Below are 143,551 nucleotides of genomic sequence, written 5' to 3' on the forward strand. Positions count from 1 at the left end.
CATTGTGGATTGGCCAACAGAATACTCATACCCACCTGCTTCTCCCAGGCTAACCTCTAATAGAGAGGTTGAGGGAAGGGACACATTCATCTAGGGAAGGCTTGTCTCATGGACCTAAAATGAACCTTGTTGAAGAGCTTCTGGGAAAGATTTTGCTTTCCTGATTAAAAGGGACAGGTACAGCTGCTGCCACTCTTTCTTTCCCTTCTTTCTCCTTTAACTGCTGACATCATGACTGCCACCACCTTGCAATGACTGAGGGAAAGGCAAAGAGAATCTTAGAGCCTTCAGCCCTGACAAGTGCCAACAGCCACCTACCCCCAGATTTCTCAGTGTGGAAAAAAAATAAACCTTTATTTAAGCCAGAGGGGATTCTGTTACTTGCAGACAAAAGCATCCTTGACTGATAGTCTCCTACCTGGTTTCCTTGTTTGAATCTTACTGCAGTTTTCCATTCTTCACAACCTTGGCCAGAGTCACCTTTATAAAATGCAAATTTGATCACACTACTTCCCTAATTAAATCCTCCACTGGCTCTCCACTGAACAGGATACAGTTCAGACTCCTTTGCATGGCATGCAGACCCTCCACAATCTCCCGCAGTCTGTCTTTCCAGCCTCATCCTTTGGCACTGTCCATCACAGACAGTTCTCCAAGTAAACCATGTTCTTTCATGTTTTCTGGGCACATGCTGTTTCTTCTGCCTGAAATACCTTCTTTTCTTCAAGCTTTTCACCTCCCTCTCTTAGAGCTCTATCTTCTATGGTTCCATATCCTTACTATCTTTATCACGATCACATTTTATTGTCTTTTCTTCTCACTGGACTATGAGTACCTCTATGAATTTGTCTTATTCATCTTTGTCTTCCCAATATTGGGTAGGGGACTGGGACTTAGGCAATTGTTTGTAAAATGAATAAATAGACAAATGAATGAATGAGTGCCCTGAACCAGGGGTCTTGATTCCCTCCTTAGTTCTATTTCTCATAACCCCTTGAGTTCTCTGAAAATCATTTTCTTCATATGTAAAACAAGGGTATTAATTTTACCTTTGTCTATGTCTATTTGGAGTTCAAATGAAATTACGTTTGTGGCAGCTTTGTAATGTCAGAAACAGCACTGGCCTTGGTGACAAGCAGACACAAGTTAAAAACTACCTTTCTACTAATCACTAATTTACGAACTTGAGCAAGTTATGCAAACTCTCTGAGCCTCAATTTCTTAATTGTTAGGAGGTTGTGTATAAACCTGTGTGGTTGTTATGAGGATTAAATGAGATACAGGATGTGAGAATGTCTGGCTCATAACAGGGGCTCAGTAAATATTAGTTGAAGTGGAGGGGAGGAGAAGAGGTCTTCAACCTCAGTGGGATTCTGCCTGGGATGCCCATTTCCTGAAACCCAGCAGGACCCTGTGGGGCTCCTGGGCCAAACAGCCTTTCTGTGTCCCCTTCCTTGAGTTCCAAAGAACAGTTTAAACATTTGCTAATCAGAGAAGGGAGGGGATGCAGAGACAAGGGAGGAGCAGTCAAGAAACAATACTGCAGCCTTGGGGCAGGGTCCTGGTTCCACCTCAAGTGATATACATAATGTCTTTGAGCTCTTCTGCAGATGTAACACCCCCCCACCCCCCACCATCCCTCCCCCACCCCCCTATCCCTCCCCCATCCCCCACTCCCACCCCCCCACCCCCACCACAAATAGAAGATGTTAACTACTTGAGGAAGCACTCTTCATTCCAGAGATGGTCACAGTTCGCCCATCACCACCTGAGCCAGATGATCTCTGGATTGAAGGAATGCAGGCCCTGCACACACCCTTATCCTTATCAGCAACCCCGCCCCCCTGGACTATAAGACTCCTTACAACACCGCCCCCAGGTGGGGACACACAACTTTGAGGGCTAATGCCTGTCGTGGCCCCCTTTGCCCAGCAAAGCAATAAAGCTATTCTTTTCTACTTCACCCAAAACCCTGTCTCCGAGATTTAACTCAGTGTCGGGGTACAGAGTCCTGATTCAGCTTTATTCCTAGAAGAGAGGTGTGGTCCACGTGCTGCTGGGCAGCCAGAGCCACAGAACGCTGTCTGCCTCCTTTAACTGCGCAAACCGCAGCTGCCAGGCCAGCTACTCCATGCAGAGCTGCTCTGGGTCTCTGCCCCCAGGCTGGAGGAGTAAGAAGAGCTATTAACATCCTCACAGCACTGAAGAGGTCTCCTGGTGCTTTCATAAATATGTATCTCATGTGAGTTTCAAAACAACTCTGTGAATCACCTCTTCAAGGGTGCGCAGCAGGCGACTTGGGGCAAATCTTTTACCCTTTTAATGCCTCAGTTTCCTCTTCTACAAAATGGCAATAATACTAGGATTGTTGGGAGGATTAAAAAGAATAATGTGGGTAAAATGCCTACCTCTGTGTCTCCTATCTTGTACAGATTAACTGCAGCAAATATTACCTATCATTACAATTCTCAAGACGAGCCCCAGGATCCGATTTCCTGAGTTTTCCCTCTTAACTTGTTCTCTGCTACCTCTCAAGGCACATGAGCATGGTCCTGGGGAGCTGGGATGAGGTTCCCCTTCTCTGTTTAGAAAGTTCTACAGTACAATCCAAGCCCCAGGTAGAGACAACGTCCACACATTTGCTTATGAAGCCTGACTATCAAGAGGACCACTAGGCCCACCAGGTTATCTAATACCTGGCAGGTCTCAATATGAATGCGGCCTATTTAGAAAAATTAAAAAGGTGTACCTGAGACTTGGTTACTCAAAACTGACTCACTTTTTGTATGAACTATAGAAATGATGGGCCTTTGTGGCACCCTGCACCCTATTCCATCATTCATTCCTTCCTTCATTCAACAAATACTCATTGCGTGTTTACTGCATGCTGGGAATTATGCAATGGCGGTGCATACAATGATGAGCAAAAAGAGACATGTTCTTTGATTTTGTGGGCCTTAGGCTAATGGAGGAGCAGACATTAATTAAATAGCTATAAGCAAATGCCCTTTGGAGAAGAGAGTGACTAATTCCATGAACTGAAGGAGTGACTTGCAGCTCAGAGAGAGTGCAGTGGAGGCTGGAGGGATGGACTGGGGCTGCCTATGATGGAACCTGGAGATCTTACAGTCCATGTTTAAGATTTTGATCTACATCCTAAGAGCAGTGGGGAAGCCAGGTCATGTATGCTTCAGTGTTCTATTTTGAAAAAAAAAAATTCTTTCTTGAAACTTTTTGTTTTAAAAGAATTTTGGATTTTAAAAAATTTGCCCTAAGAGTTCCCACATATTATTCCCCCATCTTCCCCAGATGTTACCATCTTACATAGTACTTATTAAAACCAAATTGAGATGTTTTGCAAGATCCAAGCTAGGCTCCCACATTGCTTTTATTTGCCATATCTCTCTTATCTCCTCCAATGTGTGACAGTTCTTCGGTCTTTATCACTCAAGACCACCATGCTTTTGAAGAGTACTGGCCAATTATTTTGTAAAATGTCTCTCAATTTGTGTTTGTGTGATGTTTCCTCATTTAAGTTCAGGTTGTGCTTTTCTGGGAAGAACACCACAGCTGTGGTATTGTGTCTTTCTCAATACAGTGTAATAGTAGGTACCTTATGTCAATATGTGTCATAATTGGCGACGTTAACTTTGATCACTCAGTTACTTTTTTCCCTTTTCAGTGAATAAGTATTTTGCAGGAGGATACTTTGAGACTATGCAAATATCCTATTTCTCTTCATACTTTCTTCCACTAATTTTAGCATCCATTAATGATTCTTGCCTGCAGTAATTATTACTGTGGTGTTTGCCAAACTGTCATTTTTTTATTCCATCATTCTTTCTACATTTTTTGTTGGAGTTCCACTGTAAAAAAGAACTTTTTTTAAAACTCCACTTAATTATTTATTCAATTATTTATTTATATCAGTATGGAATCATGTATACTTATTTTACTCTCTGGATTATAGTCCATGGCTATCATTTATTTTGTTGCTCAACTTACTCCATACTTGGCTATTGAGAGACGATTTACATTGGTTCTTTTGTCCTGTTGACATTTATTAAAAATAAATAAGAAAGTGAGGAAGCCTAGAACAAACCTTGTGATTTTGGATTGGAATTGGAGGTACTGATCTCAGGTAGCCTTGGCCTGCAGCGGCTTGAAGCAGGATTTTGGTTCCACGGCCAGAGATTGAAGTCAGGCTGCAGCAGTGAGAGTGCTGAATCCTAGCCACTAGACCACCAGGGACCAGCGGCCAGTGACAAGGCCGTGGCCCATCAGCTTTGTAGAAATAAATTTCCACAAAGAGATATAAAGTAGTGAAAAAAATAAAGTGTTTATTAGGAGGAAAAAGAGTACATGTGGATAGACACACAGGCAGACTCAGAGAAAGAGTCACACCCTCGTGGTAGTTTGAATCACTTATATGGGGCATTTCTTCTGGGTTTCCTTTGGCCAATCATCTTGCTTTGTCTGGTTCTGAGTTCGTATTTGGTTTATCTCAGGGTCCTCCCATGTATGCGCGTGCATCTCTTAGCCAAGATGGATTCTAGCAAAGAGGTCTATGGGTAGGTTGACATCACCTACTACGGGGTGGCATCCCCTACATTTTTAACCCCCGATAAGCCTTTCTGTGCATGTGTAGTCAGGAAGGTCTCCTTGACCTTGAGAATGAGAAATATGTGGTCTTTTATCTCTTATCTGGGCAGGGGCTCAGCTTCTCCTCCCCTTGCTATTATCTTCATCTTGGAGTATCTGTCCACAAGGGACAAAGTCCAGCTGCTCAGCCTGGGGCCCATCTATCTCCTGCCCCAGTATCAGTATGAACTCATGATTTTTAACATATTATAGATAGATAAATGTAGACAAGATATAGATATGTATATATTCATACATATATTTTCTAGCTCTTTCTGCTGAGAGGGTCTAGAAGCAATGGACACATCTAGCACCCAGATCTTAGTTTCCAAATATCATTTCCCAAGAAGAGGATCCATTAGTCCTTGGCGAGGAATTCCTGGGTAAAGACAGGGAAAGAACAGATGGGCCTAAAACATTTTGTGGTGGCAAAAAGTAAGGAAGTACTCAAAAAAGTATAGGGGCATGTCAAAAGGACAAGAGTCAAAGTAGGGCTTCCCTGGTGGCGCAGTGGTTGAGGGTCCCCCTGCCGATGCAGGGGATGCAGGTTCGTGCCCCGGTCCGGGAGGGTCCCGCGTGCCACGGAGCGGCTGGGCCCGTGAGCCATGGCCGCTGAGCCTGCGCGTCCGGAGCCTGTGCTCCACAACGGGAGAGGCCACAACAGTGAGAGGCCTGCGTATCGCAAAAAAAAAAAAAAAGAGTCAAAGTAAAGGATAAAATTCCAAACAGTAAATGTAGAAGGAATGGTAGAAATAGACAAATGACAATTTGCAAACAGCACAGTAGTAATTGTAATAATTGTTGCAGGCAAGTATCATTAATGGATGCTAAAATTAGTGGAAGAAAGTATGATGAGAAGATGCTTGCATAGTCTCAGAGTATTTTGTTTCCCTTCTTATTTCCCTTTTCAGACAATGAGAAATCTGGTTCTTTTATACATAATATAGGTACTTATTGTTCAATCCAGTAATACACATAAATTCAGAATGCTAACCCGTAAACATGAAAAACACATTCATCAGATAGAATCTGTCGTTAGCCTTTGACAGCGTATGGTAAAAATACATTTTTTTCAACCTTACTTAGATTAGTTCTTCCCTTCCCCACTCCCCTCAGTGTGGTTATGTTACTCATTTTTAATACAATTAGGTTTACTTTTTACTGTTTGCATTCCATTTTGGATCCTTCCACCCTCCTCCTTCAAACACACAAACATTCTGGTTGTTATTTATTTATTTATATAGTCATTATCTGGTTATGTGACACATTACCATGGTTTGAAAATCTGAGCTATACAGAAAGGCATACCCAGCCAAGTTCTCTCCACCACCCCCTGTTCCTGACCGTGTTCCCATTCCTCTGTTCTTTCCACAGCTTTCCCACCCACCTTCTGTCGGTATCAATCGCACTAGTTTTTGGTTTACCCTTCCTGTATTTCTTTTTGCACAAATGTGCAGATACATGTGCATTTTCTTAGGGTTTCTTTTCTCTTCCATGAAAGAAAATGTAATATAGATGGAAAGACCATTCTGGTTGCTGGGTGGGACTGGAGGGAGGCTTGAGCGGATGTGAAGAGAACACTTGGGAAGCTGCTGCTGTGGACCAGGAGAGAGATGGGGGAACTGGTGCAGCTCCCGTGGCAGCAGAAAGGAGGACAGGTTTGAATGATGTTTGGAGTGATATTGTCATAATTTGGTATCTGATTTCCGAGGGTGACGTCATGGATGATGCTTTGGTTTCTGGCTTGACTGATTGGAAGGATGCTAGGGTTGCTCCCTGAGATAGAGAACACTGTAAAAGAGTCAGATTTGGTGAGGGGTCCCTCACATGGGTCTGTGTTTGGACATGTCGACTTTGAAGTGGCAATGGAGTGGGCACCTGAGGCATAAAGCACAGATTGGAGGGCTAAAGAGTTATTCCTCAAGCTGTGAATTCTGCCCTGATCTTCTGGTCAAGAAGTGAGTGCAACAGCATGGGGAAGAGGATCTGGTACCCAATTCCAGTGTGACACCAGCAGGGTGTCTTATAGTTCAACCCAATCCTGACACTATCCACCCTGAGACAGCATCAGATTCCACAGGTTGAGGGCTCAGTCCCACAAGATTCCTCTTTACTTCTGATGCCAATTGCAAGTTCAGGTTGTCACCTGTGCTTCTGACTGCCTGGTTATAAATCGGAGGTTTCCATGACCTCTTCCTTAGGTTCAATTCATTTGCTAGAGTGGCTCACTGAACTCAGGAAACCGGTTTACTCACTAGAGTACAGGTTTATTACAAAGGATATTAAGGGATATGAATCAACAGCCAGATGAAGAGATGTATAGGGCAAGGTTCTGAACAAAGGAGCTTCTGTCCTTGTGGAGTTTGCATCCTGGCACAGTGGCACATGGAAGCATTCTGGTTCACCAACCCAGAAGTTCTCTGAGCCCCATCCTTTTGAGTTTCTATGAAGGCTTCATTGTATAGGCACGATTGATTAAATCATTGGCCATTGGCAATTTAACTCAGTCTCCCGCCCCTCTCCCCTCCCTAGAGGTATGGGTATAGGGTGGAGGGGGAGGGAAGTGGGTGGGACTGAACTCTCTAATCACCCGGTTGGTTACCCTGGTGATCAAGTCCCCATTCATAGGTTCTGTAGGGCCTTTCCCAAAGTCACCTCATTAACACAAGGAAAGATACCTTTATTGCTTTCATCACAGGCTATTTCAAAGGTTTTAGGAGCTCTGTGCCAGAAATGGGGATTAAGACCAAATATACATTTTCAATTATAAATCACAGGGAGATATTCCAGTCCAATGCAGAAGAACAAAAACATAAACAAAACCTTGGTAGTCACTCCATCTTCTTGCAGAAGGCTGGCTGCTCAGGGCATGGTGTCCACCAGAGGATGTGCCTTACCAGTGGGTGATGTCAGAGGCACAGGGCAATCCCTGCCTCTCAAGGTGGATGTGGGATGGCAGAAGATTGGGTCTAGAATTGTGCCTGATTTCAAGTCTCAGTGAAAAATTTGCCTGCCATATCAGTAAACAAAGGATGCTGTAGCCATCAAGCCATCACATTACAGCCATCCCTGAAGGTGGGCCCTGAGGAGACTCAAGATGGAAAGAGGATGCCCACCACCAAGCAGTCATCACTGCAACCACCCCCCAGTGATGCACCCTGAGGAGACTCAGGTTGAGAAAACACAGGATACTGGCCCCAGATAGCTGAGGTGCACATCAAAGGAATGATATCAGTGAGTCCAGACTCTTACATCTTCCCATACATAGAAAAGTGCTAAATTCCTTAACTTGAGATGTCTGGTTTTCTTTAATTAACAGTAATCTTTTGGTGTTGCAACTACCTGGTCTTTGTTGCAAAAACTCCTGTATATCCTGGTTCCTCCCTTACCTCTTCAGAGCAATCTCTCAGAGCTATCTGAGAGGTTACATCCTGAGCTTAAGTCCTCAGTTTTGTCCACCAAATAAAACATAATTCTCAATTTTTTTAAGTCAACAAAATCACCCTAAAATGCTAATGATACCATATTTGAACTAACCAGCTAAATGACATTCCCATAGCCCACAACACCTACCTGGGGCCTTGGCTAACAACAGAAGAGCCCCTGCCTGAAAAAGTAGTGTGGGGTGTCACTGGAAGAGAGGGCCAAACTTCTTTGCTTATCCACAGAGCAGGGAGCTATCCAAAGGAGGCCCTGCTGAAGCCCTTGGGAAGAATGTAGTGGGGTCGGTGTGAGCTGGAAGCGTAGATGTCACGAGCCATCTTGTGTTGTAGACTCTCCGTGCCCCAGCCCACCCCCCAGCTTTCAAGGGTAGAGGTAAGGAGGTAGAGAACACTGCAGTCTCCAGAGCTCATTTCAACGAGACACTCCTATTCATGGATAAGAAATGTTTTGAAAAGTCTCTTGTGGCAAATGCTCAGAGCATGAGGGGCCCTGAGTGTGGATGGAGGTGAGAGTTTCCTGGGAGTGCTGTAACACACCAGAAGGGACAGAGAGGGAAAAAAGGGTGACACAGAGGTGGTGGTAGGCTCTGTGCCTCATGTTCGGTCCCTTGGCATCTCAACTCAATCTTCAGTTAGGAACTCAGAAAACAACAAAATGCTTAAACTTGATTTCCCTTGGGAATCAGTTAAAGGCCTGGGCTCTAGGGACAGTGAAGATGCTGTGGGGTGGGCAGTGTGTGGGGTGGAAGGGTGGGCAGGTCGGGGGAGGCCCAGAAGCAGCACCACAGATGTAGAGGGAACACAGGAGGATTGATGGTGAGGGCTTTTGACTGTTTCAGGTTGAGGAATTTAGGTGCAGGCTAGGATTAATCCAGTCCTCAAGGGGGACCCATTTGGTATCTGAATTAAATATGTATATGATGATAACATTAATAGAGTCCATTTATTGAGCAATGTGCTAAGTGCTTTTTATATGTATTATCTCATTTGATTCTATGCTCATAACTGTAACAGGTAAGTATTGCTATTGCTTCCATGGGGTTCATTCCTGTTATAAGTTCTTTTCTTTTTAACTCTATTTTTGAACTAAGTGACTGTAGGACAGCATACTGTTCCCTTACAAAGGAAGTTAAAGGAATCAAAAAGAAATAAACTGAAAAGGAAGCTGAGGTGCAGAGAGCCTGACTCCTAAGCCTGTGCTCTTGGCCACTATATGTTCTCAATCCTCTCTTCCCTCTCCTCTCTTCCATCCACCCATCCATCCATCCCTCCACCCATCTATCTTTCTGACTATTTATATCCACTTATAGACATAATTCCTCTTTAGCTGGGAGGTTGGATTAGATAGCCTAAAAGTTTCCTTCCAGCTCTTAGGTTCTATGAGGTGTATTTTAGCTTAGACTACCTTGTGATTATTTTTGGCAGGGTGTTGGTCTTCCTAATTAAGTTGCTTGGATGTGTTGAAACATACACTTCAAGGCTGGCATGGATCAGTCCAGTCCAACCCCCCATTTTATGAATGAGATGAAGCGACTTACTAAAGCTCACCTGGTCCAGAGCTTTTTAAAAAGAATCCGTTTCAGATTATTTTGAACTCTGGATACATGGCAAGTGGTGAATAAAGACAGTGCTCCAGATAGGCAATGAGCAAGAGGGAATGATGGGTGGGATTTACAACATCATCTGTTTTTACCTCACTTGTATGCTAAGTCAGTGATGGTGATGATGGTGGTGGTGGGGATGGTGATGTGGGTGATGACTCCTCCAGTTCATAGGGCCCTCATATCAGAAGGATTTGGAGAGTTCGCCCAATATACCTTCTTTCCTCCTGCTAACGAATGCCTGATTCATTCCTGAAAGATGCCTACCTTATTTTAGAAAATGCCCCAGGAATCTTGAAACCTCTGTCTCTTCCTGATTTTTAGCCAGAGTTCCCTCCTGTTATGTTTATTCTTTCCCTCCATTTGAAAAATAAATAACTATAGAGCAGCATATAGTTCCCTGAACCACAGTAAAAGTAAGTTAAAGGAAGCAAGCAGAAGTAAACTCTATGGTCACGGACAACAAGAGATTGATGATAAATGGCAATCTGGGTTTGGGGATAGAGAAGCTGGAAATAGCTGGTTCAGCCTTCACGGAGACAGAAACACATTCACTCTGATCCCTTTGTTTTCAAGTTCCGGGACTCACGGCTTGGGTGAAGTTGAGTCACTTGGAGAGCATGCCAAAGCCTACTTGTTAATTTGGACTTTTATCTGCAGCAAGCTCTCTCCGATTTCTTCAGAGCTGAACTGGGTGAGCTCTTGGCTGCCAACCCTGTCTACATTTGCTCCCTTTGAGAAGGAAGGAATAAGACCCAGAAGGAATAATTCTGTCATTTATTGACTATCTATGCTATGTCAAGTACTAAGCTTTAGATTTTTTTATATCACTTGTTCATCTTAATAATCTTGAAAGCCTGGTATTATTATACCCATTTTACAGATGAGAACTCTGAGGTTCAAAAATTAAAGTGTCATCCCCACGGTTCCCTCATTGGTAAGTGATGGAGGTAACCTGAGCCCAGATCTATAGGCTCCGTAGTCACTCACGTGAAGAAAAGAGCATGGGAGCACTGTATCTGCCTTCCTTCTTAGATTCTGATTGCGGTAGACGTGCTTTCTCCTGCCCATGCCCCTGGTTCTCCCCCTCCTCTAGTTTATGAACCTACAGCTTCATATTCTGACAGTATGATCCTTTTCTTCCTACAAAATGATCATGGATCGAGGATGAACTGGTTCATCTCACATATTTACACATATTCAAATTCTTCACCTCCGGCTCTAACTCATAACATCAAGTAGGGCCTGCTCTCCAGTCTTTCACTTGCTCTTCTTGCATGCAATAAACACCAAATTTTGCACACCTACGTACCCCCAGGGTGGCATCTGTCATACCACACTTCCCACTATGGAGGGGGCCACCTAAGAGGTGACTGGGTCCATCCCTTTATCTCTGTGTAGGATAGTGCGTGGGCCTGGAGAACTCTCCGGGTGGCATATGAGTGGTGATTCAGAGGAGTGGCTACCAACGCATCTGAGGGCACAGACACCACCGGGCTAGGCTGAGGAGGGGCCAGCTCCTGTATTTGGCAGATGGTTTGTTTCCAGCAGCAGCAAGACTACAGCAGGCAGGGGATAGTGGAGAAATAAGGCCATGTGAAAGTAGAGTTGTCACTGTGGGTTTTTTTTTTTTTTTTTTCTTTTTTTTGCGATATGCGGGCCTCTCACTGTTGTGGCCTTTCCCGTTGCAGAGCACAGGCTCCAGACGCGCAGGCTCAGCGGCCATGGCTCACGGGCCCAGCCGCTCCGCGGCATGTGGGATCTTCCCGGACCGGGGCTCGAACCCGTGTCCCCTGCATCGGCAGGCGGACTCCCAACCACTGCGCCACCAGGGAAGCCTGTCACTGTGGTTTTTAAACTCATATTTCTGCCTAAAATCCTTCAAAGGGGATAAGAACAACCCTGACCCCACTCTCACCTCTCCCCCAATCAGTTCTAGCTGAATGAAGAGCAGTCCTACCTGGGACAGGAAGATGGATGCAACTCAGGACAGTGGATGTCCTCACTACCTCCCCTTGGTGTTCTTCAAAATGAGGACAACCAGGTTTGGATTTATTATCCTATTCTTGAATCCCAAAGACCATCCTTAGAGCAAAACATGCTCTTTGAAGGCCAAGGACATGGGGAAGCATGGTATCTTTAAATAACAAGGGGACGGAGTATCTCAAATTGGGTGACTTGGGGAACCAGGCAGGATGAAAATACAGAGCAGCAGGGCAGACTGTGTGTAACTCTGCTTCGTCTGGGAGAGAAACTGCCTTCACCAGGGAGTGGGATTTAACAGGATGTGGCCCTGACCAACCTGTTAGTGAGGCTTGTGTTAATGCCAAGGCCCCAGATTCCTACCAAGTCTTACTTTATAGCTGGCCCCAAGTTTCCCTATTTATCAGGGAAATTAATAAATAATAAAGTGAGCATTCTTCAGGTTGTGTCTTGGGAAGCAGTTCAACCAAATACAGCATGCCTGACCAGTATTGTGGGAGGGGGTCTTCTCTCTCTGGGGGGTGTCTGTGGTAAGATGTGGCTCAGACAGTCATGGGTGACCCTATTGGCTGTGACAGGCCAGGTCCTCACCCAGGGCCAGGAGTAAGGCATCAGCTTTTGGGTGTGTGTGTGAGAGTGTACACAGAAACTGTCACAACCACATCCCACATGCCATAGCAGGGCGCAGCCATTTGTTGTCCTTACCTTAACCTCCTCACCACTTGCAGAGATACTGAGCCTTGATGTGCTGGGTCCCTAAGGACACAGCCCAGAAACGCTCAGCAGACCTAAAGGGCACTTTTTCAACCCGGTTCCCTTTATCTGCCCCTCACATCTGGGGACCTTGGACTCCAACCAGGTCACGTCTCTGAATAACATTAATTTCTTAAGGGGAAGCAGGGGTCACGCCCAGCCATGTCTGATCTCCAAGCTTGTATTCACAAGCCCACACCACCTACCCACAGTACGCCCTTCCAGCATGTGCTCAAGGTGCATAACTTGGTCAGGGAATTTGGGATTAAAAACGAGTTATTATATTGCTACTTTCCCAAACTAAGTAAAAACCCACAACACTAAATACGATCCTGAACAACGTTTAATCTCTGATGTTTCGGAAGACATTTTAGATCTTGAAGAGCTTTAGGGCTGGACCTTTGCTGGTGACTCCTTAGGAAGCTGAGTGGAGGGACAAAGGGACCGCTGGAGGGGAGGGTCATGCGGCAGGGGAGCGGCATCAGGCGCTCCAGCTCTGATCTCAGTTCTGTTACTAAACAGCAGAGTGACCACGATGAGTCACTTCCCTTCCCCATCAGGGTGGGACTAGAGTGTCTCTAAGGCCCCTCCCAGCTCTGATATTCTATGAATAATTAGCAGAGCATGCACTGTGCCGATTTCCCATAGGAATTGAGGAAATCAAAAAACAACTTGTAATCGTGTAGACAAAGGCCTGTAAGAGTCCCTCGGTATTTACAAAGCCTCTGGGCTTGGGCTCCCATTTCACTGTTGGCCCAACCCTGGGGTCACTGTGCAGACTGAGATCCGGAGCAGGAAGGATAGGCACACCAGAGTCAGGGACCACCGTAGTTTATTACTGAATTTAACAAGCCCACAGACAAGGCCCTCTCCAGTGGAGGTGTGCAGTGTGGGCACTCATCCTGACTTCTCAGGCCAGCAAGAGCTCTCCTGGTATCAGTCAACCAAGAGTTTTTAGTGACAGGGATGTGTCTGGTCCTTGGGACTAGGGACAGAGAGACGGCAGCAGACGATGAGATAACAAACCAACTCCTCTTGGCCGCAGGCCCCTATCCGGGAGGCCAGAAGCGAGAGGGGAATCCAGCAAGGTCTGTGCCAGTCTCCACCCACTGCAGGGGTTCTGGGAGACCCACATTTCATGTGATCCTGCATTTGCCTAGTGTCACGGGTACATCCATTGTCCCATTTGACTTTTTTTTCTCAGGCTTAGCCACCCCTCTGCACTCAGTTCTGGCTTGCCTGAGCTCTACCCGATGTAAGAAAGTTTCCAACAAGTGAGGAATTCTGAGCAATGACTCTGTCATATAAATAGCTTCGGTGATAGACACAGCCTATACCACACACACACACCCTCCTGTGGAAATCACCTGCAGGGTGGTTCACGCAGGCGCTCATTGGTACAGCCACTCTGAATAGAAATGTGTGCTCCAATCTCTCCCTCGGAGAGAAGAGGACCTGCAGAGAAGCCGACCCCTGCCCAGCCCCTGACTTGTGAGGTGGGATAGACTAAGTGGAGCCCTGGGTCTCTTCTCGAATAACGGGGTGCGGGAGGGGTTGTGTGGGGGTGCTGGTGGCCAGTGCCTACTTCTTCAACAGGCCCAGCTTCTTGAGAGCCTCCCTTCTTTTTTCATCAGACACGCCTTTTGGGGAGATCTTGACACTGACACAGTGGGATCGAGGCAGCATGTCACGGCTTTGTCCTTGGTAAGACAGGCGCTTGGAACCCAGCTCATGCTCCGGGTCGGCCAACTTGCCCACCTGGATACCCTCGAAGTCCTTCCTGGTGCCCAAGGAGGCCGGGCGCGGCCGGGAGTTACGCAAGACGTTGGGTGAGATCTTGTCCAAGAAGGCTTTTCCCAGAGAGGTGCTGGTTTTGGGGCTGCAATCTTTCTCTGCTGAGAGGTAGCTGCTCAGCCCCACGCCTGAACGCTCCAGCGTGTTGGACTTGAAGTTCATCTGTCTCAGGCCAGGGACGCTGCTCTCCTGGAGAGTCAGCCCAGAGTCTGGCTTCGGCTGAGTGAGGGGACTATTTGCCCGTGGGGCCCTAGGGATAGGAATTGGCATGGATTTGTCAGCTAGAACTTTCCCTGGAGTGGGTTCCTGGGCAGGAACCAAAACATTGCCTGGAGAAGATGGCTGAGCTGGAGCCGGACCCGGAGCTTTCACTGGAGAAGGTCCCCGCATTGGTGCAGGTGCTGGAGCCTTTCCTGTCGCTGCTGAGACCTGAGCTGGAACCACAGGCGGAGCCGGGGAGGGGGCCTGAGTGCGCGTCTCCCTGAGCCTGGTGGAGGGCCTACTTAAGTGGGTGCTGGCCTCATCTTGGTCCTGGGGCAGCCCCAGCTTCTCCAGCGCTTCCCTGCGTGCTCTCCTCTGCTCCTGCAGTGATGACGAGGTGGGGCCCGAGTCTCCAGGGCCGGCCTCCGAGTGGCAAGACAGCCGGTTCTGGGGATCACTGTGGAAACCACCCCGGCTACTCTTCAGCACAATATTTGGTGGCAGCTTCCGTGGCTTAGGGGCTGTGAGGGGAGCCAGCCGGGCATGTGGAGCCCCCTCTGATGGGACAGGAACATCTTCAGCTTTTGCATTCTGAGAGGACACAGCTGGAGGAGGCCGAGGCTGTCCAGGTTCCCTGGTTGAGCCTTCCTCATTGGCTTTCTGGGACATGGCCTCTGAAGTGGTCTTCCTTTTCTGCTGGAGGCTGAGTGATGTGTGGACCTGGGGCCTGGGACTCAGCTCCCCTGGCTGTCTGGGCAGGCCGTGTTGCCCACGCTGCTCTGGCTGGGTGTCCCGGAAGGCCTCTGGTGGGGGGATGAAAGCCCTGTCCAGATCAAGGGCAGCGTCCCGGGGGCCCGTCGGTGCCTGGGGGGGCTCACTGCTCTGGCCCACCTGCTCTTTCTCAGGCCCTGGGACAAGCCCGTCAGATACCGCTGGGGTGTGGCTGTTAGTCTGTGTGGTGCTTTTTCTGAGGATCTGGTCTCTGCCGATGTGGATATTTCTGGGGAGGCTGCAGGAGCCAGACCTGAGGCCCAGGCTTTGAGGCTCGGGCAGATGAGACAAGCTGAATGGAGTCACTCTTTTCGGCTCTGTTCCTTGCTGAACGGTCTCTTTCGGATGTCCTGTGAGGGTCGGGAAAACAGGCAAAGAAGAGTGCGTGGTGAGAACCCTGCTGCCAGGGGGAAAGAAAACACCTCCCAGACTCTGATCTCTAATTAGCAATGGATGGGTTTTGTTTTTTGCGGTTCCTTTGCTCTTAAAGGGTAGAACTCTTGTTTGGATGTCATTTAGACTAACAGATCAGTACTAGCAGTTTCCCTTCAACCAAGGATTAATGTTTCCTGATGGCTGGGGAAAGGGCAGCCCCAGACAGCTCCATGTTCCTGACTCAGGCTCTTTCTAACCCTCTACAGAGGCAGGGTTGGTTGGGGTTCAGGACAGTCCCTCTAGCTATCCTGGGGCCCTCAGGTAACTGAGCCCAGTGGGAGCATTCAGCATTGAACATGGTCAACAGGTGATTTGCTCTTGCCGGACCAGGCTTCTGCCTTCTTCTGCCTTCACTTTCTATAGGCACCTGGATGATTCTGTAATGGCCACAGCTGTCCCCACACCACAGAGTGACAGGGGCTCTTTTCTTCCAGCGAGTAAGCACGCGTATCAGGCCCACTGGACCAGGAAATCAGCACCAGGCAGCAGAGGAAGCCCCACCTCCCCACTTCCTCCTCTATCTCAGGGAGGGTCTAACACATTGTCAATAAATATTTGCTAAATGAATGAATAAGTGATCACAGTCCTGATACCAATGGGTCTGTCTTCAGGAGTAAAATGCCCCCCTCACCCTGGGGCATATGGCCCTGCACTCATGGCCACACTTACGTGTCATCTTGTTTCCCGTCTACTGAGCCTCAACGCCACTCCATACTCTCTCACAAGGCCCTTGAGACGTCACCCACTGAAGTTAAGGGAGCCCTTCCCTCTTCTTATCTCCTGCAGCCTCATCCTCTGGGTCACCCAGATTAGCTCCACAGACTGACTTAGTTTTTCCAGAGCCAACCACCCACCCCTCCCTGAATCTCTCCCTCACCTCTGTGGTCATATTGCTTTAGAATTTCTCCATAAGAGGATGGGTGCTGGTCAAACCCCTTTCCCTCCCAGGCCTCTGATACTTCATAGAAAGACATAGAAGGCTGGCTTGTCGGCAATCCCTCCTTCCCTGCAGGGACAACAAGGCTTTATTCCAGCCATGAGAATGCAGAGGAGAGCATTTGTTCCTTCTTCTGCCTGTGACCCTTAGAGCAGAGGGCAGACAAGATGGAGAGTGGCCAGAGGATGTACTGCTTTTTGGGGGGTTTTATTTTTTTTTTTTGGCCTCACAGCATGTGGGCGGGATCTTAGTTCCCCGACCTGGGATCGAACCCGTGCCCTCTGCAGTGGAAGCACAGAGTCCTAACCGCTGGACCTCCAAGGAAGTCCCCTTTTTTGATTTTTTTAGACACTCTCTCTTACCCTGGGCGGCAGGCTGGGTCGTGGGCAGTGTTCGGGGACCTCGGGGAGTTGTGGCTTGACCAGACTTGTCAGTGGACAGTCCACTGTCAGCCTCGGCGTCCAATGAGCCAATGGTTTTCTCTAAGAAGAGCAGACACTCCTTCTCTTCAGCGGACAGGAAGTCGTAGCTGCTGTCACTCTAGAGAGAGGAGAGGGTGCTGTGAGAGGTAGCTCCCCAGAAACTGGCGGGGCCCGAGAACCACCCTGCGCTGGGAAGGATTGCTGAAGAGCTGGAAACCCCTCCATCATGCCACTCTGCAGACCTGCTTGAGCTGCTTCCGAAACTGCAGGCACCAAGGAGGGCAGAGACTGTCGGGCTGCTGTCCCAGTAACACCCAGCCGGGCAGGCAGATGGCAAATGACCTTTCTTTTGTTCACTCCTGGGTGGAATGCTTAGGGGCCAAGATCAGAAGCAGTCCCAGGTTCTAATTCCACTTCTTCTGTGTAACCTATGTCAAGTATCTCATTTCACGTGTCTCCAGTGTTGTTCTAAACTATATGGGCAGCATGATGATTTGACCTTAAACTTGAATGGTATTGCTTTTAACTTTTCAAAGTACTTCTGCATTCTTGATCTGGCATGTCAAGGACAGTATGAGGACAAACAGGAAAGACAGCCGATTTATCATGACTAGTCACAGATCAATTTACTAAGTAATTTACACTTGACTTTGAAATGCATTCCATACAGGATTTTTTTTTCCCTTTTGTGTATTTACTTTCTTGATAGCATTTGGCTCTGGCTAACATTAAAAAACGTGTGCATTTATTTCTTAAGCAAATATTAATTTAAGGGAGGAAGGTGGAGAAACTGGTATGGGGTGAGGGGAAAGCAACTTAGTATTAAATATTAAGTAGAAATTAAAATAAATAATTTTCATTATGAGAAAGCACATAGGAGTGTTTGGGAGAACAGGTGAGGCCCTTTCAGATGGTTACTGCCTATGTTCTACAAGGCTAGGAAGATCCATGGGATAATCGCTCTCCAAAGTTGAAGGTTGAAGGGAGGACCAAAAGGGCAGATGGGAATATAGGAAATTTGGCCTGAGTCCCTTCCTGCCGTCTCTACATCTCTTCCTAATATTGGAGATAATTCAGGGTTATATATTTTCCAGACCCACTCAGATGTCCAGGAAAGATTTTGAGAAAGCCCTAAAAATATCTTAGGGGGAGGGGAGATGGTTGTTGGAATAACTTCTCCAGTTCCCCAGGCTCCTTAAAGAATCATCTGTCAGTTGATTGAGGGAGGCTTACATGGTCAAGGGAAGTCCCGAATACAGCCCTTGGAAGCCTTGATGCAGACCCCAGAGGTTCCCTAAACAAAATCTTCTCTACTGCCCTCTTCCTACTAAAATAGTCTTCCAAAACTCCAATTCTGAATTTCTCCTTTATGGATGACTCACTTTGAAAACCTTTAATCCCTGTCACATTCTGTGTCCAGTGGTATGTAACTACTCATGTTGGCCTCTGCTTAACAGAAACTGAACGTGGTCTGTGAGGTCCCATCATCTAGGGTTAAAAAGAAATTATCTACAGATTGTCTGCACTTTAGGTTTTTTGTGTGTTGTGTGCTGCTTTTCCTACTTCATTTTTACATATCAAAACTCACCGACTATATCAAACATCTTTGACATTCAGTAGAGATCATTACGATCCTTAAATTATCAAATACCTCTACGTATAGGATATAGAACAATAAAGTATAAATTCTCAAGGGTTATTATGTATGTGATGAGTACCCATAACAAAGGAATGCTTACATTTGGACATAGGACAGATTTACTCTGTCACACCAACCTTATAAGAATTGAGATTTAAATTCATACCCAGAAAAATTACAATTTATTACATGTCACTCACAAATAGTTAAACACAGGGACTTTGGAAAATTCTCAGTCTCTACTTACAGATAGGCTATTTCTTTTCTACATAGAAGCACGTGCTAAGTGCTTTACATGCATTTCATTCACTCACCTCAAGAACCCTATGAATTTGGTATTAATATTATGCCCATCTTAAAACTGAAACTGAAGCTTAGAGAAATTAAGTAATTTGTCCAAGGTCATAGAGCTTATAAGTAGAGAACCCAGATCTGTTTGGCTCCAGAACCCAGGCTCTTAACTGCTCCGTGCTCTTTGATCTTTGTAAAAGATGGAAGTAACACTGTTCTTTGCAGAGGACTTCAGGAATCCACGTGCTACAAGGATCTACGTTCTAGTTTCCACCGTGACCTCAGATCACTGACCCACTCTCTCATCTCAATTAAACCACGCAACCTAATGAAAACTGGGAAAAACTCTCATTTGTCCTATTACTCTCTGGGGTTGTCCCACTCTATTCTCTGTAGAACCAGGGGTGACTCAGAGGCAGAATACCAACTGGTGTGATTCACTCCCTGACAAGGAAGATGAAAGACAAGGAACAGTGAGCAAGGATGGTGGTGGGTAGGGCAGGGCAGGGCAGGGGTGCGGAGAGCAGGCCAGGCTGCAGACAGAGAGTACGTACAGATCCAGAGAGGGTGGAGGTGGTGCTCATCATGCTATCGCAGCTGCCAATGTGGGTCACGGGTTCCAAGCCAGGCCCTGCTGGCCACAGCTCTCTCTCGGGCATCGCCTGAAGCAAGGTGCAGGGGTGGTGAAAGGGGCTCTCAGAGGGGAAGCGAAGGGAAGCGAAGAATGTCCCAGGCCGGGCCTGAAAAGAGAAGAATCAAAGCCACGTGTGAGCTGAGCCAGGCTCCAGCGAGGCTCTGCTCAGGCCCTGGAGCAGCATGGCAGCAGGGACACCAAGCAAACAGAGAGCTGGAAGGGGCCATGCTCAGCCATGACCCAAACCCAAACCCCCAGCCTGCAGGGGGACACATAAGCTGGACATGTAAGGACGCATAAGCTGGCTTACATACATGCAGAAGGTCAGACTTAGGTGGTGGAGAAGCAGTCTAGTCAGAAAAGAGATTCCATCATTTCTCTTGGTCATGTTTTTTCTCTGAACCAGGGAGCTTAACCTACATTTTCATTACTATAAACACTACATATTACAGGAGTTAAAGCTTGGGTTCTGGAGGTAGCTGGATCTGGGTTCAAATTCCAGTTCCACCATTTAAAGTGTTGTGACGAGGCAAATTACTCTTTGAATCTGTTTTTCTTCATTAAATAGGGTTAATAGTAAGACTAAATGAGAACCGATAGCACAGTTCAGTTTGTAGTAAGTAAGCAAACACTTAAGGAATAAATGAGTAACTACTACTGTTTTTGTAATAAGAAAAAGACAAGATCCATCTCGGATCAAAGTAGACTGAAGCAAGGGAAATAAAAGCTTTCTTTAAAAAAAAAAGGAACAGGGCCCGTAATAGTACCTACCTTAAAGGGTTTTCGTGACTATAGAATGAAATACTCCATGGAAAACACTTTGTGCAGTGCACGGCCCTGTAACAGTCAGCTGCTACCATAGCCACATCATCAGCACCATCACAACGACCCCCACCCCAGCCACCGTCATCCCCTAGTCTGGGAGGGATGTGCATGGCACCCCAGTGGTGGACGGAAACCCAGTTTCCCTCTTGTGTATCACCCTCCTGATGTTGCATTTATTCCCAATGAGATTCCCTAATCTGTGTCAAATGGACAAGAGCAATGTTCTAGGTAGCTTTCTCCCAACTCCAACTCATAGGGAAAGAACAGTTTCAAGTTCATCGTGCCAACAGAAATAGCAAAGGAAGGTAGTGTCATCTTCCTTCAGGGAATCCCAGGGATTTTCATATTCCTGTTTGTGGGAAAAACTCCACCAGAGCTGGAAAGGCCAAAGGTGACTCTCCTATGCTCAAACGAAATTCTAGAAGAATTAAGATTAAAAGACAGTTCTAAGATCAAGTAGGGACCTGGGGGAAGAGCTAGAATTAGAGTATACTTTGTCTGATTCTGAATCCATATTTTCCCCACAATGCCAGGTTTTATTTTCTACCATCTTTCCCACCTTCTGAATACTAGGTAAAATGTCCTGGAAGACTGGGTTTTATTTGAGATCTTGAGACTTGGGCTTTAGATTCCAAGGCGGGTTGTCTTTTTTGCCTCTGCCAATAATTGCTTCCAGTGCCAAAGTCAGGTTTGGGCTGTGCTGGGTGAGTCAGTCTGCCAACCACCTAGAGCTGACAGACACAAGGCCTCACAGAGCTCCCCTCCTGCTTGGGAGGAGACCTTCAACTGGGGCAGGTAGGGAGGGGGCAGGACAATGGGGAAGGAAGAGGTAAGATCCGTTATGGGCAAGACACATGTAGTTCACGCGGGTCCAAAGTCTCTCAGGAGAGAGAGGGAGAACCAGAGGGGACAGAGATACCAAAGAAACCCAGTGATAAATCAACATGGGGTAAGATAACTCCTGGGATTCCTTCATGAGGTTAGTTCCCCATTATCCAGAATCCCAAAGAAACAGAAATGTGAGAAGTCATGTGGATGAAGTTCAGTCACCTCAGCTAGCCTCTCCGTTAATGACTGTCTAGGTTCCAAAAGTACTGACTCATTCCTAACATTCTGAAGGGTTGAGACCACTACAACGAAGAGGATCCATTTCTCGTTAGCCTAGGCACACAGAAGGCACTCAAAAAACGCTGATGAATAAACGTCATTTGTTCTAGTGTCTACTGAGTTGACACTAGAACTCAGTAGACATTAGAACTAGTTGAACTGTTGGAAGGTCTCTTTTTTGGCTTCTACCCTATTACTGTAAGCTCTTTTAAAAAATTTTTTAAAAATACATTTACTTATTTATTTATTTTTTGGCGCATTGGGTCTTCGTTGCTACACGCGGGCTTTCTCTAGTTGTGGTGAGCGGGGGCTACTCTTCGTTGCGGTGCGCGGGCTTCTCATTGCAGTGGCTTCCCTTGTTGTGGAGCATGGGCTCTAGGCATGTGGGCTTCACTAGCTGCAGCACACGGGCTTAGCTGCTCTGCGGCATGTGGGATCTTCCTGGACCAGGGCTCGAACTCATGTCCGGCAGGCAGATTCTTAACCACTGTGCCACCAGGGAAGCCCCATGTAAGCTCTTTTTTAATATTTTGTTTCCCAGAAAATATATGGCTTAATGGAATTTGGGCAATGCTTTCAGTTACACTAACATTTATGAGTACCTAACAGGCATGGGGCATGCAAAACTTTGTTAAGACAAAGGTATTGTTTCCAAGAAGTCAGTGTAGATCCCAGGGTCTGTTTTTTTGGCTCTAGTTTTCCTATCTGTTTGTTACACTGGGGCAGTAACTATTAAAAGTGACGCACTGTAGAATGTTCTCTGTGAATGGATGAGCAGATGCTGCCTTTCCCTTTCAGAGAAAAATGACTACCCTTGTTCCTCCAAGCACAGTTCGGACTTTACAGTGGTGTGCTAGCCTCTCCTCCCTCCCAGGGCAGCCTAACACATTCTCACTTTGGAACAAAGGATGGCCTGAAGCAGCTGGAAGAGATAGAAACAATATGCTTTAAAAAACATACCAGGGTATAGCTTACAAAGTGCTTTCAGATAACCCGATACCTTAGGCAGGATGTGGCATTTTCTCCATTTGACAGATGCAAAAGCTGGGGCTCTTTCTACCTCCCCTTCCTATGGGAAGTAGGAAATGATTTACAACTGCATCTATTGGGCAGCCTGTGGCTCCCAGCCCTCCTAGAGGGCATTACAGCAGCTGTCCAGAGGCAAGAGGGCCGGGTACCTAAAGAAGGACCACTGGCCACGTCTGACTAAACACTGAAAGCCCTAAGACCACTCTTCTCTGATTCAGATTTATGCATCCAGGCCAGCTTTTTGTCCCCACAATAGCTATTTCCAGAATAAGGAAAAGACACCAAATGCCACTGAAGCTCAAGTCATAGGCACAACAAAATCACTGCAGAGATTAACCTGAATCTGACACCGAAGCTGAATGAGCTCTAAGGCGCTCACACCTCATCTCCACACCTAGTGTCCTGACCCGAAAAGTCTGAACCATAAAGACGTCTTCTCTTCTTCTCACCACCCTCTCCTTCCCTCACCAGTCTGACCTGACCTGGAGGCTGCATTTCCTTCCACCAACTTTACAACCTTGAAACTTGGGGGCTATTTCAGGGCAGCCATTGAAACCTGAGGTATTTCTACTTGATAAGAAGCCTGAACAGCATGCAAAACACTCAAGGTGAGAGTTCTGTATTTTTTAACCCTTGACCTCTTTGGGCAGCTTGAGGGGAGGAGGGAACAGGTTAAGAAATGTGCACAGCCTATATCGGGGCCACCCATGCAAAGGTACATTAAATATTAACTACTCCCTGAAACCAGTCAAGCCTTGGAGGAGAGTAAATAAATGGCGTGTGGAACTCTGGTATCTGGAGGGGGTGGGGTGGGAAGAGGCCTCCAGCTCTACTCCTGTTTGGCTCCTCTGTACCATCTGAACAGACCCAAGGCCCCCTTATCACCCTCTTCCTGTGACCCCATTCCTATATCCTCCAAGAGCTGAGCTCTCTCCCCAGTGGTCAGAGGTTTCCTGTTTCTCTTAGACTGGGTGCCTCTGCTTTTTGCTGACCACCCAAAATGTGCCTTGGGCTGGAGAACATCCTAAGGAAAAGGCCAAGAAGACCAGAAGTTGCACTGTGTGTGTATCCCTCTCCACAAGCACATGGGCAATTTTCTGTTTGTGTTTAAGCAATGATATAATCGCCTCTTTCACCAGTGGGTTTGAGGGAGAGGGTGGGTGGAAATATCACCTGCACAGAAGAACTTTGCTCGACACTGCAGGTTACCTTTATTGCTGACGAGGTCGCCATGTATGGCAGCCCTCAGTCAGTGAGCTTGGCGGGCTGGTTCTGTGGTGTGGGCTGAGCTAAATAAAGCCTAAAGCTTCAGTTGCTAGGACGAAACCCAATATATTCACTCAGGGCTTGTGTGCCAGGCCCTGGGATCCTGGCACTGGGTCTTCCCACTTCCCTCTTTCTGGAAGCAGGAGGAAAAGGGGAGAAGTTAGGGACCAGAGTGTTAATCCCCACAAGCTGGATGGCGGAGAGCTGACTTGCTACTCTGACTTGACCTCTACACCCAGCGTCCTTGTGCAGGGAATCCGGCCACACAGACTGCCAACTGGGACGCCCGAAGGAAGTCAAAGCAAAACCACAACACTGGTCTGGTTCTCCTCTCTGGACTCTGCCACACTGCTTTGGCCTGAGCCCCACTCGGAATTCCTACTAGACTCAACATGTTACCGTGAAATATTAATGTAGGTGAGGCCCCGGCACAGTTGAGTAGCTTCCTGTTTGCCAATCCCTGTGTCTATTCACAGGCAAAGTCAGAAATTTAATGAAGCTCAACTCAAATAGGCTTGACTTTGCAACTAGACTATCCGTGGGTTTTCCGAAGATGAGCTGGTAGCCTGAGCTGGCATTTTCCCAATGTAACCAAATCTCACACACCCTTACAAAAACATAGCACAGCTCACACCTTACACACCCATCCACAAAGAGCTCCATTATCACACTACCATTACTGAACACACACACACACACACACACACACACTGCACCCTTCATTTAAATAACAATAGACATTGAGTTCATAAAGCCATGAGAAATTTGCCTGTTAGAATGGAAAACCAAAGCACTTTTCTTCCCCAGGCGATTTTCCATTTTGGCCTCCTCTAACAATTCTCTTCCAAAATCACAGTGCAACTTCAATGATTCAGAGATGGAAATTTCTAAAACAAATCTGTTTTCTTGTTGTCAGCACAATATGCTCATCCAACCTAAACTGGCAGATGGAAAAAAAAAAATGTGTCTCAGCCTGGGTCTCCACTAAAACACTCCAATCTCAAGAAGCTACCAACTCACTCTGATCCCGTACTGGACACAGGGAGTTGAGGAACAGAGAGGAAAGACCCCCACCTGGTGTATAAAGGGTTCCCCCCTTGCTGCAGAATAAGCAATAGTTAGTTGGTTAGGAATTAACTCACCTTCACTGGGCGGGGGGCTGAAGAGAGGAAAGGAATACCCTTATATTTCAAAGGGCAGAGACGGAGACAGAGACTGCTTCCCCTGCTTCCCACTGTTTTCTTCTTTTGACCTCTCCCTGACTTACCTAGACAGGTAAAATCTTCATCCGCGCTGCCTCACCCCACCCTGGCAACTGACACTCAGCCAATCCCAGCCCTCCCTCCCTACTTCTCATTCCAGCTGTTTATCCAGGGAGGGCGTGGGAGGGGATGGCGCAGGGCGGTGCTGCTCTCACTTAGCCAATCGTCTCTTGCTCTCCCTTCCTCGTTGAGAGCCAATAATGAGCCTTTAATAATAGAGGAGGGCTGGAAGGAGGGGGACCGGTTTGGGCTGAGACTGGACGGAAGGAGAGTCGGCATGTTATTTAAAAAAATATATTGTTATAAAGAAACACAGTCCACTAGGCAGTATGCTTTTCCGTGTGTCTGTTTGAAACTTGATTTTCTATCTATAACTGCCTTCTTCCTCTCGAAGTATTCCCCTGAGTTCTGCAAGTTAAAATCCTTTGTGGCCAGTTTTGCTACTCGCTTTTTTAGCTTTTCAGAGTCACTGTCATCCTCAAGCTTTTTCCTAGCGGCTCATAATCCTAGCAACTCCACTCAGGACCACAGAAAAAAGGCGTCTAAGGCAAGAGATGCTGGCACTGAGACAACCATTGCCCTATAGTTTGCCAACGACCTTCTTGGCCTCATTTACTTCTGGGGGAAATAAAACCATTTTCTCCCCCAAGAGGTCCCTGTTCTGATGAAAAAGCGACTGGACAGCCTTGAGGGAGGGAACATGCGTGCTGTCATTTGGGTCTCTGGTCCCTTTTAGCTGTGCATGGAAGGTAGCAATGAATATTAAGAAATAAAAACAAAAGAAGCTACCAACCAGTTTAGCAACTCCTATCTCCTTCCAGTAGCCGATTTCTGGCACCTGTAGTTAAAACAACCAGAAGAAAGTAAGGAGAAGAGAGTAGTTGGAAGAACCCAAGGCTTTCAGGAAGGAATCTTCCTCCAGGAATGGAAGCCACTTTTACCAGATGTGCCTTTTGCTTGGAAGCTGGTTTTTCCTGGATATATGTTATCCTCAATTCCAGAGGGCAGAAAGAAAAATTAAAATCAATGCACATAGTAATTGCCAACATTTATTAAGCTCTTGCTATGCACTGGGAATTGTGCTGTGCTAAGCATTTTCATGCATCATTTCATTTACTCTTTATCTGAACTTCAGATAAAGATGATCTTTCTGTTACTCTTCCCTTTTTTTTTTTTTTGTGGTACGCGGGCCTCTCACTGTTGTGGCCTCTCCCGTTGCGGAGCACAGGCTCCGGATGCGCAGGCTCAGCAGCCATGGCTCACGGGCCCAGCCGCTCCGCGGCATGTGGGATCTTCCAGACCGGGGCACGAACCCGCGTCCCCTGCATCGGCAGGCGGACTCTCAACCACTGCACCACCAGGGAAGCTCCTCTTTCCTTTTCTTAACATCTCTTTTTGAAAATTATGAACTATTTCAGATATTCTGGCATAAAACACCACTGTACCTAATACCCAGTTCAAGAAATAGAACATTAACATTACAGTTCAAGCTGCTAACAAACTTTGCCCGCCACTCCTTCCCGCCTCCTCAAAACAGACATACACCCCCAGCTGAAATAAATCACTATTCTGAATTTGGTGTTTTTCATCCTCCATATCTTTAAATGGTTTGCTTGGAATCTTTCTTCGTTTTGATTTGCTTTCTTTATTTTTGGCTTGGAGAAATACCAAGTCTCGGGACTTCCCTGGTGGCGCAGTGGTTAAGAATCCGCCTGCCAATGCAGGGGACACGGGTTCGAGCCCTGGTCCGGGAAGATCCCACATGCCCCGGAGCATCTAAGCCTGCACGCCACAACTGCTGAGCCTGCGCTCTAGAGCCCGCGAGCCACAACTACTGAAGCCCGTGTGCCTAGAGCCCGTGATCTGCTTCAAGAGAAGCCACCGCAATGAGAAGCTGCGCACCACAGCAAAGAGTAGCCCCCGCTCGCTGCAACTAGAGAAAGCCCGCATACAGCAGTGAAGACCCAACGCAGCCAAAAATAAATAAATAAATTTACTAAAAAAAAAAAAAAAGAAAGAAATACCAAGTCTCTAAGGTCCCAAGAGAATTGAGAAGGAGGTCTGGACCAGGGGAAAGAGAGGATTTCCCAAGTCAGAAACCTGAGAGACTAAGGCTCCCTGGTTGATGTAGATCATCATTTGAGGAGCAGTGTGTGTTGTTGCTCTTTGTATATGAATTCCTATTTGATGACCTGACCGTGGAATCTAATTACAGTCCAGCCCACCTGACTCATCTGTGTCCTCATTCCTTCTCCATCCTTGCATGCTGTTGTGGTGCAGTCATCTTCTCGACTGTCCGAAACTAGTTTATTTCCTTTCTCAGTACCACCTCCCCATTGAGGCAACTCCCTTCCCCTACACACAAACACACACACACCACCTTAAAACCCAAATATACCACAAACAGTCATTGGTCAATCTTTCCTCTTTGGGCCCCTTATAAAGTTGGACTCTCTGCAAAATACAGTGGACCTCCACTCTAACCATTCATGATACTTATTCATTCATATTACAGTCACATCCTAGCCGTGCTTTTCTTCTCCTTTTCCTCTCCAAAGGAAAAATGAAGTTACTTTGAACATGTATTATCACCAGCCCTAGGAAACGCTGGGTACCCACTATGTTCATGGTGTAGGGCATGGTACTCCGTGCTGGGTCTCTGAATGTACTTCTGTTGGGGAGAGGGAAGGTTTTATTCTTCGAGTAGTAGCGAGAACTTGCTTTAAAGAGAGAACAGTTGGGAAAGGATTCAGACGAGGATGGTTATAACTTGGCTATAAACTGTGGAATTGATAGGCCAGATTAAGAGATCAAATAGATCAGCAAGTTCTCACCAAACTAATATTAGTGTTAAGCCTAAACTAATTAGATGGGAACTAAAGGGTGTAATTAAGTGGATTTGGATGAAGTTCTGAAATGACTTAATCATTAAGTAGTTGCTGGGAGTAGCTTTTTTTCTCCCTTTTTTTCTTTTTTGAGAGCAGTGTTGGCCCACCTACCATAAAAATTTAGAGGATTCAGTAGTCCTTTTCTTCCCAGTGTTAATGAAAGTCTGAGGGGAGGGCTGAGATCATCTAGTAGCATCAGTGGGTTTTGTAAGGAATGCCAAATCGTAACATGTTCAAAATGGAACCCGTCTTACCTCTGGCCTCTCTCCTCTATCCTCATGCCACCTAACTGCAGCACCCAGACTCAATACTTCACAGCAGTCCTCCCATAGCTCCTGTGAGATCACTCTCATAACTGTCTCCGGCTCTTCATCCTCTCTACTCTGATCAGGACTTCACTATTTGTAGGATCACAGACCACTGAGGATGGAAGAAACTACAGAAGTTCCTTGTTTCACATTTTTCGTTTTATAGAGGCACATCTGAATTGTCATTCCTCTCCTTAAAATACTTTGAGGTATTTTCATAGCATTCAGGATGAAATTCAAAGTCCCTATAAGACATTAAAAAACCTTCATAAACTGGGCCTACGTGCATTTCCCCACCACGTATTCATCCATACTCTTTACTACAGTCACATCTAATTTTTCTGAAACTGTCATGCTTTCATGCTACTGGGCTGCACCCTTTGCTTGGACCCATTCCCACCCTGTTCTCCTGGCTTAGTCTTAGCCTTCCTTCAAGGTTCAGCCCAAGCACCACCTTTTGGAATAGGATGTTAGGTGCTGCTTCACTGTAATCTCTTAACACAATGAACATATCTCTAGATTTAACCCACTAGGATGTAATCGTCCTCTTTCTCTCCCTGAAAAATTTGAATTCATGAAGGGCACCAAATTTTTCTATGTATAATTCTTCTATTATATTATAGTAGTTATATATTAATGTCAAAACTGATGATAAACTTTTGGGAAACTGAAGTCTTTTATTTAACAAACTTGTCCTAAAAAATTCATTTTTTGGAGATAGCGTCGGTAGATAACCCATCTACTGCTACAGTTTTGCTTATTGTTTTTTCCCCAAATCTTGTCCCTTGACATACTATTAAACTGTGAGTAACTCTTAAAAGTAGTAGGCATTGGCTCATCAGGACTGTTTCAGAGGTTTTTGACTTTTTGATGTTATGAATATACCTATGAGTCTGAGATATTATGAAAGCCCCCAATTGACGATAATTTACATTGCAATAACTTAAAACGCATCTGGCAATGGGCTGACTGATTTCAATTATCTTTCTTAACATGCTTCTAACATTCTTTATGTTCTTTATTTATTATTATCGATGTCTGTATTGAAACATTGTTTAATAAATGAGAAATATCAAGTTTAATAGTATTTACAAAGAACTGTAGCTTATAGCAAATATTCAATACTGGAAAATATTAGGGAACATAAATGGACAATATTTGGATCTCCCAGCAAGCTCCTCATAGCTCTACACAAAGTCATTTGTTGAAATTGCCAATTCAAGAATATATTTTGCTTCTCAAACTTGTTATTTCTTGGAACACTTGTCATAGAATTTGCATTAAGTATACTATGAGTATAATATATTAATATTTATTTTATTCATTGTTAGCAGTATACAGGACCATGGAATACATACTTATATTATAGTAACAGTTATAAGCCAGACAGATGGATTAGACTGTAACCACTTCCCTCCTATCTGCTAGTATCTAGGTACCCAGAAATGTAAACTTTAACCTTCTACTCCACATGTCAGAATTTCCTGCTCTTGCTTTTTTTTTTTTTATCATTGGATTCCTTCAAATCACTAACATCTCTTGTTGATCACACAACAAGAAGACTGACACCACGAATCAATCAAGATGGCAGAGTATGAGGATGTGGGACTCCCCTCCCCTCATGAACACATCAAAAATACATGTACATGTGGAGCAATTCTCTCTGAAAACTAACTGTAAACTGGCAGAAAGACTTCTGTACAAACAAGGCTGTAAGAAAGATCCACACAAAATCAGATAGGAAGGAAAGAAAAGTGATCAGGTTGGGACCTGTGCCCCTGGAAGGGGACTCAGAGGAAAAGGCAGATTACACGGGCAGAGACCCACACTGGGGAGTAAGTGGTTTGAGCCACAGATTGGGCACCCCACTCCTGGGGTCCTACACAAGGGAGATGAGCCCCTTCGTTGGTCAGAGGACCACTGGGACTAACAGGAGGGCTGAGGGAAGCCTGAACTTTGCCCTTGAGGAGTGCATGCATGCTGGCTTGTCCCCAAGGCAGAGTAGAGAGGTTGGATTGAAGACTCCTCTAGTGGCTGCTGGGTTTCCCCTGACCACCTCTGCATGTGCCCCAGTCTGAGTCAAGTAAATGGTCCAGTCTCACTTACTCCATGTTGTAGCTCGGCACTGGATCTAGGGCTGCTGTGACCAGAGAAGAATTTCGGCCGTGGGACACAGAGGCAATGGAGTCCCAGAGTGTCATCTGGGTGTGGTGGTGGTGGCCATTGTTGGCATGTGCTCAAGCAGTGCCTCAGAAGAGACCCAGAACTCTGATGGTGGCCAGTCCACCACAGCTTACACCCTGATACACACGAAGAATCCATATGGGTCCCACCTGCCCTGAAGTGTGGCTCCACAACAGGGTGGGGGCAGTGATCAGCTGTGGGGAAAAAGTGTACTTCACAGTAATACAGTAATAGTAGGGGACTTTAACACTCCACTTAAGTCAATGGACAGATCATCCAGACAGAAAATCAATAAGGCAACAGTGGTGTTAAATGACACAGTAGACCAGCTGGTCTTAGTATATATCTACAGGACATTCCATCCACAAACAGCAGAATACACATTCTTTCCAAGTGCACATGGAAAGTTCTCCAGGATGCATCACATTCTAGGCCACAAAACAAGTCTCAATAAATTTAAGAGAATAGAAATTATATCAAGCATTTTTTTTCTGATCACAATATATAAAACTAGAAATCAATTACAGAAAGAAAAATAGGAAAAGCACGAACACGTGGAGACTAAACAACATGCTACTTAAAAAACCAGTGGGTCAATGAATATATCAAAGAGGAATCAGAACATCCTCCAAGACAAATGAAAATGGAAACACAACTTTCCAAAATCTATGGGATGCAGCAAAATCAGTTCTAAAAGGGAGGTTTAGAGTGATACAAGCCTTCCTCAAGAAACAAGAAAAATCTCAAATAAACAAATAACCTACCATCTAAAGGAATTAGAAAAAGAAGAAAAAATAAAGCCCAAAGTAAACATAAGGAAGGAAATCATAAAGATCAGAGAAGAAATAACTAAAATAGAGACCCCCCAAAACAATAGAAAAAATCAGTGAAACTAAGACCTGTTTTTTTTGAAAAGATAAAATTGATAAACCTCTAGCCAGGCTCACCAAGAAGAAAAGAGAGAAGACCCAAATAAAATAAGAAGTGAAAGAGGAGAAATAACTGATACCACAGAGATACAAAAAAATCATAAGAGAATACTATGAATTGTTATATATCAACAAATTGAACAACCTAAAAGAAATGGACAAATTTCTAGAACCATATAACGTGACAAGACTGAATCAAGAAGAAACAGACAATTTGAACAGAATGACTACTAGTAGTAAAATTGAATTTATAACCAATAAAACTCCCAGCAAACAAAAGTCCAGGACTGGATGACTTCAGAGGGGGGATTCTACCAAACATATAAAGAAGAGCTCATACCTATCCTTCTCAAACTATTCCAAAATATTGAAGACAATGGAACACTCCCAAATTCATTCTACGAGGCCACCATTACCCTGATACCAAAACCAGGCAAAGACACTACAAAAAAGAAAGTTACAGGCCAATATCTCTGATGAATATAGATATTGAAATCCTCAACAAAATATTTGCAAACCAAATCCAACAATATATAAGAGGATCATACACTACGATCAAGTGGGATTTATTCCAGGGTCACAAGCATGGACAAGATTCACAAATCAATCAATGTGATTCACCATATTAACAAAAGTAAGAATGAAAATCACATGATCATCTCAATAGATGCAGAAAAAGCATTTGACAAAATTCAACATCCATTAATGATAAAAACTTTCATCAATGTTGGTATAGAGGGAACATATCTCAAGGCCATTTATGACAAACCCACAGCTAACATCATACTCCACAGTGAAAAGCTGACAGCTTTTCTTCTAAATTCAGGAACAAGACAAAGATGCCCACTCTCACCAATTTTATTGGAAGTCCTAGCCACAGCAATCAGACAAGAAAAAGAAATAAAAGGAATCCAAATTGGAGGGAAGAAGTAAAACTGTCACCATTTGCCAGTGGCATGACACTATACATAGAAAACCTTAAAGACTCCACAAAAAAAAAACTGTTAGAATTAACAAATGAATTCAGTAAAATCTTAGGATACAAAATTATTATACAGAAATCTGTTGCATTTTTATACTCTAATAGCAGACTCTCAGAAAGAGAAATTAAGAAAACAGTCCTATTTATAACTGCATCAAAAAGAATAAAATACCTAGGAATAAATTTAACCAAGGAGGTGAAAACCTATACTCTGAAAAGTACAAGACATTGATGAAAGAAGTTGAAGATGAAAGAAATTGAAGATGCCACAAAGAAATGGAAACATATAATATGGTCATGGATTGGAAGAATTAATATTGTTAAAATGTCCATACTATGAAAAGTAATCTACAGATTCAAGGCAACCTCTATCAAAATACCCATAGCATTTTTCACAGAACTAGAACAAATAATCCTAAAATTGTGTGGAACCAAAAAGACCTCAAATAGCCAAAGCAATCTAGAGAAAAAACAAAGCAAGAGTTATCACACTCCTGGATTTCAAACTATAATACAAAGCTATAGTAATCAAAACAGTACAGCACTGGCACAAAAATAGACACATAGATCAATGGAATGGAATAGACAGCCCAAAACCAAACCCTTATATGCTCAATGATTCTAGAATAAAGGAGGCAAGAGTATACAATGGGGAAAAGAGAGACTCTGCAATAAATGGTGCTGGGAAAACTGGACAGCTACATGTAAAAGAATGAGATTAGAACATTTCATTACATTATAAACAAAAATAAAAATGGATTAAAGACCTAAATGTAAGACCTGAAACCATAGGATTCCTAGAAGAGAAAATAGAAAGAACACTCTTTGGCGTAAATCTCAGTAATTAAAAAAAAATTTGTCTCCTAAGGCAAAAGAAATAAAAGCAAAAATAAACAAATGGGACCTAATTAAACTTAAAAGCTTTTTAAAAAATTGAAGTATAGTGATGTACAGTATTATATGTTACAGGTTGCAACATAGTGATTCACAATTTTTAAAGGGTATACTTCACTTATAGTTATTATAAAATATTGACTATATTCCCTGTATAATATATCCTTGTAGCTTATTTATTTTATACATAAAAGTTTGTACCTCTTAATCTCCTCCCCCTCTTGCCCCTCCCCCCTTCTCCCTCCCTGCTGGTAACCACTAGTTTATTTTCCATATCTGTGAATCTTTCTTTTAAACTTAAAAGCTTTTGCACAGCAAAGAAAACCATCACCAAAATGAAAAGATAACCTATGAAATGAGAGAAAGCATTTGCAAATGATATGAGTGACAAGGAGTTAATATCCAAAATATATAAACAGTTCATACAACTCAATATCAAAAATAAAAACAACTCAATCAAAAAATATGCAGAAGACCTGAATTGACATTTTTCCAAGGAAGACACAGTGACTAGTGGGCACATGAAAAGATGCTCAACATCACAATTTATTAGAGGAATGCAAATCAAAACAACAATGAGATACCACCTCACATCTGTCAGAATGGCTATCATCGAAATGATCACAAATAACAAATGTTGGCAAGGATGTGGAGAAAAGGGAAACCTTGTACATTGTTGGTGGGAATGTAAATTGGTGTAGCCACTATGGGAAACAGTATAGAGGTTCCTCAAAAAACTAAAAATAGCACTCCTATATGATCCAGCAATTCCTTTCCTGGGTATATATCTGGAAAAAATAAAAACACTAATTTGAAAAGATACATGTACCCCAATGTTCATATGTTCATAGTCATTTACAATAGCCAAGATATGGAAGCAACCCTAGTGTCCATCAACAGACAAATGGATAAAGAAAAAGTGGTATGTGTGTATATATACACACACACACACACATATATATATATATGGGGAAAGGGGAGGGGAGGGGCAAGACAGAGGTATGGGATTAAGAGATACAAACTACTATGTATAAAACATATAAGCAACAAGGATATATTGTACAACACAGGGAATTATAGCCATTATTTTATAATAACTTATAATGGAGTATAATCTATAAAAATACTGAATTTTATGCTGTACACCTGAAACTAATATAATATTGTAAATTACACTTCAATAAAAAAAATTCAAAGTAAAGAAGATTGGCACTATTATAAACTCAAGAATAACAACCTCAAACGGGTACTATATACTCCCAGGCAATTACCACATTTCTCTAGGAAGTTGGATTTCCCATTTTCCAAGACCTCCCTTTCCTCAAATTTTCCACTCCTCTTTTGCTTCCTTTATTTTCAGAAAATGAGTTTGCCACAAAATTAGAAAAAATTGGTAAGAAAACAGCAGCCAATAGGCAGGAACTCCATATTTCCATCATCAAATTTACAAACCTACCTTCCTTTGCACCCATGTTATTCTTCTTTTGGTACAACAAAGGAAATATTCTTCCTATAAAACCAGATGATGTACATGTACTCTGGATCTCATCTTATGAACTCCATCCCTGTGATCCTCTCTTATACATCATCATTTCGACCTTTCTTCTATAATAATTCCTGTCAGCATTCAAATGTGCAATACTACAGTATAGTCTATCTGGAGCCAAACTGCCTGATTTGCTTCCCTGCTTTTGCATTAAATAAATGCTATTGAGAGTTAATGCTTTGAGATATACTATGTTTACTCTTCCTTTTCTATATATCTTTTTTGTCTGTCCACCCCCACCCATTATGTAAATCTTCTCTCAATACATTCAGATTTAATAGTATTCTATTAATTTCATCCTGAAGAAATATTTTCCAGGGCATTCTGATCTACTTCCATTTGGATAGGTTTTTCTCCAGCCTGTTGCATGTCTGTCATTTTGATATCTGCCTTTATCATCCTACTGGGAAAAATCTTTTCACCTCTTTCTTTTGTTGTATTACCTAGATCTCATATCTTCTTCCTCTTTCTTGAGTTAGCTCTCTTATTTTAGCAAAACACATTCTCCAGTAGCTTCCTGAGAAAGAGCACATAGGATCTTATATGTCTGAAAATATCTTTTATTTCATCCACATGTTTGATTGCTAATTTGGCTGGGTATAGAATTTTAGGTTAATGTCTGCTAGCTTTCGGTGTTGCTGTTGAAAAGCCAAAAGGATTTATGATTCTAAATTTAGGGCTTTCTCTTTGTTTCCAGTATTCTCAAATTTTCATGATGCTGTGTTTTGGAGTGGATCTATGTACTATGTTGGGTACTTGGTAAATCCTTTCAATCTAGAATCTCATGACATGCAGTTCTGGGACATTTTCTTGAACTATTAGTTGTTGGATTCCTTCCCTCCATTTTCTCTGTTCTTTCTTTTTGGAACTTCCACTATTTGGATGTTGGATCTCCTGGACTGGACCTCTATCTCTCTGTTACTGGGAGCTTTCTTAAAATTTACCTACAGCTTTCTGTTGCACTTTCTTTCTGCTATTGTATTTTTAATTTCAAAGAATTACTGTTTGTTTTTGAATTTTTATCATATTTTTCTGTAGTTTCATTGATGCAAAATCTTCTCTTACTACTTTAAGAATATATGTGTAAATACAATGTTAGTATTTTTCTGTCACCATAGTCTCTGTTTATTCCATGTTATTTTTTTTCCTAAGTTTGTTTTCACTTTTGTGTTTCTTATTAAAGAGTATCTTCAGATGTCTGATGATTCTTGACTATCCACTCAAATTTAAGAATTTGGCAAAAACTAAGTTTTGTGGTGTGGATGGGGCTGGTTTACTGTGGAATTTACTGTAGAGTGATCATGTAGGGCCAGCTGATTGGAAAATATTTCATGTCAATATCATTAGTTTTTTTTGTTGGTGTTGTTCCTCAGAGAAGAGTTTTCCAAAATCCTGCCTGAAGGGCATAATTCTGGCAACTAGCATTCTTGGAGCCTAGTGGCAGAAGAAGGTTTTTTGTCTCAACATTCAGCATATAAAAACACCGTGTCATCCTCTTTATTTTAGTACAGAGACCCTCTGTTTTGCCCTCAACTAGAGGCGATGTAGCAAGCACTTAGTTGCTCGGAGTGAGAGAGGAGATCTGAAAGGTATATTTCTTAACCAGATTCTCCATTTTCATGATTTTTTTCCACCCCTGTTTCCAGAGGTATTAACACCACCAATTCCTGAATTTGAGGGGAGCTCCATGGAAAAATAGGGTTGCTGCTTTAGGATTCAGCTTTTTCAAACCTGCTAGGTCAGTTATCACGCATCCAACTCCTGGCTATCTTCCAAAATTTTGTTGGTATTATTTATCATCTCTTTGTCCTTGAGAGTTTCTGCCTTTTAAAATCCCATAATTATTATTTAATGCAGTTTGGGGAGAGTAGACGACCAATGAATATGTTCAACCTGCTATCTTTAACCAGACATCCTATTTACTCCAACCCACATCCATCTAGCTTCTTTCTCTACTATTTCCCTGAAATAGCTCTTGGTAAGTTCATCAGTGAGCTCTAGGTTGCCTAATTCTACAGACTCCCCTAAGCTTCCTCTTTGACCTTTGTATAACATCCAACAAACAGTTCTGTTTCTTAAATAACCATATTCTCTTGGACATCATGACAAGAAATTCTTACACACCTCTGATCTCTTCTGAACTCTCAGTTATCCTTGGTGGCTCTCCTTCTTTAACAGACTTCTAAATGTTGGTAGTTTCTCTGTGGTTTGGTGATGAGCCTTCCTCTCTTTACATACTCTCTCTAGTTGATCTCTTCCATTCTTATATCTTGTAACTATTTATAGGTCAAGAAATTGAAAATTTAGATCTTAATCTTTGGACATATTTTTTTAACTTCAGGCCTGTAGTTGCCTTTATGACATCTCCTTTCAGATGACTCACAAACATCGTAAACCTAACATATCCAAAGTCTTATTTTCTCTCTTCCCTCCAAATATTCCTCCCCTCTATCTTCCATGGGTCAATAAATGTCACTTTCATCCACCAGATGCTTGAGTAAAAATCCTGAGAGACATTCTAGATGATGCATCCCTATTACTCCTCATGTCACCAAGTCCTGGAGATCCTATTTCCAAAATAAATCTTAAAATGATCCTCTTCTATTGACATTACCTAGTCCAGGCTATTATCCATTTATTGGCTTTTGATCCTTGAAGAAGTTATCAAACTTCTCTAATCCTCAGTAACCATACCTACAAAATACAGAATAATAATACCTATCTCATAGTTATTGTGAAGATTACATGAGATAATACATGACAATGCTCTGTACATTGTAAGCACTCAACAAATGCTATTATAATTATTATCACCATCATCATCACATATACATATTACTGCAGTAGCTTCCTCCTAACTGGTCCTCCACTTCCACTCTTGCCCCCTTAATCCATTCCCTACAGAGCAGCTAAAATAACTTGGAGAAATATAAATTTGATGACTTCTTTAAAGCGTTGTCCTCCCAGTGCTCTTAGGATATTCCTAAATTACATGTTAACATCATTTGTTTATATTTTCATTTATTTAAATAAATACTGAATGTCTACTATATATCTAGTACCTTATTAGGTGTTCAGAATAGAATGGTAATAAGAAATAACTGGTCCCTGCCCTCATGGACAAACTATTTGGGGACACACATAACATAAGCAAATAACATGTGGTAAATATGAATAAGGATAAGTGCTTAATATAGCTTATAGATGCTGCGAATCTGAATACTTGCTTCTAAAACTTCATCTCATGTTCCTCTTTCCCTGCTTACCACCCTATGGCCAGACTGGCCTGGAAAATATTTCATTTCCTCCTGCAACATAGTGTTTGCAAGTGTTATAGCCCCTACTTAGAATGCTCTTCTTACTCATCAGCTAACTCCTATTCATGCTTCAGGTTTTAGCTCAAATGTCACTTTCTCAAAAAGGCTTTCCCAGATTAATCACTTTAGGTTCTCCCACCCCATTATTCTCGTCATAGCACCTGTATTTCTATTCCTTTATAGCATTGTGTTTCCCCTCCCCTACCCTATGTATACCCAGCACCTAGTGCAGTTCCTAGAACAACATGAACATTCAAAAATGCTTATTGAGTGAATGACTATCCCTGTAATCCTGAGGTAGTTGATACCATATGGTACAAGAAGTAAAATTAAAGAAAACTGCTTAACAATTTATCTGAGATCTATTGACTTTAGCTGTTTCTAGCCAAATTCAAGATCATTTTCTCAGTCTTCACTGTTATAGAGTAAGAGTAAAAAAAATACGGCTGGATGTTAAAGGAAGGGTCTAATGGGAAGAGTCACTTTGGCAGAAGGTGAACATAATTCAAAGTCTGTTCCTTAGTTTTGTAGGTTTAAAAAACTTGATTTGATTAGTTTATTCCATAATATTCAAGCTCTGGGAGAAGTAATTCAGTCTAATAAAATTCATAAGAGAAAGATTTATCAATCCTAATACAAAGTATTTAAGTCATAGTAGAAGGAAGTTTGGAATTCTATAGTTGTAAAGTTATGTCCACAATTAGGATGGATAATTTTGTGAAATACCCCATGTAATAAACTCTAAAAAGGATTCTTACTCTATGATAAAGGACACATTTTCTTTTTCTATTTAATTCAACATAAATATCCAACAGGATTGAAGTGAACTGTGTTAGACATATTCATTGTTACTTGATAAAGTACTTCTTCCTTTAAAATAAATACTGACAAATTCTCACTATCACCCCCCCCATTGTTGATGGTAAAATTACTATTTAAAATAAATTCATTTTATTTTTATTTATTTTTGGTTGCGTTAGGTCTTTGTTGCTGCACGCAGGCTTTCTCTAGTTGCGGCGAGTGGGGGGCACTCCTCGTTGTAGTGTGCGGGCTTCTCTTATTGCAGAACACGGGCTCTAGGCGTGTGGGCTTCAGTAGTTGTGGTGCGCAGGCTCAGTAATTGTGGCTCGCGGGATCTAGAGCGCAGGCTCAGTAGCTGTGGTGCATGGGCTCAGCTGCTCTGCGGCATGTGGGATCTTCCCAGACCAGGACTTGAACCCGTGTCCCCTGCATTGGCAGGCGGATTCCTAACCACCGCACCACCGGGGAAGCCCTAAAATTATTAAATCATTTGCTTCATACGTGATATTTCCATTTCCAACATTATATCTTTTTTTAAAACACATTTTATGGCAGTTTTTTTTGAATATCATAAAAAAGGTGTTGCTGTGGACCTCCATTTCCAGTAATGTTGGGCTAGGCATTCAGACAAACCCTTCTTGCTGAAGCAGTGGAAAGCCAAAAATACAGTGAAGAATTTGAAGGATTGCCAAGGCCTGTATCAGGATAAGGATAGAAGTCAGGTGTGATGCAACCAACATTTGGGACCACTTTTATTCTGGAGACATTCCTCTATTCCAGAATGGGTGGCTGAGATGCTGAGGGATGCTTCTGATAGCTCCACAGAAGCAAGGGATCTGAGATTGGAGTCCAGATCCACTAATGGTTGGGACCTAGTGAACCACACTCACTGCAGGTTGGGACCTCAAAGAGCTGTACCCGAGAGTGAGCATAAACTCTCCCAGCACTGGGATGGGGACTAGCTCTGTTGGACTTACTAAGTTACGGTTATGTCTATATAACTCTACTTTGTGAGCCAGTTAAGAGGTTATCAGGAATAATTTTGTCTATATTTTGTATTTAACCTCAGCATTGATTTTGAACTTGACCTGAGTAAGCTTCAATTCCAAATTAACAGCTTTCAGCCTACTGCACTTATTCAAGAGAGCCATCATTAGGGTTTTAGACCTGGTCAAGTCACTGTGACACCTACTCTAATTATTAACAATTAATGAAGCCCTTCAATTGATTACAGAGAAACGCCATCATAGTAAGATCAGAAAACACTTCTTGTTATACAGAAGGAATTTTAGAAAGACAGAATGGCAGAGAAGCAGTTATGAGGAAGGCAGTTACCAAAGTAAAGACAAAAGACTATTCTCAAAGCTGGTTTCTCATGAATTCTTGATTTTTTACTAAACTCACACATATGGAAGTCATAAAAGTTTTAGTGAGTGTAGGAAAATATGTTCATGATACCCTGGCACTTGATGTCATCTGATAAATACCCTCAAAATCTATAAACACAATAGAGATAAAGACAATCCAAGTCAGAACAAAAATTTAAAACATAAATGTATTTGAGATGCTTTTCTATTCTTGAACCTCTCATTTTAGATTTAGAGATATAATAAACATAGTATATACTACTCCCAATTATTACTAAATAAGAGTGTAAGCCATTCCTTTCCAAACACTAACTGGATGGTAAGAGCAGAAAAAGAGAGAAAAAAAAAAAAAAGAAAGAAAACCACATGCTTTTTTTTTTCCTAGCGAAGAAGTTCTTTTTTTAATTATTCATTTCATAACTAGCATTTGAAACAAAATTTTCAAGATGTCAGGGGCCTAATGACTTGTAGCTCTATTTTTCACTATGCAGGAGGTTACATCACAATATTTGACCTTAATATCAAAGCATCCCTTTCTATTTGTGTTAGGTTTTTGAGGTAAATTTTACTTTGTAATATTCACCCCTTACTGGTCTGAGTTCTTTCCTTCAGAGCCTCGGAGAATAAATGTACTTCATCGTTCACACAACACTTTCCCAGATTTGAAGTTAGCCGTCACATCAATCTGAGACCCCTTTTCTCTTTTACAGGTAATTGTCTACAGTTCCTTCAGATATCCCATTACAGCTGTCAAACCTTAGATTTTCATCATGTTTTACAAGTAAAACCCTCATCCAAACCAATGCAATGTGATTAAAGTAGGATACATTAATACTATTGCTTCCTTTTTTCTAGATCTTTTAACTATTAAAATGCAACTATTTCTGCAACCAAAGTCATATCACCCTGTTGGGATCAGAATAATAGTTAAGTTCTATTGCTATTTCTTCCTCAATTCAACTATAAAGCCAGGTTTTACTCATCCTGGACTCACATAATGTGTTGTGTTAGCACTTAAGGGCAGGACTTCGCATTTATGAGTATTCAATCTTAGGATTTTTCAGCCTGTTGAGATTTTTGAATTGTCATCTATTGTTATCTATAACTTTAATAACTGTCTTTAAATAGTGGATGAAGACGGACTGCATGAGGCCAAGGATATAGGACTGACATAAGCCATCAGAGGTTTCTGGAAGTTGACACCGATTCGTTTATATAACCGTGGTCATAGTTGTGGTTCTCAAATTTTTATTATCATCAAAATTATTTGGAGGGCTTGATAAACAGACTGTTGGTCTCATTTATTTCTGACTTCTGAGAATTTACATTTCTAAAAAGTTCCCAGGCAATGCGATGCACACATTTTGAGAAGCATTGCCTTATGGGTAGTTAATTGTTCAACAAACTACCACCACATATCCCAGGAGACTCCTTACAAACCTTTTAATATGATGTTTGGCTTGACTTATTCTAAGGTTGGATTTATGTTGACCCCCAAAGATACATTTTGACCTGATGCACAAATTGATCAGATTGCATGGTTCCACTCCCATAATTTTTATGTTTTCATTGAGAAGGAAAGGGTAAGTAGTTCAGTTTAGTTAGAGAGCCGAAACTCTGGCCAATTCTAACTCCAGTGCTGTTTCAAATGTTTAAATGTTGATATTATCAAAGATGAAATAAATTCTCCCAGAGAGATGTTGCAGTTTCCAAACAGATAGATCTAAGTTCACACAGACCTCAGTCTATTATAAATGAAAGGGAACATTCAGCCTTTCCACTTTGACACTTTGTCAGCAACAGACATTGAATTACAACTTTCAGGAGCTGATGGCATACCAGAAAGTTTGGAGTCAAAGACGGAAAATTTCAAATGCCCTCTGGTGTTAAAAAGAAAAAAACATTTTACTTTCTCTTATCCAAGTGGTTAAGACTCCACCTATAGAGTGAGATTTGGCAGGTACTCGTACATAAGTCAAAGCAGTGATGATAAATATGTAACTTGACTGTAGCAGCTGTTCACTGGCCCTCTGCCCTCCCCAAAATATGCTCAGACAACAATACTTTCACTTCATTTATTCCTTCAAAACAAGTCAATTCATACAATATTTATGTATTTAAAATTATACACCTCATAAAATCAATGCATCTTAATGACAATGGCAAAATCACATAAGAGTTGTACAAAATGAAAGTAGACGTCTCCCAAGTAGCAGCAGTGCGTTAACTTTGAAAAGATGCTGGCAAATAGACAAAATATTTTTAAAACAAGAAAGCACTGTCCATCTTCATTAAGAAAAAATATTTTCTTATGCCAAGTGAAACAGAACTTTGTTGTTTGTCCTTCCCTATACTTTTCAAGTCATATTTTAAAGCTCTAAATTTGACAGTTTTATGGGTTTCTTCTTGCTTCAGGAATTTCAACCTCTACTGCATTAATACAGGAAATACAGGACTATTGTCATTCTCTATTCCTTTTGACAGACTATATGTACTTATTCTGTATTTTAAACTTAATACTTTTTTAAAGGAAAAAAAGTTACTCTTTGCTAAGGAAATTATATTTCCTGTAAACAGCTTATGTGATGAATGGCACCAAGGTGAACTGGAAAACTGACAAGAATTAGGTGCCCTGGTCCTTTTAAGTAACTTACAGGCTACAACTAACTACATATCCTATACCAGTATAGAGTCACGCTCATGTAATCTTAGTAGGAATTGTAAACCTTTCTTAGGTTAACCTGTTTGCCTACAACATAACTAAATCATATCTTCACTATCCCTAAACTCTTAGACATAGATTTGTATTTTTAAAAGCAAGTATAAAAAAGCATTATAGGGCTTCCCTGCTGACGCAGTGGATGAGAGTCCGCCTGCTGATGCAGGGGACACGGGTTTGTGCCCCGGTCTGGGAAGATCCCACATGCCATGGAGCAGCTGGGCCCATGAGCCATGGCCGCTGAGCCTGCACGTCTGGAGCCTGTGCTCCGCAATGGGAGAGGCCACAACAGTGAGAGGCCCGCGTACCGCAAAGAAAAAAAAAAAAAAAAAAGCATTATAGCAAAATCCTTGTAGTCATGGTTTTATACTGTACTGACAAGCCTTTCCATTACGGCCTTGCTACATTCTATGCCAAGAAATGGGGGAGAAGGGTTAAGGTGATGCAAAGGCATTGCTTGAAAAATTTTCTGAAAAGCATAATTCAAGACTAGGAATGCATTCATTTGAGGATCTCTTCTGTTTATGTGGCACTTTATCTTCTTGCCCCTTTCTCCCTTTACTCTGAAACAGCACGGCAGGGTTACCAATCTCCTCTAAATTCTATCAACCAAGACCTAAAGCAATAATAATAATTTCTTCTAAGTCAAATACTCAAAGCACTGTAAACAAAATGCCAACTAATTTCTGGAGAAGGAAAAAAAAACAAACAAACCCTTTTCCACAATTAGGGAAGTTTTATAATCTTTTAAGTTGGATGAAATGTGCTGAAATACCATAACTCTTAGTAAGAAAACATCTTTAGTTAATAAACTAGCTTATTCAAATCAAGTGTTTCACTTTAGACTTAATGATGTTGCTTACACATGATGCTTTTAAGGCCTTTGACTCAAAAATCAGCTCAAAATCGTTTTGCTTAGAAACAAATGAAGGGTTTTAAGAATCTAATCTTTTCAAAGTTGTAGTAGTCATCTTTGTGCTACAAGGACAAATATGAATACTGCATTGTACAATGAATAAAGAACAATCACATTATAGAAAAAAGTAACACTTTGAATGCTAGGGCACAGAGCATGCTGCTAATAGTTACTGAAATGGAGTTCTGCTGTTACCAAAACACCAGAATGTTGTACCATTGGATACACTATTCACTGATGGTAACTGCTGATTAAGAAGAACTGATAGTTGGCAGTTCCAGAATTATATTTTAATGTCTTTGACAAGGTCCCCGGAGAGGGCTAACATGTAAACTTTTATTTCATATTTTTAAAGTGCTGCAAATAATAACAAATGTGTGTTCTCAATACATGAAAGAACATAAAAATCTTAATATATGGAAGTTTAGGAAGGCCACCTGACACATAAAGAAAAAAAAATCCCTCTGCTGCTAATCTTCTAAACTCCCTATTCAATTTTTTCAAAAAAGACATAGAAAACTATGTTCAGTTAGGGCAACTTGCAACATTCATGTTTTAATGCCTACACAAGATAGAAAGAATAAGCTAGACAAGCAAGTTAGGCGCATTTATGGGCATGTACAGCTAAATAATATGTTAATTCATTCCTGATTATGATTTTGCTGGGACTTGAACTTCATGGAATAATCAAGTGGTATGACTATATTAGTTTTTGCCAACAGCCTCAAGCTGACCAGCCCCCAAACCTTTCAAGGGTATCACTTGACTGTGCCCATTATCCATTCACGGGAAACAATTAAGAAATCAACCATGAACCACTAACAGAAGATGTACCATACTGATGTCTTCACATGGCTATCACATCACAAAATTCCCAGAGATATTAACTTCTGAAATCACTCTCTATCTAGAAGTACATTCATTGCCCTACATCTAATCTTTAAATCCAAAGAAGAGTAAGAAAAAGAAGAATAAGGGAAAGGAGGAGTGGGGGATGGGAAAGCACAATCTTCATTCATTCTGCTACCAATGTAAACTATACTCGTTTTAATTAAAAAAAAAAAAATCTTGTATGGCAGTCAAAAACTGAATGAATAGGAAGAGGGGTTTCACTCTACTCAACAGCAAATTTAAGAAAAAGTTTCTTTTAATCCTGTTGCAAGATTTCAAAATTCTCAAGATTAGAATTTACAGACATTAATAAACTAATTTCAAGAGTATAAGAAGTACAATTAAAAACATCTAAGTTCTGTGAGGCTTACAAGCTTGAGTTCAGAATTAGCACAAGTTTAGGTTTTTAAATCCTCAATAATTAAATGATCTGCAAATAGTGCTTCATCTTGAATTCCCCATGAACAGAACATTACTTAAAAGTCCTAGTGCTGAATTTCAGCAGCTGATTAATTTAAAAAGTCATTATTGAGAGCGATCTATCAGTGTCCAACTGAAGAATGCACAACCTAATTAACAGGTAAAACAGAATAAACTAAGAGCCCCTGAATAAATATTTGACTTGTTATAAAAGCATAAGCTTAAATATGCAAACAAAGCCACTTAAAATAACAGGTTTCATTTTATAAAATATCAGGTTCTATTTCTTTCCATTTGTTAAATTGGAAATTTGTTAAATTAAAATCAAATGTATTGACTGAAAAATTATATATATATATATATATATATCTCACTTTGCTGTACCCCTGAAACTAACACAACATTGTAAATTAACTATACTTCAATACAAAATTAAAAAAAAATCAAATGTATTGATAGATAAAGGATACTCAATTTTAAAGCAACAGAAATTTATGCTGGGAAGCATCAATATATACCTGACATTATAAATTACTCAATAAATATCTGTTGCATGAATAGACTTCTCTAAAATTCCAGTAAGCAAGTATCAAGTTTGGCCCCTGAAACACTTAAGAAAGGACGGCAAGGTTTATGAATAATGATGCATAAAGCTCAATTTGATGGGTGATACCCAGTGGTATACTCTTAACCTACAGCTTTAAATTTAATATTTTCTGGGGGAAATAAGATACAAAATCCTTTTAGACCTGATGACAGGTACAAAGAGATATTCAATCATATTCACTTGTACACATTATGATCGCCAAACATTAAGTTTCACAAACTCACAAGTGCTATTTTTAAGGCTTAGTTAAATAGAAAATTAAACACTTTTGAGCTATAGTGACCACAATAACTTATAATGCCTAAAAGACCTATTCACACAAAAGGTACTCAAGAAATGTCATCTAATGATTTCAAGCATATTTTGTGAATTGTTCCTTAAAGGTACATTTCTCCTAAATTGTTTACATATTCCTTAATTTTATATGGCTATCTCTACCAAGTGAAAGTGCTAAAAGTAAATCTCAATTTTGAAACATTTGCCAAGAAGATATGCTAAAATATACATGTGCTTTAAAGTATACCATTGGGTTTTTTTTTTTGGCCACGCCACGCGGCTTGTGGGACCTTAGTTCCCCAACCAAGGATTGAACTCGTGCCCTTGGTAATGAAAGCACGGAGTCCTAACCACTGGACCGCCAGGGAATTCCCATACCATTGGTTTTCTAAGTGAGATACTTAATCAAAAATGAGACCAAGATAATAAAACTTTACAACATCAGGTCTCTTCACATTATGTAAGATAATGCATAACAAATTATAATTTAGCATCCCTGATCATCAGAAGAATTAAGAAAAGAGGTAGAAAACTTTTATCTGGAAGATCTCATAGTGAAGCTAAGTTTTAGAGGGTGTGCCTTGTGGATTAGCCCACCAAGCAAATGGCTACACATCTAATATCAGTAAGAAGCAGAATTCTGAGAAGGCTGAATAAGGCAAAGATTTAAAAACTGTCATATTTTGTAAGTGAAACAAATTCATTCAATATTATTATCCCGATTACTTTAAAACTATGCAAAAGTCAAGGTAAAAGATGGTGGATAAAAGTGCTAATTTTCAGACACATGAAATCATTTAAAAGAGCATTAGTGGTGGGATAAGGCTAGCATGAAAACAAATTCTGTTTAGGTAGCCAAAGATCTCACAAAAACCAAACCAAAGCACGTTATAATTTTAGATGAAAAGTTTTTTTAGGAGTTGGAGGAAGTGCTCTTAACAAAAGGCTGAGGAAATCAAATCCCTCCAGGAAAATCTTAGGTAGAAAGGCAAAAATAGAGCATTCAAATTTCAAGGAACTACAATTAAAAAAAATATCCTGCTTAATTTTAAAGTTTTATCCAATGCGACAAAGATGAATAAATGAGTTGCATTAAAACACGAGGCCGGGCTTCCCTGGTGGCGCAGTGGTTGAGAGTCCGCCTGCCGATGCAAGGGACACGGGTTCGTGCTCCGGTCCGGGAAGATGCCACATGCCGCGGAGCGGCTGGGCCCGTGAGCCATGGCTGCTGAGCCTGCGCGTCCGGAGCCTGTGCTCCGCAACGGGAGAGGCCACAGCAGTGAGAGGCCCTCGTATCACAAAAAAAAAACACAAAACAAAACATGAGGCCAACGGTCTTTTAAAGCTTCAGTAATCTGCTCAGGCACCTCCTCTCTAATACATTCTACTTTTATAACACAAGAAATCCTTAACTGGGCACTATCAGTTCTCGTTGTTAGGTAACATTCTCAAGGAGTAGACTCAACCCTGTAAAAATTGCTTCTTATGTACTTTTAACTGGTGAAGTACACATTTATAAAGTCTACCAAGTTGCAATATGAATCAGTTTTGACAATTCTGAGTATCTTCACTTGAGGAATCAATTCATAATTTAGAAACTATTAACTCAGTTCTTAAAAGAACTCAATTACCGGAGACACTGTGGTTTATGTCCCCAGTGGCCTCACCTGAGGCCTTTCGCATTACCCAAAATATGAAGTTGTTTTCTTCTACAAGTTAATGCTGCTGGGTGCTAGTTTATAATACTAAAAGTCAATCTTCAGGTTAGTGTCAGTAGGTAGCAAGGACCACCTATATTCTGTCACCCCAGCAGAGAGAGGGCATGTATCACCACTGTAGACACACATCTGTAAACTTGCACACTAATTTTAACAAGGAATTCAGTGTCTTAGTGGCTTTAGGTTAAAAGGATGGTTCAAGCATTGTGTCCTTTTGTTCTTTAGGGTTACGAATAGCTTATTGGAAAACCCAGAACCTTCTGGATCTGTGAGGTAGTAGGCGTCAATCCTCATTATGCATGGATCACACTTCTCCGAAGTTGGTATGGCCTGTCTCCTTGGCATGGTCCCTTGCTTCTGCGTGTCCAGTTAATCCCTTCTGACATACCATGCATCTCAGGGTGAAGCGGTTTACATCAGTAAATTGTCTCTTGCTTCTAGCTTCATCTGCTAATTCCAGTGCTTGCACAAGAACAATATCATCATTAGAGGAGAAAATGGTCAGAGGAGGGGTGTCTGGGTTGGGGAAGACACGCTGAAGCGGATCATAGTGGATGCCATCATAAATAAGCAGGACCCTTTTGGTATATCCTGCATCTTCCCCAAAACGATCAATTCGTACTGTCTGTGTATCCACCACACATATTTCGCATTGATAAAACTTAGACAAAATGGATATCTCAATAGCTCCACCCCAAGTATCATCCCTTTTGATCCAGTCACAGTACTCTTGATTTGTTTTTCCCAGTATTGCCTTGCTATAGAAGTCTGGATTGCTTGCTACAATTTGTGCTATGAGATGTCTCATCTCAGGGGCACAAGCTGGATTCAAGACTCCTCCTTCAACAACATAGTACACACTGGTAAAGAGGCAAGAGTTGTCTGCTGGGACCACCGCTCTGGTAAGCACAGGCAAAGTTTCCCTTATGTAACTAGGAGCACCATGTTTTGTAAATGCAGGTGACATTTTGGGCCTGGTTTGGTCTTCTTCAACAATCAGCATGTCGCCTGTCAAAAATAAAACAAATCCAGAACTGAAGAGAAAGTATAGGTGAAATTGGGTGTTTACTAACCAAGTCTGTAAATTACAAACAGAAGGAGTTAAAGTATAAGCTGGGGTTACTAGGGAGAATACAGCTTTGCAGACATGTGACCAGTAACACTTTCTGTTCACTGTATCTTCATAAAGACGCAAATGGAACAAAGAGCAAAACATTTTAGGCTGCACCTCATTTAGTAAAGGGGCCTGAATTATACACCTTCATACTTGCTTAAAAAGATACATTTCAAGAACAAAATTTTCTTAAGCTTGCTCTCTGCAGTTTAAAAACACTTCCAAAAGGTGTTTGTCACAGACTCGGCCACTAGGGGGTCCTCTCCTTACGAAACTTGCATACCTACCCTGTTCAGTGTTTACAGGATCCTTGATACAACAACGGAAAGCTTTTAATTACCATTATTGCTGTTCAAGTTTTAATACTGCACAGAAATAACTGCTGTTGTCTAGAACTTGAAAGGGCCTTTACTGGGTGTGTCAGAGCAAACTCTAAAATGAATACAACTGTCAAAGTAAGTATGTATGAAGGTGATTGCAAAAATGAACCAGGAAAGCAAAAAAGTATCCTACATCCTTCAGACCGGCTGTCTTATTTCAGTGATATAGGGGAAAAGAGCCATCAGGACAGAGAAAATAGGTCCCATTTTTAAAATACTGTTGCGGACGCAGAGGGAAACAAAATGAATGAGACGTTTTCAAGAGAGACCAGAAAGCAGATTGAGGAAAGGTTAGTCCAAGGCTTTGGGCTTCTCACAGAGGCTGGGCCCTCCCTGCTAGACACTTGCCCTGGCCTCCGTCAGAGTTCTCTGTTCTTTTATCTTTCCTATCCTGTTCCTCCAAGCCCCCAGCTGACCCACACCACCTCGCCCTGTTTGTTCTCCCTTATGCCTCTCTCCGACCTCTCAGGACTAGCCTTGGCCTAGCCTCGATTCCCTTACCTGACTGAATGGGCAAATCCTCCAGAATGGTATCCCCGTTGCTGAGGTCCAGGCACTCGGGCGGGTATCCTACGAGGATTCGCTGACAGCCGGGGGCGATCCCGGTGATGGCGGCAATTTGGCCCTGGAGTTCCCGCATCCGGGTCCGGCTGGACAACCCCTGCAAAACATGGGTGCCATCCTTGGCCTTGCAGCGGAGCCTCCACATCGTGTCGGTCCGGCCGCCCACAGACCAGACACCCGTGGGGCCAGCTTTGGTCCCGGCAGCAGGTTGGCAGACGCCGCCGGGGTAAGAAGCCGGCGGGTGGACTCCAAAATAGCCACCCTTTGCCGGTCCAAACATCGCGAGATGTCGCTGGTTGTTACAGTTCTCGCGATACTCTGCGGCTTCTGTTTTAGCACACTCTTAAAGTGATAACTGACTCTCACCATCACCCCCTTCAGGAGGCAAAGGATGAAGATTTACCCGTATTCCTAACGTACGACTGGTCTTGCTACCTGTAGAGCGAGTGAGGTACCCTCCGCGTCGGAAGCATATAAGCTTAAGGGAAGAGAGCGGCGGAAGGAGTTCCTGAATCGAATACAGTGGAATGTATCCTTGCAATTAGGTCGGAAATGATTAAATTGGGGCTTCCAAACTACACCGGGAGAAACAGAATCATAGTTCGGAATGCAAACGAATGCCAAGAATGGTCTGTGACTCAAATGACCAGTCAAAGACAAACAAATACTCGTGGCTAGACTCATGGCTGCAGCAAACATTGACTCATCGAGGTTAAGGGGGCCGGAAGACTGGCCTTTCCACCTCCATAAGACTGTAACTTGAAAACGTCCATTTGCCACATCAGAAAGCGCAATATGAGGTCAGCATCTGGGCTGAGGGCAATTGCTACATTCAGGAGGTGGTGGCAGTATAAGGAGGAGGAATGAAGAAGACCAACATGTGTCATCCAGATTCCAGTTCAGGACCTAGGTATACAAATACCAAGGCGACTCCATTCCTGCCTTCAAAATGGCAAATTACTCACGTAATCGAGAGAGAGGGTGGTGTGTAAAGGACACATAACTACTGACTTTCATAGCAACGTGATAATGCTAGATTATGTGACCCTTTTCAACCCTGTATCCCTAGAACAAAGGACTGTGCCTCGCAAATATGTGCTCAGTAAATACTTGCTGAATGGATAAAACGGAGTTGTATAGGCACAGAGAGGGCAACTGTGACGTAATGGAGTTGTAAAAAGCGTCAGAGGAGGTACTATTTGAGCTGTTTTGAAGGATGAATTTAATCCCCAGGTGAAAGAGGAATAAAAACATCTCTGAATTTACCTCTCTTCCGAGAAATATGTACTCGTTCTTTTTTTATCCTGGATCCAGAGGAGCAAAGCCTACCCTGCTTAGAGGGGGTTTATCACCACAATCAAGCATCAAATGGGCCTGAGGGCAACTGTGAAAAGTTCACTTGAAATGTGCAAACTCACCTCCACTGTAAAAATCTGCCTCTGAATAAGTTATATGGAAACTATGCATCTTTTCAAAACTTTCATGAGCCAGTTTTCTCCTGGAGCAATTTTCCTCTTTTGTTCTTCAAGATGGCCATAACAGACGTTACAGCGTGGGCTGTAAGCGGGAGAATAAATAAGGTGGTAAGTCCACTGGAGTATGTGCATGGGTCCAGGGAAGCCCCTGGTTCAGCGATGAGAGTAGTTGATTTTCTTAGTTTACAGTGTCTGACCTAAGGGAATATGCAAACACCCTAAGATGTAATCAGCTTAAGTACTTTGGTAGTTTACTCTAGCAAAGCCTCTTCTATAGCTTACTTTTCAATTCATGGATCTAACGAGGTCCCGCTGGGATTCAGGGAGGAAAGCGTTAATCTCCGCAAAAATTTTTCCCGTCACCATAAAGTCACACCCTTTCAAGACGTCTACTAGTTCACTCTCGCGAGAGTATGAAAAACGTCGTGCTTTTAATTAACCCCGCCCCCATCCCTATTAGTTGCCAGGCAACGATGTAACTAACCTCCACAGTGCTGGTAAACTTGCGAGCTTGTGATCTTTCTCCTTCACAGTTCCAACCTTCTTCCGGAGCTAGCGACAGCGATTCCGATTTGAGCCCCGCCCCCTGGAGCCTGCGGGCGCTCGATTGGTGGACGATTCTCTCCAGGTGAGGGCCAACGCGAGAGTGGGCGGAGCCAGGCAAGGCACGTGATTCTCCGGAGACTGGTGTGCCGGACCCCGGCCACCGTGTCGGCTCCTGGCTGTCGCGTTACCGGGTAGGTGCTGGGGCCACAGCCCGGAGGGATCTTAGGAGGGGTCCTAGGGTGAGCGACGGCTGTACAGCACCTTGAAGGGGTTAGGCGGGCGAGAGAAGGGGGGCTGCGTGCACCCTGATGAGGAGCGGGAAGATGAAGCCTAGCTGTTTCGGGGAAGTGCGGGCCCCCAGGCATTGCCGGAGTGCGGACGTTTAGGGACCCAGAGACGCAGCTGACGTGTGAGTTAGAGGATTTGTGTGGTCAGTGGAATAACAGTGCAAGATCCTTGAAGCAGTAGGACTTTCCTTCCTCACGAGTCCCTTGTCTGGGTTTGCGCAGTGAACTCGGGGCTCTCCCACCCCCGTTCGAGTCAGGACTTACCCCTTATTCTGAAAGTGATCTTTCAGAATAAGAGAAGTTATTTACCACCAGAATAAGAGAAGTTATTTGCCACCTCTTTGCTCCCCAGTGTTTCTTCCATAGACTGCTTCCTAGGAGATAGATGGGGAGAGGGTGCGGTCAAGGGCTTGAGAGGAGAAATAGTGACGTGCTAGGGCTGTCCCCGGGTCTAGCTACAGTTTTTCCTTAAGGGAACATGTTTGAGATTTCCCCACTTATTTTTTTTTCAGAACTGAATTCTACCATTGGACTGCAATTACTTTATGATAATGAACTTGATCTATTTGCAACCCATCCCACCCCCAGCTGCTGCCACTACTCTCCCCAGATTCTTAAATTGGAATCTGAGGTCAGGAAGGAACTTGGATAAGCCACTTAGTTTGATAAACGTCAGTTTTTCAATCTGTAAAATGGGGAGAAGTAATAATGGTAGCAAAATCTGTTTTATTATGGGATTATTGGAAGGATTGAAGGAGATAATTCATGTGAATGTACACTCCTAAGTCAGCATTATAGATCGGGGTTCTGGTGCAACTCTTCACAGATAAGGAAACAGAGGGCTAGGGACATTCATGACTTATCCTAGGGCATGTAGCTATTAAGTGGGAGAATGAGGGCTGGACTTGACCCTTGGCCCAGGGTTCTTTCACTTATACCGCACTGATCCTCTTTTGAGTATTTTGAGGGATATTTCCTTCCTTCCCGTCCTTACATCCCCTTTGTCCCTTCCAGACATCCCCTGAAGAGCTGCCATGTCTGGGAATTCTGCCCCTTCCTCAGAACAGAACAACAACAACTATGAAACCAAAACAAATCTACGAATGTCAGAGAAGAAATGTTGTGAGTGTTGGTAAAGAGGAGGGGCTGCTGTCTCCCAGGATTTTACCTTGAGAATATTGCTGTAATTCTAGACTTTGCTGCTTGGTGGGAGTGAGAAATAGTTCTTCGACATGGTAATTTAAAACAAAGTCTACCAGGGGAATTTCCTTTCTGAAACAAGTAGACTCAGTGAATTGTCTGTCCTTGGGGCTAGACTGCTGGTGTAGCCCATCATTTTCTTTTTTTTTTTTTTTTTGCGGTATGCGGGCCTCTCACTGTTGTGGCCTCTCCCGTTGCGGAGCACAGGCTCTGGACACGCAGGCTCAGCGGCCATGGCTCACGGGCCCAGCCGCTCCGCGGCATGTGGGATCTTCCCGGACTGGGGCACGAACCCGTGTCCCCTGCATCGGCAGGCAGACTCTCAACCACTGCGCCACCAGGGAAGCCCTAGCCCAGCATATTCTTCCTGCTTTCTTTAACTGAATCTCTATCTCCCCCACCCTGGGGGTATCTGCACAGTTGATTGATGCTGCAAGTTAGAGCCAGTGTTATTGTACACGCAGTGAGTAAGGCTGAGTAGCAGGGTGCAGGAATTCCTTGGGGTTGATACTGTTAACAGTTTCCCTTTATCTCTTGGGCTAAGTTTTGTGAGGGTGCTGCTCACAGCAGAAATTGCAGGTAAGAACCATTAGCTTATTTCTACAGGCCTAAGGGGAATTGGCCCTGATATTTCACTTCTCGCCATGTCTTGGGCACCTTACTTTCTCACAGGTTTAGTCTTTACACTCTGCAGACTATTTTCCCTGCAGGTTCATTGCTCTGGGGATGGGTTTCACAGGAGCATTTCCATGCCCATCTTTTAGACAGAGACAGCAGGTGGGTTTGCAGAGAGATGAAGTGTTGTTTCCTGTCCCCATGCGTCTGCATGCCTAAGCATCCTTATAGACTGCAAGACTGCAGAGCCTAGGCCAAAAGGTCCTGAGCAGTTTGTCCCCAGATGTTTTGGGGAACCTCTAGGAAAGCTAACTCTTGTCCCTGCTACCAGGTTCCTCTGGAACGCTATCAGTCAGTTCTTCTCACTTCAGTGGTTATATATATCAGCAGGTGGAAACAGCCAACTAGCATGAGACCTGGAATCATCTCATGTTGCAAGCTTTCCCCAGAGTCTCAACCTTGATGTCATGACCTTGTCAGTCTCGTGATTCATGATGGTCATCTCTTTTCACGTAGCACTGATGAGGCTTTTGGGGGTTTGGGCTGCAGCAGAGGCAGGTTGTTTGGGTGTGATACTGGGGTTGGTGCACCTCTATGATTAGGGTCTTCTTTCTCCGCCAGGGCAGGAAGCCAGGTACTGAGGGCAAACACCCTGTGGAAGATAACTAGCATAGCATGACGTTTGAGTGCAGCCTCTGGAGTCAGACTGCCTGGGTTCAAATTTTGGTTTTACTACTGCCTAACTGTGGGCTTTTGACCAACTTGCTTTTCTGCCCCATGCCCCAGTTTACTTTTTGATAAAACGGGGATACTAATAGTATCTCTCCCCAGAGTGATGTGAGAATTGAATGAGTAAATACAGGACAGCTTCTAGAAGAGTACTGGGCATGTGGCTAAACTGTGTTATTTTTCACTGGTGACTCTATTTGCATGTTGTGTTTGTTCCTGAAACATTATATATAGATTGAATTATAGTCTAAATGCTGTGCTGGGAGCTCACTTTTTAAAAGAGCTCTGTGAAGAATTATATTTTCAGTAAAAAATGTTTTCTCCTCTTGTTTGACAATATGGTAACCCAGATTTGGGGATATGGAATGCACACTTTAAATAGAGGTGCCCTCGTGCTACTAGGACACTTGAGCCCAACAAGAGCAGAGAACAGGTGGTGGTGTTTGGGGGTCAGGGGGAGTTGATAACTGTGGGAGTCTCTGACCCTGTGCAATGCTCAGTGTCAGTCCTTCTAGTTCTGCTTTTTCTCCATGGGACTCTCCTACCTGCCTTCCTAACTTTTTTTGCATTTTTTTTTTGCCTTGAGGGCTTTTGATTAGTCAAAGAAGCAGTAATCCCAGGTCTCTTTCCTTCCTCTAGACTCTAATTCCTGATCTCTCCTTTCCAAGTTCTACCCTCTTCTCCCCCACTGGAGGTATCTGGGTTATCCTGAAGCCACTGTCATTCATTTACCCCCCCCCCCCCGCCTTTCTCCTTTCGTGGTTGGACTGTGGGACTGTGACAGTCTATGAGAGTATGTGTTAGTTTATTTCCCTTCTCTCTGTTATTTTCCTGTATCTTGGAACAGGCTTCTTGGGCTGCTTAGTGTTCACACCCAGCAGTTGCTTTATTAATAGCTTTCCCGTTAGCCCGTTGCTGTTAATTATACCTGTTGTTGGCTGACTTTGACTTGGGAAGTGCCTGAACTAGAGAGCTGAAGAATGTCTTTAGGGAGCCAGAACCTCCAAAGGAGCAGTACTGGAATTTCAGCTGCTCCAGGGGTGGGGGAGAAGGGGGGTTGGTGCTGGCTGAGGTGCCCTTAAGGTGCTCAGATAACTGGTTTCAGGGCTCAGTGAAAGCAGGAATTAGGGGTAGCAGGGAAGGTCTACATGCTTTTCCTTCTTTGTTTCTTTTATTCTTTGATATTTTGAATAGGTCTGGAACAGACAAGTCCCTGTATGAACCTTCTCCTAATTATAAAAGCAATACATGTTCATGAAAAATTCACACAATACAGAAAGAAAGTAAAAAGCAAGAAAATCTCACCATTTCTCCTGTCCCTGTTATGTTTGATTCTTTCCAAAATCTTATTCTGGTGTATCCTATTAATGGAAATAGGTCCACACTGTACATATTTTGTTCTACTATCCCCCCCCCACACACACTTTTTTTAAGCTATATTCTGGACATTTTTTTCATGTCGATAAGTTCATATTTACTTCATCCTGCATGATATTGCCTTATGTGGATATGCCAGCCTCTCCCTGATGGACATTTACATTGTTTCTAATTTCCCACCGTCACAAACAATGCTGTAGTGAGCATCCTTGCATATACACCTGTTTGTGCTAGCAGCTTTCCCTACAGAAATAACAGGAGGAAAGGCAGACACCTTTGAAACATTGATCAGCATCCCTCAAAAGTTCTACATTGTTAGCTGTTTTTAATATTTCAAAGCGCGTGATAGAAATTGGGCATTAAACTATAGCTTCGATGGTTAACTAAAACAAACTTTCTTAGCGTTTGGCTGCAGAACTTCGATATGTTATGCTTATCAGTCAAACGGCAGGACATAATTGGCAGTTTTATGACTTCTGATGAATAAAAAGAAGATATTACTAATGAAGCACACTTTAAAGGGCAGCATATTTCAAAATATTGGGGCTGTTTAGAGCAAAAAGTGGAAGATGGCTTGGTCATGAGAAAGCCGGGAACCATTGGCCTTCTAGACCACCCTTCAGGTTTAGATTAGAGAGCAGAGTTATGCTGGCCACGTGGCTCCCTTTGTCAGGTGCTGACAAGAGCTGGTACTAGGACTGATTGGGCAGTCATGAAACCAGGAGTCTGGCCAGAGCCCTGACCTTGACTTTCTATTGAGGGACTGTGGGCCAATCTCTTCCCTTTTCTGGGCTTGAGGTTTTTTGTCCGTAGGAGGAAAGTTCTCACACCTTCATTCCCTCGAAGTGTGTTCATGAAGGGAAAATAAGTTTAAGATTGAGAAAGTGAGTTCAACCTTGTGTAAAGAAGGTAGAAGAGAATTTCAGGATTGAAACCGCTTTCCGTTCTTTGTCAAGGGGTAAGTTACATTGTCTCCAAAATTAATCAGCATACAGTGTCTACTGTTCAAATTAAGGTGGTGATGGCTTTGTTTTTTAACAGGCAGGACAGAATGTACCTAGTTTTGCCCATGTGGCAATTCGAGATAGGAAGTGTGGTTTAGTTTTGTCCTCCGGAAATTGAGCAGCTCTGGTTGCAGCAGGTGTACGTGGGTGTGTTATGGGCAGAGGTGGGAGGTGTGGTGCTGGGGGCACCGTGGGGAGTCCTTGGTGGCCCGTGTTTTCTTTTGTTCTTAGAACTCTCTGTCCAGTTTGGTAAACATGGAGCAGCTGGTTCCCTGGTCGGCCTCAGAGTGTCTCCCAAGTATCAGTTCATTTTCAGCTTCAGGGAGGATAACAGGACCTTTGGGAGAAGTGCCTAATGGGCTGGAAGGTGTGGACCAAGCAGTACTAGAAGTGCAGGTAATGAGCCAAGCCATGGTGATTGAGAAGAGTGCAGTGCAGGGCTGGAGAAAGTGAAGACTCAGGAGGATTTCACTCCTGAAACCTGAGGCAGCTGATCTGTCTGTTAGGGGTCAGAGATCAGGCATGAACATCAGCGGAGGCTGCAGCATGGCGTTTGCTTGTCTTTGTGCTCCCTGTTTGGACAGAGATGAAAATCACTTCTGTTGCTCGTTGCCTACCTTGGAGGGGCTCCTGCTCAGGCCCGGGAATTTTCCGTGTGCGTAGTAGGTAAAGGACTAAAAGCCAACCCCTCTGACCCCAAGTCTGGGCATCCACCCCTCCCTCACCGCCAGGGCCCTGTTTGGCTTCTGGGTACTCCTTGCCAAACACCCCTAGGAAACTCTCTTCCTTCCGAGCTCTGTTCTCTACCCACACCTCTCTGCCCACTTCTCCACTGAGATCTTTTTACATTCCCCTCTCAAAAAAAGAAAGGATGACGTTCCCATCCAAGTACCCCAGTTTTGCTGAATTGTTTCTTAGCCTGACAGGGTCACCTTGTCCCAGGGAAGAAGAGTGGCAACTACTGTGGGGCACCTTCTGAAAAGCAGTGCTGGGAAGACGAAGACAAAAGTGGTTCTTCCCCATCTGCACACAGGGCCTCCCTCCTTTCCCATCTGAGCCCTCCCAGATGACCTCAGTTTGGGTCTTGGCCCCAGGAACATGGCTGGCAGCTTGCAGGGCACTCTGCCACCACTCCTCTGTGGCAGGATGGACAGGAAGGAGCCAGCGCCTGTGAGCAAGCTGATGGCGGAATCAGAGGCTCTTTTTATGGAGAAAAGCTGCCCAGGAAGCACAAGATCAGGATTCTAGGGCCAGCCCTTCCCATGACTCATTGCGTGTCCTTAGGCAAGTCACCTGGCCTCTGGGCATCTACTTTGCCCCCAGCTGCCCAGTGAGACCTGTCTCTGTAAATGAGCATTCCTGAAACCAATTGTATTCTGAAGAAGGGCGGACCAATGGCTATTCCTGCTTTTAAACTGTCTTGCTTTCACTTGGGCCTTTGAGGCAGGCTGGCTGTGATGCCCTTGTGGGCCAGCTTTACCACGAAGCTTCCTGAGGTCTAGTCAGAACCTATGTCAGGTAGGCGTTGACACAGTCTAAATGGTTTAGAAGTTCTGGCTTAAACTTAGTGGCCTGAGCACAAAGGCCAAAACGGGTTAAGGCCAGGCTCTTTTTTCGTGGGCAAACTCTTGCCTGTGGTTCTGAAGGGATAGATGAGATCCTCAGGATAGAAACTCTGTTGGATCTGTTATAGGAGCTGGCTCAGTGCTGCACTGGTAGAATCTCCAGGCCCAAGACTTTCCTTTATGGCTTTATCACTGCCGTGTTACTAGATATTCTCATGCTAAGGAAGATGCTATGGTTACTGTCTTTCTAATCCTGGCCACTTTTTTTTCTCTTTCCATCTTGTGCACCTCTGTGAAGACCTTGGCCAAGTGGGAAAGACGTGTCTTAGTTTAGGTACTTTCTGGAAGTCTACATGACCCTTTGACTGTCTTTTAGGAGGGTTTCCCCGATATCTGCTTGGTTTGCCTTTGCCTTTCCAGTCCTCCTGGACACTGGCCTCATTGAGGTGTATGAGGATCAAACCTGACCGTGAAGTCCCAGCCCCATGCACAAACCTTACTTGACCCCTCTTTATTTAGTTTTGTTCTGTTCCATTTCCCTCTAGCGTGGGCATCCTACATGACCAACTCCCCGACCCTCATTGTTATGATTGGCTTACCAGCCCGGGGCAAAACCTACGTGTCCAAGAAACTCACACGCTACCTCAATTGGATTGGGGTGCCCACCAAAGGTAGGTGCAACCATGCATTCCTTGGGAAAGGAAGTGATCAGTTCCTGGGCCTCACAGGCCTCTGGGAGACTTATTCTCCCTGGCATCAAGGATACAGGGTTCTCTTGACAGCAGTAGCGGCTGCTTCCTGGTTTACTGGATTTATTCCCTGTCCATATACTTGTTCCTCCTGGCCTGGCTGAATTGGCCTAGTCTGGGGGCAATGCCTTTGATAGGAGTATTAAGAATTAAATGAGCATAAAGCTTTACATTTCCAAATCCCTTACATCTACGTTATCTAGCAGTATCCATGTGGAATAGCCAAAATGGCTGAGGAAACTGAAAGTCAGACAATTTAAGACTTGTCCAAATTCTAGTAAGTCAGAACTTGAACTTAACCTGATTCTTAATCTGGTGTTGTTTCCAACATACCATGGTGCTTTTTTCATCCCCTTGGCCACTCTGACATTAGACCAAGAAGTCCCCTTTGGGACATCGTATTGTTTCACTGCTGGAGGGTATGGGTGTCTTCTGCAGTGTTTAATCTTGGGGTGTATCGGCGTCAAGCGGTCAAGTCCTATAAATCCTATGACTTCTTCCGGCATGACAACGAGGAGGCCATGAAGATACGCAAGTGAGTCTTCTAGGCCTGACTGCCAGGCCAGCTCTTTCTTGGCCGTCATGAGGCTGGATGTGATGGGGCTTGGTTTCCCTTTCAGTAAATACCTTGTGGGGATTTTAAGTGGAAGTTATCTGCTGGGCAGCTCGCCATGGGCTTGGGTGGGTAGAACAGGGCTCAGAAAGTTGCGTGTGTGCTTGTAGGCTAAGCTCCAGAGGGGTAAGACATGTGCATGGGACAGGGGAAGAGGAAAGACATAGGATGGTAGAAAAATCTCAACGGGCAAGCTGAAAGGTCTAATTAGGGAAAATTTTTGATCAGTGGGGAAACTGAACAGGAAGGGGTGTGATCCCTGTGGCACCCCGGCTGTTCATGTCTCTGGCTGTGCCTAAGCTTGGCCCCGGCCCAGTCCTCTGGCTGATTCCTCTGCTCTCTCGGCAGACAGTGTGCTCTGGTGGCGCTGGAGGATGTGAAGGCGTATCTCACGGAGGACAGTGGGCAGATTGCGGTAAGCCTCACCTGCCTCCTCCCCCGTCTCCGCCCTTTCAGCAGCCTGGCTGCACCGCCCCACCTTGGGTCCGCCTTGGTGGGATTTCATTTCTCGGTCCCCGTTCATCTGTCTTGTGGGCTCTCTTCCCAGGTGTTTGATGCTACCAATACCACTCGAGAGAGGAGGGCCTTGATTCTGAACTTTGCCGAGGAGAATTCCTTCAAGGTAGAATCTGCCTCCAAGCTGGAGGAGGAGGGGTGAGTGGAGGTGGGGAGTTAGGAGGGACACGCAGATCTGTTTGATTCTGGGGTGGGTGAGAACAGGATTGGACATCTGATTCTCTCCTCTTGGTGAGTCACCGCCAGTCCTTGAGTGTTTTCTTTCAGGTCCTTTCTCAGCTCCTTAGCCTGTATGTATGAGGCCGTGGGGACGTGGTAAGAGCTATTTTTAAATGAAGAGGCCTTGAAGGCCACTTTCATGAAAGAAAATCCCAGGGGATGTGTTGGCTGCGGTGGAGCAGATATGAGCGTGTGCTCTTAATTAACAGCCTGGCCATTACTGACTCATTGATCACTGCCTTCTCTCCCTGGCCAGGTGTTCTTTGTGGAATCTGTCTGCGATGATCCCGATGTCATTGCTGCCAATATCCTGGTAGGTGACATCCCCTCACACCACCACCTCTTTATGCCTTGTGTGTGTGTTGGTGGGGGTGGTGTGGGGAGTCAACCCGGTAATGAAAGAGAGAAATAGACATGTTTAACAGCACAGGGTGATCTTTTTGATCTGCCAGAACACCGTTTTGTACTTCCACACTCTTCCCTTGGGAAAAGAAAGAGGCTTTGAGGAAGAAAGTAAGAATTAGCTGTTGAACAGAGGCCAAACTTAAACTGTAGTAGCCCTGGCCCTGTGTTCTGGGTATTAGCTAGACGTTGAGACCCAGGTATATTCTTAGAATAGATCAGACTCTTTATTATCTGTCAGGGCCACCTTACAGGAAGGTCATCTGCCCACCGATTGTCTAATATTGAGGTCAGCATTCTATGCACTGGGCACCTCGTGCTGTGTGTGGTCACAGCTTATGCCAGTGCCCATTTGATGGTTGTGCTGTGCTGTGCTGAGTGGATATCCATGCACTGTGTCATGGTGGTGCTCTCCCAGCAGTGTGGGAACTTGCTGAAGAGGTGTCTGGTCTGAGTCAGCAGTGTATCAGATCAAGCACCCTATTCTAATTGCCCTTGGGGAGAAATTGGATCCCATTCTGTTTTCCCAGGAAGGTACATAAAAGGATTGGGGCCCAAGAACTGCTTCAGCTGCGTGACTGCCTCTGTCCTTCAGCCAAGGGCAGGCACATGACTCCCCAGTTGTCTTTCCCTTCTTGGTTGCCAGGGTCACAGGACAGGGAGGGGGTGCTCAGTGAATGGGGATTGCCAATGCTCCAGTGAAAGGCCACTTCTATGGCCTTCCTTTTCTTTATTTAGCAGTGGCTGTTGGCAGGAGGGCTGTTAAGGGCAGACCTCTGACTAGGCCCTGCTCTCCCTGTGATTCCAGGAGGTAAAGGTGTCGAGCCCTGACTACCCTGAAAGGAACAGGGAGAATGTGATGGAGGACTTCCTAAAGAGAATTGAGTGCTACAAAGTCACCTATCAACCCCTTGACCCAGACAACTATGACAAGTAAGGTTTAAGGCCAAGGTTTGAAGGGCCTGAGGCAGGGGTCTCATTTGAGAAAAGAGCCTTTCTCCCCTTGTCCCTAGACTTCCCTCTGACCATCCAGACCTCTGTTTACATCATTCCAGGGAAACAAGGTATGGATATGTGGCCTCTAGGCAGATTGAATCTTATACCTGAACACTGGAGTGTTCTTTATCCTGAGTTCTTCTGGTCTGTCCTCTAGGGCATGATTTCTCAACCTTAGCATGATTGACATTTTGAACTGGATAATTCTGTGCTGTGGGGCTGTCTTGTGCTGTAGCTGTCTTTAGCAGGATCCCTGACCTGTGCCCACTAGATACCAGAGCACTCCCAAGCTGTGACAACCAAAAAGGTTTCCAGACTTTGCCAAATGTCCCCTGGGAAGCAAAATCACCCCCTGTTGAGAACCACTGCTCTAGATCAGTAGTTTTGAATTAGGGTATTGTAGGACACCTCTTAGAGGTGTGTCATCAGTTTTTGATCAATTTTTAAAGTTTATTGTGTGTGTATAGGTATATATATATATATGTACATGTATAAAAATATATAGTAATACATATGAATATATGTGCATATATTCCATATGTAAAATAACATAATATGTAAATTTGTTTTGCATAAAACAATATATTGTACTTGTGTATGCATATATAAATATATATATTTAAGTGGTTTTTATATATTACTTACTATGGCAGTGCCTATCAGCAGTGTGGCATAGAACACAGGGTTAACTTGACGTGTGTGGGCGAAAAGAGCTGTAGCAAGATGCCAAGTCCATGTTGAAGAATGACATGTGCACAGGGAGACCCGTGAGAAGGTGGCCTTTGAAAAAGCATGCAGTCAGGACAGCTCTAGTCAGATAAGAATACAGCCCTGAAGCCAAGCAGATGGCAAGCCAGTGTGCATAGCCACTGTTAAATTGCTTCAGTGGTCTGCTTCATCTTTCGAGTCTTTCAGTTCCTTCAAGTATGTTGCCCACAATGTTAGTGTTTGCAGGTGTTTCTCAATACAGAAGTTGAAAACCACTGCCCTAGATATGGCATAATAGTATATTCGTCAGTTAGCCCTCAGTTAGTCCTACATAGAAAAATATTCTAGAAGAATGTGTGTGTGTGTGTGTGTGTGTGTGTGTGTGTAGATGTTACCTCTGGTGGTAGGGCTATGGGTAATTTTTATTTGCATCATTCTTTCTTAAAAAAATTTGTTTTGGAATAAACACTTATTATTTTTATAGTGAGAACAATTCCATGATGGCCACAAAGCAAACAGTCTATGTGAGTGCCTTTGAGAGAAACTTGATTTATGTAGATGGGGGGGAACGCACAGAGATCTCTGTCTATGGTTCTGCACCCCCCTCCTCGCCCCTCCCCGCTGGTAGATGCCACACTCTGACTCCATCTTGACCGCCTCAGGTGGGCGCTGTGCTTCTCAACAAACTTCAGGGTTAGCAAAATCTTCAGGTCATCCATCTGGTCTAGCCCCTGAGGGGAAGCCTGAATTCTGTTTATCTAACTTAGCTACAGTGCCTGGCACAGTGTAGGCACTGAGGAAATGGTACTGCCTGATGAGAAGTTCAGGAAAGTTTACTGCATCTTTGTTCTGCGGAGCTATCCATCTCTTTCCATTTGATTCCTTACATTTGGGTCGGGGTGTGGCAGGAGAGGCAGAAGAGCTGCTGGGAGCCTGCAAGTAACTATACAGATCCTTTCCCCTCCTCCTGTTATCCTCAGATTTTCATACCCAGGGGACTTTTTTTTTTTTTTTTCCCCTGCTCTGTCCCAGGGATCTTTCTTTCATCAAGGTGATAAACGTGGGCCAGCGATTTCTAGTGAACAAAGTCCAGGACTACATCCAGAGCAAGATCGTCTACTACCTCATGAATATCCATGTCCATCCTCGCACCATTTACCTTTGCCGGCACGGAGAGAGCGAGTTCAATCTCTTGGGAAAGATTGGGGGTGACTCAGGCCTCTCCGTGCGGGGAAAACAGGTGAGTAGTTAGCCAGCAGGCTGGATTTCCCAGGCTTAGAGTTAGAAGGGCATGGTGGATGTCATCTCTTTGATCCCCTTACTTCTTACTGAATCCTATTGGAGTTTAGGCTGTGGTTTCAGATAGTCAAGCAAGTAAAGAGACGTTTTCTTATTCACTGGTTCTAGCTGTGTATTGAAGGGTGCGTAACTCGGAACCATTTCTGCTGTGATCATTCAGCTGTCCCATATTTATTGAGCTCAACTTGTATGCTCAGCACAGTACAGGATGCTCTGGTTAAAGTTCATTTCCTCTTGGGTTTATTATAACTATGTAGCACCTTTCAGAGTTTGACTGGGGTCATACACATTGTCCTTTTCAGGCTGAGTTAACAGTCCTCTGTGTGTGTGTGTGTGTGTGTCTGTGTCTGTATTTCCTTCCTTCCTTTCTTTTTTTTTGGCCGTGCCATGCGCGGCTTGCAGGATCTTAGTTCCCCTGACCAGGGATGGAACCCGCGTCCTCTGCAGTGGAGGCGTGGAGGCCTAACCACTGACCGCCAGGGAATTCCCTGTGTGTGTGTGTTCTTTTAAAATTTTTATTTCACACCCCAGTTTGCCCAGGCTCTAAGGAAGTTTCTGGAGGAACAGGAGATAGCAGACCTCAAAGTGTGGACAAGTCAGTTGAAGAGGACTATCCAGACCGCTGAATCTCTGGGGGTGACCTATGAGCAGTGGAAGATTCTGAATGAGATTGATGCTGTGAGTAGGAAGGTCTGATGGCTAAAAAGCCTGTAAGGGTCTCCTATTCAGGCAGGAGCTCTCAGAAGTCACCATGTGGGCCGTTCATCTAGAAAACTAGAAACACCAAGTAGAGACTTTGAGGAAGCTGAATCTATGGCCAGTTTAGGGAATAAGTGGGAACAATGCACCCCCAATCAGGGCTTCCTGCCTGCTTGACACACCTGTGCCAGTGATGGGACCTGAACCAAATTTTGACCTAGCCCCTGGCACCTGGAGAGGGTGAAGCTCCATTTGGACCCTTCATATATTTTCCTCCTAGGAAAAAGAAGTAGCTGACAACTCACTTCTTTAATTTCTCCTTAGGCCACCTGGTCAGCTGTTCTGGAAAAGTCCTTTCCAATTTGTTCTTGGCTTTCTGTGTCCTTGAGTGCCAAAGTAGGCACTTTTTCTTTCCTTCCTCTGTACCCTTTTATGTCTTCTACAAGAATTCTCTAGTGCCTTCAGTTTCCCCTCCTTCCCTGCTTCCTGTTCCTTTTATCCTGCTGACTTTTCTTGACCTCTAAGTTCCCCACAGCAGTAGGAGAAAGCGGCAGCTTAAGCTAGAGAGGCGGCCTCCTCTCCCAGTGGCCCCTCACCCTGCTAGTCGGTCAGTTGCAGTGCGTGAAGGGAGCCAGCCCAGTGCCTGGCACGAATGCCTAATATTCTTCACGGGCGCCTTTTCATTTGGGGGGCTGTGTGGGTCCAGTTCGCCTCTTCCAGCCGTGTGGCTCCTGCAGGGCGTGTGCGAGGAGATGACTTATGCAGAGATTAAGGAGCGGTACCCAGACGAGTTTGCGCTTCGAGATGAAGAGAAATACCTGTATCGATATCCTGGAGGGGAGGTGAGATTTCCCTCACGAGGGGTGACTGCCCCACCTTTTGCTAGGGGCTTAGCTTGAATTTTGGGGAAGGATTGAATGTGAGTTTGGGGACCGAGAAAGAGTACTTAAGGCATCATTTAGTTTCTCTTCCTACCTTTGGGGCCTGCTGTGTTTAATTCAGCTCTGGCAGTTGGCAGTCCAATGCCTCATTTATTTGTTAAGATCTCCAGAGAAAGGGTAACAAGATAGCCTCTGTTGCTGAGTATATGTTAGAATCCACGTGGTCTTTTGTAACTTCTTTTCTTTTCATTCCAGCCCCACCCAAGCAGGTATAGGCCCCAAGTAAATGTATGGGATATGAATGATTTTCCTCTCATCTGTGGTGTTTAAGGCTGCTTGCTGGCCCAAGTGGCTTCGTAGTCTGGGGGGTGAGGCAAAGGTAAATAAAACAACAGGGCTCTAGGAAATCCCTAGGAGCCTTTGTTGCCTTGCACTCTTGCCTATTCTGTCGAGAGAAAAAGAACCCCACAGGCTGCGTTCAGATTTTCTCTTCTTGACCTGCAATTTTCTCGGTCTGAACATTGCTCTTGAAAAGTCTGAGTATTCTCAAGAGGTACCAGGGCTGGGGGTGGTTAGCAGGCGACACGAAGGCGCCAAACCTCCAGGAGGAAAGCCAGCTGGGGAGAAAGGAGAAGTGGCCTCTTAACTCTGGACACAGCCACCGACTTGGCTGCCAGCTTGCGCCTCCTACCAGCCCACCCCACTTCCCCCACAGTCGTACCAGGACCTGGTGCAGCGGCTGGAGCCTGTCATCATGGAGCTGGAGCGTCAGGGCAACGTCCTCGTCATCTCCCACCAGGCTGTCATGCGCTGCCTCCTGGCCTACTTCTTGGACAAGGGTGCAGGTGCCATTGGAGGGAAGGGCCGGGCACACATCCACAGGGAGGGGGCTGGACTTGGGGTGGCACCAGGATCCCTGGCAACGAGACCTCCCACTCTTCCACTCAAATCAGAGTACATTCTTCAGGCAGCAGTGTGGGGCTCCCAGCAGCCACTGGGCCAACTACTTGCTGAATTTACTCTGCTGATACAAAACCCCCCAGTGGAGAGCAACTGCTGCTTTAGCTCTTGGTCCTGCCTGGCTAAAGGGGCAGCACTGCGCTAACACTCCTGGCAGCATTAGAAAAGTGGTTGAACATTCCCGGCTTGTTACTTGGGCTACTAGGAGGGCGTTATCTTAGAAGCATCTTCATCCTTTGGATTCAGGGTAGACGGTTTCTGGGGAGAGCAATAAGGAAGTGCTGCTGTCTTCTCTGATACTCCCCTCCCTTCCCTTCCTGATCTACCTGAGCTGCTGGGAAGCCTGCAGGTTGACCTTTGGGGTACCCACAGTGCCCCAGTCTTCCCTTGTGTGGGGCCCTGGCTGCAGCACTTCCTCTTGCTTTGCCTGCAGGGAAAGATCTAAAGTGGGCTTTTTTTCCTTTCTTAGCCACTCAGTAGCTGGGGTGGCTTCCTTGGAGGCTGTGTTGATAATTGTCTGTGGGTTTAGAGGAGGAGATGTCTAACTCCAGGTCAGGGTAAAGAAAACTCAGGAGCGCCTCAGATGCTCTCTTCCACTAACTTGACCTTGCTTCATAATACTGAGACTTCCTCCACCTGGTCTTTCTGCTTTCAGATGAGCTGCCGTACCTGAGGTGCCCTCTGCATACCATCTTCAAACTTACTCCCGTAGCCTACGGTAACTATGAGCCTAGGAGCTGGGCAGGAGGTGGGGATAGAGGAAGGTCAGGAGTTTTGAATTTTCTCTGAAGTTTGCCTAGAAGTTCAACTTCCTCACCTGTATCTAGCAGGGAAGTTCCATCAGTGCCTTCAATTTTTAAAGGGATGTATGTATGTATTGGGGAAAATATATGTTCTTTTATTACCATACTGAAACTAAGGAGTTTTTCTTTGAGCTTTTTTCCTGAAGCCCTCTCCACTTTCCTCTGTTTTCTCAGGCTGCAAAGTGGAAACAATTAAACTTAACGTGGAGGCTGTGAACACTCACCGTGACAAGCCAACTGTAAGTATTTCCCCACGGATGACATGCTGGTTCCCCACCGCTTCGAGTCTTTGAACCTTTGACATCGAGAGACTGGGTTTCTTTTACGTACAAAAGGAAAACCGATCCAGAACTCATGTCCCATGTAGTCTGCTCACTTCCAAAAAGAAGAGATGTTGGAATTACTATTTTTTAAAATCAGTGTCTCTTTCCTGAGTCTTAACCTTGCGGATTGGCTCTTGGAAATCCAATAAACTATGGAAAGTGTTTGGCAGAAGTGAAATGCAGATTTTCCCCCCAGAAAGCACTCCCTTTAGAAAGCAGGATCCAGAGGTGCCTGTAAGGCGGGGTCAGGAGGTATAGGTCTGTTCCTAGGTCTGTCCTGGTAATCTGTGTGTGATCTTAAATAACCCCCTTCCTTTCTTTGAGCCTCTTTCCTGCTTTGAAGTATGGTGCTCAAGGAGCTTCTACCCCCACAACCCTTAGTCTCCCGGGGCTGGGGGACCAGGCCGCGGCCCATGTCTTAGGAGAGACCCCGTCCGCAGGAGGCTGCTGTGGTTTAAGAGTGAGCTTTTGGCTTGGCTTTCATTTGTGTGGTGTCCCTCGTTTCCAATCAGAACAACTTCCCCAAGAACCAAACCCCTGTAAGGATGAGAAGGAACAGCTTTACGCCTCTGTCCAGTTCGAATACAGTAAGGCGTCCAAGAAATTACAGTGTTGGGAGCCGGCCCCTCGAGCCCCTCAGCCCTCTCCGTGCCCTGGACATGCAAGAAGGGGCCGACCAGCCGAAGACCCAAGTCAGCATTCCGGTGGTGTAACCGTGTGTCTCCCTCCCATCCTGGCCTCCTGCCCTTGTCACTAATCACCAAGGAGTCATTTAACTTCCAGCTCCCACCCCCCCACCCCCACCCCCACCAGCCCCACACTGTGGATCTTAGCAGAGAATGTGAGGTCCCGTGTTTCCAGACCAACCCTAGCTAGTGTACGGTGTGAGACGTCTCCCCGCCCAGGGGCAAGCTGGCGAGTTGGGTGTTTTAGGACAGGTCCTCTGTTGGGGGGGGTCTGGAGGAGGAGAAAAAGGGATCCAGTCTCCTGGGGTGATTGGCAGAGCTGGGGCTGAGGCTGAGCACGCCGTGGTTCTTGTCCATCCACAGTGTCTAAACTCACTAATGTCCTTGTGTTGGTAAAGTGGGGGCAGGGTGGAGGGGGACACAGAAGCCCATTTGCCCTCCACCTTTGTCTCTTCCAGGTGTGCTTTACTCACAGTCCTGACCTGCCTGCTTTCTTCCCCCCTCTTGTGTCCCCTTTGGATTGCCCAGTGTGATGCATGGCATTGTTGTGTGTCTGTCTAGGAGGGAAGGGGCAGTGGGTGGGAGAGAAGTCTGCCCTCCATTGATGTTCTCTGCAGTGGGCCTAGATGGATCTGGACTGGGGGAGCCTTTCTTTTCCCTTCTCCCTTCCTCTCAAGCCAGGTCCTACAAGGGTCAGCCCAGGCTACAGAACATCCACAGATGTTCTAGAGACTGCAGGTAGACATAGGATGAGAGCTCTTGCCTCCTTTCCTGAGGAACAATCCTAAAGTCTTCAGTACCCTGGGGGAAGCTGGCTTTCAGCCTGTGTGAAATACCTTGGTTTGTATTTTTCAGACATACGTCTCTGGGCTGCAGAGGTGTGAGGTCTCTGGGCTGCAGAGGGGTAAGGTTTAGGAGAGTAGGCTGGCCTCTAGCTCTTACAGGGCTCTGGGAGGAGTGTCATACATTTTCTCCATTGGTTCCTGGCTTCTTTGCCAACTACAGGAACTTTCCTGCCAAAGCCGGTGACCTCCAGGACTGTTGAGAAGGACAGAGTGAGATTTAGGAGTCACCACTGAGGTTTGAATTGCTCAAGGGAAAGGCAGAGAAGAGTTCACTAGAGCTGCTAGTGAACTAGTAATTTTCAACACATTCTAGTAATTCTCAACACATTCTCCTTTTTAAGTCAAAACATGTTCTGCATGAGCAGTTTTTTCCCCCAGATATTGGGAAAGCCTGGTGATAAATTAAATCTCCCTCACTAGGGTGTTCATTTATATCATCTTGGTGTCTAGAGTAGTCTTAGAATCCTGTGGGGTCTAGCTGTTGACTGTTTACACATTTACTTGTGTCATTTTATTTTTTTCTGCAAGGTTATGTTTAGAGTAGGGATTCTTAGCCCCTTGGTGGCCCACGATGTTATACCTCCCCCAGTTTTGTATACAAAATACATGAATATACGTATGTGCATTTTTCTGAGAGGCAAGTCTAGAGTTCTCATGAGATTTTTAAAAGAGAGAGAGGACTCCGTACCTTAAAGTTATCAATCTGTCTCTTAGAGGTGACCAGTGAGAGCAAGTTAGCTATTTACCAGGGATGTTTCTGTTTGGTAATAGGAGGCCTTTTGTTGTGCTTCTCATCTAAGAATCTTCATTAGAATCCCCTATAGAACTTTTGAAACATGCACATGCCTGTGTCCACTCTAGGCTTAATTCTGACTCAGTCTCTGGGATTAGGGTCTGGGCATGCATGTGTTTAAATAGCTTCTCTGATGATTCTGAATCATACTCCAGGTTAGAACTCTATTTTGTGTTGTTGGGTGGAGAAACAGTAGTTCCCTGGACTAAGCGTCAACCTGGGAATTCTGAATTCCTCATGGTTTTGAAAGGACAGTTTCCTGGAGTTAGATGTGTGAGCAGATCACAGTATTGAATGAAGTTACCCCCTCATTGTTACTTCAGGCAGCAGCCTGTTCCGGCTTTAACACTTTACATTGCAGGGTGATGTGGAACAAATCACTATGTCGTATAAATGTCCTATGATAATAGCTGAGAATTTTAAGCACCCTGGAGAGAGGTACTGAGATAAAACTTGTGGGATGATAAAGGTTATCATCACAGGCAGCTGGCTTGTGACCTTGAGTCCTTTATTCCTACATCCTGAGTAGGACATCACAGCCAATCTCAAAGGCCACTTGCCTAGATGCTGCTCTAAATTGCCTTCCAGACATAAGGTAACTTCCTATTCCTGTTTAGCCATTATATAATGTGTACCTAGTGACCATGTTTGTGGGGCTTTGGGCTGGGTGGAGTGGTGGTGGGAGAAGGAGACACCAAAGCAGCAGAAAAGGTCCTTGCCCTGAAAAAGTTATTTTAGAGAAAGAGCATATAATTTATAATAAATGAACATTTGTGAAAGAGCAACACGTTGAGTCTGTGAATGTGGACGTCGAAGTGGAGTAGAGATTCCTTCTGACTTCTTTCTTGTCCTACATGTATGAGACTAAAAGGGTTGGGAGGTGGGAATGTCCCCCAGAATGACGTGGTCTAGGAGGTGTGTGTGTGGCACTTTTACAAGGTTGTCTTGTCTAGCTTTGCTTGGCTGGTGGCATCTTTAGCCCAAATGGGCATTCAGTCTTTTCTCTTGCTGTGAGGTGAGAGTGATTCAGAACTAATGCATGAGAAGGAGCATTTTGATCCAAGATTTGGCTTTGGGCTGTGCGTACTCCTAGCGAGAAGAGAATTCTCTAGCAAACTAGCATTGTTTTACCTTGTTATAAACCCCTGCATTAGACACAGGGCACTGGGATGTTCATTTGGGTTCTCAGCCTGCCGATATTTTGCCATTCTCCCCATGTGTTAGTTTGCTTCCCCAAGAAGAGGAGTGAGGTGGTCTTATAATTCTCAGATTGGACATGAGAAATTAGAACTTGACAACAGCAAGGATTTCAGCGTTGTTTGGTTTTTAGAGCAAGGTCCCTCCAGAGAAGTTTCAGCAGAAAGGAGCCAGGAGAGCATAGAATAGAAGAGAGCTCTTAATCTACCTTTTAGAGAATTCCTGTTCCCTATCTTTTCTTTCCTGTCCTCCTCTCCCCTTCTTATTTGAGTGTGTGTCGGTAGTATATACACGTTACTCTGATTATGTGTTTATCACGAATGCTAGTAAGGAAGGATGAACTCCCGAGTACCTTTTGCTGAGGCTTTCAGCTGTGTTATGGGAGAAATAGGTGAAGGCTTTAGCATTTAATCTACTGGTAGAAAATTAGGAAAGGAAAACAATCACTGTATTATCTTTGATAATCACTGATTATCTTTTCCCTGCTTTAAAACTAAATGAGGAATTGCGTGACAGATGTGAAGAGGAATCTAAAGCAGATTTAGACAACTAGCTTCTCTTCCTATATCTTAATCCTTAAATTGGAATTTAGCTCTTATTTATTATCTGTATTGTTTTTGCTTTTGTTTTGGTAAGGAGATTGTTTTGCATTCAGTTGGAAAGTAGAATAAGAAAATCTATTAAAAACACGCATTGTGCCAGGGGTCTGCCCCATATCCTTATCTCTGGTTTTTGTTTTTTTGTCCATCCCCCACCCACCCACTACCTCCCAAGAAGTTAGGTTTAGGAGTGCAAGATATTTGTATCCTAGACTGAACGGTTGAGTGTTTCCTGTGAGGATCTGGGTGTTCCTCTTTGCAACCCACATTTGATCTTCAGAGACACTGGCATTTTGAAGAAACATGATACGGCTGTTTGGAAATAAATCCATCTTATGGTGTATCTGTGAGTAGAAGGTCTGAGTACCAGAGAAACTCACTGATGCTTGGGGTAGCCAAAGGACAAGGGGAATAAGTGCCTAATAATTGAGGGAACTCTATCTGGGTTGTATAGTCTTATGCACATTCCATTGTCTTTGTTAAGCCCAGAGGCCATGTTGTGTTTGTTTTCCAGAAATTTGATAACTTTACATAGGTTTTCCGGTATACATTTTGACTTGTGTTTTAAAATATTTTACTTTGAATTAAATAATTTTATTGGAATTAAATATTTTAATTTGAATCAGGTTGCAACATTGGCAGGATTGATCTCTGACTTCCGATCGAGGTGACACAGACATCAGAAGTATGTCCAGGAATTTAATTTAGACTCATCATGTCCAGAACACTGTATCTAGAATTATCTATGTGCTGACTGCCTGACAGAGTGTGGTAGGGTCTGCATGCTGCCTGACAGATTCTGGTAGGGTCCCTATGCTGACTAACCAACAGGCTCTACTAAGATCTGTAAGCTGACAAGTCTGACTGTTTTCTAATTGTACCAGTTGACACTGTATGCATGTTACTACAATTCTCTGTCTATTGTACATGTCCTACAAAGAAAGGAAGTAACCACTCCACATGTTTTCTTTAGGGGGAAGTTCTATACACTATGATTTTTAACAGATATTTCTTTTAGAGTAGCAGCCACATTCTAATCATTTTGTAGAAAATGAAGGTTGAACATCACTTGTAAGTTATTTTGTAAACTCAGCTAAGGAAATGCCTGCTCAGAGCCTGACACTGTTACCTTTACTTGAAGTCATCCTATCCATTCCCCCATTTCTGGGCAGGACTTCACTTTCTGAACTTTCTGTGTCCTCAGCTTCCCTGCTATGGGCTGTAGCATTCCATTGGATAATGCTGCTGTTTTTAGTCCGCTACCCATTTGCCTCTTAATTATAATATAATCAATAAAAATGCAAAGGAAATTTTGGCAAAAGTATTCTTTTCAGTAAGGCTTTCACTGGGGATCCATGACCAATTTTTAGCTACTCAGTGTTTTTTGTATCTGAATTGCTTGTGTCCATTTTTTTTTTTTCTTGTGTTGAAGTAACAAAATGAATTCATTCTGATAATGGTGATAGTTTCGCTGTGGCAAAAGCAAAGGACTTGTTGCCAGCTGTGCCCTTTGGAGGGATTGGGAGTGGGCTGAGCACCACTGGGTTAAATGGAATGGACTGAGTTGGGAACCGAAGCAATAGCGCTATCCTGCATGTTTCCTAGGCAAAGCTGTGTTGAAAGAAGGAATGTTAATCCTTAGCAGCATTCTAATTTAATCTGGTGACATTGATGTCAAAATATGGCACTCAGATCCACATAAGGTGTATAACTGTATTTGAAATGTGTTTTTGTGTGTGTGTGTGTAGAATGGGTAAATAAAATTGTTGAGTAACTTGAATCTATCAGAAGGCTTCTGGGTTTTTTGTTTTGTATTTTGGGTTGTGTTCTCCACCACTTCCCCACCCCCAAAACTTTGCCTCAGGCTGCTTGGCACTTGAGCGTCAGACCAGCAAAAGCCAGTCCACAGAGTGACTGGAGTCCTTGGTGGAGGCGTGGCTCTCTTGCACCACCTTCTGGGGAAGGTGGGAAGGACATTATAGAAGGCACCTGAACTTAGTCGTGTGTACTTTTTGGCGCCTCTACAAGAATTAAGAAAAAATTACCTTTGACCACACTGTGCTCTGACTCGCACTAGCAACATGGAACTCATTATTTATTGTGGGGAAAAAAAAAAAAAACCTTTGGCGATCTCTTAGAATTTAGTGGACTCTTCCTTCTAAAATATTACCTTCCTGTTTCTGAAGAGATTACAGCTGGTGGGGTGGAATGGCATTTAACTTCTTCGGGGATAGGAAAAAAGGGTGGGATTGTGTCACTATTCTCATGCCTTATTTATTCCTTGTTACCTTAACAAGGACCAGGAGCTCATTAGACATGCAGGCTCTTGGGCCCCATCCCAGGCCTGCTGAATCAGAATATTCATTTTAACTGGATGACGACACACATTTAACATTTGAGAAACACTGTTCCCGGGGGAAGAATTTCTCACAAGTTCAAACGTTGGATCCCAGTTTATGGGAGGAAGTTGACTTCTGCTCTGATGACTGATTTCAGGATGGACCGGGATAACTACAGCGGTAGGGACCCTCCTCAGAAGCCAAGTAGCCCCTGCCCGCAGTATCATTTTTTTGGCCTGGTCTTTTGGCTGATGTAGCCTAAATACTCTCCTTTTACCACGGGGCTGCCTACTGCTTCCGCCTCCTATCTTGGATATGTGGCTTAGCTCCAGGTCTGAAAGGAGTGCTTGGTCCAACATGGTCACAAGGTCGGTTCCTCAGGGAAGGAAGCTCAGGACTAAGCCATTAGAGTTTGTCTGACTCCCGAGGGTAGAGGGGCGTGTGCTAGCCCACCAACGTGTTCACGCACGTGTGCGGATGTGGGGATGTGAGCCGCGGGGAGCGCTGGAAGGGTGGGTGAGGGTTCTGCTCAACTTCCTCCGTTAGTCATTTGGCGGCGGTGTAATGGCTTTATTTCTCTTCCTCTCTGGCTCCTAGGCGGAGACCTCGCTGGCTGTGCATAGGCTCTCCTCTCCGGCCGCCCCCCCATTGCTCTCCTGATGATGTGAAGGCTGAGGCCAGACCTCTGCGGGAGACTGGCCTACTGAAAAACTTGGCATGTCAGCTCCAAAGGGGCTTGAACAGGAAGTTCAGTGGGGATTGGACATTCGGGGCCACCCAAATGAGCCCTGAAAAAGCACCACGTTTCTTCCCCTCATGCCTAATGGGAATATCAGTTACACTGAAAAACTTGACTTCCCTGTGCCTCAAAACATTTCACAGCCTGAACCAATTTCGTTTTGATCATCTCTTTGCTAGGTTTGGGCCAAGTTGGTCAATCCTGTTCCATTTTGGCATTTAACATCTGACCTGTGACTGTATCCCTAGCTGGCTTTCGTTGCCTAATGTGCAAATGTACCTCTTCAGATTTAATTGTTTCCAAGTGAGAGGGCTGAACTCCAGCAAACCATTTCTGTGCTGTAAGAGCTAGTCTCTACATCCACTACAAGTGAGCAGGCTAGGGTACAATATACATAGGTTTGCGGTCACTTTTTTGTCACATTGGAAACGAGACAAATTCATCAGGTGAATGGAGGGTATCTGAGAAATTCAGTCCCTAAAACGTCTCTTCTGCGGTGACGGAAGAGCAGCATTAGTAGCAATCTTTTTGTTTAGAGAAGTTTTTCTTGTTTCAGGCCCCTTGAGGGCAGGATCTGACTACAAGACTCCACAAAATATGTACCCTTCTTCTGAGTTCTCTTTTGTAGCTACTGTATTTTCTACCTGATACTGTGTGCCTCTCACAGCTGAAGAGGGCTGACATCATCCTCTCTCGTGGTTCGAAATGAGGGCTGGAGAGAAAAGTAGGGTGCCATTTGGATCACATGAAGAAGTAAAAGAAGTTTCCTTGGGAATCAACTCTCCCAAGGACTTCTTTTGGTTTCAGAACAGGTGCAGGGAGACATGCCCTTCTGTGGAGTCTGCTACCGTGATACGGTCTCTAAGAAAGCTGTGGTTATGACTTCAAGAGCATCTGGTCTTCTAATCCCTTCCTCTTAGCTAGTTGTCACTATTGTGGTCTACTGGTCTCTTATGTAGAACCTTGGGGGAATGGGATGGGGGGACACCAAGCCCTCAATGCATTAATCATGTGGTTTCCCTTAAAGATAAACCAAGTAATTATTCCTTAGATCAGTGATTGTCAAATGTATAAATATGTCCCTGCAGATGCAATTTTAATATGTCACTGCTCCTGAAGGAAGGCATGGAAGCTCCCAAGGATACTATATCTTACAAGCAAAATCTTTTTTTTAAAAAAAAAGAATAGTAAGTTATTAGCTTTTTAAATTTTTTCCCCCTTTTCATTCAGATGCCCACTTGCTGGTCAAGAGGGTGAGTAGCAAGAAGATGCAATGCAATTTTCCCGAATGGTTCTTGTATACTGTGGATGATACAGGACCCTGTTACCTAAGATGTGATGTGCTGGGCTGCTGGCAGTTCAGCAACCAACTAGGAGCTTATTTTAAGTGCACAAAGCTGCCTTCAGAAAGTCTCCTGACCCTGCTCTGTAGCAGGTAATTTTCATCTAGCTGCTCATAGCATGTTGTACTGTAATGATTTTGTTCTTGTGATGCAGGTTTCTTTCTGCATCTAAATACACTGTCTTTTGATGATCTGATAAATGTTTTTATTTAGTTATTTATTCATCCATGTAAGGTTTTTTTTTTTTTTTTTGCGGTACGCGGGCCTCTTACTGCTGCGGCCTCTCCCGTTGCGGAGCACAGGCTCCGGACGCGCAGGCCCAGTGGCCATGGCCCACGGGCCCAGCCGCTCCGCGGCATGTGGGATCCTCCCGGACCGGGGCATGAACCCATGTCCCCTGCATTGGCAGGCAGACTCCCAACCACTGCGCCACCAGGGAAGCCCATGTAAGGCATTTTTAAGTCCCCATATTAATATCTGCATGTATTTAATCAGAATGTAAGGTAATTTGTGTTTGGTAGAAATTTAGGTATTTTGAGTATTTAAGTTTAAAGTCCATAGTATTACCTTAAATTAAAATTTCAGAATGTAGGTATCCGTCTTCTGTAAAAGGATAATAACTGTGTGAAGGCACAGTGGATTTCTTTTGAATACTTTTTTTTTTTCATTGATTTTTATTATAAGTATAAACCAAGAGATACATTTCTCTGGAGAAAAGTTTACCTCCTGGATAAATAAGATCATGCTAAAATTTGTGAATAATATGTATTGCTTTTGTAATAAGAAATGTAATAAAAGTTATTTTTAATTAAAAAGTGCAGCTAATTTTTAAAATCACACACAAAAGAAGGTAATATTTGGTACATTATACATACACAATAGTAACATCATGCATAATGTATTTGAAGCTAGCTTCTTTAAAATGATTCTCAAATTATTAGATTGTGTATATATTTCCAACTGGTGGTTTTAACTGGTGACTTCTGCCTTTATCAAGTTCCATTAACATTTCAAAATGATATTAGTGGGATCATTACTGCCATGCATTATCAACATTCTAGAACTTTATTAATTTATTTAATGGATATTTAATGATCACCTATTGGTTGCCATGCAATGACTAAAACACAGTCTGTCCTCTTTCTAGAGTTTATTATTAGAAAGGAAACACTTAACAGCAAGTCTGTAACCCATCCCTCCCTTCTGGGAGGGAATGCCTTCCCCTTATAAATGACCTTGACCAAAACCATTTTTAGATAATAGTTATGCAAATATTTATGAATAAGGAACTTGGAACACTATAGGATGGTTAGCAATGGAGATAAAATGAAACGTTCATAGTAACAGTAAAACAATTATAAATTCTGTAAGCTCAAGGGCTCTGATAGCATGAAAATGACTTAGGAATTCTCCCAGTTTGAAATTGAGAGAAAGTGCTAAATGTATGAGCTTTAGTAATGTATCTGGAGGAGTAACAATAACGAAGGTGTCAAGGGTGTGATTTCCTTGGAAAACTCTCCAAGCCCTTTTATTACGTTTTCTCTTATTCAGCAATCAAGCCACTGTTTGAAGAAGGCTGGGGAGTGTCTTTGATCATTCTCCCTGTTTTATAAATAGGTGAATGAACACCCTTATTGTGTGACTCACCTCAATAATGATGGAGTTTTTGTCAAATTATAAGATTTGTGATGGTGAGGGCCCAATAAACACATAACATACTACTTTTCAATATAGTTGGAAACTTAAAAGATGATCAGGATTAGAAAATGACTTTTGGGAGAGTGCTCCCGTGTTGGGTAATGGTCATTTGCTTTATTTCTGTAGCCATAATTGTTACATCATGTGTTAAATTTCTCCAGGGTCTTCACTGGGGACTCACCATGAGGAGGGTCAGCCTTTGGGTTCACTAGCTTGTCCTTGTTGGTGACAACCCCACTGATACTTCCTCTGGCAGTGTGGCAATAGGCTGTTACCATGCTTTATGGTTTTGAAGTATTCTGCACCATCCAACCTACACTCATTGTCTTGAAATCATTTGAGAATTTGATAAAAGCTAAGGAGTCTCTCCCCAGAAAAAGATACACACACATAAGTTGTACATACAATTTAGTGGGGGGTCATGACCTCCTGAAGCCTATCCCTGGACCTCAAGGTAGGAAACCAGGAGGTAGATGAGAATCTACACACATACAAATACACCTCATCTTCCTTTCTTTCCTTTGACATAAAAAAATGAAGACATCTATTTGATATTAACTCTTAAGCAGAGAAGGGGAATATATGAGATTCTGAAATGCTCACTTTTTTTTTAACTGGACATTGTGGATTAGTCAAGAATTTGAATAGATTGTAACAAGATAACATTGCTAATCATGGAGAGTAACGTTTTCGTTTTCTTAACTTAAGGGAACAAAGTTTTTCTTCTTTTATTCTCATTAAGCCAGCTGCATTTGGGGCAGAATAACTCCCTTCTGAATTCCCAAAGACATTTAGGTATGCTTTTTGGTTGTATATGTGATACCGCACGTTTGAAAACTAAGTCAGATTCTATAGGTGAGTTTCTCCTTGCAATTAAGTGAAATAATTTCAGAAGCATAGGAACCCTTGGGAAGAGCATTCCAGATCTAATGGGACCTCGCCTCAAAAAGTGTAATGCCCTTCACCAAGTATCCAGCCTACTTTCCGGGAATAGCTTGTTTATCCGTTTGGGTTTTCTTCATTAGGGATCCATTTACCTTATTGTTTACATTCAGTTTTCACTTCCTAGGTTTTCTCTTTCATCCGTTGCTTTTTTAGAATCTGTGCATGGGATGGAAAACAGCCTCTAGGCACAATTTAGTAAAGTCTATTAAACATTTTTTTCCAAATTTAAATTCCTGGGTCCTTTCACTCAAATACCAGTTGGCCCTTATTTTCTTGTATTCATGAGTGTTTCAGATTAGAGTTGGTTTCAGCTGAAGGTGTCACCAAATCCAAAATAACAGCACCTTACACATGCAGAAGGTTACTCTCACCTACAATGTGCTGGATTCTACCTCAAGTACAATATCAAGCTACCGGAATCATGTCTACATTCCAGTCAGTAAAAAGGGAGCAAAAAGGGTACACCAACTTCCTTTAATGGTGTTTTCTAAATGTTGCACGCAGTACTTATTCTCATAGCTCATGGCTATATATTACTGCAGGCAGGCTGAAATGTATTAAAAAAAAAAAATTCCAAGTGACCTTGTGCCAGCTATAATTGTGGTTTAATTACTAAAGAAGAAGGATGGAATGGAATTTGGGAATGAATAGCAATCTGCTTCAGTAGGTAATAGGGACTTTGCAGTAAGTCTGAAGGGACATAACAAGGTGAGCAGTAGTCTTTGAAGAGTTACATTGCCACCACTTAAAGACACACTATTTGTCATTCATCAAGTCTGATCTTGCTGTAGTGCATGTCTGTTTTGACTCACAAGCAAAGCTTATTCTACAATGCTTCATGAACAGTTTGACCTTTTTAAAATTTATATATTTTATTCTCATGTAATCTGAATAAAGGCTACTTTTCTGGCCCAGGGTTTTCTTGGTGAGGCATTCAAGAAACATCAACTCGGTAAATAAAAAATAATCAGAGAAGCAATTTAGATCTTTTCTGAATTGCCTTGACAAAGACCCGAAGGAAATCCATTTGTAACATACTGCAGAACTTTTAAAAATCTTTTCCCAATTCTCTTAAAATCACACACACACACATCACAGGGTGTGTTCCCCTTGTTTAACTCCCCACAACTCTTCCCCCAGCCTAGGCATCGCGGACTTTTGTTTTTCTACCCCTCCGCCCTCACCTTCTGATCTCTTCCGCTAATTACTGGCCGCCATCCCTTTGTAAAGTAATCAAACCAGTCTGAGTACAACTTCTGCACCTGATTTATTACCCTAGTTCTCCAGGAAACAATCTGGATTAGATTAAATTGTTCAACAGTCTAGAAGGGTCAGTTAATGCTCATTTATTAGTTTATTCAACCTTGGACACCCATAATAAAACACGTAATCCCTTATATGGAATTACAAAATTCAATACGCTTTGAAAACAAAGTTTTCTTTTAATTTATTTGACCATAAAACCTGACCTGAACTTTGTGAGGATATTTATAGTCTATCTATATCCCACTTAGTGTAAATATTTTTACATTTCACGAAGAAAATGTTAGGAAGACAGTATTATAAGCAATATAGTACCTTTCTAAAGTCCTAATCATTCTGAATCTAAAATAAGCCATTGAGACGAAGACTTATTTGCAATTATTTCCTGTAATAATGCTCTATTTTATACTCATGTTTATGTAGCAATAAACAAAATTTTATTTCATTTTTTATTATTTATTGTACAAACATTATGTACACTAGATACTGAGGAACATGTATTCCTCAAGAAATAGAATATGTGGCATGTTAAAAATTACTCAAAACTTGGAACTAGACAAACAGAGATCACTGGAGACATTTTTTTTTTTTTAAAGAGATTTATTTATTTGTTTTTTGGAGGCGTTGGGTCTTCGCTGCTGCATGCAGACTTTCTCTAGTTGCAGCGAGCGGGGGCTACTCTTCGCTGCAGTGTGCGGGCTTCTCATTGTAGTGGCTTCTCTTGTTGAGGAGCACGGGCTCTCGGTGCGCGGGCTCAGTAGTTGTGGCACGCGGGCTCAGTAGTTGTGGCATGCGGGCTCAGTTGTTGTGGCGCACAGGCTTAGTTGCTCCGTGGCAAGTGGGATCTTCCCCGATCAGGGCTCAAACCCGTGTCCCCTGCATTGGCAGGCAGATTCTTAACCACTGCGCCACCAGGGAAGCCCTGGAGACATTTTTTATGAATTACTGAGTATTCTCTAGCAGACACTCTCTAGGGATTATTGATTCCATAAGGGTGTGTAATTTTGGTTGACTTTCTATTAACTAGGCTTTTTTACAACTCTCTTATAAGAGTAGAGGTTAATTTGTAGAAAATGGGTAGGAATGCAAATGATTCTTTTCTGAGAACAATGCAAATGATTCCCAATCAGGGCAAAGCAAAAGAATTTTGTCCAGTAGAGATTCAATTAATTTCCATCAGTTAGAAAATCTGATTTCAAGTATTACAATTTGTTGCCCTGTATATTAACCAGTTTTGCTTCTAGTAGAAAAGTCATTTTAGAATGCCTTTGACTGACTATATATTATATATCTGTTCCTCAAATTCTTCTTTAAATTCACTGTAACATCTTAATGGTTCCCTCATTAATTAATGAGTTGAGTGAAATCTTTGACACTTGTTCATTTTATATTTACATGAATGTCATGTTATTAATTTTTTGAAAATTATACTTTAAAAGATGCTTGCACTGTAGGAGCTCACATATTAGTTGACCAAAGACACAGAAAAACCATAAAAGCAGTATATAATAAGTTATCAGTATGGATTTGAGGGGCTGTGGTAGAGTTTCTGGGTGACTCTTCTTTTCATTTACTCTGCATTGCTTTATTCATTTAGCAGACGATTCTATCAATACTTTTCATTATGCAATGCAGAGGAAGGGAATGCAAACACAGATGAGGCACAATCCCTATTCTAGAGTTGTTGACAGTTGTTAAAGGGGGAACCACAGGTCCCAAATGACGTCATCTGTGCTAAAGTCCTGATACCAAACCTAGATTTAATATTAATACTTGACCTAATTGCGATTTTGACCTTCCCCAGGAATATACTCTTTTTTTTTTTTTTTTTCCGGTACGCGGGCCTCTCACTGTTGTGGCCTTTCCGGTTGCGGAGCACAGGCTCCGGACGCGCAGGCCCAGCGGCCATGGCTCACGGGCCCACCCGCTCCGCGGCATGTGGGATCTTCCCGGACCGGGGCACGAACCCGTGTCCCCTGCATCGGCAGGCGGACTCTCAACCACTGCGCCACCAGGGAAGCCCCCAGGAATATACTCTTAATTGGGCCAGTCTGGAATTTTCTGGTCAGCACTAATGAGGTAAGCTGCATGATTAGACTCTCATTTTTTCCCCCAAAGAAGGTGACCTATCCTGAAACAATTCTTCCTTTTCTTTTGCTAGTAACTTCCTTGCCCCACTCTCCTTCTATAAAAACCCTCCATTTTGTACAACTCCTCAGAGTGCCCTTGTATTTACTAGGTGGGATGCTGCCCGATTAATGAATTGTTGAATAAAGCCAATTCGATCTTGAATTTTGTTTTTTAACATAGTCTAGTGTGGCAGAAAGACATGAACAAATCATTACAAAGTAATGATAATGGGGCTTCCCTGGTGGCGCAGTGGTTGAGAGTCCGCCTGCAGATGCAGGGGCCACGGGTCCGTGCCCCGGTCCGGGAAGATCCCACATGCCGCGGAGCGGCTGGGCCCATGAGCCATGGCCGCTGGGCCTGCGCGTCCGGAGCCTGTGCTCCGCAACGGAAGAGGCCACAATAGTGAGAGGCCCGCGTACCGCAAAAAAAACAAAAAAACAAAGTAATGATAATGGATGGGGATGAGAATAACATTAGAGACCTTACTGTGTTTTTATGCCTTTATATTTATTATTATGCTTTATATTTGTTATTTTATTTAAACTTAAGATTTTGTAGGAATTTTACCCCAGTTTTGTAATTGGAGCACAGACAACTAGCTAATGGCTGTAATCATCATGAATAAGAAGCTATGGGAACCCCAAAGCAATTTTATATGCTTCATTCCCAAGACCAAAGCATTCCCCTCATCTCTCTCTTAGCTCATTTGGTTGACTCTGGACTCAGGTCAAATCCTGCCCAGAAGACCACGGAATGGGAAGCCTGGTGCAGAGCTGGCAAATGAGGACATTGTGTTGCTGCAGGACTTTGGAGTCCTTCTCAAGTTTGGAATCCACCAGGACCAGCTGTTTTCTGGGAAGCCATATGGTCTGGAAGGTTGGAGACAGATAAGGCTAGTTGACTTCCTTGAGCTTTTAGACTTCAATGCTGCTTACAGTCTTAGGATACCTGGTATTTGAGAAAGGGGGAGGAGGTAGCACCCAGAGTTGGGTTTTACTTGGGAAAGCACAAGGAATGCACACCTCCACCCCCACCTCCCCGCCTCTACCCACAATGCTGGAGAGAGTTGCGGAAGGTGGACTGTAAACACTGGCAAATATCGACAGATGTGAAGGTCATGGCAAGACCATTTGGCCAAAATCTGTTGGGGAAGGATCAGCCTGCAGTTCAAAGGGACTGGTCAACTGGATTTGCATAAGCAACACTTGGGCTATTTCTGAAACTGAGTTTTAAAACCGGCAATTCTTTTTTATCACCCCTTTGGGTTTTTGCAAAATCCCTCCTTGTACCAACTTCCTTACAGCTACTCTTATTTCCTGTTGTAGAATTTTTTTTCCTTCCAGGGAAGAGAAATCAAGACAACTCCTTCTCTAGGAAGGAGGTGGTTGGTCTGATCTCAAGTGGTGTGAGAAGACCTATTTTGATCTAAACCAGGATCTTAGGCTGGGTTATTTCCAACCCGGGTCAAACAATTTTGATCGCAAGATGTTTTTCTGGTTTATGTGCTGTCTTGTGGATATGTGGCTGATTTCTGCCTCAGATGGTACGTATGCTTTTCTAAACCTCAGTTTGTAAGGCATGTGATATCAGTTTGTGGATTATGAGGCATTCTATCTGGGGTTTTAATGAAACTGAAGTTTATAAAATATATTTCCTTCGTTGAAAAATCTCAAATTACTTGGCCTAATGCTCTGAACTAAATAGGGGCATAGTAAATATTTAATGATTTTGCTCTATGAAGTGGGTCATTGTCTGCTACTTTCCCGTTCTGTTCTGGGAACAAAAAATGTACCAATTTCAAAATCTTGAGAGGTCTTATTTATGATAAACTCCAGGACCACTATTTGGAAAGGGGATTGTTTTTTTTAGGAGTGGATAACTTACGGCTGAACTTGAGTAAAACTCCTGTTATTCTTTTGAAAACAAAACTTTGGGAATCCTTGGGCAGGAAGGGATGTGGATGTACATTGACATGGAAGAGTACAAGGAATCAGAATTAATAATCAAGCCAAAAGACACTTGGATGGGGAATCTAGTAAGTGCTTCCTCAGGGCACGTGATATGTCAAACGAATCGTTTTTTTTTTTCCCCTCCAACAGAGATCTGTCCAGAACTTCCCCCGGTGGACAATAGCATATTTGTTGCAAAGGAGGGAGAAGGACAAATTCTGGGGACTTACTTATGTAACAATGGCTACCACCTGGTAGGAGAGAAAACCCTTTTTTGTAATGCATCTAAGGGATGGAATGCCTCTGCTCCAGAGTGCCGCTGTAAGTTTGATCTTTCTGCTACTTTGTTCACCTTGTCATCCCTCTGTATTCTTTCATATCGTACCTCCAGTAGCCCATGGTAAGACTTTATAAGAAAGAAAATTCTCAACTTCTAGTAATACATTTTTAAAGCACTCTAGTTGTGGAACTTCTCTTAGTAGGTACATAATCAGCTCTTAGTATTAATTTAGTTGAATTAGTAGACGCAATCATCCCTAAAAGAAGGAAAGGATTTCTTTTACATATTAAAACTACTTTTTTGGGGGGGGCTGTAATTTGTTTAATATCATATTGCTTTAAAATTTTTAAGTTATGAAAAATTTTAAATATATACAAAAGACAGAACTGTAAAATGAATTCATATGTATGATCAACATGACTTTTTTAATCTACAATTCTGCTTTGCATTATTATTATTTTGAAGTAAATATATCTTATCATTTCATTTCATCCATCATATAATTTTTTTATTTTTATTTTTTTTTGCGGTACGCAGGCCTCTCACTGTTGTGGCCTCTCCCGTTGCGGAGCACAGGCTCTGGACGCGAAGGCTCAGTGGCCATGGCTCACGGGCCCAGCCGCTCTGCAGCATGTGGGATCGTGCCAGATCAGGGCACGAACCCGTGTCCCCTGCATTGGCAGGCGGACTCTCAACCACTGCGCCACCAGGGAAGCCCCCTAATTTTTTTTTTTTATAGATTTATTTTATTTACTTTATTTTTGGCTGCATTGGGTCTTCGTTGCTGCACGCGGGCTTTCTCTAGTTGTGATGAGTGGGGGCTGCTCTTCGTCGTAGTGTGCAGGCTTCTGTTGTGGAGCACAGGCTCTAGGCGCACGGACTTCAGTAGTTGTGGCATGTGGGCTCAGTAGTTGTGGCATGTGGGCTCAGTAATTGTGGCTCGCGGCTCTGGAGCGCATGCTCAGTACTTGTGGCGCATGGGCTAAGTTGCTCCGCAGCACGTGGAATCTTCCTGGACCAGGGCTCGAACCCGTGTCCCCTGCATTGACAGGTGGATTCCTAACCACTGCACCACCAGGGAAGCCCCATCATATAATTTTTGAAATGGGAAAATTTATGTTCTCAATTTACAAATGTGATAACAGAAATCTAAGTGATTTGTTCAGGTTCATAAAACTCATTTGTGGTGTCTGTAGAGATGGAGAATAATTAGTCCACATTCTCTTTATTAATACTGTTTTTAGGAATAGCTGGATTAGTTCTCCTTTAAACCTAGAGTGTAAAGTTCTCCTTTATACCTAAAGCACACCTGTATATTTATCCTTTATTCATACAACCAAATTCACATCCCTTTGTATTCTCCTGTTTTTCTACCTGGGCAGAACAAAAGAAAACAAAGCAAAAAATGATGACTAATGTGTGTATTTGACAGGATGAAAGGGAAGGAAACATTTGCCTCGAACATGGGCTCAAGAATTTTGAGCAATGCTTAACATAAGAGAATGATGAACATGCTATTGGTAATTTCCAATTACATGCTTAATTTTAGTAAGTTCAAATGTCAGTTGTCACTCTTGTGCATGATCAAGACATTTTCTACCACAGTTAAGGGCAACCCAGTCTTTTCTCATTCTGCATTGATATGGTTTCGTACCATGTACTAGTCCATATTAAAAGGTGCAGTTTTACTTTCTCATTTTCAATTTTCTTGATGAAGCCTGAGGAGGTCTAGCCTTTGCTGTGGTAGGTTTCCACTTAGCCCTTTCAGATCTCTGCCTGTTTTCTTCTTCAGTGGGCCACTGTCCTGACCCTTTGCTGGTGAATGGTGAGTTTAGTTCCTTGGAGCCTGTGAACGTGAATGACACTCTCACGTTTAAATGCAATGAGCATTACGTCCTCAAGGGCAGCAATTGGAGCCGGTGCCTAGAGAACCACACCTGGGTGCCTCCCTTTCCTGTCTGCAAAAGCAGTAAGTATAAGAGAAAAAAAGGGTAAATCCCAAAGATACTGATCGCCAGTAAAAGTCTAGCCATTCACCACATGCCCACAACGCTGTCCTCTTTTTTGTATCTAGAAAGGGTTTAGGATCTAGCAGGCAGCCAAGAAAGAGCCAAGCTCAACACAAGCAATGCATTCTAATGCAATGATCAGCACCCAAACAATAAACAACACCCGCCCCCCCCCCCCCCCCCCCCCCCCGCCAAGTAGGATTCCTGTACTACTAGGGTAGTTTGGGACATCCGACTATATTTTTTTAAAATTTCAAGATTATGTGATAACTTTTTTTTTGAAAGATAAACAAAAAAAGGGGGAAAAAAGACCATAACTCATCATTGCAAAATTACATAGAATAAGAGTTGAAAATACCTCCTTTTATCACTATAGTTCATAGCTCTCAGAGGTAATTAGTTGGATGTGTTTAATGACTTTTTATTATGTTTACACAGATATTTTAAATAAATGCACACACACATACCAACACACATATATACCTACAAAGATGGGACTTTGCTATACATATTTTTTAAATAGCTTCTTTTTTCATATAACAATATACATGGGAATCTTTTTCAGATCGGTATGTATAGCTCTACCTCCTGCTTTTTAACTACATGTGGATATGCCATGATTTATTCCATATCTCTCATATTGATGAACATTTATTATACTTCCATATTTTTGCTATTACAAACAATGATGAAATGAATGTTATTGTATATATATATATGTCTATACACATACATCTTTATGTCTATGCTACTATTTCTATAGGATAGAGTCCTAGAATGATTGGTGAGTCATAGGATATTATTTGCAAAATATACCTGAAAAATCCAAGAAATTCTACTAAAGACTTCATTCTTGGATACAAAATAAATATTGAAAAATCAACAGTTTTCACTTTCTAGTAATAGTTATCAGATGGATATTGAAATGTAAAAATAATTCCATTCATGACACCTATAGGAAAATTTACCAAAGGACATAAAATAAGACATGACTAAAAGAAAAGATCCTGGATGGGCAGACTTGGTATTACAATGCACTCCTAACCAGAATTTTAAATTAAAAAATAGGAAACAAAAAATTAATTTTAAAATCTCATTTGGAATGGTACACATCTAACATTGCAAATTTATTTATTTCAATACTTTAATTTTTAGAGCAGTTTTACGTTTCTAATAAAATTGAGAGGAAGATACAGAGATTCCCCCTATTGCCCCTGTTCCCACATATGCACAGCCTCCCCCCTGCCCCCCCCCCATTATCAACGTCACTCACAAGAGTGGTACATTTGTTACAATTGATAGGCTTACATTGACACATCATTATCACTCAAAGTCCATAGTTTACCTAAGAGTTCACTCTTGGTTTTGTACATTCAATGGATTTGGACCAATGTATAATGACATATGTACATCGTTATAATCTCATACAGAGTATTCTCACCACCCTAAAAATCCTCTGTGCTCTGTTATTTATCACTTTACTTCCCCCACCCCTCTCAACCACTGATCTTTTTATTGTTTCCATAGTTTTGCCTTTTCCAGAATGTCATACAATTAGAATCATACCTTGTGTGGCCTTTTCAGTTTGTCTACTTTCACTTAGTAACATGCATTTATGGTTTCTCCATGTCTTTTCATGGCTTGTTAGCTCATTTCTTTTTAGTGCTGAATAATGTTTCATTTCTGGCTGTACCACAGTTTACTTATCCATTCACTTTCTGAAGGACATCTTGGTTGCTTCCAAGTTTTGATAATTATGAATAAAACTGCTAAAAATATCCATGTGAAGGGTTTTTTTCTATGATGTAAGTTTTCACCTTCTTTGGGAGTTAGATCATGTGGTCAGAGTATATTTAGTTTTGTGAGAAACCACCAAACTGTCTTCCAAAGGGGCTCTACCATTTTGAATTCCCACCAGCAATGTATGAATACTGCTGTTCCAAAACCTTCCCAGCATTTGGTGGTGTCAGTGTTCCAGAGACTGACTATTCTAATAGATGTGTAATAGTATCTCACTGTTGTTTTAATTTGCATTTTGCTGATGACATATGATGTAGAGCATCTTTTCATATGCCATCTGTATATCTTTGGTGAGGTGTCCATTTGGGACACTGGAGTTCCTTAATCAACTCATTGAAATTCTTTTTCCTTTCTTCCACACAGCTTTTGAACTCAGGTTTTGATCTTTTAAAAGTTATTTATTAACCGCTCAAGTAATACATCTCTGTTGTGGAAAAATACAGAAAATAAAAGAAGAAAACATTTAATTACCTACAAACCTACCACCCAGAGATAACAGAGTACTTCGGTATATAATTTTCAGACTTTTTTTTTTCTGTTCATATATGTTGGTATGTGCCTGTGTTTTACAAAAATAGTATTATATTATACATGCTCTTTTATGCTTTGCTGTTTTAGTTATCTATTTGTTTTGAAGACTTTGTGTTTCAGTAAATACATAATTATTCTTAATTTAGCTGTTAATCTTTTTTTTGTGTGTGGTACACGGGCCTCTCACTGTTGTGGCCTCTCCCGTTGCGGAGTACAGGCTCCGGACGCGCAGGCTCAGCGGCCATGGCTCACGGGCCCAGCCGCTCCGCGGCATGTGGGATCTTCCCGGACCAGGGCATGAACCCGTGTCCCCTGCATCGGCAGGTGGACTCTCAACCACTGGGCCACCAGGGAAGCCCAGCTGTTAATCTTGATCGACAAGTTTAGACTCATAACCTCAGAGCTGGAAGGGACCTTAGGGATAATATTATTTAGCCTGCTCATCTTATAGATTAAGAAGGAAGCTGAGGACTTCCCTGGTGGCGCAGTGGTTAAGAATCCACCCGCCAGTGCAGGGGACATGGGTTCGAGCCCTCGTCCAGGGAGATCCCACATGCCGCGGAGCAACTAAGCCCATGCACCATAACAACGGAGCCTGCTCTCTAAAGCCCAAGAGCCACAACCACTGAGCCCACGTGCTACAACAACTGAAGCCTGCGGGCCTAGAGCCCATGCTCCACCACAACAGAAGCCACTGCAGTGAGAAGCCTGCGCACTGCAGTGAAGAGTAGCCCCCGCTCGCTGCAACTAGAAAAAGCCTGCATGCAGCAGTGAAGACCCAATGCAGCCAAAAGAAAAATTAATTAATTAATTAATTTTAAAAAAAGAAGGAAGCTGAGAAAGGTAAAATGGCTTATTTCATGCCATTGGTCAGTGGAAGAGCCAAAACCAAAACTCACAACATCTAGTACCTTGTCCGACTCTCTTTCCATAATTTTACAGCTTCATTCTCTTTCCTCGCAGCTCTGTTCTCCGTTTTTTGCTGAATCCCTCATATGGTACAACTGTCACACAGGGGTAGTAAACCTCCATTTGAGCTCATGCTATTTACTGTTTCAGGAGTTACTTCTTCCATCTCTACCTATAGCCTAATTTTTCCCTTCTTGTACACTGACAATTAGCATCTCTACAACTTAACCTTCCTTTCCTCAAGTTCCTGCCAATCACAGAGTACTCTCACATCACTAATGACTCAGAGAATGAGCCAGGGGAGGGAGTCTTTCTCATGGATAAATATGATTTGACCAGAAGGAAATGAATGGAGAACATGTCCCAGATCCCACATGGGCTTGTGAAGGTGGCAGGCGCTGGACTACACAGTTGCACTTAGGGCCCTGGCGTTGTTAATTGAGCATTACTGGACTTCACAGCTGTCATTCTTATACTCCTGTCTCTCAGGAGACTGTGGCCCTCCTGAGAATCCAACTCATGGCTATTTTGAAGGAACAGATTTCAACTCGGGATCTACCATTACTTATTACTGTGAAGCGAGGTAAGTGTATTGCAGCATTTTAAATATGAGACCTTGCCCATTGACTAGTAGCCTTGTTTTGGAAAAGACCCAGTCTATCTCCGCCTAGTCCCCTGATTACTTAGCACATTCTGATATATATTTTTTTGAATTGATTTTTAAACATTTTTTTAAATTAATTAATTTATTTTTGGCTGCGTTGTGTCTTTGTTGCTGTGCGTGGGCTGTCTCTAGTTGCAGAGAGCGGGGGTTACTCTTTATTGCAGTACGTGGGCTTCTCGTTGCGGTGGCTTCTCTTGTTGCTGAGCCCAGGCTCTAGGCCCGCGGGCTTCAGTAGTTGTGGCACGTGGGCTCAGTAGTTGTGGCTCGCAGGCTCTAGAGCGCAGGCACAGTAGTTGTGGCTCATGGGCTTCGTTGCTCCGCAGCATGTGGGATCTTCTCGGACCAGGGCTCGAACCCGTGTCCCCTGCATTGGCAGGTGGATTCTTAACTACTGTGACACCAGGGAAGTCCTACACATTCTGATTTTGAGAGCTGCTTTAGCCCACTGCCAGCTCTCCCCAAGCCCTAGAAGACAGACTGATTCTCCTGTTTATCCTAATAGAAGTATCACTCTTTTTTCTCTTAGCTAAGACAAGATAAAATATTTAAAATGTATGTTTTTCTGGGGCTTCCCTGGTGGTGCAGTGATTAAGAATCCACCTGCCAATAAAGGGGACATGGGTTCGAGCCCTGGCCCAGGAAGATCCCACATGCCGCAGAGCAACTAAGCCTGTGCGCTACAACTACTGAGCCTGCGCTCTAGAACTTGTGTGCCACAACTACTGAGCCCATGTGCCACAACTACCAAAGCCCGTGCATCTAGAGCCTGTGCTCTGCAATGAGAGAAGCCACTGTGATGAGAAGCCCACACACCGCAACGAAGAGTAGCCCCTGCTCGCTGCGACTAGAGAAAGCCTGTGCACAGCAAAAGACCCAATGCAGCCACCCCCCCCAAAAAAAAATGTTTTTCTAAACAGTCTCAGTCCCAGAACAAAAAGTCAAAAAAACCCCACAGAATATATGGAAGTACAGAAATAGAATTATTTAGAATAGAGAGTCTTAGGACATAGTAATTAAAGTCTAACCTTAACTTAGACTGCCTGGTCACCTGCTTACAGATCTCCTAACATTTTCTTTTCCTGGCCTCGATCTTATTAACCCAGAGTCATGTGACCTCACTGGCATTTCAATCTCATTATTTACCTCCAATGCATTTTGCCATCAACTCTCATGTTTTTCTGATTCAGAGCTGAGGCTCCTTTTAAGCAGTTCCCCAAGATTTATTTCAAGGCTGTCTCTAGCTTTCTACTCCTTTTTAGAGCATAGATGACAGATGCTTTTTTTTTTTTTTTGCGGTACGCGGTCCTCTCACTGTTGTGGCCCCTCCCGTTGCGGAGCACAGGCTCCGGACGCGCAGGCTTAGCGGCCATGGCTCACGGGCCCAGCCGCTCCGCGGCATGTGGGATCTTCCTGGACCGGGGCACGAACCTGTCTCCCCTGCATCGGCAGGTGGACTCCCAACCACTGCGCCACCAGGGAAGCCCGACAGATGCCTTTTTAAAGTACTGAACAATGAAGAGGTTCCTCCCTCACCCTTCCCACCCAAACACTGTGTGTGTAAAAACACATATTTAGAATTTTTCACTCCTCCATGTCTTACAGTCTGACTCATCACTTGGGTCCTCTCCGCCCCCAGGAGAATGATTTTACTTTATGACTGCTTTGTAATATTGAGATAACTTAAGCATGCATTAGGGCTCTGGGGCAGAAAAGTAGATTCTATTACAGTGTGAAATACTGAAACACTGTTACATAAAACCAGCTTTAGTTGCCCAGTTCAAGAAGTGGAAGTGTAAACGTTGTTGCCATTCTTACTTGCGTCCAGGTACTACCTGGTGGGCACACCCCAGCAACAGTGCATTGATGGGGAGTGGAGCAGTACCCTTCCGGTCTGTGAGTTGATCCGAGAAGCTCCCAAACCAGCTGAGTTGGAGTTGGAGAAGGCACTGGTAAGAGTGGGCTCTTTTCTGTCTTATTCACAGCTGTGCCTCCAGGGCCTGGTGTCGCTCTTGGCATATGCTCAATAAATAGCTGTTCTATTTGGAATGTCTTTGAATGGATTGGTCTCGGCCTGATTGTAGAGTGGGGCCTATAAACTAATAACTCATGTTTTTGTATATGAATTTCCATTCTCCACCATCGTTAATACCTCATGAGGCCCTTTTGATAGGGGTTGTTGTCTCATGTGCTTTAAAGAGCAAGGTAGGGCTTCCCTGGTGGCGCAGTGGTTGAGAGTCCGCCTGCCAAAGCAGGGGACATGGGTTCGTGCCCTGGTCCGGGAAGATCCCACATGCCGCGGAGCGGCTGGGCCTGTGAGCCATGGCCGCTGAGCCTACGCGTCCGGAGCCTGTGCTCTGCAATGGGAGAGGCCACAACAGTGAGAGGCCTGCGTACCGCAAAAAACAAAATAAATAAAGAGCAAGTTACATAAACTTATGTCTTAGACTTGGAAGTATTGCTGCAAAAAGTCTCAAATTTTTCTAGACTTCAAAAAAAAAAATCACAAAAATGCTGAACAGATCCATTTTCATTGAGACTCCTCTCTTAGTCTATATTTATTACTGGGATGACAAGTAGATTTAAGCCACTAAATTTTATTTTCAGAAAATAAAAAAGTACCTCAGGGGCAGGCAGTGATAACTTCCCCCAAGACACACCAAGTTGCAAGATTTTATATATATCTCTGTACCCCAGGGAGAAGAGAGGGACACTTGGCAACATCCTGAAAGGGGCCCTAGGCAGCCCCCAACCAACCTGCAAATTTATATGATTCATCATGTTGAAGACCCAGATCTGTACTGAAGCTAGCCTTGTTCTGAGCCCCCATTTGGGCACCTAAGCACTACTCATTAGCTTCCGAGTGTAGAGCTGAGTCTCAGTTCTTAAATTGTTAACTTCAAAAAATGTTCTTTCTTCAGCTTGCCTTTCAGGAGAGTAAGGAACTTTGCAAAGCCATAGTGGACTTTACACAAAGATTAAAGAAAAGTGGCTTAACGATGGAGAAAGAAAAATTTTCTCTGGAAATAAGGAAAGCTGAGTTGAAGACAAAAATGTTGCCCTGACATTGTCTGAGCAGACTGAGTAATAGAAATACTCCTATGAATAAAATTTCCTCTTGGCTCTGAAATTGGTTTCAGATTTTTCTTTCTTTGGGCCGAAATGCAACTTCATAGTAACCAGCTGCAGTTGCATGACGCATGGGGTGTGTCTGTGTGTGTGTGTGTGTGTGTGTGCGTGTGTGTTGGATGTAGAATGATCAAGTGTGGTGATTGTCTAAGACCAGAATTAGAAACGCATTAATGGGAAGGGAAAGGTTTAATTTCCTGTCTGAAAGAGAATGGGAAGCTCAGATCACAGCTAAGGTACATGCCTTATTTTTTTTCTCTTTTCTTTTTTTGGCAGTGCCGCACGGGTTGGGGGAATCTTAGTTCCCCCATCAGGGATTGAACCTGGGCCCTTGGCAGTGAAAGCGTGGAGTACTAACCACTGGACTGCCAGGGAATTACTGTTTCATTTTTTAATATGAGATGCAAATTATTAACAAAAATTAACCCCCAATTAACCAAAACTTATGAGGCAAAAATTAATGTCTCATTTTGGGAAAATAGGCTCAGAACAGCTATAGCCTTAAAATGACTTATGGAGACAAAAGTAGAGTTAGAACCCAAACTCTCGCCTGGATCTCCCAGACATCCTGTTTATAAAACCAGGTTTCCAAACCTTCTGTGGTAATATTGCTCACTGCCTTTTGGATGAAACTTAGCCCTCAATTTGAGATGTTGCAACACATATGAATATATTTTCTTTTTTTTCCTTTTTTTTTTTGCGGTACGCGGGCCTCTCACTGTTGTGGCCTCTCCCGTTGCGGAGCACAGGCTCCGGACGCGCAGGCTCAGCGGCCATGGCTCACGGGCCCTGCCGCTCCGCGACATGTGGGATCCTCCCGGACTGGGGCACGAACCCGCGTCCCCTGCATCGGCAGGTGGACTCTCAACCACTGTGCCACCAGGGAAGCCCTGAATATATTTTCTTATTCTTTTTTCAGAGGACGAAAGAAATAAGAATCCTTAGGTTTTCTTGTCAAGATTTTATACTGATCTGGTATGACAAGCTTCTCCCATCTCTGACTCTGACCTCTACTCCAAATGCATAGGAACTCTTGGTAAAATACAAACAAAATACAGAAAAGAGCCTGAAATAATGGAAAATCTCTAGGGGAAGTTATGAGGGAGAACAAGAAACAGCCTCTCGGGTAGCCTATAGTCTGTTAATAGACACATATATACATATCATTAATTCAGTGTGTTTAGAATGAAGCAAACCCCTCTCATGAAAACTGCTATGGGCGCTTGCATGGGAGGAGGCTGACTTCTGTCTTAAGAGGAGGACGAGGCAGGAAAATGGTCAAGGTAGATGGCACAGTATTTTTTTTTTTTTTTTTTTTTTTGCGGTACACGGGCCTCTCACTGCTGTGGCCTCTCCCCTTGTGGAGCACAGGCTCTGGACGCGCAGGCTCAGCAGCCATGGCTCACGGGCCCAGCCGCTCCGCGGCATGTGGGATCTTCCCGGACCGGGGCACGAACCTGTGTCCCCTGCATCGGCAGGCGGACTCTCAACCACTGCGCCACCAGGGAAGCCCAAACGGCACGGTTTTTTGGGTCCTTGAAAGTGATTACGATTTAGAGACAAAGATTAGGGAGAAGGATATTCCAAGTGGAAAGAAGATTTGAGAAATGTAGTAAAGAGTCATAAGCTTTTTTTTTTTAATTGAAGTAGAGTTGATTCACAATATTATATTAATTTCAGGTGTACAACATGGTGATTCAATTGTTAATAGATTATATTCCATTTAAAGTTACAAAAAAATAATGGCTATATTTCCACGCTCTGTACAATATATCCTTATTGCTTAAATATTTTATACATAGTATTTTGTACTTCTTAATCTACTACCCCTATCTTGCCTCTTCCTGCTTCCGTCTCCCCACTGGTAGCCACTAGTTTGTTCTCTATATCTGTGAGTCTGTTTCTGTTTTGTTATATTCATTCATTTATTTTATTTTTTTAGGTTCCACATACAAGGGATAACATAGAGTATTTTTCTTTCTCTGCCTGACTTATTTCACTAAGCATAATACCCTATAGGTCCAACCACATTGTTGCAAATGAGAGTCATAAGCTTTTTAACCAAGTAAATGGTTACTCCTACTCCTACGATTAATCTAAATTGACCAAAATTTCATTCATAGTGATAGAGTGGCATGGACATATATACACTACCAAACGTAAAATAGATAACTAGTGGGAAGCAGCCGCATAGCACAGGGAGATCAGCTCGGGGGTTTGTGACCACCTAGAGGGGTGTGTTAGGGAGGGTGGAAGGGAGGGAGACGCAAGAGGGAAGAGATATGGGAACATATATATGTATAACTGATTCACTTTGTTATAAAGCAGAAACTAACACACCACTGTAAAGCAATTATACTCCAATAAAGATGTTAAAAAAAAAGGCCAGTTTATGGAGGCTTTTAAAGGGCAAGTTAGAGAATTTAAGCTTTATTTTGTAGGCAGTGAGTAGAGATGGAAAACTTTCAAGCAAGGAAGTGATAAGGACAGAACATAGATTTCTCTCACAACAGTATGTAGGACAGGTGTAGTCGGAAAAGAACTGAGACAGAGAAACCAATGAAAGATCTATAGCAATAGATCCACCCGAGAGACAATGATGACCTGAACTGGTTTGATGACATTAGAAATAGAAAAGAGACAGCAGATTTGAGAGACATTGCAAGATCAAAACATCTTGTTGACTGATTGAACGTTGGAGGATGAGGGAGATGAAGTGTTTAAAGGTGAGGCTGAAATTCCATTCCAGGAAGCCTGGATTAATCTTGGGGTCAGAAGGTAAAGTTTCTGGGCAGGAAATGAGAAGTTGTCCTTTGTTGAGTATAAAGGTGCAATGAAAAATGTAAGCCTGAGTTTAGGAGAGTAATGAGAGATAAAGATGTAGTTATGGGGTAGCCCTCTTATAGGGAATAGTTAAAGCCACGAGACCAGGTAAGATAGATGTAAAGAGAAACATTTTTAAAAGGAAGGACTTGGGATTTATCTATATTTAGGGTTGAAAAGTAGGAAGACAGGTAATAACAATGAAAAAAGAGCAGTTAGTAAGATAGGAAAATCAGGAATGTTTAGGGTAATGGGAGCCAAAGGAGAAGAGAGTTTCAGAAAAGAGATGATCTGCAGCATTAGAGGCTGCCGAGAAGTCATAAGTGTTGAGTTAAAGAAATTGTTGATTTGGAGACAAGGGCGCACCTCACAGAGGTATGTCAGTAAAGGTGGGAGGAAGCCAGATTGAAGACCACAATGGGAGGGGTGGGGAGTGATTATAGAGAAAAAGTAGGCAGGAAACATAGGAGATTCTTTTGAGCCGTTCAACATCTCACAACAGAAGAAAACTTGAATTTGAAGTTTTGGCAAGACTGAGGGAACATTTCAGGATGGAAGATACATTGAAAATAAGGAAGGAAAGAAAAGAAACCTCTTCTGAAACAGGAGTGAAGAGGGAAGACAATCTGAGGCAGATAGAAGCTAACGTGGAATGATTTCTTAGTAAAGTAGGAGGCAAGATCATCTGCTGAGAGTAAGACAATTTGGTGACCTGGAGAGAAAAATCTGGAATAGTCACTATGGCAAGTAAAGAAAAGGATTCCAGCTGATTGAGAAATGGTATTTGAAGACCCAGCTTTAAAGGTTATATTTCCTCCAACTTCGTTCTCAAGACTGCATAGTTTTGTATCCTCTTTTATACTCATTCTTGTCAAATCAAAAATCAGCAAATCAGCCTCCCCTTTGTGACTTGGTCCATGCTTAAACGCTTCTCTCTCTCTTTTTTCTTTTGGCCCTGCCACATGGCTTGCAGGATCTTAGTTCTCCGACCGGAGCTCAAACCTGGGCCCAGCAGTGAAAGCACCGAGTCCTAACCTCTGGACCATCAGGGAATTCCTGGTCTATGTTCTCTTTACCTCTAGTATCTTTCTTATTTTCATCTAATAATTTCCACTTGTCATTCAAAGCCCTGCTCAAATCTCCTGTCTTTTGTCAAATCTTCTGCTGTGGTTCAACTCCTTTTCTGAAGACTTTATAGGACTTTTGGTGTTTATTACAGAAAAGGTGAAGTGGTCAGGAAGAATTGCTCTTTAGTAGCAGTCCCCTGAACATACAAACCTTAATCCTGAGGATTAAGAGCTTAATTGGATAATGTCAGGGTTTGTGGTCCTTCTTAGGACCACATGTGATAACAAACATGGCTGGCCCTTTGTTGCATCCTTCTGAGGAACACTCAGTGATAGACCAACTTCTAGAGGTCGTGTATTTCTGGAGTACTGATCATGTGCCAAGCATCTCAGCCTATTGCCGGAACTCTTCACCCTCTGTACTTTCTTGGAGTGGGATGGAGACCAGTACAGGGGAAGGTCATCTGTCCCTGAACCCAAGGAAAGCCTGCTGGACCTAGAATCACAGAAAGTGGATCATTTTTGTGGACCTAGTCTGAACCCTGCAGTATCTAAGGTTTCCAGGCTAGCTGGTTTGCATCTTGTATAACCCTCTTTTGTTTATAAAAAGAAAAAAAAGAATTCTGGCGTCAAATTTATATTACCTTTCCACTTAGGGGAAATGGTTGGCACAGGAGAAAGTAAACAATTGCGACATGTTATCAAGAAAGAGGGCTAGTGAAGAGGAAGGTGATTAGATAAACACGGTTGCTTTACTTATGCTGTTAATCATTCACTGAGCCAGTAGGGAGTCTCTGCCCATCCATTTATATTTGGCCATCCCTGAACAGCCAACCACATGGCTTGAATTCAGGGACTTTTTGGTGGAGCAATTACTAGCCAGCTTCAGGGTGCTCTGGTAAACTCTTATCTGGGGAGGAACTAAGCCTATTACAGAACAAAGCAGTTTTCCTCACTTACACACTACCCAAGGCACGATGACAGAGTCTTCTTCCTCGGCTACCTGCAGGTCAGTGGAGTATCCAGGGCACCTTGGGGGAAAGGCTGGTAGTTTGGCCCTTTAAGGAATACAGGATTAGAAGGATAATGCAGAGACCAAACTTGGGGGTGTTTTCAACAGAAATCTTTTCAGGGATACTGCATTAGGGGACAGTGTGACTTGGAAAGTACTTTTAACCCCTACTGAGCCTCAATTTTCTATTATAAATAGGGGAATAATAATGCATGCTAATAAAATACACTGAAGCAAAAAAGAAGTAAGAAGTTGCTCTTATTATTGCCTCTAAAAGTTGAGTGTGTTTGTTTGTTAATCCTTTACTACCTCTCCACGTAGGGCAGCTGAGGCAGGATGTAAGCCAGATGTCCCAAAGGAAGTCACAGGAGACCTGGTTTTCAGAGTCTACATTCTGAAAATTGGTGCAATTTCCTTTAGAGATTTTATTAACCCCTCTACATCTCCTCCACCACTGATAGCAAAGACCTTTAGATTTAATCACAAGGAGGATATTGGTCAGCCTCCAGTTAGTTTCTGAAGCTAGAAGCCTTTATTGCCCTCATCTCCTTTCTCTCCCTCACTTTTTGAATCTGGCAATGTTGATTAACTTCACTTCTTGAAATTCCCTTCTCCCTTGGTTGAGCAAGACGTAGTACTTCTCTGGTTTTAGTTTTAATTCTTCAACCACCCTTCTCTTTGCTGACTCCTGTTCTGTCCCTAAATGTAGTACTAAAGGAGAATACAAAGTAGAGTGCCCAGAAGAGGAAGAAGCATCAAAGAAGTTTTGTATTAAGTGTAGAGATACATTTGAATATAATATGGGTACAGAAGGAAGGAGCTGATAGAGAGATAAAGAAATTCTAGGAAAGAAGAGAATTTTGTGGAAGCAAGTTCTTTCTGGAGTCTGAAAGTTATGTGATTGAGAGTGCAGGTGTAAGTCAGGAGACACTCCATCTGAGATTGGAGAAAAATTAATTCTTTCCAGAGGTATCTGAATTTTTAAAAAGGGAGTTTAGATAAAATAAATACATTAACTTAAAAAGTAATCTCTAATGGGAGGAGGAATTTGGAGGCTGAGGATTTTCCCAGAGCCCCTCAAATTGTACTGCCTCGGCAAGTGCCAATGGTATTTTTCATAAGAGACCCTCCATGGTGACTATAGTTCTTGAGCTGGTTTCATTTCTATATGAATTTAAAAGGTGATGATGTCATTGAAATAAGAGGGCATTTGCTAGGGAAGTCTTAGATTTTCAGTGGGCAATTACAGAATTCTAGGGTTTGTAGGGAATAGAAAGATAATCCAAGTTTAATGTCATCATTTTAAGGGTGAGAAACTGAGATCTGAGGAGCTGACGTAGCTTCTTCAAGGTCATAGAAATTGACTGGTATTGCTGGGACTCAAATTCAGGTCTCCTCAGCTCACAAGTCCTAGGCTCCATCTCCATACTCTGTGGTTTGCTGAGTCCTATGCAGGCTCTGCTGAAGGACCACAGTGGGTCGTGATGATGAATTGTAAATGCTACACCTGGCCCACTGAGCCACTGCACATCCTGAGAACTAGTAAGGGAAGTCGAATCACTGAATCATCTCTTCAAAATTTATAAAGCACTTCCTACATATTATTTCATTTGGTCCTCAGTAGGTATTTAGTCATTCTCACTCTGAAGGTAAAACAAAATTAAATTTCATTTATTCATTCTCACTCTGAAGATAAAACAAAATTAAATTTCATTTATTTCACGTTTATTGGATAACTATTATTATGCCAGTTAATATTGGGTTAGAAAGTGGAAGGCTGAATAAACACCTTCTTTGTCTCCAAGGGACCTATAATCTACTGCAAGAGGCAAAAGTGAATAGTTACAATACAGTGTGGTGTTACAATGAAGGTATCAGCAAAGTATTAGGGAAGCATAGCAGAGACTGATATTTCCTGAGGAGAGGGTTGGGCAGTTCTTCACCAAGGAGGTGGCATTTGATCTGGATAGTGCATCACGGGGAGGCTGGAGGTAAGAGTATTCATGCACAAGAGACATCATACGATAATGTTTGAAGGTGTTTAGAAAGTTCCAGGATATGTTTTGGGAAAGGTAAGCACTTACATGTGGTTGAAGCACAATGTTTTAAGTGAGCAGAAGTAGAGGGAGAGTTGGGAGAGTTGTGGGGACCTAGAGAATTGGGGACCATGGATATTTTTAAGTAAATTGCTTTTTAGGAATATAACTGCATCAACATGGAAGGTGGCTTACAGTTGTTGAAGGCTTTTGCTGTGGTGGAGGCTGGGGTGAAGGGAACTAGGAGAACATAAACCAGGACTATGGAAGTGGGTATAAGAGAGAATGACAGATTCTCGTGTTGCTAAAGCCAATGGGACAAGACTCGGTGACTCTGAATATGGAAAGGTGGCAAGCGAGAGGAGGCTAGGATGATTCAGGTTTCTAGTCTGGGAGACTGGATGGTGATTATTACCTTGGCTGAGACAGAAAGCAAAGGTGAAGCAGTGTTGAAAGGAAGATAGTGTGTTTAGTTTGGGATATGTTGGATTCAAGGTGCCTGGGAGATACAAATGAAGCAGTTGGAAATACTGAGCTGAACCTTGAGTCGTATTATAACAAATTTTGAAAAAGGGTTTTTGTTTTGGTTTGGTTTTTGCTTAAATAAGAAATCTAAGAAGTGGTTGTCAGGAACTGGGGGGTGGGAGAAACCTGGAGAGGTTGGTAAAGGGATATAAGTTTTCAGCTATAAGATGAAGAAGATTTGAGGATTTAATGTTAAACATGGTGATAACACTGTATTGTACAATTGAAATTTGCTAGGAGAGTAGAACTTAAATGTTATTTCCAGAAAAAGAAAAGAAGATACGCTTCTATGTGGAATCTAAAACAAACAAACAACAACAACAAAAAACCCAGAACAAATTTATAGAAAGAGACTTGTTGTTACCATAGGTGGAGGGTGGGGGTGGGGTGGGGGGAGGAATTGGAAGAATGTGGTCAAAAGATACAAGCTTCCACTTATGAGATAAATAAGTGCTAGGCATGCAATGTACAACATGATGACTACAGCTAACACTGCTGCATGATATATAGGAAAGTTGTTGAGAATTAATCATGAGTTCTCATCACAAGGAAAAATTTCTCCTTTTTATTTTCTTTGTTTTCTTTTTTTAAATTTTAAGTGTTACTACATTTAAATAAAAAATATATATATATATTTATTTGACTGCATTGGGTCTTAGTTGCTGCACGGGGGATCTTTGTCTTAGTTGCTGCATGGGGCATCTTTGTTGTGGAGTGTGGGCTCAGTAGTTGCAGCACGTGGGCTCTCTAGCTGTGGTGCTCAGGCTCCGGGTGGTTGCCCCAGGGCATGTGGGATCTTAGTTCCCCAACCAGGGCGCGAACCCACATCCCCTGCATTGGAAGGAGAAGTCTTAAATGCTGGACCACCAGGGAAGTCCTCTTTGTTTTCTTTTTATTGTATCTATATGAGAAGATAGAGGTTTGCTGGACCTATTATGGTAATCATTTCACAATATGTGTAAATCAAATCTTCATGCTGTACAACTTAAACTTATGCAATGATGTATGCCAATTATTTTTCAATGAAACTGGGGGAAAAAGATAAATATGTGATGTGATGGATGTGTTAATTAATTAGATGGGGGAGCAGGGGGAAATCCTTTCATAATGTAAACGCTTGTCAAATCACCATGATGTACACTTTAAGTATCTTACAATTTAAGTATGTCTCAATAAAGCTGAAATTAAAAAAAAAAAAAGAAATCCAACAGTCAAAAGTTTTAATTTACATTCAGGATTTTAAGTGAAGAAGAAAGTGTAACAATTTATTTTTGGATTTGCAAAGAAAACTCACAAGTATTTATAACTTTCAAAAACAGAATAGTTAATTTAAATATTATCCAAGACAAAATATAATTTGCTAAGATAACCAGTCAGAATTATAGACTTTTCCAGGGTTGAAGACTATGCTCAAGTGGTAGAGAAACAATCTCCTTTGTTAGATATAACATTTGCAGGTCAATTTTATGATGTAGATATCTGCTTTTCTGTAGCTTCAGGGGAAGAGAAAAAAATTCCTTCTTATTTTGCTGAAATTTCTTTCACCGACTTTTAGAAAGATCCACAGTCATGAGGCTCAGCACAGGAATTTTCTAATGATTAACAAAAGTAAAGGAGGCAGGCCTGAATGGCTCAAAATTGACATGTGGTAAGTAATAGGGCAGAGTAAGGTTTTTTTTTTTTTTTTTTTTTTTTGCGGTACGCGGGCCTCTCACTGTTGTGGCCTCTCCCGTTGTGGAGCACAGGCTCCGGACGCGCAGGTTCAGCGGCCATGGCTCACGGGCCCAGCTGCTCCGCGGCATGTGGGATCTTCCCAGACCGGGGCACGAACCCGCGTCCCCTGCATCGGCAGGCGGACTCTCAACCACTGCGCCACCAGGGAAGCCCCAGAGTAAGATTTTTTATTAACAATAGAGTTTATGGAACATGTATGTTTCTGCACTTACAGGAGACAACGGGGCCCAGAGGTCTGTGAGTGATTCATGGATGATGGTCAAAGTCATGGGGTGGATGAGTTCCTTACAGGAAGACATCCTGATGAGGGAAGAATAAGCCCAGGACGGACCCTGCCGTGGGTGCCAGCTTTGCTGCTCTGGGTGCGGCACTGGGTTTCACTGTTATCACGGGCCACAGTGAAGACCTGACCAAGACTTCTGCCCCAAGTCCAGCGTGTTTTCCTCTTCACCAGGGCTTAGCTAAAGTTCCCTGGAATTGCAGCCATTATAATTTTATATCATTATCATGATGATGTTTTGACTCTAGGAGTTCTCATTCTGTCAGAATCACCTTCCGACACCAGTTCTGTCACCCTTTTCCTTAACGTTTCTCATGAATATTTACTATGTGCTGTCCATGCTCCAAACCAAGCCCTCTCATCAATTCTGGGAGACATGTGTAGTTATTTTTATTTTATGAAAAAGGAAATTGAAGCTTAGAGGAGCTTAGAGGGCTGAGTATCTTGCCCATGGGTACACAGTTCCCATGTGGTGGAACCAGCTTTGAACCTGCATGGCCTGGGTCTGATTCCATGCCCAGGGTCTGGCCACACACTATCCTGCTGTGTCTCCAGCACTGTGTCTGTGGCCCTGTTACAAGACTGCGTGATGTAAATCCCTCACCGCAGGGTAGGGTCTGTACGTGTGGCTGCCTTTTCGCTCCTGTCATAACCTGTGGTGTTTGTTTATTCCTTCCCTCCTTACTATCCTATGTTTTATGGTTGATGATATGATAACTTCGGGTTAAGGATGGGGAATAGCCGAGAGTAAAATCGCTAGGGTCTGTTCTTATTAAGATGTGCCTTTTTTTTTTTTTTTTTTTTGCGGCACTCGGGCCTCTCACTGTTGTGGCCTCTCCCGTTGCGGAGCACAGGCTCCGGACGCGCAGGCTCAGCGGCCATGGCTCACGGGCCCAGCCGCTCCGCGGCATGTGGGATCTTCCTGGACCAGGGCACGAACCCATGTCCCCTGCATCGGCAGGCGGACTCTCAACCACTGCGCCACCAGGGAAGCCCAAGATGTGCCTTTTTAAAAAATCAGCTAAAATCTGACCTTGACACAGCAAACACTGTAAGAATAGATATGGAACGGTGTTATTTTTCTTTAAAACATATTTTAGCACTAGGTGCTTTTGAGTGTAAATTCAACAAACATTCATTGAGCACTTTGAATGAGGCACGGCGCTGGATACCATGTAGGGCATGATTAAGAGCTCACCTTCTGACTTCAAGGAACTTATGGTCCAGTGGGGAAGACAGACTTCAGATGTCAGTTAAGCCAAGTCAGAATCAGAGTTATAAACACTCAATTGTAATTGGAAGTTAGAGTCTGGTCTGGAGGATAGGAGGGGACATTGGAGAAGGGACGGCTACAATAAGTAGGAATTAAAGAGGAAAGTGTGAGAGGGAAGATGATACGGGCAGGGGTAGGAGGTAAGGAAGTGTTTGGAAATGTCAGGGATCCAGGGTGTCCAGACCAGCTGGATTATAACTAAAAAGTTAATCATTGGAAACCAGTTTGGTGAATGCCCATTCCTGAAGGATCAGTTCACTGAAATCGATCTGTTGAATTTATCACATTATCAATTTACTTAATGTTGTTCTAAGATATATTCATTTTGAATACATTCAATGATTATAAATATTCTTTTTGAACATAGCGAATGAATATGTTCTTTGAAGCAGCATTTTCAGTATTTTTGTTACCTGCAACTGTCTCCAGTCTCATGAGACTGCTAGCATAGAAGGAGTAGAGACTAGAGATCAGGATGGAGGTATTAGGAAAAGAGAGAGGGGGAAACAAGAAAGGGGCTCAGAACCCTGGTCCTGGCTCTTCTCAATTCATTCAGTACAAATTCTGCAAACATATTTTTAGTAACCAACGTATTTGATAAATTGTTCAACAGGTTAAACTTATTTTTTGGTGGAATTGTTCTAGTGACCGTGTCCAGAGCTCATGGGATAGGATGTACGTGGGGTGGAGTTGCCCACAACTGACAGCAGGTGGAGGACTGAATGTGAGAACTGAGTTTTAGAAAGATAAGTTTAGATGAGTCCTTGCTCAATGAAGAAGTTGGGGCCCTACACATAGTGTGAAGGGCCACTATGAACTTTTTTCCCCTCAGTTTGGGACAGAAACATCTTTGAGGGAAATATTGAGGGGACTCCCTTTATCTAAATGGATATGCAATTAGTATGAATTATGGACACATGTGGAGCGTAAGAATCGTGTGGATCTAACAGAAATATCAGAATAAAAGATGAAATTTAGTATTTCATTGGGACTTAACTTCATATATTCCTTTGAGGACAGAGACTATTTCTAATGTAAATTTAAGGTATACTGTTTATTTCCAACGGGAACAGGAGTGTGGTGAAGAGAAAAACATCCTTCATGATTTTGCTTTAAATATGTCTTTAAATAGTCTGATTAAGTAATGAAAGTACATTTGTCCCATATATTTTTATTTTTGTTTATATATCTATATATATCTACATATATCTATATCTATAGATAAAACGATTTTTTTCCAAAACTGCAAATTGCTTGGTTTATTGCCTTGGTTGACAGTTGTCATGAGGAACTCCCAATGTTATACATACTGATCCAACTCTTTTTCTCTATCTTATCATTTTCTGCTTTAAAAAAATTTTTTGAACTATTATTATTTTAATTAAAAAAATATTTTTGGCTGCATTTGGTCTTTGTTGCTGCGTGTGGGCTTTCTCTAGTTGCGGCAAGTGGGGGCTACTCTTCTTTGTGGTGTGCAGGCTTCTCATTGTGGTGGCTTCTCTTGTTGTGGAGCATGGGCTCTAGGCACACGGGCTTCCGTAGTTGTGGCACACGGGCTCAGTAGTTATGGCTCGCAGGCTCTAGAGCATGGGCTCAGTAGTTGTGATGCACGGGCTTAGTTGCTCTGTGGCATGTGGGATCTTCCTGGACCAGGGATCTAGTCCGTGTCCCCTGTGTTGGCAGGAGGATTCTTAACCACTGCGCCACCAGGCAAGTCCTGTTTTGTTTTGTTTTACATTTGTTTCCTTTTCTCTAACTCCTCTACTGTTTCCTTGGTCAGATCATCTTTGTGGCTCACCTGGCCAATCACAATTGTCTTCTTAATCAACCCCTCCATTTCTCCTCTCTGTTCACTTCAATCTATCATGTATGCATCCACTCTAGTGATCTTAAAGCACAATAATGTGTCACTCTAAGGACATATTAAAAACAAATAAAGCAAAACCAAAATCTAAACAACAAACAATGGCTCTTACTCCCGAAAGAATAGTGTCCATAAGTTCCTAACCTTGGCCCTTACAACCCATTCAGACACACCTATGAGCTGCCTCCTACTTAACAACCATCTCCAACACCTTACTTTGCAGCCAAATTGTAGTGTTATCTACTGCTCCCCCAATTTGCCCTGCATCCATTTTCTAACATTTACAGCATACCTGACTCAGATTCAGCCACCTACCATCTCTCCACTTGGAATTAATCTCTCTTAAGAGCAGAGTGCTTCTGCAGAGGTTAACACCCACTGTTTTGTGTTGTAACATTTATGCGCCTATCTTTTCTTTCACTCTAGGCTGTAATTTCTTCAAGACATGGATCCCATAGTATTGATCCTAGTGCTTTATGACAAACAGGAATTCAATAATTGTTTATTAAATTGAGTTCTTTCAGCAGAAAAGTGTCAGCGAAGCAACAGAGAGCTCCAGTTATGATCCTTCATAGAAAGGGGACAATGGCATCTTGGCCTTTCTCTGGGCCCTGGAGAGTCTCTGATCCAATTCTGTTCCAAGTGACCTTGGTTGCTGCTCTGTTGGCTACTGTTCTTGGTGAGTAATAGGGAGACAAGTTCAGATTGTCAACAAACATTCAAGATCATCTACTCATTCACTTTCAAGACTAGCGGAGAGCTAATTAAGCTTTTAGCAGAAATCCAGCTTCAGCAACAAAGGGTTTATTTGATCAGAAGTTTGGAATTTACTTGGAATTCTGAACTTAAGGGGATTTGGAATTATTTAGAATATAAGGGGAATTTGCTTTACCCATAAAAGAGTCCATTTTATAGACATTTTCCGTTAGAATTTCTTCTCCAGGAATTTCCAAAACTATTTGTCCCCAACCAAGACTTGAAACAAATCTGTATTATCTGTCAGCCTGACTAAACAATCTTCACTGTCTGTGGGTTTATCCAGAATGGACAGGGGAAGTATATTATTCTACTGTGGCTCCTGAAAGGTAAATCAGCCCTATATTTCATTCTTGCAGGCAAAGCAGGATGAAGATTTTTATGCTTCAAGGGCTCTATACGTCTCCCTTCAGATCACTCAAAATCCAAAGGGTACAAAAGAGTACAAATGAGAAATGTTATTCTCATCCTTCTCCCAGCCACCCAGTTTCTGTTCCCTGAGTCAACCTATGTTACATAATGTTATTATTAATGAAATAATGTTTCTGTTGAAGGAAATTGTAGGACTTCTGGATTTGCATGGATATATCTGAGTCAGCAGATATGGGGAAACTGATAGGCTGATGAAATCATGTCTGCCATCCTTTTAAGTTAAATCATCTCCTTTACAGGAGAGAAGGGGTGAAAAATTTATGGCTTTTATCAGGATCATTGTCATTAATCAACAAACATGTATTACTAATTATTCACTGGATTCACTGAACAGTGGGGATAATAGGAGTTACTATTTTTCTTGATTAGAGGAGAAAAGAATGGTTCCTGCTCTAAAGTAATGCTACTGAAATTTTAAGATGCTGTGTCCCAAGCTATAACTTTTGGTGTTTTGTCATTTTGGTGTCCAGGCAATTGTGGTCCTCCACCTTATTTACAATTTGCTTCTCCAATAAATGAGTTGAATGAGACAGAGTTCGAAACTGGAACTACTCTGAAATACAGCTGCCGCCCTGGCTATAGTAGGACAAGTTCAAGAAGTCATGGTGTTACCTGTGACTCAACAGGCAGTTGGAAATACAGGGAATTCTGTGTCAGTAAGTATGAACATTTATTTTTCTTATTTGTGCTTTTTACTTCTTTGCAAATTTATCTCAGGAACTAAGCTTTATGAATGCAAATGAGTGTCTTGGGTCACTAAGAAACAATTCGGTTTGTCAGTTACTGATTTCAATGTACACATGTGTGCCACTTTTTGAAAAACATAAACAAACAAATGAATAAAACAAAAAAATTGGGAGCCACCTAGTTGCATTGGAAAATGTCTATCCTTTACAATATATTCAGTAAGAAATTTTTTTTGGAAGTGAACTACAAATTCAATTTTAGTACGTTGAAAACTAGATTCATTCTATAAAATTATAAAAAGTTATGTTGCTAGAAAATGGCAATGCAGTTTTCAAAGAAACCTCACCCCAAATATATGCTGTGTTTGGAAGAAGATGCTGTGATTCACTTAGTTGAGAATAAATTCTGTGATGTTTTTCCAGTAGTAGGGGTATACACACACAATCTATACTTTTTTTGTTTCTTTTGTGACCAAGGACATGCATTTTGAGTGGCTTAAGTTCAAAGTACACACTGGAGATGTAGAATGGAGCTTAGCTCCCTGGTCAGTGTGTTAAATCCTGGGCCATAGACTTTATTACCACAGTGATCCATCAGCTCTCTTTTCTAATGCCATATCCATGAGTACATGTAATCACTAATCATCATTTTAATTTTTCTCTCAGAGAAACGATGCGGAAACCCAGGAGAATTACTTAACGGGCAAGTGACAGCTAAGACAGATTACTCTTTTGGATCACAAATAGAATTCAGCTGTTCAGAAGGGTGAGTGAGAGGCAAGCTAGAGACGATACTTTTCTTTTAAATTAATTTTTAAAAAATAGCTAATGTATTCATATATTAAAAAAAGATGTAAAAAGGAATACATTGAGAATTCTCACTTCCAGTCCATTGCCATTGCACCATTCCTTTCCATCCTTAAACAGGGATCCACCTTTACTGGCTTCTTATGTACCTTTTCAGTGTTTACTTTTACATATACAAGCTAAGAAATTAGTATATATTTTTATTTTGCACCTTTCCAATAAGAAAAGTAGTTTTTGAATCTTGCTTTATTTTTTACTTACCAATATAAACAGGAGATATCTCTATGTTTGTGCATAGAGAGGTCTCTCATTAATTCCCTTTTACAACTGCATAGAATTTTATTGTGTGATGTATCATGGATTAATAATCTCTTTGATGGATCCATGAATATTTCCAATCTTTTGCTGTTCTAAACTATGCTCTAATACATAACCTTGTACATATAAGTCATATCTGTAGGGTAAATTCCCAAGATGGGATTCCTGGGTCAAAGAATACATATATTTGAAAATTTGAAAGTTATTTCCAAATTGCTCTCTGTAGGAGTAACATGGTTTTACAGAGTATACAAATGTCTGTCTCTCCATAAACTTTCCAACTAAGTGTGCTGTCAAACTTTCAAACCTTGTAAAAATTTTGAAAAATTTCCTATTTTGGAGGTAACAATGAAATCTTACTATAGTTTAAATGTATACTTCACTTATTCTGAGTAAAATTGAGCATATTTTAATATGTTCAAGAGATGTTTACACTTATTGTGAATAAATATTTGTGAATTACTTGGCATGTACTTTGCCTCTTTTTTCTATTAACCTGTTGACCATTTTATTCTTAATTTCTAAGCTATATACATACACATATTCACATGAATCTATGTGTATTAGGGTTTAGACCTTGTTTCTGATATGAGCTGCAACTTTTCCCTCAAGTATATTATTTTTCTTTTGACTTGGCTTTGGTACGTTTTTTCTTGAAGAGAAATTTCTTTATGTTGTCAAATTTATCAGTCTTCCTTTTAAAAAGGCTTCTGAATTTCAGGTCTTAATTTAAAAGGTCTTCCCAAATACAAGATTTTGAACTATTTGCCTAGATTTCTTCTACTACTTTTTATGCTTTCATATTTATTAATATTTAAAGCTTTGATCCATTTGGAGTCATTATAGAGTATACGGTATGAGGTACATGTCCCAGTCTGTATTTTTCCATATGGCTTTCCTATTATCCATACATTATTTATTAAAAAGTCTATCTTCAATTTACTGATAGGAGAGTGTTTTTTGATACTATATGAAATTCTTATATATATCTGGGTTTATTTCTGGACTTTCTATTCAATGCTGTTTTTTGCCTATACATTAATATATACATTTCACAGTCATCTACTTACTGATGTTTTATAATATAGTTTAATAATAATATGGGTAGTCCTATCTTATTACCTTTCTTTTCTAGGATTTTCCTGACAATATGTATTTGTATATTTTTCTATGTGAACTTTAAAGTTAGGCATATTTAAAAATCAGTGTTGGACATGGAGGCTAAACAATACATTGCTAAATAAACAAGAGATCACTGAAGAAATCAAAAAATACTTAGAGACAAATTACAATGAAAAAACAATTATCCAAAACCTGTGGTATGCAGCAAAAGCAGTTCTAAGAGGGAAGCTTATAGCAATACAAGCCTACATCAAGAAACAAGAAAAATTTCAAATAAACAGTCTAACATTACACCTAAAGGAGCTAGAGAAAGAAGAACAAACAAAACCCAAAGTTAGCAGAAGAAAAGAAATAAAGATCAGAGCAGAAAAAATGATATAGAACAAAGAAAACAATAGCAAGGATCAATAAAACTAAAAGCTGGTTCTTTGAGAAGATAAACTAAATTGATAAACCATTAGCCAGGCTCATCAAGAAAAAGAGGGAGAGGACTCAAATCAATAAAATTAGAAATGAAAAAGGAGAAGTTACAACAGACACCGCAGAAATACAAAGCATCCTAAGAGACTACTACAAGCAACTCTATGCCAATAAAATGGACAACCTGGAAGAAATGGACAAATTCTTAGAAAGGTATAACCTTCCAAGACTGAACCAGGAAGAAATAGAAAATATGAACAGACCAATCACAAGCACTGAAATTGAAACTATGATTAAAAATCTTCCAACAAACAAAAGTCCAGGACCAGATGGTTTCACAGATGAATTCTATCAAACATTTAGAGAAGAGCTAACACCCATCCTTCTCAAACTCTTCCAAAAACCTGCAGAGGAAGGAACACTCCCAAACTCATTCTATGAGGCCACCATCACCCTGATAACCAAACCAGACAAAAATACTACAAAAAAAGAAAATTACAAACTAATGTCACTGATGAATATAGATGCAAAAATTCTCAACCAGATACTAGCAAACAGAATCCAACAACACATTAAAAGGATCATACACCATGACCAAGTGGGATTTATCTCAGGGATACAAGGATTCTTCAATATATGAAAATCAATCAATGTGATACACCATATTAACAAACTGAAGAAGAAAAACCATATGATCATCTCAATAGATGCAGAAAAAGCTTTTGACAAAATTTAACACCCATTTATGATAAAAACTCTCCAGAAAGTGGGCATAGAGGGACCCTACCTCAACATAATAAAGGCCATATATGACAAACTCACAGCAAACATCATTCTCAATGGTGAAAAACTGAAAGCATTTCCTAGAAGGTCAGAAATAGACAAGGATGTCCACTCTCGCCACTATTATTCAACATAGTTTTGGAAGTCCTAGCCACGGCAATCAGAGAAGGAAAAGAAATAAAAGGAATACAAATTGGAAAAGAAGAAGTAAAACTGCCACTGTTTGCAGATGACATGATACTCTACATAGAGAACCCTAAAGATGCCACCAGAAAACTTCTAGAGCTAATCAATGAATTTGGTAAGTTTGCAAGATACAAAATTAATGCACAGTAATCCCTTGCATTCCTATACACTTATGATGAAAAATCAGAAAGAGAAATTAAGGAAAAAATCCCATTTACCATTACAACAAAAAGAATAAAATACCTAGGAATAAACCTACCTCGGGAGACAAAAGATCTGTATGCAGAAATCTATAAGACACTGATGAAAGAAATTAAAGATGATACCAACAGATGGAGAGATATACCATGTTCTTGGATTGGAAGAATCAATATTGTGAAGATGACTGTACTACCCAAAGCAATCTACAGATTTAGTGCAATTCCTATCAAATTACCAACGGCATTTTTTACAGAACTAGAACAAAAAGTCTTAAAATTTGTATGGAGACACAAAAGACCCCGAACAGTCAAAGCAATCTTGAGGGAAAAAAATGGAGCTGGAGGAATCAGACTCCCTGACTTTAGACTATATTACAAAGCTGCAGTGATCAAGACAATATGGTACTGGCACAAAAACCGAAATATTGATCAATGGAAGAGGATAGAAAGCCCAGAGATAAACCCACGCACCCATGGTCAACTAATCTATGACAAAGGAGGCAGTAATGTACAGTGGAGAAAGGACAGCCTCTTCAATAAGTGGTGCTGAGAAAACTGGACAGCTACATGTAAAAGAATGAAATTAGAACACTCCCTAACACCATACACAAAAATAAACTCAAAATGGATTTAAGACCTAAATGTGGGACCAGACACTATAAAACTCTTATAGGAAAACATAGGAAGAACACTCTTTGACATAAATCACAGCAAGATCTTTTTTGATCCACCTCCTAGAGAAATGGAAATAAAAACAAAAATAAACAAATGGGACCTATGAAACTTCAAAGCTTTTGCACAGCAAAGGAAACCATAATCAAGACAAAAAGACAACCCTCAGAATGGGAGAAAATATTTACAAACGAATCAACAGACAAAGGATTAATCTCCAAAATATGTAAACAGCTCATGCAGTTCAATATTAAAAAAACAAACAACCCAATAAAAAAAGTGGCAGAAGACATAAATAGACACTTCTCCAAAGAGGACATACAGATGGCCGAGAAGCACATGAAAAGCTGCTCAGCATCACTAATTATTAGAGAAATCCAAATCAAAACTACAATGAAGTATCACCTCACACCAGTTAGAATGGGCATCATCAGAAAATCTGCCAACAAGAAATGCTGGAGATGGTGTGGAGAAAAGGGAACCCTCTTGCACTGTTTGTGGGAATGTAAATTGATACAGCCACTATGGAGAACATTATGGAGCTTCCATAAAAAGCTAAAAATAGAATTACCATATGACCCAGCAATCCCACTACTGGGCATATACCCAGAGAATACCATAATTCATAAAGACATATGCACCCCAGTGTTCATTGCAGCACTATTTACAATAGCCAGGTCATGGAAGCAACCTAAATGCCCATCAACAGATGAATGGATAAAGAAGATGTGGTACATATATACAATGGAATATTACTCAGCCATAAAAAGGAACAAAAGTGGGCCATTTGTAGAGGCATGGATGGACCTAGAGACTGTCATACAGAGTGAAATAAGTCAGAAAGAGAAAAACTAATATCACTTATTAATGCATATATGTGGAACCTAGAAAAATGGTATAGATGAACTGGTTTGCAGGGCAGAAATAGAGACACAGATGTAGAGAACAAACGTATGGATACCAAGGGGGGAAACTGGTCGGGGGTGGTGGTAGTGTGATGAATTGGGAGATTAGGATTGACATATATACACTAATATGTATAAAATGGATAACTAATAAGAACCTGCTGTATAAAAAATAGATTAAATTAAATTAGAATAAAAGAAAAAAAATCAGTGTTGGATTAGCTTTTAACTTAATTTTAGGAGAATAGATTTTTTTTTTTTTTTGCAGTACACGGGCCTCTCACTCTTGTGGCCTCTCCCATTGCGGAGCACAGGCTCCGGACGCGCAGGCTCAGCAGCCATGGCTCACACGCCCAGCCGCTCCGCGGCATGTGGGATCTTCCCAGACCGGGGCACGAACTCGTGTCCGCTGCATCGGCAGGCGGACTCTCAGCCACTGCGCCACCAGGGAAGCCCGATTTTTTTTTTTTTTTTTAATGTTGAGTCTCCCTAGACAAGAATATGTTACTGTAGGGAAGGGAAAACTTTCCCTTTGCCCTCTTAGGGTCTCTGGCTAGGCTTGAGAATTAAATTAACATAGATTAATAGGAGAAAAGTATATCAATCTTACTTTTACGTACATGGGAGCCTTCACAGGAAAATGAAGAACCTCAAAGTGGTTAGGCCTAAGTGCTTCTATATTAAATTGGTGAAAGAATAGTAGTTGTGGAAAAGTGTCAAAATATATAGGGAGGCTAAAGGGAGATAAGCATTATTTTTAACAAGGCCTTCAGTACAGATTTCTCTGTGAAATCAATACTCCATCTCTGGTGACAAAAATGTTCTTTCCTCCTGGTATAGAAAAGGCATCTTTCACTTGGGAGTTTGATCTGCTTTCAGGAAGAAAAGGGGAGGTCAGGAACCTCTTCTTGCATCTGCCGATTTTCAGGTGTCTTTAGCTGAAAATAATCCTGATGCCAAAGTGGCCTATTTTGGGGTGGCATGTTCTGCCCCATTCATTTTCGTGTTTTTCTCTTGTTTCTTCAGGAATGTTTCAACATTATCTTAACATAGATTTTGCATTTCTTGAAGTGTTTAAACCTAGGCATTTTATTTTTGCTATTTTAAATTGGGTCTTTTCGTCCATTAAATATTCTAACATATATATATATATATATATATATATATATATATATATATATATATATATATACTATTGATTTCTGCATGTTAACTTTCTGAATTCTTTTATTATTTATAATAGTCTTACAGTTGAATTCTCTTGGGATTACCCAGTTTGCAATCATATCCTCTGCAAATAGTGATTATTTTACCTCTTACTTTCCATTTTTTATGGTTCTTTTATTTTAATTTATTTTTCTTGTCTATTTATATCAGTTAGTTATATTAGTCAGGACTCATTCAGAGAAATATAAATAATATTATATCTGTTTCATATATAAATGTATATAAAAAAACCAACCAGTGAGGGTTAGGGTTAGGGTTATATATACATAAATATAAAATAAGGGATTTACTACAGGAATCTGACTTGATACAGTACTGGCAGCTGGTGAAACAGTGTAGAGGAGGCTGTTTCTTCTATGTTTGCTAACGTGGCCTGAGGTCTGCAGGGCAGGCAGTCAAAAAGGGAAGGTGAATGTGAAGTGGGAGATGCAAAACCAAAATGGGACCCACATGGTTGAGTGGAGTATAGACTGGAAGTCACAGTATGGATTAGAGTACACCCATGAGTATTGACTGGGGTTCACGTTGTTCTTTCACTGCCTCTTAGCCTTCAGCTTCAAAGATGGGTATGTCTTGTAGAAGCTGTTGCCCTTCCCCACAGTGCTAATGTACTTGGATCAGGAGTTGTAGTACATGAAGGAGGACATCCTCCAGGAGCTGGGTTTGCTGTAGTCCTGGCTGTGCCCAATGCCAACAAGGTGATAGCACAGAGAAGCAACAATATGTGTGAACTGCAGTCACATCTTGTGCTCTGCTCTGATCTTTCAAGCATATACAGAACTTGGGTATTAATTCACTTCCATCGTCTCTTATGGACAACACTAACTTGGCGCTATGCATGGAAGAAAATTCTGGAAAAAGTAATTTCTGCTTAGTTAAGTTGACATAATTTGAATCTACCAGGGTCCATCCCTTGTCAAATTTGGTATTTATACACACTTGTTTTAACCATACTTAGCTTAACTTCCAGATAAAAGCAATGGCAAAATTATGCTTCCAACTTACATAATGCAACTATACCTCATAAAACTGAAAACATGCTAACTCTCTCCCCCAAAGACGATCCTCTTTAAGCAAAGTCATACCTCCCCTTTGATATCCTGTAATTTAAATACTGAGATATAAGCTAAACTACTATTAACGCATCTTGTTTAGATGTTAGAGGAATGAAAAAATAAAGAGAAAAAATTTAATTTAGACCAAATCTATTCATATGAAAATAAGAAAGAAATGTTTATAACTATTATGGTTCTTATTTCTGCAACTGGTCATGTGGTTGTAGTTAGTATTTATAACTACCTGCTTCTATTACTCATTCCATATCCACTTTACCCTCAGTAACCACTTCATCTGATCGTGGTTCCTTGCGTAATGGGATCACCTGAACTTTTTTTTTTTTCGGTACGCGGGCCTCTCACTGCTGTGGCCTCTCCCGTTGCGGAGCACAGGCTCCGGACGCGCAGGCTCAGCGGCCATGGCTCACGGGCCCAGCCGCTCCGCGGCATGTGGGATCTTCCCGGACCGGGGCACGAACCCGTGTCCCCTGCATCGGCAGGCGGACCCTCAACCACTGCGCCACCAGGGAAGCCCTGAACTTTTATTCTTGAAGGGTCTGGGCCATTAGCAGTCCTGCCTGTATTGGGTTGTTATAGTTTTCATTGACTTTAATTAGAGGGCATGAAAATAGTACAAAAAGGTGCCCAGGAAATCTCCCTGCATTCCAGACGTATACATCATCACCATTGTTGCTTTTAAGCAACCCAATTTCCCATGGCTAATCAGGATTAATCACCTCAGTCAGGAAAGTAACACCCTTCTTTGTCTGTTTATTCATTTGCTTGAGGAACCAGACTTGAGACCCAAATTCAAGTTTAATTTGCCAGATAAAATACAGGATTCCTGGTTTAATCCTAGTGCAAGTATGTCCCATGCAATACTTGGGGCATGCTTATATTAAAAAATGTTTATTGTTTACCTGAAATTCATGTTTAACTAGGCATCCTGGTTATTTATTTGCTAAATTGAGCAACCTTAGTTTAATGGAACTTTTGCTGTGTTAAATGGTAGAAGCATTCCTCCATTGGTTACTAAGACTTCTGGACTAACAGAGAATATTACTTGTATTATTTCTACTTTTTAGAATTTGTTAAGGTTTCTACATTTTAGAATATTATGTACTTCATAATATATAATCAATTTTAATTGATATTCCATAGGCACTTGAAATGAAGTTACATTGTTTACTCTTAGTATACAGACTTTGATATATACATAACAGGTATAATTTATTTATTAGCTCTTTTGAATCTTTAATTATGCTTTCCTTTATGTATCTCAAGCTTAAAGATAAGAATTAAAGTAAATTAATTTCATAATTATTTAATATCACAAAAAGTCTTGATAAATAATAGCATACTTTTCTTATGTCCCATGTATTTTCCCGTTGCGGAGCACAGGCTCCGGACGCGCAGGCTCAGCGGCCATGGCCCACAGGCCCAGCCGCTCCGTGGCACGTGGGATCTTCCTGGACCGGGGCACGAACCTGTGTCCCCTGCATCGACAGGCGGACTCTCAACCACTGCGCCACCAGGGAAGCCCCGACCCATGTATTTTTTTTGTTAAAATTGCTACTACATTTTTTGGTACATAAATATTTATAGCTCTTCACTGCAAATCAAAATCTTTAACACCATAATATGCCCGTTTTGTGTAATTTAAGGATCTTGATTCTGATGTCCAGTTCATAGGATATTAAAACCAGTATCCCTTATTTTCTTTTTGTTTGTATTTGCTTTATATAACTTTGCCCCTCCTTTTGTTTTTAACCTATCTGAGGTACTTTTAGATTTGTCTCCGGTATACAACATAGAGTCGAATTTTGTTGCAACTAAAAGGTCTTTTTCTTTCAAAAGGAGACAAGTTCAATTACATTTATTGATATTAGTGATACTTATAGGTTTAATTTTCTCATATTATTTCATATTTTGTACTATATGTATATATGTGCAGTTATATATATATTTAGGAGAGTTCAAATTTTGATTCTAGTGGTTACCTGTATATAATTATTATATACCTTTATATAATTATATATACCTTTAAATACCTTCTTTATTTCTGTCTTTATTTTTAAACTTGTTCCTTGTTATAAGTTACAGTAAACTTATCTTGTACTCTCTCCTTCCCTCCCCACCCCTCTGTCTTTTCTACCAGTAAATTTATGTCATTTGTATTATCTTAGTGTTTGCTTTGTATTCAACATTAATGTTAAGTACTTATATATGTCTATAGCTTGATTTTACTTCCAGCTCTTACAGATGAGGCAATCAATGAGTTTGGTTTTTTTCCACTCTGTCCCTCATCTCCTTTTCTTTTTTTTTTTTTTACAATTATCCATTTTATTTATAGGCATTTACTTATTAAGGAAAGATACTAAAGAGCACTAGACCAACTGTGAAATCACTTAGAAAGTTCTATGAGAGCAGAAACCATATGGACTATTTCCATTTCATCCTACCACCACTATATGCCCCCCAACTCAGGACCTGTGGCTTAAAGATTTTTTTTTTGCATACAGAGGTTATTCTAAACATAGTGATTGCAGACTGCAACAACAAGGCTGTAACTCTAGACTCTTACTCCATGAATACATCATGGCTTTTTGTTCTCAAGATATATTACCAAGATGAAATGGCCTAAATTGTTTATATATTACAATTAAACCCAACAATCACTTTGCATTGAGAAAGCCAAGTAATTTTATATTAAATAGTAAATAGGCTTAAAATGACCTTTGGGATTGGAAGGGCTCAAACTGACAAAATTGAAAGTTACAGCCTATCTTAGTGTCCCATAATCTCTTAGGATTATTCAAAAGCAATGCTTAAGTATACATAGTAAGGGAAATAAACAATTATAGAGAAAGAAGAGAAAAAATGAGTGTGGTTAAAAGTTATCCTACATTAAAAGAATTTTAATATCCTGCATTTCATGCATCTGTAATGAAACCACAATTTTGTAGGTGTTTCATTCTTTTAAGATGAAAAGGTTTTTAATATATATTTGGACAAGGAATGATATCTATATCCATGTATCTATATATCTATATCTCATATAGATATATGTGCTGGTTTTTAAATGAGTAAAGATAAGCTATATTGACATAGTGAAGAATGTGCCAGTTTTGGCAATACAGAAGGACTGAATAGAAAAAGCATTTAAATTTAAATCAGTAAACTACACTTCTGGTTCTAACACAAACTGTGTAATCCTAAACAGATCAAACTAACTCTTTTCAGGTCCTTTTCTTCTCTGTGTTTCCCACTCAGAGAAGTTCCTTTAGCATTTGTTGTAGAGATGGTTTGGTGGTGCTGAATTCTCTTAGCTTTTGCTTGTCTGTAAAGCTTTTGATTTCTCCACTGAATCTGAATGAGATCCTTGCTGGTAGAGTAATCTTGGTTGTAGGTTCTTCCCTTTCATCACTTTAAGTATATCATGTCACTTCCTTCTGGCTTGTAGAGTTTCTTTTGAGAAATCAGCTGTTAAACTTATGGGAGTTCCCTTGTATTTTATTTGTCATTTTTCCCTTGCTGCTTTCAATAATTTTTCTTTGTCTTTAATTTTTGCCAATTTGATTACTATGTGTCTCAGCGTGTTTCTCCTTGGGTTTATCCTGTATGGGACTTGCTGTGCTTCCCAGATTGGGTAGCTATTTCCTTTTCCATGTTAGGGAAGTTTTCGACTATAATCTCTTCAAATATTTTCTTGGGTCCTTTCTCTCTCTCTTCTCCTTCTGGGACCCCTATAATGTGTATGTTGTTGTGTTTAATGTTGTCCCAGAGGTCTCTTAGGCTGTCTTCATTTCTTTTCATTCTGTTTTCTTTATTCCGTTCCGCAGCAGTGAATTCCAACATTCTGTCTTCCAGGTCACATATCCATTCTTCTGCCTCAGTTATTCTGCTATTGATTCCTTCTAGTGTAGTTTTCATTTCAGGAATTGTATTGTTCATCTCTGTTTGTTTGTTCTTTAATTCTTCTAGGTCTTTGTTAAACATTTCTTGCATCTTCTTGATCTTTGCCTCCATTGTTTTTCTGAGGTCCTGGATCATCTTCACTATCATTATTCTGAACTCTCTTTCTGGAAGGTTGCCTATCTCCACTTCATTTAGTTGTTTTTCTGGGGTTTTATCTTGTTTCTTCATCTGGTACATAGTCCTCTGCCTTTTCATCTTGTCTATCTTTCTGTGAATGTGGTTTTTGTTCCGCAGGCTGCAGGATTGTAGTTCTTCTTGCTTCTGCTGTCTGTCCTCTGGTGGATCTCCTATTTTTGTTAATTATATCATCTCAGCTTGTCAGAGCACATAACATTTATATTTCATTCAGTCACTCTTAACCACACCTTTTTGTCTTAGATCTGCATGCTCAGTACTCACTATCAGTTGTTTTTTGTTTTTGTTTTTGCTAGTTTCTCCTGTAATCTCTGGGTTGGCTATAGTTTGTCCTCTGGTGATTTCCAAGGAAAAGTCTCTGAGTGAAAATTACTGTTGAATTATTGCAGTTTTAAATACTGTCTGAGGCTTTGCTATTTAAAAGATAATGTGGCTGGATATAAAGTCCTTGGCGCATACTTTCTTTTCTTGAATATCTTATAGATATTGCTGTGTCTGTTTTTCTGGAGGATGTTGCTTTAGAGAACTCTGGGTTTTTTACTCTTATATGTGACTTAGCCTTTGCTTGGCTGTCCAAAGATATTCTGTACCTTTTAAATCTAGTAATCCTACTCTTAGTTGTTTTGATATGGACAATTTGGTTCAATTTTTCATTGCTATATGATGTACAATTTTAAAATGTAGATTAAAATATTACTTTATTTCTGTAACATTTACCAGAAATATATCTAAAGATAGCTATTTTGTTCTGTTTTGTGTTCCTTCTTCAGGTTGTCCAATTAAGTATATGTTGATTCTTCTATGCTTGTCATCTATATCTAACATTTTTTCTCCACTTTTTGGATATTTTTGTTTCATTTTGTTTGATTTTCTCATGTTTCCCTTACTGTGTATGGCTTCCAAGAGGGAAAGTGAGAAGATTCAGAACTAACATCCTGTTGGAACACCAAAGTGTTCCTATTGGAATAACCAAAAACAACACTTTTCACTTGATTTCCTGGCTAGGTTAGAAAAATTACATTTTTAAGAAATTTCAAGATAAAGAAATGCTTAATTCTTATTGTAGTTTACCTTATTAAAATTACTATTAAATTATCATTAAAAAGTTATTAGTAAATAAATTTCAGGACCTCTTAGATTGCTGAAGGTAACATTTGTATTAGTGTTCAGTCACATTATAGGTTTATTCCTTGATAATAGTACAATTTGAAATTGTACTAATGATGCTTTTTTTTTTTTCTGTTACCGTAACTCATATGGGGTAATAAAACAAACTGAAGAAAGCTTAGGACTTGTCAAGTGCCATAGAAATGGGGGGTCATGAAGTGGGAGTTAATGGTGTATGAGAGAGGGCAAGCATCTGGACGTCAGGAGGTGACAAAGCAGAGGACAAGAGAGTTTGGCACCAGTTATCTGGCTGGTACACTCATCCAAAGAAAATTGCAGAACACACTCAAATGAGTCTTTTACTCTACATTGTCCTGCTTGAGCTCTGAATGAACTCCATGCCTGATATCTAGTCAGCGTCCAATAATAGATTACAGAATAAAAGAACAAGTGAACACACACATCTCATTGCAGTGATAACATTTTACAAAATGGAGTTCTCAATAGGAAATGTTACCTGAAAAAACATTATTTCTTCATTTTTAATATTGAGTAATAAATCCATTTGTTCAGACTCGTTTATTCAACTTAATTTATAGTAGGAATAATTCCATTAAAATCTTTGATCCTATCTTACTCAGGTATATCTTAATTGGCTCAGCCACTAGTTTTTGTGAGATCCAAGATAAAGGAGTTGGCTGGAGTGATCCTCTCCCCAGTTGCGAAAGTAAGTAAAGACTTTTTTTGACTTGCCTCTAAACCTAAACCATGTTACGTAATAAAACTCCTGTGCATCTTTGCTGCTTCTTATACCCTTCATTAGAATTTGCATCATGAATGTTAGATTTGTAAGGATGCTTTCCCTAATTATTTCTTCCTCTTCACTCACTCATCTCAGTTGTCAAGTGTGAGCCTCCTCCAGCCATCAGCAATGGGAAGCACAATGGTGGAGATGAAGACATCTACACTTATGGCTCTTCTGTCACCTACAGCTGTGACCCTGACTTCTCAATGTTAGGCACAGCCTCCATTTCTTGCAGACTGGAAAATAAGACAATAGGTGTCTGGAATCCAAGCCCTCCTATTTGTAAAAGTAAGTCATAATGATGAATTTTGGTTTGAATTTTTTGTTTAAAAGAAAAAGGAAGGTAAATGTATTGGGGGAAGTGAAATGATTCAAAGACAAACTAATTATTGCAATGATGCAGTATTTTTTTGGTAAACTGATGCTTATGCATGAAGTACCAGTATGTGGTAATAAATAACACTGATATCTCATTGGCTTTGTGAAGTAAAAGGTTTTTTTTTAATTAAAGTATCAATATAATTGACTCACAATATTATATTAGTTTCAGGTATACTACACGGTGATTTGATATTCTTATACAGTACAAAATGATCACCACAAATCTGGTTACCATCTGTCACCTTACACTATTACAATATTATTGACTATATTCTTTATGCTGTATGTTACATCTTGAGATGTATTTATTTTATAGCTGAAAGTTTGTACCCCTTAATTCCCTTCATCTATTTTGCTCTGCACCCCCTTCCCCCCTGCCACTTCCCTTCCTTGTGGTGACCAACAATTTGTTCTCTGTATCTATGAGTTTGTTTCTGTTTTATGTTTGTTTGTTTTGTTTTAGATTCCACACATAATTGAAGTCATGTATTTGTCTTTCTCTGCCTGACATTTCACTTAGCGTAATACCCTCTAATTCCATCCATGTTATTGCAAATGGCAAGATTTTATTCTTTTTTTATGGCATATATATATATATAGATATATATATATATATATATGGCACATCTTCTTCATCCATACATCTATTGATGGACATTGTGGTTGCTTCCATATCTTGGCTATTGTAAATAATGCTTCAATGAACATTGGGGTCACATATATCTTTTCAAATTAGTGTTTTTGTTTTCTCCAGTTAAATAGTAAGGAATGGAATTCCTGGATTGTATGGTAGTCCTATTTTTAATTTTTTGAGGACACTCCATACTGTTTTCCATAGTGACTATACCAATTTACATTCCCATCAATGGTGCACAAGTGTTCTTTCTTTATCCGCATCCTTGTCAACGGTTTTTATTTCTTGTCTTTTTGATAATAGCCATTCTGACACATGTGAGGTGGTATCTCATTGTGGTTTTGATTTGCATTTCCCTGGTGATTAGTGATGTTGAACATCTTTTAATGTGCCTGTTGGCTATCTGTATGTCTTTTTTGAAAAAAATGTCTATTCAGGTCCTCTGTCCATTTTTTAATCAGATTTTTTATATTGATTTGTATGAGTTCTTTATGGATTTTAGACATTAGCCCTTATTAGATATATCATTTTCAAATATCTTCTCCCATTCAGTAGGTTGCTTTTTTGTTTTGCTGTTGGTTTCATTTGCTGTGTGAAAGCTTTTTGGTTTGATGCAGTCCCATTTTTTTTTTTTTTTTTTTTTTTTTGCTTTTGTTGCCCATGCCTGAGGAGACAGATCCAACTAAAAAAATACTGATAAGACTAATGTTAAAGAGGTCACTGACTATGTTTTCTTCTAGGAGTTTATAGTTTCAGGTCTTACATTTAAATATTTAATCGATTTTGAAGTTATTTTTGTATATGGTGTAAGAAAGTGGTCTAGTTTCATTCTTTTGCATGTAGCTGTCCAGTTTTCCCAACACTATTTACTGAAGAGTCTGTCTTTTCCCCACTGTATGCTCTTGCCTCCTTTATCCTAGAAAAATTGACCATATAAGCGTTTATTTCTGGGCTCTCTGTTTTGTTCCATTGATCTGTGTGTCTGTTTTTGTTCCAGGACCATACTGTTTTGATTACTAAAGTTTTACAGTATAGTTTCAAATCAGTGAGCATGATAACTCTTGCTTTGTTCTTCTTTATCAAGATTGCTTTTGCTATTTGAGGTCTTTTGTAGTTCCATACAAATTTTAGGATTACTTGTTCTAGTTCTGTGATAAATGCCATGGGTATTTTGATAGGGATTGATAAATCTGTAGATTGCTTTGGGTAGTATGGACATTTTAACAATATTAATTCTTCCAATCTATGAACACATTATATGTTTCCATTTTCTGGTGTCATCTTCAATATATTTTATCAACGTTTTGTAGTTTTCAGTGTACAGGACTTTCACTTCCTTGTTTAAATTTATTCCTAGATATCTTATTCATTTTGATGCAGTTGTAAATGGGATTGTTTTCTTATTTCTCTTTCTGATAGTCTGCTATTAGTGTATAGAAATTAAACAAATTTCTGTATATTAAATTTGTATCCTGCAACTTTAATGAATGCATCTCTTAATTCTAATAGTTTTTTTTTTTTTGTGGAGTCTTTAGGTTTTCTATATATAGTATCATGGCACTGGCAAATAGTGACAGTTACTCCTTCCCTTCCAATTTGGATTCCTTTTATTTCTTTTCTTGTCTGATTGCTGTGGCTAGGACTTCCAATACTATGGTTAATAAAAGTAGTGAGAGGGGGCATCCTTGTCTTATTCTTGATCTTTGAGAAAAAGCTTTCATCTTTTAATGACTGATTTTGATATTAGCTATGGGTTTGTCATAAATGGCCTGTGATATCAGTTGTAACTTCTCTTTTACTTTTGAGTTTGTTTGAGCCATCTCTCTTCTTTTTCATTGCTTTTTCCTATATTTTTTAATCATTATTTTATTTACTTTCACTGTGATTTTTATTATTTCATTTCTCCTACTAATTTTAGGGTTTTTTTTTTTCTATTTCTTTTGGGTCTTTTAGGTGTAAAATTTGATCGTTTATTTCAGATTATTCTTGTTTCTTGATGTAGACCTATATTGCTGTGAACTTCCCTCTTATAACTGCTTTTGCTGCAACCCATAGATTTTGGAAAATTGTGTTTCCATTTTTATTTCTCTCAATGTATTTTTTGATTTTCTTTTTGATTTCTTCATTGACCGATTGGTTGTTTAGTATCAGGTTGTTTAGCCTCCACATGTTTATATTTTTCCATTTTTCTTCTTATAATTGATTTCCAATTTCATATCATTGTGTTTGGAAAAGAGAACTCAATCTTCTTAAATTTATAGAAACTTGTATTGTGGCCTAATATGTGATCTATTCTGGAGAATGTTCTATATGCACTTGAGAATGTGTATTCTGCAGTTTTTAGATAGAATGTTTTGTATATATCTATTAAAACTATCTGATCTAATATGTCATTTAAGGTCAATATTTCCTTATTAATGTTCTGTCTTGATGATCTATCCATTGATGCAAGGCCATACTACCCTTTGCCAGATGTTACTTGCCCATTTATATAGGCATTTGAGAGAGACAATTGGACTTGTTCCTTTAGAAAGCCCTAACATTATTTGATTCCATGCATATATGCAGTGTATAGTCTATGCATATACGCACACTATTATTGCATTACTATCAGTTTCTCCCTTTGTGTTTGTGAACATTTGTTTAATATATTGTATTTAGGTGTTTCTATGTTGGGTGCATTGATATCTATAAATGTTATATCCTCTTCTTAGATTGACCCTTTATTATTAAGTAATGTCCTTCTTTGTCTTTTGTTATAGTATTTGTTTTAAAGTCTCTTTGGTCTGATATGAGTATTGCTATCCCAGCTTTCCTGTTGTTTTCATTTGCATGGAGTATCTTTTTCCATCCCTTCACCTTCAGTCTGTGTATGTTTAGCTCTAGAATGAGTCTCTTTTAGGCAGTATATAAAAGGGTCTTTAAAATTTTTTTTATCCTTTCAGCCACCTATGTCTTTTAATTGGTCCATTTAGTCCATTTACATTTAAAGTGATTATTGATATGAATGTACTTGCTGCTATTTTGTTAATTGTTTTCTGTTTTGTTTTGGTTTTTTATAGTAGTTCTTTTTTGTTCCTTTCTTCTTCTCTTAGTCTTTTCCCTTGTGGTTTGATGATTTTCTCTAGTGTTATGATTTTCTCTAGTGTTATATGTTATGATTTTCTCTAGTGTTATGTGTTAAACTGATATATATCTTTTTATTTTAAATTGATAGTCACTTAAGTTCAAATGAATTCTAAGAGCACTATATTGTTTCTGCCCCCCCATTCTACATTTTTCACATTAGAGTTTACAACTTTTTATTTTGTTTATCCCTTAAACTACTTATTATAGTTATAGTTGATTTTGCTACTTTTGTCTTTTACCTTTTATACTACTATTTTAAGTGGCAGATCCACTGCCTTTACTATATATTTGCCTTTACCAGTGAGATTTTTTTCTTTCATATATTTTCTTTTTTTTTTTTTTTTTTTTTGGTGGTACACGGGCCTCTCACTGTTGTGGCCTCTTCCATTGCGGAGCACAGGCTCCAGATGCACAGGCTCAGCGGCCATGGCTCAGGGGCCCAGCCGCTCCACAGCATGTGGGATCTTCCTGGACCGGGGCAGGGACCCATGTCCCCTGCATCAGCAGGCGGACTCTCAACCACTGCGCCACCAGGGAAGCCCCATATATTTTCTTATTTCTAGTTGTGGCCTTTTCTTTTCTGCTTACAAAAGACCCTTTAACATTTCTTGTAAGGCTGGTTTAGTGGTGATGAACTCCTCTCGTTTTTGCTTGTCTGTAAAACTCTTTATCTCTCCTTCAATTGTGAACGATTCCCTTGCTGGGTAAAGTATTCTTGGTTGTAAGTTTTTTTCCTTTCAGCACTTTAAATACATCTTGCCACTCCCTTCTGGCCTGCAGAATTTCTGCTGAAAAATTATCTGGTAGACTTATAAGGGGTTCTCTTGTACATGACAAGTTGTTTTTCTTTTGCTGTCTTTAAAATTCTCTATCTTTAACTTTTTTCTTTTTTTCTTTTTTTTTTTTTTTGTGGTATGCGGGCCTCCCACTGCTGTGGCCTCTCCTGTTGCGGAGCACAGGCTCCGGACGCTCAGGCCCAGCGACCATGGCTCACAGACCTAGCCACTCCGCAGCACATGGGATCTTCCTGGACCAGGGCATGAACCCGTGTCCCCCACATCGGCAGGCGGACTCTCAACCACTGCACCACCAGGGAAGCCCACTTTTGTCATTTAAATTATGATAATGTCTTGGTGTGGATCTCTTTTCATTTATCTTGCTTGGGGTTCTCTGTACTTCCTGGACCTGGATATCTGTTTCCTTCCCCGGGTTAGAGAAATTTTTAGCCACTATTTCTTCAAACAAATTTTCTTCCCCTTTATCTTCTCTATTCTCCATTAATGAAAACGTTAGTTTCCTTGATGTTGCGCTAGATGCATCTTAAACTAGCCTCATTAATTTTTTTTTTCTTTTTGCTGTTCTGATTGGGTGATTTCTACTATTCTGTCTTTCAGATCACTTATCCATTCTTCTGTACCACCTAACCTGCTATTGATTCCTTCTAGTGTATTTTATTTTATTTATTGTATTCTTCAGCTCTAACTGGTTCTTTTTTATATTTTCTAACTCTGTGTTATTAAAGTTCTCTCTGTGTTCCTTCACTCTTCTCCTGAGTTCAGTGAGCATCTTTATAATCATTATTTTTTACTCTTTATCAGGTAAATTACTTATCTCTATTTCATTAGGGTTTTTAAAAATAGGGTTTTATTTTATTCTTTCACTGGAAACATATTCCTCTGTCTCTTCATTTTATTTGACTTTCCATGTTTGTGTCTATGAATTAGGCAAAACAGAATGAGCATGGGCTGGGGGATCCTGGCACTCACTGCATTGGGTCTGCCTTTATGGTACAGTTGGAGCTGGAATGGGTGCATGTGGGAGGGGGTCCCAGGGTGCTCTGCCCAAGAACCACCCTGGGGGGATGGCTGGAGCTGGAATGGGTATGGGCTTGGGGTAAGTGTGTCCCAGCAGCAAAGTAAAAGTTGATTCTCATTCATATTGAGTTTACTGCCTGTCCAGGAAACTCTCTAGGGCAGCTATAATTTAGGTGTTAGTTTAGCAACCATCTCAGCAATCCAGATTGCTTCAATCTTATGATATCAAAATGTGCTTTCACAATCTCTTTAGTAGAGGAAGAGAGAAAATCAAATTGTCCCCTGGCTTTAAGAGCTTTTTTCCTGGAAATGACCACATATCACTTTGCATTTCAGCCTTTTGTCCAAAACTAGTAATGTGTAGATGCTACTCATCCTAAGGGAACTGAGGAATATCACCTTTTGTCTGTGCAGGAAGAAGAACTGGAAATACTGTTTAGCACTTTTCATGTCAACCACATATACCTACAGAGCAAGCAAAACCTATTAAACACCGGAAGTTCAACAGGACAAAACAAACAGTAATTGAGCAAGAAGAAATATTGTGGCATTGCTAGTTTGCTAATCTAAGGCATCTTCCTTTGCTACTAAGCACCCACACAATATCACTTACTATTCTGACTCAGCACAGGACACAATCAAATTGGGGATAAACAAGCATGATACTGCAAACCGTTTAAAATGCCTGAAGAACTCTCATGAGTTCAGAATGAAGGTGAAGGGCAGGCACTGAAAGGCTTTAACCAAAATGTGCTGAATGTTAGAAAGATAACTCTGGCTGCAGAATGGACAACAATTTGAAGTGGGACAAAACTTAACCCATAGGTACCTGTTGCAACTATCTTGCTAAGTAGTGAAGCTCCTTCAACTGTTGCCATGGCAGTGGGCCTGGAGAGAAATTGAGGAATCCTAGAGGAATTAAAGTGGCAGGACTGACAGGACTTGATGACTGACTGCTGTGGGGTAGGAGGCAGGGGCAATTTGTTCTTTGCTTATGATGGTACAGCTCTCTGATGCCCTGGCTACCTCTGCATCATGACTATCACATCATTACCACTGACCACTGGCCCACCATCAAACTCATCCAGGAGAGCAGGTCATTATAGGAAGAGGTTTTGAGGACCTCAAGATATGTCTTTTTTCCTGGATTATATATGGCTAGTTTTTCTTGGGAAAGTGAAGAAGTTAGTGTTATCCACAATCATCTCACAATAGAACCTACATGATGGGATCTCATTTTACTGAGGCTTTTAAAAGTTGAAAAAAGGGCTTCCCTGGTGGCGCAGTGGTTGAGAGTCCGCCTGCCGATGCAGGGGACACGGGTTCGTGCCCCGGTCCAGGAAGATCCCACATGCCGCGGAGCGGCTGGGCCCGTGAGCCATGGCCGCTGAGCCTGCGCATCTGGAGCCTGTGCTCCGCAACGGGAGAGGCCACAACAGTGAGAAGCCCGTGTACCGCAAAAAAAAAAACACAAAAAAGTTGGAAAAAAAAGCATATATACAAATATATATATAACCCATTTGTCTTTTCTTTTGAGTTTTTAGAAATCACTTGTTCTCAGCCAGTGATTAAAGGTGGAAAAATAATCTCTGGATTTGGACCCATCTATACTTATAAACAGACTATTGTATTTGACTGCAATAAAGGTTATCGTCTCAAGGGCAACAAATTAATCCATTGTGGAGCTGATAACAGCTGGCATCCTCCTCCTCCCATTTGTGAACTCAGTAAGTACGGGCCATGAAAGAGTTTCAATGTCTGGCATCTAAAGATATCCAGAAATATTGATGGGGACATATTTATATGCCTAAGCCCATTTGAATCACAGTAAAAATTTAAATTTAGATCAATCCCTCAGTTTTTTTCTTGTTGGAAAAAAGAATGATTACACTACACTGTGCAAGGTCATATAACATCACAAAAGGCTGCCACACGCAGTTGTGCACACTACAACCCTAAAGAGAGATGTAGCATTGTAGACATTGTGGATTAGTATGTGTATTTCAATAATTTTCTTGCAGTTGATAGAAAATTGCTTTGTTGTAGCAAAAATCATTATATTATGGTGATTGTTTTAAAAGATATATAGTAAAGTGTCCTGAGGGAAAAATGCCTTTTTCTAACTTGCACAAAATTATTGTATGGACTAACTATGATTCTGATACTCTGAAATTATAAACTCATGTGGATCACTAAAAATTATCTTTTTTAAAAATTAATTTTTATTGGAGTACAGTTGCTTTACAGTATTGTGTTAGTTTCTACTGTACAGAAAAATGAATCAGCCATACATGTATATATATCCTCTCCCTTTTGAACTTCCCTTCCATTCAGGTCACCACAGTGCATTAAGTAGAGTTCCCTGTTAAAAATTATCTTAATGGTAACAATGGTAACTTGGTGCTAGTCTAAGTACATAACAAGAATTAATTCAATGAATTCTGTCCAGAATTGTGGGCACTGTTATTATCCTCATTTTAAGGATGAGAAATCCATTCACAGAGGTTATTTGACATGTCCAGAACAGGCAAATCCATTGAGAGAGAAAGAATTTTAGTGGTTTCCAGGGCCTGGGAGGAGGCAAGACTAGGAGGTGACTCCTAACGAGTACAGAGTTTCTTTTTGGGTTGACAAAAATATCCTAAAATTGGATAGGGGTGATGGTTGCACAACTCTGTGGATATAGTAAAAACCATTGGATAGTGTATTTAAAATGTTATGTTATGTGACTTGTGTCTTAATAAAACTTAAAAAAGACCCTTACCCTTGAAGATAAAAATAAAATAAACATCCAACTTGACAGATGTTTCTATTACATTTCCATACTGTGAACCAGTAGCAGCAGCAAAGAGTGAAGAGGACAAGATAAAAGGTTTAGGCTCAGAAGTCACTTTGTGCATGGTTTGTTCTTGCCAAACCTTTAAATGATAAAGTTTCTGGTGTCATCTGGATAAGGGGAATGACTCTTGTTTATTTTCTCCTATCAGCCAGGAAACAAAAGAGTTAGATTTATTTGTCTGCAACATTTCTCCAGTCATATCCACCTAGCAAGCCCAATGCTTCAATTCAGATACCAAACTTTCTGAAGTAAAATGAAGAGGAAGAAGAATTCATATTTTGAATAGTTGGCACGACACACAGAAACCACTTGTTAGTGCCCTTAGTAAGAACCTCTCTGGTGCCTTGCACATTTGGGTACATGTCCATGTGTGTTTTCTGGTGTGACTGATTCATCAGCTATGGCAGGCTGGTTCCTGGCTGAATGAGCACATGACACCCTTTGATAGGACAGGCTCATTGATCACTGTTGCATCCCTAGTAAGAGTGTCCTTTTCCCTTGTTCCTCTTTTATGGGCAGATGGCTGTGCTGGCTTACCAAACATCCCCCATGCCATCTGGGGAAGATATGGCTACCAGAACCCAACAGAAGAGGAAGTGTATGATATTGGGACTGAACTGAGGTACTCCTGCTTTCCTGGCTATAAACCCAAGGCAGATGGGCCCACGACTGTGACTTGTCAGAGAAATTTGGAGTGGACCCCATACATACAATGTGAGGGTGAGTTTCTTTTTTTAAAATTTTTTTGTATATTAAATATTCAGTATGTGATAGGATTTTCCATCTTAAATGAATATAATTTGTTTCCTCAAGATAAATTTAGAATTATACTAATTGAACACAATAGTGAACAATTATTGCCAGAAGGGACCAAAAATGTTTTGGAGCTTGAGGAGCTGAGAAATTATAATCTTATCCTGGTTCAGAATCAAATGAGACAAAACACAGAAGTCAAATGTTATGAAGATTAAGTATGAGCTTCATTACTGGTAAAGGTACAATGGAGAATACAGCTCCACCACTGCCCAAGTCGGACCTCCATCACAGCCCTTTCCTCCCCAGTGTAGACTTTGGGGTGCTCGACAGAAGGAAAGTCTGTGAAACAGTCATGAACTCAAGCAGCTGCAAGGTGACTTGTGTCTCATGTCTCTTGAGCCATGAGACTGTGGGCTGAAAGACCTGCCTCTAGAAGACAGACTCTGACCCCTGACCCAGTGCTTTTGCCTCAGTAGGATAGAAAGGAGACTCTCTCTAGTCTCACTTGGGAGTAAGTGAGGGGCTGAAAGATATATGGATGCAATTTTATGGGCCTCAATGGAATTGACAACATGCATTCTTCTACACATCTATCAGACTCTTGCCATTTTAGAGGTAAAGACACTGAGGCCCAGAATACAGAGAACTTTATTCTGTAGATTGGAATTTGAAAAATATGTGAAATGCACAAATAATGAAAAATGGTAACCCACTTATTGAAAGATTGGTCATTTCACATTAGGACTTAAAGTTCCATTGCAGTCGTTCAGACTCATTTTGGGGAAATAGAATGAAAGATTTTAACAATATCACTGAATTAAAATATATTTAGTAAAAGTTATTGCCACCACTTAAATAACAAAGTATTGGAAACAACTGAATTGGAAACAAATGAGTTGGAGTGCTTTAGCAAATCAGGGCCAGGGAGAGCAGACTCAAATTGCCTCTGCTTTCCCAATCTCTCTTCAGTGGTGAGATCTTCTAAAGGTAGAAATTAGACTTTTAGCCATAGGGTCCTCCTCATGGTGATTTTACTAACCATTAGCATTCTTTTATATTTTTTAGAGGCTTGTTGCCCAGTAGTAGAACTGAACAATGGCAGAATCACTCCACTGAGAAAAAGCGACATTGACAATAGCTGTACCTATTTCTATAGAGATCAGGTTTCATATACATGTCATGAGAAATATACATATCATGCTACATGCACAGCAGATGGCACATGGAGTCCCAAAACACCAGAATGTTACCCAGGTAAGAGCTTATGGAAGCATGTTATTTTAGAAGTTTTTCACATCAAAATGATGGAGATTGTTATTTTTTAATTAAAGTGTAGTTGATGTACAATATTATGTAAGTTTCAGGCATACAGCATAGTGATTCACAATGTTGGAATGTTATGTTCCACTTATAAAAATTGGCTATATTCCCTGTGTTGTACTATATATCCTTGTAGCTTATTTATTTTATACATAGTAGTTTGTACCTTTTAATCCCCTACCCCTATCTTGCCCCTCCTAGCTTCCTTCACCCCACTAGTTTGTTCTCTATATCTGTGAATCTGTTTGTTATGTTATATTCATTCATTTTATTTTTTAGATTCCACATATAAGTGATAACATAGAGTATTTGTCTTTCTCTGTTTGATTTATTTCACTAAGCATACTACTCTCCAGGTCCATCCAGGTTGTTGCAAATGGCAAAACCTCATTCTTTTTTATGCCTGAGTAATATTCATATATATATATATATAACATAGATATAGGTACACATCTTTTTCCATTCATCTGTTGGTTGACACTTAGGTTGCTTTCATATCTTGGCTACTGTAAATAATGCTGGTATGAACATTCAAAATGATGGAGATTATTAAGGGAAGTTTTCAAATTAGGTAAAAGAGACATGGGTTGGTTGGCCCTGAGGACACGGTAAGCCCTCACCTGGAGCCCCTGAGAAACTGGTCTCTAGGGGAATCAGCCCAGGATGCTTTTTTGTGTCAAGCATAGGGGTTCCAAGATGGTTGAGTCTGTGAGGGTCAAATACAACAGTCCCCAAGGCAAGGTCATATTCAAGTGTGGAGCAGAAAGTTTTCATTCTTTCAGTCTCTCTGTAAAATGAAAAAACCTCAGTAAATTTGCCTCTAGCCTTGGGAACAGAGTTACAGTTCGGATGTGAAACCACTGCTACAGCCCAACTTAGAGAAGACTGTTGACAAACAAGTTGGAATGGTTCCAATAGCCTACCTTGCAAAACACCTCAAATTTGCAGAATTTCCTTTGTAAAAACAAGGGAGGTGTCGGAGCTTTCCTTTTAGATCAACAGCTTCAAATTCTTAGCATGGAAAATTCAGAGAAGACAGAAGTGGTTCTCCTTGCTTGTGGTTTTTTAATCCTATAATCAACACGCACCTCGAGTTGTTTGAGCTGGCCAAGGACTGCATGAATGGAAGAGGAAAATTAGAATTGTCAAAGGCATAATTTCTCCTATTGGTGATACATGTAAGAAGAAAAGACTCGTCTCTACCCATCACTGAGTTATGCCAGAACTTGCCACTAAGAACTCAAAATGGGTGAAAGGTGATACATGGAAAAGTCTTCAGAAGTATTGGATAGACTGCTAAAGTGCTAAGACACCATCAAGAGACCCTGGCGGCTAGTAGCTGTGATCAACAGCAGGACTCACCTATGCTGGAAAGGCCTAGATGGAAGAGGAAGTGGACTGAACAAAGACAAGATTTTAGTAAAAAAAAAAAAAAAAATCTGCTAAGTGAATGAAAGGATAGAAAATCAGATCTTAGAGATGAATGTCATTCTTCCCATCGCTTTTTGGAGGTTAAGAGTTGGAGTAGTACTAAAGAACAATCTAGAAGCAGGTGAAATTATCAAATTTAAGTTTGATTTCTTCTCTTGGAAATCTACTCTTAGTTCATCTGAAGTGTGTGTGAACTGCAGAAAGGCTCCAATGCTAGAATCTCTTATTCTGCATTTTTACCTAGAAGTTCCTATACCCTGATCAGCTGTGAGTATGTTGATCTCGGAACCCACTGGTTGAAGCATGTGGGCACCCTCCCAGGAAACCTGGTATTATTGTGCTGTTTATGGATCAACAACTTGAACATAGAACAAACTGCTTGGCTTTTGTCCCAGTGTCAAGGATGCTGCTAATACCACAGCATAATAGGGTTTTGGATATCCTTAAGGACAGACTCCCTCTTTGGATAATGGAAATTAGAACAATGAACTTCACAGGGTGATAAATATTAGTAACTGTTGTGACTTCCATTGAGAAAGAGGAAGTATGACATTGTTTATTCCCTACCATGCCTTTTTCATAATTTGCTTTTATAATGTAAATTTAGAATTTAGGAAATGTGTAAAGCTGGTGTTTTGTTTGATGCTGATGTTTTTTATGTGTGGTACTTTTTAACCGTTAACATTGTTTGTATAATTTGAATGCAACAAATGAACTTGCAGTGAAAGTCCTTTACTACAGCCTCATTCAGTTGGAAAAATGAAATCAAAACAAAGAAAAAAAAACCCCCACATTAGGTAAAAAAATTCGTATACCCTGAATGATTTTAAGAGTGGATAAGTTTGTTAAAAAATACTGCCCCCTCAGTCCAACTTTCTCTTTTCCCCCACTGTTTGTTCCCATTCTTTTGAACTTCCTGGATTCCTTCTTTTTTCTGAGTCAATGAAAAGAGCCCACATCTAAAAGATAAGCTAGACAGTTCAATTATTACCTTTTATTTCTTGGTATTTATTCTTTTTTCTTCTCTTCCTTCTAGTCCATATGGCTTCACCTGCAGTATAAAACCTGCCCACATCTAGTGAACCTGCCTTTCTGAGCTTACTTCTTTTCTTCCTTCTCTATCTTCCATATTCTGGAACATCATCATGCCATCTACTTCTTGCTTATTCAGTAGAACTAACATGATGCCATTGATGTTCTGTATCAATATGATATTCTGTGGATGTCCACATGGTCATGATATCTCCAGACTCTATTATGACAGGGACTGGTGAGTTATCATAGCCAAGGTCTTAAAATGCAGATATTTGATCTTGAACCTTCCATGTGTATGCAAACTGTTTGTGACCTTCTTTTCTGATAGGGATGGAAAAGAAGGCCTCTGCTGAATCAGTGGCCTCACTTACTCGAAGACATATTAATCTGCTCTAGCAAAGATACCACATCTGGTACAGTGGCTGCAATAGGGGCTAAAATGCTGTTGGGTTTTCAGTAGCCTACTGGAATTCTCCAGAATCCTAATTTTTGTAGTAGACACACTGGTGAAGTACATGGGGATATGATGACCCCTCCTGCATCTTTAGTTCTTTAAGAGTGGCACAAATTTCTCCTTCTCCCCTACCCTTCAGTACATGATATTTTAAAAAAACTTACCTTCTTTGCCTCCAGGGGGAGGGTATAGGTAGTATCAATGTCTTGTACTTGGCCTTCTTGGATAAGACAGCTCTAACCCCATAGGCCAAGGACCAATGTGGAGGTTGTACCAATGACCCATTTTGTCTATCCCGTTTATACTTGCAAAGATAATGGGGCTTCCCTGGTGGTGCAGTGGTTGAGAGTCCGCCTGCTGATGCAGGGGACACAGGTTCATGCCTCGGTCTGGGAGGATCCCACATGCCACGGAGCGGCTAGGCCCGTGAGCCATGGCTGCTGAGCCTGCACGTCCGGAGCCTGTGCTCTGCAACGGGAGAGGCCACAACAGTGAGAGGCCTGTGTACCACAAAAAAAAAAAAAAAAAAAAAGATAATGGAAAAGGCCACCAAATGGCTTAATAGGGGGGCCATGATGGTTCCAGGTATCCATGTCAACTCAAGCTCTATGTTCAATAATCCTTGGATTACTGTGCACCTCTCACCTGTGCACAGTTACCTATGTAAATAGACATAGGATCTCTTAGAAGACTGGGGCACTCATTACTGTGTATACTTCCCAAGGTGTTGTAGTATCTTTACTTCTGGAAACTGTCTTTTTTCTTTAGTCGATGATCTCCAGACCTAACAACTGGCACAGGTCCAGAAACTGAACAAAGGATTATAACTTTTTATTGGACCAAATGCCAACAGCCTCCTGATCATCCATCCTTAATTTCTTTCGATGGTACAAGTTGAGTCGTATCTGGTTGGCTGCTCATCTGTTTTCACCCTTATGAATGCCATGTTCTATTAACCGTATTCCTAACTCTCAGGCACCTCTGGTTGTCTCTCTAACTGGCCACTCATTATGATGATTACATTTACTTAGCTTCTGAAGCATATAAGCACCTCTCAGACTGCGATTGCTAAGAGTGAAATTTGTTCTTTAATGTTCTTCGCATCATCAGCTCTGGCCTTTGATATGGGTGCTCTTCTTGTTAGGATATTCCTTCTGACCTTGGTACCTGTATCCTCCAGGCTTTCCCAGGGACCATAATCATTTGGTGGGGTTTCCAGCATGTGTGTGGTACATCCACTCCAGCATGCTCTCTTCTCTGAGTCACTTAATCTCTCTTTCTACCACGTGCCATGGCAACTCCAGCATTTGAATCTCATTGTCAGCATCATGTTTTCTATGCCTCAAGGAGGCATCTGAGGATAGTACTTGTAGATACTATAGCCTGTCAGTTTAATATTGTACCTGACTTTCCTGGTGCCCTGTTCTATTTAAATTTCTCATGCACTGTTTGTGGAACCTGACAGTGTTCCCTTTCAGAGAGGTACCCAGCACCATGCCACATCTATTATTCCAACCTGCAATCCACCTTTTTTATTCTTTCTATGAGCTCTTTTCTAAAATATTTTAGAAGACAGTAAGTATATTCTTCGGGGGTTGGATGGACAGGCTTGATTGGGAGCAATGAGTCAGAGATTGTGGATTTATTTCGCATCTTTACAGTCTCTCCCAGATGTACATCTCTGCATTTAGCCTGAAATCAGTGGAGTGTACCACTAGTACAATGAGACTTTGGACTGAATTCAGCCTTCATGCCAAAATGGTTCCTAAATAGTGTCAAGTTTAGTGAATTGTCAATAAAATGAAACAAATCTTAAGTGCTTGTCATTCCATTGGAGCCTTTCTAAGGTTCCCCAGCCTCACGCCTACAGAAGGGCAGCATAGGTCCTGGGTTTGGCTAAGTGAGCAGATGGGCAGAGAAGATAGAAGGACAGAAGGAAGCCTCCTACAAACCACACAGATTCTGGGAAGTGTTGATATAAGCATTCGACACTCTGACCCTCTTTGATTTTTATGTCTCACTTCAAGATTGCGATTCTCCTCCTGTCATTGCCCATGGACATCATAGACTAGGCGGTTCATTATTTCCATTTGGAAATGTTGAGGCTACATACAGATGTGATGAAGGGTACACCTTGGTTGGAAAGAACAAACTCTCCTGCTCTTCTTCAGGCTGGTCATCTGAAGCCCCTCAATGTAAAGGTAACTCCAGCTCTCTCTTCAGCTTTGTGTGTGAGGGAACTATCCTGAAAGGCTTGAGAGCACAGTTTCTTCTCTGCCAGAGGCAGCAAAAAAATATTTGATTTGATTTGATTTATTTAAAATACTTACTATATTCTGACAGTACCCGAAGCAAAAAGTACAGAGGGCACAACAGAAACATTAATCTCTCCTACTTCTTTCTCCCAGGTGCAAAATTCAGCCTCTGTGAGGCAGCCCCTATTCTTTGTTTCTTGTATACTTCCAGAAATATTCTACAGTTGGTACATCTTATCTGAGTGTAGTTGTGGCCCATAGCAAAATTGTCATGGAATGTTGGTCTAGCATGAATGTCGACTCCCATGGGATAATTGCAAGCGTCGTGGTGAGGTCACAGGTATTTCCATCAGAGCCAGTGCAGGGCACCACCAGCCCAGGACGTAGGCATGTTGTGAGTGGGGGACTCCTAGTGTGCCAGCTGTGTGGGGACAAGAGGGGACAAGATCGGGTCTGATTGTTACATGCACACAAGTTTAATATCACTTTGTCATCAACAACCGCAGGGATTATTTGCCACCATTGTTTCCATTGCACACGGGAGGATAATAGGCGAGAGGGAAAATCTTGTATTCAGCATCTTATAGGGATCAAGATACGAGAGGTAGTTGATTTGATAGATGAGGATTTAGGGTCACATGCCCTTTTTATATTCTGTCATGCTATTTAAAATTGTTATGTCCTTGGGCAAGTTACTTAACTTTTCTGTATCTCACTTTCTCCTAGATAAAATAGTGAGACTTAAATAAGATAATCACATAAAGTACTAGCCCAAAGTCTAATACATAGCCAATGCTCAATAAATATGTTAATGAAAATTATTTCTGTTCTCAAGATGAAAGAAAAGGTAAAACAATTAGCAGCACTTCAATATAGTTCATTCGTAGTACCGTAGACTCATATCTTTTTCTTAGATCTACAGATTGCTTAAAATTATGTTCCATTTCAGCTTTGTGTCTGAAACCAGAGATAGAACATGGAAGGTTATCTGTGGATAAGGATGGATATGTTGAACCTGAAACTGTCACTGTCCAGTGTGACTCTCGTTATGGTTTGGTTGGTTCCCAAAATATCACTTGTTCAGAAAACAGAACGTGGTACCCGGAGGTGCCCAAGTGTGAGTGGGTAAGTAGCACAATTCAAGGAAGTTTACAATCTATCAAACCCTAAAATGGGTGTGTCTCACTCAAAGGACTGTCCTGCCAGTAAAGGTGACATCTGACTTGTCAAGATTCATTCATGCAAAGGAACTCTCAATTTTGCCTTGAAGCCCTCTGGTCAGAAAGGAGTGGCAAGTTTTCCTGTTCTCACTTGAGAACAGGGAAAACTGAGCCCCTTTGGAGTGGAGGTTCTCAGCTACCTGGGAGTACTGACTCCTTAACTTTACTTTTCTAGGGGATATGGTATACTGTTGTCCCATTTCTGAATGGTCAGCAGAAATAGTCTCTGTTCCCACAGAGGCTTTCTGGGAGGCTGTCTCAGAGCAGAGTTATATTCCTCTGAGGAAGAAGATGGTGGGGTCCAAGGTGTTTTCTTGTTTTCCTGCTCATCCACCAGTTCTGGGTGGGTCTTGGTCCTGAATCTGTAGTCCTGCCTTTGTCAGCATGAACTATGCCCCCTAACAATTGGAAGAGAAGCCTTTTAAGCACACTCATCACATATTTCTCCTTTAGGGGTACCCTGAAGGCTGTGAGCAAGTGGTCAAAGGCAAGAAACTCATGCAGTGTCTCCCAGATCCACAGGAGGTGAGATTGGCCCTGGAGGTGTATAAGCTGTACCTGGAGATTCAAACCCTGGAGCTTCAGAAAGATGAGGCAAAGCAAGCCACTCAGGAGGGTTCACTGTAATGTTTCTCATGAAGGGGAGGAAAATGTGCCTTGCTGCCTTAAATCCAATATGGATCACTTCAGTTAATCACCTTTACCATCTCTTTTACACCATCAATTGTGGTAATAATTATCTAGAAAGGGTAATTGGTTAATATTTAGTGCTTTGATACTGTAGAATTATTGATCATTTTCTGATTCATATTTTTGCTTTTCTGGACACAGAGTACACATTTTATCAATTAAACAATTTACATATCCAACAGTATTTTGTCTTCGTGGTCATTAGGACTCTGTGAAATGAGGTCTGTGAAAAAACCCATACATAAAGTTGATATATTTATTTTACTGTAGGGACTTTGGACATATGAACATGGGTTCACACCAATACATTTCCATGGATTGCCTTTACTCCACAGTTCACATGTACAAGTCACTCAGGTGTTCAGTATTTAGATTAAACATCAACACACCCCAAAAGCCTTGTCCGTTGTCCCCCATTTGAAGCAGTCACGCCCTTTTCTAAACCCCCATGCACTTGACCTCTGCCTCACTAATGCTCCCTTTTGGCTTTTGGCTTGTGAGAAGGAGATTCATGTCGGTGTCTGATTTCCTGATTCCATCCTCAGGAAGAGACTCTGAAAGCCTGATGAGTGGAAGCCCGCCCGGCAGCCACCTTTGTGCTCCCAAGTCCTTGTTCTGATATGGTCCTCATTTTCCTTAATAGAAAGTAAAATGGCTCAAGCAACTACCCCCCACATGAGGAGAAACCCTATATTAATCACATTTATGTCTCGGGGTGTTTGGCGACTTCCTCCAACACTTGCATCCTCTAAAATCTCTCTCTCATTCATATCTCAGTTCCTTTGGTTGTTCTATCTCCTTTATACACAGAACTCTATGGGGGAACAGTGACCTCTTTAGTTTAATTCCCCCAAACATACTCCAATGAGACAAGGGTGTGTAGCAGGCTTTCACTAAACCTTAGATAGGTTTGAATTGCTATAGTAACCTACTTAATATAGAAGGTATCTGTCCATGGTCTTTTTTTTTATTCACTATTTTTTAATTCCAATACTGTATTTCACTCTATGTATAATATGCTCATTCACCTTCATATAGAAATACTGCTAAGTGAGTTACCATAACCATGGTCTTAAAAGCCATTTGTCTGGTCCTTTTACTCAGAATTTCTTTTGGTTGATGTTTATTTTGGGTTTCTCCTGAGACAAGTGGGGATCTACTTTCCTTGGGAGGTTCCCCAGAAAGCACTGTGATTGAGTGGGGTAGTAAGATGGGGGAGTGAGGACAGCCTCAAGAGGTCATTGCTGTTGCAAGCAGAAGCTCAATCATGCTGACTGCCTTCTGGGAGCATGGGGAACACAATTCCGAGTTGTCTTTCTAAGGAGGATGAGCCTGGGTATTTATTCAACAGTACCCTCCTCTCATTGGTAAAGACTTGCTCTGGCAGCACTGACACCCAATCACATCTGACCCCATTGTGGGCCAGTGGGGCCAGCAATAAGACATCAAGGCCGAGACACACGGGTAGCCAATGGCTCTGTGGGGACACTTGTGGTAATCTCCAGAGCAGGGATGTGGGGAGAACACAGATGATGTCTTCTCCAGTTGCTTTTTCTCTGTGGACATGTTGTTCCAGTCTATGCTTTTTTCCCTACTCAAATCTCTCATTTGCCTTTATTAGACTCCTGCAACAGTTGGATTTTGTAGCCCTTAACACAATTCCCTTCATTTTTTCACAGTGAGCAGTTTAGTTCTTCGTCCTCCATTGGGCTCTTTTCCAATTGTGGTATTTCTTGTTATATGAATTCTAACAAATCAAATATTTGCTCACACTGCCTAAAAAACAGTTAAAATTCACCAATCCCCTGTAACAAATATTATTCCTCCTTTTTTTGGTTTGGGACGTGAGGATGCAGTATGAGCCTCAGGGGTTCTTCAGACACTTTGTGAATAGGATTGCATCATCATCTGCTCTCATTGTCCAAATACCTTGTGTATTATAATTATCTTCACATTCATCACCAAAAATATGATCTAAGAAAGTGGAATATCCTGTTAGGAATGGGAGTGAGTTGAGAAGGCTTAGGAAAGCTTTATTAGAAGAATCTGCAAGAGAGAAACTTGTTCAATTTGGTGCTCATTGAGGGTTTGTGTGAGAGGAAGAAAAGGGACCTGGATATTTGATACCAAAAATTTAAAGTTTAGAACATATGGAAAAATAATTTCCATTGCCTTATGAGGAGGGTGTAGGGCAGATGTATTTATTTAAAAAAAATTTAAATTGCCAGCATAGTCTCATGTTAGCAGGAGCTGGATAATTGTAAGCAAAGGAAACCCAAAGAGATGTCCCTTCTGTTTAAGTCTGTGTCTTCCTGCAATGGTTCTTTCTACTTCCAGCATCAGCAAGGACTGGAGGAGAAGACGCTGGCCAGTTCCTTGCGATTAGATGTGGATAAATATCTGGCAATTGTTTCACTCACTGGCTTTTACTACTTCTCACTCATCTTCTCCCACCAGCAGGAGTGATTATATGCTCCCATCTCCCTCCTTTGCCAACAAACCTCACTCAGAAAAGCCTTCATTCATTAAGTACTGTAATAATTTGAAAACCATGTCTTTGCTTATTTATTTTATTTTGTTATGTGCTGATTGAATTAATTTCCTATTTCATTATAATTTATATCATTTATTATTTATATCACATTATTTCATTTTTTAACTATAGTACATATCTTCTCTACAATTGAATAAAAACGTAATTTCTATTTCATACTATATAGTATCACTGAACACTGCTTGCAATTATACTCACTAATGAGTTCACTGATTATTAGATAAAGATAGTTGATGTTTTTAAATGTATTATATACATAGAAATCCTTGGTAGATTTTTGTAGCTGTGCTTAAGAAGGTTTTACTGATACAGAGAAACTGGTTTGGATATTGGGATAGGTTGGGAGAGAATAATTTTTCTCATTTTCATAAATGAAATTAAGATTTCTACTATCTGATTCTTACTTCCACATCATTTTATTAGTGGATTAGAATTGAATAGCTAAGTATGCTTATGTTTGGGTATTATTTATGTGCTCAGATAAAGAATTCTACCTCAAGCTTCATTCTTTAGCTGTAAAGCAGAAATAGTTGGGGCTTTTAAATGTCAATCCTTCACGTTTCCTTCCTTGCCATTCTCTGTGAGTATAAAGGAGCAGTACAGAGACTATAATTCACACTGATATGAATTATTTCTCCATTCTTTACTTTATTCTTTTATTTAAATGCCTCTCAAAATATCTAAAATAAATGCGTGTACACATAAACAAATATTGAAACAAAGGTGGGTGTAAACAGTGCAACTCCCTTACATTTTTCTTTTTTCATTTTAAATTTCACACTTAAAGTTTTAATTTTTATATAAAATTATAATTATAACTTTAAATTAAAGTTATAAATTATATAAAATTATACATTATATAAAAATTATAAATTGCAAACCACATTACAAGTGAAACTATTTCTTTCTTGGGGGGGGCCCATCTTTTTTTTTTTTTTTTTTGCGGTACGCGGGCCTCACACTGTCGTGGCCTCTCCCGTTGCAGAGCACAGGGTCCGGACGCGCAGGCTCAGCGGCCATGGCTCACGGGCCCAGCCGCTCCGCGGCATGTGGGATCTTCCGGGACCGGGGCACAAACCTGTGTCTCCTGCATCGGCAGGAGGACTCTCAACCACTGCGCCACCAGGGAAGGTCTGACACTATTTCTTGACTTATCAATCTTATT

General features: G+C 41.6%; 5 protein-coding genes across 23 annotated transcripts; 3 read left to right on the plus strand and 2 right to left on the minus strand.

Moving 5' to 3' along the window:
* Positions 1-13,061: 13,061 nt before the first annotated feature.
* Positions 13,062-49,929, minus strand: C1H1orf116 (chromosome 1 C1orf116 homolog). Of its 4 annotated transcripts, none has more exons than XM_060293891.2 (4): positions 49,793-49,929; positions 19,466-19,651; positions 16,922-17,099; positions 13,062-15,537 (listed from the first exon to the last, which is right to left on the minus strand). In XM_060293891.2, exons 2-4 carry the CDS (start codon positions 19,568-19,570, stop codon positions 14,003-14,005), a joined length of 1,818 nt encoding a protein of 605 aa, XP_060149874.1. In that variant the 5' UTR covers positions 19,571-19,651; positions 49,793-49,929; the 3' UTR covers positions 13,062-14,002. The 4 variants fall into 4 exon arrangements, with proteins under 4 accessions (XP_060149874.1, XP_069899750.1, XP_069899751.1 ...); XM_070043649.1 differs by lacking the exon at positions 49,793-49,929 and adding an exon at positions 25,040-25,104; XM_070043650.1 differs by lacking the exon at positions 49,793-49,929 and adding an exon at positions 24,915-25,000.
* YOD1 (YOD1 deubiquitinase) lies at positions 42,321-50,135 on the minus strand. The gene is made up of 2 exons (XM_030872888.3): positions 49,793-50,135; positions 42,321-48,805 (listed from the first exon to the last, which is right to left on the minus strand). The coding sequence occupies exons 1-2, from the start codon at positions 50,133-50,135 to the stop codon at positions 48,102-48,104; spliced, it is 1,047 nt and encodes a 348-aa protein (XP_030728748.2). The 3' UTR covers positions 42,321-48,101.
* Positions 50,136-50,196: 61 nt separating this feature from the next.
* Positions 50,197-77,171, plus strand: PFKFB2 (6-phosphofructo-2-kinase/fructose-2,6-biphosphatase 2). Of its 13 annotated transcripts, none has more exons than XM_070043652.1 (17): positions 50,202-51,438; positions 51,864-52,067; positions 53,178-53,285; positions 59,199-59,324; positions 59,776-59,937; positions 60,364-60,430; positions 60,563-60,637; positions 61,007-61,063; positions 61,961-62,085; positions 63,889-64,096; positions 64,687-64,833; positions 65,592-65,696; positions 66,451-66,580; positions 67,351-67,413; positions 67,673-67,737; positions 68,334-68,525; positions 74,878-77,171. In XM_070043652.1, exons 3-17 carry the CDS (start codon positions 53,281-53,283, stop codon positions 74,938-74,940), a joined length of 1,590 nt encoding a protein of 529 aa, XP_069899753.1. In that variant the 5' UTR covers positions 50,202-51,438; positions 51,864-52,067; positions 53,178-53,280; the 3' UTR covers positions 74,941-77,171. The 13 variants fall into 13 exon arrangements, with proteins under 13 accessions (XP_060149890.1, XP_060149899.1, XP_069899753.1 ...); XM_030872881.2 differs by having other exon boundaries at positions 59,841-59,937; XM_060293902.1 differs by having other exon boundaries at positions 59,841-59,937; positions 68,334-68,513.
* A 6,647-nt stretch (positions 77,172-83,818) lies between these two features.
* Positions 83,819-93,602, plus strand: C4BPB (complement component 4 binding protein beta). The gene is made up of 6 exons (XM_030872890.2): positions 83,819-83,941; positions 84,498-84,668; positions 86,420-86,596; positions 90,366-90,459; positions 92,366-92,489; positions 93,459-93,602. Exons 1-6 carry the CDS (start codon positions 83,884-83,886, stop codon positions 93,600-93,602), a joined length of 768 nt encoding a protein of 255 aa, XP_030728750.1. The 5' UTR covers positions 83,819-83,883.
* Positions 93,603-98,484: 4,882 nt separating this feature from the next.
* Positions 98,485-140,007, plus strand: C4BPA (complement component 4 binding protein alpha). 4 transcript variants are annotated; one of them, XM_070046304.1, is made up of 12 exons: positions 98,485-98,565; positions 106,808-106,959; positions 107,939-108,124; positions 108,821-108,920; positions 121,711-121,796; positions 121,968-122,162; positions 129,377-129,559; positions 131,191-131,391; positions 132,493-132,681; positions 137,695-137,868; positions 138,872-139,047; positions 139,596-140,007. In XM_070046304.1, the coding sequence occupies exons 1-12, from the start codon at positions 98,534-98,536 to the stop codon at positions 139,767-139,769; spliced, it is 1,848 nt and encodes a 615-aa protein (XP_069902405.1). In that variant the 5' UTR covers positions 98,485-98,533; the 3' UTR covers positions 139,770-140,007. The 4 variants fall into 4 exon arrangements, with proteins under 4 accessions (XP_069902405.1, XP_069902404.1, XP_069902407.1 ...); XM_070046303.1 differs by having other exon boundaries at positions 98,531-98,565; positions 106,796-106,959; XM_070046306.1 differs by having other exon boundaries at positions 98,531-98,565; positions 106,796-106,959; positions 129,479-129,559.
* The last annotated feature ends 3,544 nt before the right edge of the window (positions 140,008-143,551 follow it).

The sequence above is a fragment of the Globicephala melas genome, chromosome 1 (genome assembly GCF_963455315.2).
Source record: "Globicephala melas chromosome 1, mGloMel1.2, whole genome shotgun sequence".
NCBI lineage: Eukaryota > Metazoa > Chordata > Mammalia > Artiodactyla > Delphinidae > Globicephala > Globicephala melas.

Excerpts from the sequence above, each read along its gene's own strand:
- C4BPB (XM_030872890.2), top strand. The coding sequence starts at position 83,884 with ATGTTTTTCTGGTTTATGTGCTGTCTTGTGGATATGTGGCTGATTTCT. Across the intron at positions 84,669-86,419 it reads CTCTGCTCCAGAGTGCCGCT|TGGGCCACTGTCCTGACCCT; the intron begins GTAAGTTTGATC and ends TTTCTTCTTCAG. Across the intron at positions 86,597-90,365 it reads CTTTCCTGTCTGCAAAAGCA|GAGACTGTGGCCCTCCTGAG; the intron begins GTAAGTATAAGA and ends CCTGTCTCTCAG.
- PFKFB2 (XM_030872881.2), top strand. The coding sequence starts at position 53,198 with ATGTCTGGGAATTCTGCCCCTTCCTCAGAACAGAACAACAACAACTAT. Across the intron at positions 61,064-61,960 it reads TCATTGCTGCCAATATCCTG|GAGGTAAAGGTGTCGAGCCC; the intron begins GTAGGTGACATC and ends CTGTGATTCCAG. Across the intron at positions 62,086-63,888 it reads GACCCAGACAACTATGACAA|GGATCTTTCTTTCATCAAGG; the intron begins GTAAGGTTTAAG and ends GCTCTGTCCCAG.
- C1H1orf116 (XM_060293891.2), bottom strand. The coding sequence starts at position 19,570 with ATGCCCGAGAGAGAGCTGTGGCCAGCAGGGCCTGGCTTGGAACCCGTG. Across the intron at positions 17,100-19,465 it reads CCTCCACCCTCTCTGGATCT|AGTGACAGCAGCTACGACTT; the intron begins GTACGTACTCTC and ends TCCTCTCTCTAG. Across the intron at positions 15,538-16,921 it reads GACCCAGCCTGCCGCCCAGG|GACATCCGAAAGAGACCGTT; the intron begins GTAAGAGAGAGT and ends CGACCCTCACAG.
- C4BPA (XM_070046303.1), top strand. The coding sequence starts at position 98,534 with ATGACAGAGTCTTCTTCCTCGGCTACCTGCAG. Across the intron at positions 121,797-121,967 it reads TCCTCTCCCCAGTTGCGAAA|TTGTCAAGTGTGAGCCTCCT; the intron begins GTAAGTAAAGAC and ends CACTCATCTCAG. Across the intron at positions 137,869-138,871 it reads TGAAGCCCCTCAATGTAAAG|CTTTGTGTCTGAAACCAGAG; the intron begins GTAACTCCAGCT and ends GTTCCATTTCAG.
- YOD1 (XM_030872888.3), bottom strand. The coding sequence starts at position 50,135 with ATGTTTGGACCGGCAAAGGGTGGCTATTTTGGAGTCCACCCGCCGGCT. Across the intron at positions 48,806-49,792 it reads GGATTTGCCCATTCAGTCAG|GCGACATGCTGATTGTTGAA; the intron begins GTAAGGGAATCG and ends TATTTTTGACAG.